General features: G+C 38.3%; 2 pseudogenes; one reads left to right on the plus strand and one right to left on the minus strand.

Annotated features, from left to right (window-relative positions):
* Positions 1 to 26800: 26800 nt before the first annotated feature.
* Positions 26801 to 85487, minus strand: LOC119505238 (annotated as a pseudogene).
* Positions 85488 to 133083: 47596 nt separating this feature from the next.
* Positions 133084 to 136428, plus strand: LOC119505604 (annotated as a pseudogene).
* Positions 136429 to 144179: the final 7751 nt, after the last annotated feature.

The following is a 144179-nucleotide window of genomic DNA, read 5'->3' on the forward strand; positions in this document are numbered from 1 at the left end:
TCATATTGACTGTGGTGCTGAATGGCCATCTATGTGATTATACCAGAAGCCATTCTTTGTACACTTAGGATGGATTTTATGGTGTGTGAATAAAACTGTTTAAAAATAAATAAATAGAAAACTATAAACAGAAAACTACAAAAATTGAAATAATTTAGGGGCAGGGTTAAATGGCATGGGCACTCTAGAAAAACATGCTTGCTCCTTCATCACATGTTCAAAAATGTTGGCCTTAGCATAAGTGGGTGTGATTTTTACACTTAAAGTGAATTAAAGGTGACTTAAGATTAGAGTTGCTTTGTACTTCACATGCCCCTGCAGTTAGGGCTGGCTAGTACTAGTTTTATCCAGTGAAGCTGGGGAGGTTCAAAACAGGTACTTATCTACTGGTTAGGTAAGCTTATCATGAACATTCATTAGGAGACAGCAAGTTCCCAGAAAAGGGAAATGGAAATTTCTGCAACCCAGTAAGGGGGAGGTTCTCTGAAAAGTGGGTTAGCAGGTGGTGGTTTCAGTGGAAATTGTTGTTAGCAAAGGACCAGGTTATCCAGGGAGGGGTTCTTTCAATCCCCTCTTTTTGTTCTACCATTCCTCAATCTTGAAGGATAAGAGGCGATGACTGCTGTGCTGGTTTGAAGCTGTTATGTACCCCAGGAAATGCTGTCTTCTTTTAATCCATTCCTTTTGGTGCAGACCTATTGTGGGTAGGACCTTTTTGTTAAGTTATTTGAATTTGAGATGTGCCCTACCCCATTCAAGCTGTGTCTTAATCCTTTTTACTGGAGTCCTTTGTGAGATGATAAAAGAAAAAGCCCAGAGAGCTCAGAGGAAAACATCTAGAGAAGTTTGGAGAGACCTTAGAGAAAAAGCCCCAGGAGGAGAGGGAGAAAAGCCCCAGAGATACTAAGTGAGGGCCCACAGAAGTTCACAGGTAAAGCCACTGGAACCAGGAGCTTAAAGCAATGAAACCCAGGAGCAAAGGACAAGCAGATGCTGGCTATGTGACTTGCTATCTGACAGAGGAACAATGGATGCCAGTGGCCTTTCCTCAGAGAAGATATTGTCCTGCTGATGCTTTAATTGGGGCATTTTCATGGCCTTAGAACTGTAAATTTGTAAACTAATAAATCTACATTGTAAAGCCAACCCAATTCTGGTGTATTGCATTCTGGCAGCTTTAGCAAAGCAAAACAACTGCTCCAACTACTTCCTCTGTTTAGGGGTGTTGAGAAGGATTTAATGAATGGAACACTTAAGCTGCAAGCATTCTTTGGTTCCAGGACAACTATCTCCATGGTGTCAGGTGTGTCTGGGTACTCTGTGTTTATGGGTTATTTTTCCAATAGCTCTGGTTAATACAGGAATAGCCCATTGGTTTCAGTCTCTGAGAAACAAGTTTGATAATGAGATTTATGATTATAGGCCCAAATATAAGAAGAACAATTATTATTATTATTATTATTATTATTATTATTATTATTATTAGGCTTAAGATGGATAAGAACCAAAATATTTTAGATAAGTAACTTTTGATTGATGCCCATTAAGAGTGTGCAAATGGGTTGTTAATATTATGTAGCCAGGTGGCTTGATTATACAGTTTTGCACATTAAGCTCAGTCTTTGATGCATTCACTCAGGTACAGCAGGAGGTATTTGCTATGGCACATACCTCTTCTGCTAACAGATAGTCTAATGCAATCTGGTTTTCCATAACAATGTTGGCTAATATGTCAGGGGAGATCCAAGTGGCTTCAAGTCCTTCTATGGTAGCCATTAAATCATTCTAAGCAAACCCACCCCATCTGTTCTAGTTTGCTAATGCTGCCAGAAGGCAAAACACCAGAAATGGACTGGATTTTAAAGGGGGTTTATTTGGTTACACAGTTACAGTCTTAAGGCCTTCAAGTGTCCAAGGTGTCACAGCAACAATTGGGTACCTTCAGTGGGGATGGCCATTAGCATCTGGAAATCCCTTGTTAGCTGGGAAGGCAGTGGCTGGCATCTGCTCTAGAGTTCTGGTTTCAAAATGGCTTTCTCCCAGAACATTCCTCTCTAGGCCACAGCTCCTCTTCAAAATGACACTTTTGGTTGCTCTTGGGCATTTGTCCTTTCTTAGCTTCTCTGCAGCAAGAGTTTGCTTTCAATGGCTGTCTTCAAACTATCTCTCATCTGCAGCTACTCTCTCACCTTCCATGCATTCTTCAAAGTGTCACTCTTGGCTGTAGCAAGCTCACCCCTTCTGTCTGAGCTTATATAGTGCTCTAGTAGACTAATCAAGGCCCACGCTGAATGGGTGGAGCCACAACTCCACAGAAACTATCCAATCAGAGTCATCACCCACAGTTGGGTAGGGCGCATCTCCGTGGAAACACTCAAAGAATTACAATCTAATCAACACTGATACATTGGCCCACACAAGATTACATCAAAGATAATGGCATTTTAGGGGACATAATACATTCAAACTGATACAGCTATAATCATACCTAGTGCTTGTTTATTTTTGATATGAATGGTGGGTTGACATACTGATATATCAGGCTTTAGATATCCTAATGTACATTGACTTTTTATCCAAACACTGTTTACACATTGAAGCATCATCACTTGAGGATTAAAGATGCCTTTTTCAAATCCTTTAAAGGGCAGTTGGCTCATAAAACTCCCACAGATAAAAATGTAACAGATTGGTACCCATAGGATTTTCAAAGTAGTTCCTTGTAAAGCTTGAACTTTCTGGAAAACTTAAAGGCTGTCTAGGTTTCTATTTTTGTCATAGCAGAGGTCAGAGGGGGGCCTAATTATAGGGCCTCTGTAAGGAATATAATTTATGGGAAGGGCATAAGCAAGATTTCCTCCAAATATCCCATTTTCTTGGCTTTTTATATGTTAATTCTCAATTTTGGTCATCTTGGGACCTTTGGATAGTATGGTATATGAAAATTTCTCCTCCTATGTCCATGGCTCATCTTTTGAAATCCAAACATATGGCTTTTTTATTTGGGACTCCATCTATAGTTTAATTACATGATATTTCATTGTGCCTATCTGCAAAGTGCCAGAATAGATTTGCATCCTTGGACATATAGGACCAAGGATGGGTCAGAGGAACTTATGTATAAAGTTCCATATTTCCCATCTCCACTTTCAAGTGAACAGTTCTGATAGGGAGTTATTTCAACATGTGGAAAGGAAATATAAGTAAGCAGTGTTCTTTTTATCAGAAGCTCAAAGTTTAGGTTCTGTCAGCCCATAAGAGGAGTTAGCTCTGGGATCTGGTGGAACTTTGCTACTGGCATACCAATACAGGAAGAAAATTTTGTGTATCCAGCACTTTTTAAATTGTCCTCCCCAGGCTAAAGGCTTAAAATGTTTTAACAATGAAATTTTTCTTCATTTTTCTGTGAGGCAAGGAAGATTGTACATTTTATGAATCTTTACAGTTTTTGAATCTAGACTATGTAATAGGGTATTTTTATTAACTACAAAGAAAATGAGTCTAACCTTTAGGTAAAAGACAAGCACACATTAATCCATAAAAATTTTCAAGAGAATCCAACTATTAAGAAATAAAAGAACACATCACCAAGCAGAGCACTTTACTTTAATCATCACTTACTTTCAGATTTTCTAAAAAGTAACTTCAGGTCTGTGATAGTTTTACAGGTATAATCCAGAGGTGATGAGGGGTCTCTGTTGAGATCATGGTCTTGTTTCAGTGCTTGTGAGTCATTTGAAGTTTTTCCTTCCAGAAAAAAGGGTGAAGAATCACTTCTTGGATAGGGACCAGTTTCACTCTTGAGTGAGCCAAGTTGGGATTCCCTGCAATGTGTCAGAAGAGTGAGTAACAAGCAAGATTTGTAAAGCCCATCCCATTGGATCTTTAATTGTCTATCTGGATGCTGCATCTTCCAATTTTTGAGAAGAATCCAGTATCCTGGATTTATAAAATGCAGGGGAGCATATATAGGGAATGGGAGCCAGTCAGAGGCATATTGGGTTGCAGACAGAATAGGTCCTAAGGGTTGCATATATTTCATAGTTTCTAATTCAGCAATGATTTTTTCATTATTTGGATTGCTATTATAAGTAGTTTTAAGGAAGGGTCTTCAATATATTTTGTAGGGTCTCAAATTGAACTTGCTTCTGGAGACTACACTTATCCTAAGCAGGGCAGATGGTAAGACTTTGTCCCAGATTAAGTTGTTTTTTTCTGGGCAAATTTTAGTTATAGTCATTTTTAGAGTGTAGTTCATTTTTCATTTTTCCTGTGAATTGTGGCCTTCAAAATGCATGCAGCTTGCAAGAAATTTCTAAGGCTCTTGAGTGGATTTTGAAATAAAATCCTTTCATCATCACTTTGAATTGAATGCAGTACTCCAAATCTGGGTATAATTTATTTCAGTAATGCCTTTATTACTTCAGATGCTTTCTCTGTTCTGCAGGGAAAAGCTTCAACCCAGCCAAAATGTATATATAAATACAAGTAAATATTTTTAATTTTCTTGGGCTCCTGGCATAACTGGAAAGTCTATTTGTCAGTCTTCCCGAGCCTAGTCCCCTATATTGGGCTCCTGGAATGGAAGGAGGGTGTTCTGTTTTTGGGTTGATTTTGGCACAGATTAAGCATTCTTAGTTTATTTTCTGGATAGTGTTTCTCATGTCAGAGCCTCCAATGTACTTTCATAGCCTATTGATGTGTAGTGTCTTGTCCACAGTGAGTACTTTGGTGTAAATGAGTAACAACTTTTTCATTAGCTTTTCTGGGAGTAATAGAATTCCCATCTCACTTTGCATCTAACCAGAGGTGTATGGCTCAGTGTATCCCAACTCTTTAACTCTTAACAAGTCTACAGTAGAATATTCTGGCACAAATGGAGCTAAGTTAACATCTGCCAGAGAGGTAGGAATAAGGACAGCAATGGTAATGGGCAACTTTTTACTGTATATTCTGCAAAATTGTTCCCAGTAGCTTTGAAATTCTTTTCATTTTGGTACCCAGGGCAATGGATGATTGTGACCTACCATGGTAGCACTACGGCATCTAGCAAAGTTAGGAACGGATCAGCATGTTTGTCCTTTTTCCCTGAAGTTAATAGTCCTTTCTCTTTCCAGATGGCCTCATGTGTATGGACTACTGAAAATGCATATTTGGAGTCAGTGCAAATGTTTATCCTTTTGTCCTTTCCTAAGTGTAATGTGCTTGTGAGTGCTAAGAGTTCTGCCTGTTGTGCAGATGTACCTGGAGGAGGGACTTCAGTTTTGAGTATGGGTGATTACGATGGCATACTCACTTATCTGATGTCCTTGGTCCATGAAGGCACACCCATTGGTGAACAGTTCCAGGTCAGGGCTCTCTGGAGTTTGGTCCGTAAGTTCAGGGCAGCAAAAATAAACTTCTTTAGTTATATGAAGTCATTGCACATTGGTTTCTCCTAACTCGCAGGGAAAAATGTGGCAGGATTTAAAGGAGACATTGCTTTCAGTTTTACATTCGGATTATCTAGCAGAATATTTTAGTATTTACCCATTCTCCCATAAGTAAGTAAATGCCCCTCTTTTTGTTCTAAGATTGGTAGTACACTGTGGAGTGTGTACAGCTGTAGGCTGTCCTAAAGTAAACTTTTCTGCTTCTTGTAACAGGTCACAAATTGCTGCTACTATTTGGAGACAAACTAGCTATCCTTGTGTCATACTGTCCAATTGCTTTGAAAAGTAAGCACCTCATCTCCAGGTACTGCCAAGGTTTTGAGTCAGCATATTTTGTTAGGGTGCATGCACCACTTAACCCTGCCCCTAAACCCATGTCACCTTGCCCTATCTTTAGACACTCCCTTAGACCAGTCCTCTCAAACCAGATAAAAAAGAAACCCAGCCCCTTCAGTTCATGGAGACATTTTTGTGGCTTGCCTTCAGTCTCCTTGCTGGTTGACTATGCAATAAGCTCTTTCCTGTCTTGAAATCCTGGTCTCACAGTATTGACTTTTGTGCATATAGGGCAAAAGAGCCCCATTGGGTAGTAACAGTTTGGTGACCATGAAGGTACCAGGTTCCTAGGACATCCCTGCCCAAGGCTCCACAGCTCTGGGGGACAGAGACTTCCAGCCACTGACCCTGTGTGGCCACCTGGACCAGTTAGCCTAGAGGCTTATTGACCAGAAGCCACTCCTGTCCCTATTGGCATCATCACCCCTTTGGTTCAATCCATTCTGAGAGAAGAAATAGTTTCAGGAACGGTTGTCTTCTGGATGAGTAGCCTTGTGCTCATTTTATTGGGGTTCAAGTTCCCACTCTTGATTATGATTGAGAGGTCATGCCTCTCATGATTTCACCTATTAGAGATTAAGACTGTGGGTTAGAGGCCTAACTTGGTCCACCCAGGCAGTCTGACTTAAGAACCTAAATCTCTAGTTTTGTGATTTGTGTCTCATTGTGGTTCAAATCCCATTTGGTTTGTCTGGTGGTTCAAATCCCACTCTCTGATAATCCTAATTCCCTTTTCCAGAGTGTGTCCACACTATTATCAAGCTGCTAATTGTACTTTCCTAGGCTAAACATCTTGTAGCATGCCAGAGATTATAATTACAAACATGGGAAATGTTAGCAGCACTGATGGCTTCGGCACTTTAAAGTGTGTCTTAGAGTAGAAAAATGGGGAAAAAAACTAAAGGAAAAATAGGGTGGGCATATGATTTGGGTGTTCTTTTTTTACTCTTATTTTTTTATTCTTACTTTCACTTTTTCTGGTACAAGGAAAATGTTACAAAAATAGATCTGGGTGATGAATAAACAACAATATGATGATAATGTGATCAATAGATTGTATACTTCGGATAATTGCATGGTGTGTGAATAAATCTTAATAAAAAATAACTAAAAGAATTCAACATTGCTGTAAGCATTTCAAATTGTTTAAAGAAAAGGATTTGGCAATTGTATTCACTATCTTTCTTCAAGAATTATATATAAAGCTGCATTAAAAAATTTTTAAAATTAAAAAAATAAAATGTGTCTTAGATAATTGGTTTACCTTCAGTTATGGCTCTAATAAAGGGAAAAGGATGATATTTTTCTTCAATAGTGTCTGGCCCCAATATAAATTAGAATCAAGGGAACAATGGACAGAAAATGGGTCCCTAAATTATAACACTATACTACAGTTAGGATTATTCTATAAAAGGGAAGAAAAGTGGGACAAAGTACTTTATGTTCTATCCTTTTTGTCTATATGTCAAAATAAGAATTTACAGAAGAAATGTCATGTTATGCTTCAAAGAAAATTACTTCTCAGGGTCAGAATACAGGGCAAGTTCAGGGTAAGAAATCAGAATAGTGTACACTTAAGTCAGGCAAGTTCTACCTAATTCCTGCCCAGATGGAGACCTCTTACTAATGCATTTAGAATATCCCTCTGCTCCCCCAACCCCATAAGAGGAAGACAATGCCCACTTGCTTCAGAGCAGGTCCTTGTCTAGCTCTCCTTTATCCCCTGGTCAAGAAAGAATGGTCTCACCACCCCATATCCATTAGGGAACTCAATTTGGCCAGGGAACTGTCTTATCCCTAGCAGGGCAATTCCCTTTTAGACAACAAGTTCCAAATGGATTAGATGACCACAGATATCCTAGAGGATTCATTTTCATGCTTAATCCCTTCTCAACCTCTTATTTATATAGTTGGAAAAATAATATGCCTTCATATCAAAATAATGCTTGAAAGGTGGGAAATTTCTTTTCCTCCATTTTTTTACTAGGTTCCCAATATTTTACATTATAAGACATTGATTTTACATTGTTCATGGAGTTCATAGAAGTGGTAACATACAGTATCTCTCCTTTTGTGTCTCACTTATTTCACTCAGCATTATATCTTCATGGTGCATCCATGTTGCCAAATGTTTCAGGGCCTTGTTCCTTCTTACTGCTGCATAATATTCCATCATATGTATATTCGACATGTTGCTTATCCACTCATCTGTTGAAGGACACTTGGATTGTTTCCATCTCTTGGCAATTGTGAACAATGCCACTATGAACATCAGTGTACAAATGTCTGTTTGTTTCACTGCTTTCAAATCTTCTGGGTATATACCAAGAAGTGGACTTGCCAGATTGTAGGGTAATTCAATACCAAGTTTTCTGAGAAACCATCAAACTGTCTTCCACAGTGGCTGTACCATTATACATTCCCACCAGCAATGAATAAGAGTTCCAATTTCTCCACATCCTCTCCAGCATTTATTGTTTCCTTTTTGTTTAATGGTAGCCATTCTTATTGGTGTGAGATAGTATCTCATTGTGGTTTTGATTTGCATTTCCTTAATACCTAGTGAAGATGTACATTTTTTCACGTGTGTTTTTTAGTCATTTGTATTTTCTCTACAGAAAAATACATTTTCATATCTTTTGCCCATTTGATAATTTGGCTGTTTGTACTACTGTTTTTGAGTAGTAGGATTTCTTTATATATGCAGGATATCAGTCTCTTATCAGATATATGATTTCCAAATATTTTCTCCCATTCAGTTGACTGCCTCTTCACCTGTTTGACAGAGTTTTTGAGGCACAGTTTTTGATTTTGAGGAGTTCCCATTTATCAATTTTTTCTTTTATTGCTTGTGCTTTGGATGTAAGGTCTAAGAAGATACCTCCTTTTAAAAGTTTCTTAAGATGTTTCTCTATATTATCTTCTAAGAGTTTTATTGTGCTGTCTCTTGTATTGAAGTCTTTGATCCAGTTTGAGTTAACTTTTGTATAGGGTGTGAGGTAGGGGTCCTCTTTCCTTCTTTTGGCTATGGATATCCAGTTCTCCCAGCCCCATTAGATGAAGAGAATTTCCTGTCCTAGTTCTGTGGATTTGGGGGCCTTATCAAAATCAGTTCACCATAGATCTGGGGGTCTACTTCTGAACTCTCAATTGGTTACCATTGATCAATACATCTATCTTTGTGCCAATACCATGTTGTTTTGACCACAGTGGCTTTATAGTAAGCTTCAAATTCTGGAAGTGTAAGTCCTCCCACTTTTCCTCTATTTTTCAAATCACAATCCTACCGGGGCAAATATTCAGGAACTTTTAAATATTTTGTTCACCCCTGAAGAGTGCATGATGGTACTCAAAAAAACTAGACAGGAAGCCAACAGATTATAAGCTTTAATAAGCCCAGTCCAAGTTCCTAGGGCCTTAGCTATTCCAGCTACAGGACCCCACTGGGACCAAAATGAGCAAGAGAACTGGGCTAAATTAGATCAGCATAAGGGATGCATAATAATTGGATTACAAAAGATACCCCAAAACTCAAAAGTCTGAAAAAGATGTAGGAAGTCCAACAGGGAACAAAAGAAAATACCTCAGTGTTCCTCAAAAGGATTTTTGAGGCTTTTTTGGCAATATACCAACATACACTCAGAACACCCCAACAGCATAAGGCTAATCAATATGACTTTTATCAACCAGAGCACCCAAGACATAAGGAAGAAATTTTAAAAATTAGAAGGAGGACTAGGAATACCTATGTATCAACTAATTGAGATTTCCTTCAAGTTTTTTTTTGTTTTTGTTTTTGCTTTTATTTATAATTCAGTTTTTATTTTATTTTATTTTATTTTGAAATAAATTCAAAGTTACATGAATAGTTGCAAAAACAATACTAGCCCCATACACAGAATTCCATCATACCCTGACCCCCCTCCCCCGATAGCTCAATCCACCAACTTTAATATGCTGTCACATCACTATTTTTTTTCCTCCCTCCCTCCCTATCTATCATCCAACATATATTTCTCTATCTTCTGAATATATGAGAGTTAGCTGCACACATCCTTGAACATACACTATAATTCACGTATGTACTTCCCATGAACAAGAACATTCTTTTATGTAATTCCATTAAGCACAGCTAAGAAGTATAAGAGATTCAACAATGATACAATGCTTACATTCTATATTTCGTTTTCCTTATGTCTCAACTGTGTCCCTTCGAGCCACCTGTCCACCCTCCAATCCAGTCCAAGTTCATCCTTAGCATTCAATTGTCGTCTAGTTAGACTGTCTTTTTTTTTTCTTTTTTCAATTGTGGAAACATATATACAGCCTAAATCTTCCCATTCCACCCCTTTCCTAGCCTTCCATTAGTGGGATTAATCACATTTAGAATGATGTTATGCTCTTTCCCACCATCCATTACTAGAAATTTCCCTTCATCTCAAACAGCAACCCTACACTCCTTTCTTAACTTCCCATTGCCCCTTCCCCCATTTCTCTTAATCCAGACTCTACTTTTCATCTCTATGGTTATATTCTCTGATAATTTCTTTGTGTTTACTGTGGGGGTTAAAAGTAATCTCTTAAATCCCTATCAATCTTGTTTTTCTTTGATACCACCTTCACTTCAATAGGGCACATAAACTATGTTCCTATACTCCTTCATTCCCCCACCTTTATATAGTTATCTAAAATTACATATTTTACATTGAGTTCAAAACCATTGATTTGTCCTTAGAGTTTGTGTATTTTTTATCATGTAGGAAGTAAATCGTGGAGTTATAGTTCAAAAATTATTGACTTCTATTTGTATTCCATTGTGTTTGGAGAATGTTTTTTGAGTATATTCAATTTTTTTTTTTTTTAATTTCTTGAGGCTTGTTTTATGTCCCAGCTTATGGTCCCTTCTGGAGAAAGATCTGTGATCACTAGAGAAAAATGAGTGTCCTGGTGATTTGGGATGTAAGGTACTATATATGTCTGTCAAAATTCTCTATATCTCTTTCTCCTTTCTTTGTCTCTCTGTTGGTAGGGCTTCCTTTAGAATCTGAAGTAGGGCAGGTCTTTTACTGGCAAAGTCTCTCAGCATTTGTTTGTCTGTGAAAAATTTAAGCTCTTCCTCAAATTTGAAGGAGAGTTTTACTGGATAAAGTATTCTTGGCTGGAAATTTTTGTCTCTCAGAATTTTAAATATGTCATGCCACTGCCTTCTCGCCTCCATAGTGGCCACTGAGTAGTCACTACTTAGTCTTATATTGTTTCCTTTGTATGTGGTGAATTGCTTTTCTCTTGTTGCTTTCAGAACTTGCTCCTTCTCTTCAGTATTTGACAGTCTGATCAGAATATGTCTTGGGGTGGGTTTATTTGGATTTATTCTATTTGGAGTTCACTGGGTATTTATGCTTTGTGTGTTTATATTGTGTAGAAGGTTGGGGAAGTTTTCCCCAACAATTTCTTTGAATACTCTTTCTAGACCTTTACCCTTCTCTTCCCCTTCTGGGACACCAATGAGTCTTAAGTTTGGACGTTTTATTTTATCTATCGTATCCCTGAGATCCATTGCAATTTTTTCAATTTTTTTCTCCATTCTTTCTTTTGTTGTTTCATTTTCTGTTCTGCAGATTTCTAGGACATTGAGATGTTGTTCAGCTTCCTCTAGTCTTGTATTGTGAATATCCGGAGTCTTTTTAATTTGGCCAACAGTTTCTTTTATTTCCATAAGATCTTCTTTTTTTTTATTTACTCTTGCAATGTCTTCTTTATGCTCTTTTAGGGTCTTTTTTATGGCGCTTATATCCTGGGCCATGGTCCTCTTGATGTCCTTTAAATCCTTTGCCATGTTTTCATTCTTTGATTGTAGTTCTTTAACTAATTTTGCGAGTATAATGTTTCTTCTGAAATCTTGATTTGTGTGTTTGGAGCTGGGGTCTCCATATCATCTGGTTTTATCATATGCATTAAGATTTTCTGTTGTTTTTGGCCTCTTGGCATTTGTTTTGCTTGATAGGGTTCTTTCAAGTTGCATCAAAAACAAAAAGGATATCGATCTAATTTTTCAGAGACACAGTTTGGTGATGTACACTTTCTCTAACTAACCAGCAGATGGTGTCTGTGAGCCACCTATATCCCCCCAGTCAGTTCTCAACCTTTTTTCCCATGTAGTGTGGGGAAATGATTCTTGTGTGTTCAGTTGGGGAGCTCAGCCTGGGTGCACCGCTGGAGTCGCCCACCCTGAATGTGGGGCGCATGCATAGGTGGCCAGGGAGGAAGGGCAGCTCTCTCTCGGTGTCCCATAAACCACCGGACTTGGCGTAGCGCCCCTGGGTTCTCTGAGCCGATCTCCCCTCCCAGCCGTGATCCCCTCTCAGTCGAGGGGGATGCCATGCTACGTCATCAGTGTGCGCCGCCCCTCTAGGGAAGCCCTGGGCCGCTTGGCTGTGCCAGAGGGCTCTCAGCTCATTTCAGAATGTAGAATGTGTGAAGCTGTCTTTACTGCAATGCCTTGTGGGCTGAGAACAGCTGAGGTTTTCTCCACAGAGAGAGAATGAGAGACAGAATATTTCCCCCGATTCTCCCAAGGTCAGTTGTCACCAAAAGCCTCTGTCTGCTTGTTGAGGATTCGCTGTCTGTATTGAGCAGTTATTATTAAAACCTCACTTGGAGCTGGGCTGAGAAAGTGCACAGCGCAGCTTCCATGAGGGAGGGGCTCCTGGCTCTAGGTTCTTGGCTCTCAGCTTGGGTCTGCAATTTTACTTACAGATTTTATGCTGTCATCTCAGGCATTCCTCCCAATTCATGTCGGTGGATGTTGAGTGTACTGTCACGTTTGTCTCCCTGCTACCATTCCAGGTTATTTACTGGTTTTTTGTTCATTTATGAATTGTTCTGGAGGAGACTAAGTCTTCCACTTCTTTCTATGCCGCCATCTTCCCAGAATGCCTAATTCAGTTTTATTGAGGTATGTTCATATACCATAAAATCATCCATGGTGTACAATTAACTGTTCACAGTGCCATTTTATAGTTGTGCATTCATCACCCCAATCTATTTTTGAACATTTTCCTTACACCAGAAAGAAGCAGAATCAGAATAAAAAATAAAAATAAAAAAGAACACCCAAATCACCCCCCCATCCCACCCTATTTTTCATTTAGGTTTTGTCCCCATTTTTCTACTCATCTATCCATACACTGGAGAAAGGGAGTGCAAACCACAGGGTTTTCACAATCACACCATCACCCCTTGTAAGCCACATTGTTATACAATCATCTTCAAGAGTCAAGGCTATTGGGTTGGAGTTTGGTAGTTTCAGGTATTTACTTCTAGCTATTCCAATACACTAAAGCCTAAAAAGTGTTATTTATATAGTGTGTAAGAATATCCACCAGAGTGACGTCTCAACTCCATTTGGAATCTCTCAGCCACTGAAGCTTTATTTTGTTTCATTTCATATCCCCCTTTTGGTCAAGATGTTCTCAATCACATGATGTCAGGTCCAGATTCAACCCTGGGAGTCATATCCTGTATTGTCAGGGAGATTTACACCCCTGGGAATTAGGTCCCACATAGGAGGAAGGGGGAGTGAGATCACCCACGAAGGTGGCTTAGAGAGAGAGGGCCACATCTGAGCAACAAAGAGGTACTCAGGGGGAGACTCTCAGGTACAATTATAAGCAGGTTTAGCCTCTCCTTGCAGCAACAAGCTTCATAGGGGCCATCCCCAAGACAGAGGGCTCAGCACATCAAGCCACCAGTCCCCAATGTTTGTGAGAACATCAGCAACAATCCAGGTGAGGAAGTTCAACATCTGCATTCTCTCCCAGCTCTTCAGGGGAGCCTGAATATATATTTTTATTCCCCACCCAAATTACTTTAGCATGTGTTGCTATGTCATTCTAATCTAAACAGACCTACCATAGCTCACTTCCTATTCAAAGTTCCATGTAATGTAATTGTAGTGTTTGAACAAACTGACTGTAGAAGTTATATTGTTTAGAAAATGTAGATCCTATGCCAAATAAACATCTCTTCCCTTGGTCTCACATGGGAGTTGAACACAATCAGTTTCAACCTTTACACTTTGGCCCAATTTGCTCTAGTCTTAACCAGATCTGCTTTATTCATATCTGTAATTGAAGTCTGGGCTCTATTTCAGCTTTTTTTTTTAACAGTTGCTGTGTGCTTTAATACTGATATTCATATCTGCTGAGCTCTAGCTCTGAGTTTAAGGTGTAACACAGATACCTAATGTTCCAGAGACCAATCAGGCTATACATTAAGGGATCAACTTCTCAGAGTTTGAAGATAGCCATTACAATTCAGGAATAGATTTGACTGCTGTAAGAGCTTACAATCTAGGGACCATTACAATAATCATTTCCCTGTTAAGCTGTGCTCTTAAGATTTAATTCGGAGTTTACACATTGTAGTTAGTCCATATTGGTGAGACATTGTAGTGTTTGCCTTGGTTTCTGATGTACTTCACTCAACATTCTGTCTACAAGATCCATTCACCTTGTTGCATGTCTCACAGCTTCACTCCTCATAGTTGCTCAATATTCCGTTGTATGCATACACCACAGGTCACCATTCTTTTCCTCAGTCGGTGTACCCTTAGGCCACCTCCACCCATTGCACATCATGAATATTGCCTCCATAAACACCATTGTGCAAATTTCCATTCATGTCTCTGCTCTTGATCTTCCAAATACATACCCCATAATGAGGTTGTAGGACCCTATGGCCCCACATACTTAGCTTCTTGTGGGGCCACCACAGTGACCTCCAGAAGGGCTACACCATTTTGCCTCCTCATCAATAGTAAATAGGTACATCCCTCTCTTCGTGTTCTGTCCAGAACTTTTACCTCTATTTATATTTTTCCTACAGTCATATAGAGATATATTCACATAACATACAACCATCCACAGTGTACAATCAGTTCATGGCATCATCACATAGTTGTACATTTATCAGCACAGTCAGCACTTGAACATATTGGTTATTATGAAAAAGTGTTTTTATTTTGGTGAATAATAAAAAAGATAATAAAAAGAAAAATAAATATGTCATACAATACAATATAATAGTAAAGACAAAAAACAATACCACTACCAAGAATCCCATATCCCTCCCGTATATCCCCCTCTTATACACATTTAAATTTGGTATATCACCTTTGTTACATTTAATGGAAGCATATTGAAATGTTACTGTTGACCATAGACTCCAGTTTCCTTTTTATGTTTTTTTCCCAAATACTGTACATGTTTTCAACACTGTGCATGGTTGACATTCATTTGTTCCCCCACATGTGAGAACACTTTTATATTTGTACATTTAGCAGCAGTCATTGGCCACTCCAGTTTTTGCCAAGTTGTACAGTCCCAGTCATCATCATCTATCTTTACTTCTTGTGTCATACTTTCCCCTATCCCAACTCTTTCAGATTTACTCACAGACATCTTTGTTCCACATACTTACAATATTGTGCTACCATTACACAGTGTTATGCTAACTATTTCTGGATCTATACAATCAATCCTGCTGAATATTTCTGTAGTCCTTCAGCATCAAATGCCTCATCTCTACTCTCTTTCTATCTCCTGGTAGCCTGTGCTATCAGCTTTTAACTCTCAAAATTTGCTCATTAGTGTTATTTCATATTATGAGACCATACAGTATTTGTCCTTTTGTTTCTAGATAACTTCACTCAATATAATGTCCTCAAGGTTCATCCACATTATTATATGTTCCACGTCTTTGTTCTGTCTTACATCTGCATAATATTCCATCATATGTATATATCACAGTTTGCTTATCCACTCATCCATTGATGCACATTTGGGCTGCTTCCATCTCTTGGCAAATGTGAATAATGCAGCAATAAATGTTTATCAGTTTACAAATTTCTGTTTGTGTCTTAGCTTTCAGTTCCTTTAAATATATACCTAGCAATGGAATAGCTGGGTCATAAGGCAAATCTATACTTAGCTTCCTAAGGAACCTCCACACTGTCTTCTAGAGTGTTTGCACCATTCTAGATTCCCACCAGCAATGAAGAAGTGTGCCTCTTTCTCCACATCCTCTCCAGCACTTGTAATTTTCTGTTTTTTGGATAATGGCTATTCTGGTAGGTGTGAGACGGTATCTCATTGTGGATTTGATTTGCATTTACTTAATAGCCAGTGAAGTTGAGCATTTTTTCATGTTTTTGAGCCATTTGTATTTCCCCTTTGGAAATGTGTCTGTCTGTGTCTTTTGCCCTCTTTTTAATTGGGTTGTTTGTCTTTCTGTTGTTGAGTTGTAGGATTGCTTTATATATTTGGGATATTAAACCCTTATCTGATATGTGGTTTTCAAATATTGTCTCCCATTGTGTAGCTTGCCTTTTTACTTTTCTAACAAAGTCCTTTGATGTACAAAAGTGTTTGATTTTGAGGAGATCCCATTTATTTATTTGTTCTTTGGTTGCTTGTAATTTGGGTGAAAGGCCTAGGAAACCACCTCCTATCACAGGATCTTTAAGATAGTGTCCCAGATTTTCTTCTAAGAGTCTTATGTTCTTAGCACTTATGTTTAGTTCATTGATCAAATTAGAGTTAATTTTTGTATAGTGTGTGAGGTAGGAGTCCTCTTTCATTCCTTTGGAAATGGATATCCAGTTCTCCAAACACCATTTATTGAAGGGGCTGCACTGTCTGAGTTGATTTGGCTTGACTGCTTTATCAAAGATCAGTTGTCCATAGATGTGAGAGTCTATTTCTGAACACTCAGTTTGATTCCATTGGTCAGTATATCTGTTCTTATGTCAGTACCATGCTGGTTTGAGCACTGTAGCTTTGTAATATGCTTCAAAGTCAGGTAGTATGAGACCTCCCGCTTCATTCCTCTTTCTCAAGATATTTTTGGCTATTCAGGGCACCTTGCCCTTCCAAATAAATTTGGTTATTGCTTTTTCTATTTCTGTAAAGTAAGTTGTTGGGATTTTAATTGGTATTGCATTGAATCTATAAATCAGTTTAGGTAGAGCTGATATCTTAATTATGTTTAGTTTTCCAATCCATGAACATGGTAAGTTCTTCCATTTTTTTAGGTCCTGTTTGATTTCTTTTAGCAGTTTATTGTAGTTTTCTTTGTATAGGGCTTTTGTGGCCTTCTTTGAGTTTATTCCTAAATGCTTGAGTCTTTTGGTTGCTATTGTAAATGGAATGTTTTTAATTTCTTCCTCTTGTTACGCATTACTTGTGTATAAGAACACTACAGATTTTTGCATGTTGATCTTGTAGGCTACCACTGTGCTGTATTCACTGATTAGCTCTAATAGCTTTGCTATACATTCTTCTGGATTTTCTACATATAGAATCATGTCATCTGCAAAGAGTGAAACTTTTACTTCTTCCTCTCCAATTTGGATGCCTTTTATTTCTTTTTCTTGCCTGATTACTCTAGCTAGAACTTCCAGCACAATGTCAAATAACAATGGTGACAGTGGGCATCCCTGTCTTGTTCCAGATCTTAGAGGGAAAGCTTTCAGTCTCTCCCCATTGAGTATGATGTTAGCTGTGTGTGTTTCATATACTGACTTTACCAAATTGAGAAAGTTCCCTTCTATTACTATCCTTTGAAGTGTTTTCATCAAGAAAGGATGTTGAATTTTGTCATATGCCTTTTCTGCATCAATTGAGTTGATCATGTGGTTCTTCTTCTTTGATTTATTGATGTGGTGTATTACATTAATTGATTTTCTTAAGTTGAACCAGGCTTGCATACCTGGAGTAAACCCCACTTCGTCATGGTGGACAATTATTATGTGCTGCTGGATACTATTTGTGAGTATTTTGTTGAGGATTTTTGCATCTATATTCATTAAAGAGATGCGTCTATAATTTTATGTTTTTGTAGTATCTTTGTCTGATTTTGGTATTAGGTTGATATTGACTTCACAGAATGAATTGGGTAGTTTTCCTCCTCTTCAATTTTTTGAAGAGTTTGAGCAGGATTGGTATTCTTTCTTGAATGCTTGGTAGAATTCACATGTGAAGCCATCTGGTCCTGGGCTTCTCTTTTTGGGAAACTTTTTGATGACTGACTCCATCTCTTTGCTTGTGATTGGTTTGTTGAAGTCCTCTATTTCTTCCTGGGTCAATGTTTGTTGTTAATGCTTTTCTAGGAAGTTGGCCATTTTGTGTAAGTTGTCCAGTTTGTTAGCATATAGTTGCTCATAGTATCTTCTCATTATCTGCTGTGCTTCTGCAGGTTCAGTAGTTATGTTTCCTTTCCTGTTTCTGATTGCATTTATTTGCATCTGCTCTCTCTCTCTCTCTCTCTCTTCTTATTTTTTTTTAGCCTAACTAGGGGTCCATCAATTTTGTTGATTTTCTCAACCACCTTCTGGTTTTGTTGATTCTTCTCAGTTTCATTTGTTTCTGCTCTGATCTTTGTTATTTCTTTTCTTCTGTTTGCTTTGTGGTCTATTTGCTGTTCATTCTCTAGTTCTTCCAGGTGGGCAGTTAATTCCTCAATTTTTGCTCTCTCTTCTAATATAGGCATTTAAGGTAATAAATTTCCCTCTCAGCACCACCTTTGCTGCATTCCATAAGTTTTGATGTGTCGTGTTTTCATTGTCATTGCCTGTGGTATTTACTAATTTCTCTTGTAGTTTCTTCCTTTACCCACTGGTTTTCTAAGAGTGTGTGTTTACTCTCCATATATTTGTGAATTTTTCAATCTTCTGCCTGTTTTTTATTTTTAACTTCATTCCATTATGATCTGAGGGTAGTGTTTTTCATAATATCAATATTTTTAATTTTGTTGAGTCTTGATTGGTGACCCAGCATGCAGTAGTCCTAGAAAATGTTCCATGAGCACTTGAGAGGAATGTGTATCCTGGTGTTGTGGGGTACAGTGTTCTATAAATGTCTGTCTAGTTCATTTATCATACAACTTAACATCTCCATTTCCTTGTTGATCCTCTGGATGCTCTATCCATTGATGAGAGCAGTGTATTGAAGCCTGCAACTACTATTGTGGAGTTATCTACTTCTCCTTTCAGTGTTCTCCATGTCTGCCTCATGAATTTTGGGGCACTCTGGCTTGGGGGATAAATGTTCATGATTGTTATGTTTTCTTGATGAATTGACCCTTTTATTAACACATAGTGTCCTTCTTTGTCTCTTTTAATTGTTTTACTTTTGAAGTCTACTTTGTCTGATATTAATATAGCTACTCCTGCTTTTTTCTGGTTGCTGTTTCCATGAAATCTCTTTTTCCAACCATTCACTTTCAGCCTATTTTTGTCCTTATGTCTAAAGTGAGTTTTTTGCAGACAGCATGTACATGGGTCCCATTTTTTAATCTATTCTGCCAGTCTGTGCCTTTTTATTGGGGAGTTTAATCCATTAACCTTTAGTGTTATTACTGTAAGGGCAGTACTTTCTTCTATCATTTTGTCTTTTGGATTTTATATGTCATGTCTTATTTTTTCCTCTCTCTGTTTTTACCCTTCCTGATAATCTTCAGTTCTGCACTCTTCTCCAAGCCTCTTTCTCCTGTCTTTTACTATCAGCCCATAGCACTCCTTTAGTATTTCCTATAGCACTGGTCTCATATTCATGAACTCTCTCAGTGTCTGTTTGTCTGAAAATATTTTAATCTCTCCCTCATTTTTGAAGGACAGTTTTGATCAGTAGAGAATTCTTGGTTGGCAGTTCTTCTCTTTCAATATGTTAAATATATCATACCACTCTCTTCTCACCTCCATGGTTTCTGTGGAGAAATCTGTGCATCATCTTATCAAGCTTCCCTTGTATGTGATGGGTTGCTTTTCTCTTGCTGCTTTCAGAATTCTCTCTTTGTCTTTGACATTGAACAATCTGATCAGTAAGTGTCTTGGAGTACATCTATTGAGGTCTATTCTCTTTGGGGTGCCCTGTACTTCTTGAATCTCTAATTTTCTGTCTTTCATAAGAGTTGGGAAATTTTCAGTGATTATTTATTCTGCCCCTTTCCCCCTCTCTTCTCCTTCTGGGACACCCATAACATGTATGTTTGTGCATTTCATTTTGTCACTCAGCTCCCTAAGACCCTGCTTATATTTTTCCATTCTTTTCATCATCTGTTCTTTCATGTGCTTGAATTCAGATGTCTGGTCTTCCAACTCATTGATCCTTTCTTCTGCCTGCTCAAATCTACTGTTGTATCCCTCCATTGTCTTTTTCATCTTCTCCATTATGTCATTCATTCTCATAAGTTCTGACATTTGTTTTTTCAAGTTTATGAATTCTTCCTTATGGTCATCCAGTGTCCTTATATCCTTCACCTCTTTTGCTATGTCTTCCCTCAGTTCATTGACTTGATTTTTGAATTGATTTAGATTTGTTTGAACATCTCCAATTAGTTCTTCCTTCAGCTCATTGAATTGATTTAGCAATAATTGCTTCAATGCCTGTATCTCAGTTGAACTACTTGTTTGTTCCTTTGGCTGATGCATATTTTCATGTTTTCTAGTATGACTTGTTATCTTAAGCTGTCTAGCATCTGACTTTCTTGATTAGTTTATTCTGGAGCTTGTTTTCACTCTTTTACCTAGGATTTTCTTGTTGGTTGGCTTTATTCTCTAACCTTTGGTTTTTAGTTCAGCTTATTCTAGAACTTTAATTTAGTTTCTGTTTATTTGATCAGAGTTTTTCACCTCTTGTTTTCCTGCTTCTTGCCCTGCCTCTATGTAGCCTTTTTATGTGGTGATCTCCTCAGATATTGTCCGCCAGTCAGGATTTCCTAGTCCAGAGAGGCCCAGGTCTTGGGAAGGTGGTATGGAGTTTCCTTGAAAATAAGATCCTCCTGTGAGGCCTTTAGACTCTATGTTTCTCCTATGCTGTCTGGAAGGTGGTGCTTGCCAGGCCACAGTTCCCCCACCAGTGTGAGGAGGTGGGGAGCCTTTAGTTCTCCAGGTGACCCTGATCCTGTCAGGTATGTGGCTGACTGAAGCTAGTTAATGAATTCTAACCCCTGAGATCTGAGTTCCCAAAAGTGCGGGAAGTTGTGGTGTTTAGTGAATTTTCTCCACCCCTAGACTTATTGCTTTGTCTCTCAGTGCTATCTTAGCTCTGTTCTTACTTGGGCCCAAATTGCAAGTCTTTGAGGCTTTCTGTAGTGAGCTTCTTAGAGTAATGGTTTTTGAAAAAGAGAAAAAAATTTTAAAAAGAGGATGGGCCCAGTATGGACTATTTACAGTCTTTGCAGATCTAATGGGCTATTGAAATGCTAAAAGACCAGGAGTTGAGGGATATTGAGCAATCAAGAAAGCAGAAAAGCTGGCTTCAGGTAAGGACTCTCCCTCCCTGCACTTGCATATGTGTCTGATTCTCTTTAGGCCCTGCCCTTCTCTGTATTATGTTCACCTGACTCCAAAAAGTCTCTGTTTTTATTTTGTTTTCTATTTTTTTGCAGTTTTGCTAGCCCTATCTCCTCTTCACTGGGCTGACTGCTCCCAGATTTTCCAGTGTCTGCTCTCAGTTTATCTATGATTGCAGCTTTCATTCTCCCTCCTGGTTCCCAGCACAGATGGCCCCTCCTCCCTCAGGATTGTACCTGGCAGGAAGGGGCATGTGCACCCTGGCTGCAAGAACTTAGATTTTGCTGATCTCAGCTATTCCACATGTTTGTGAGTTTTGTGTGCAGTTTGTCCAATCTCAAATTCCTCTGCGATTTGTGGTCCATGCAGTTCCTGGCTTTCTACCAACTTCCCCAGAGGAGTAACTACAACCTAGACCTCACCACTCTGCAACCTTACCCTGCCTTCTCCTTCAAGGTTTTAACAGCCAAGACCATTTGCAAGAGAAGCAGATGAAACACCAGGTTGCCTTGCTGGAAGCAGCCATCACCCAGGGATCTGCTGTAATGAGACAATTCAGATGAGATAAAGAAGAATGATGAAGACCCCAAAGGCCCACAATTAATCCAAGACATAAACATCCCCTATGGCTAAAACAATGTGACTTTTTCAAGGAGGAAGGTCACTGGAGGCAAGAATACTTGAACTTCCCCCAGAAAGGGGAGGCTCAAGCACCGGTTAGTCCACATATCAAATACCACAGCTTGCAGGGTGTTCCAGTTTGCTAATGCTGCCAGAATGCAAAACACCTGAAATGGATTGGCTTTTATAAAAGGGGGTTTATTTGGTTACACAGTTATAGTCTTAAGGCCATAAAGTGTCCAAGGTAAGTCATCAACAATTGGGTACCTTCACTGGAGGATGGCCAATGGTGTCCAGAAAACCTCTGTTAGCTGGGAAGGCACATGGCTGGCATCTGCTCTGGAGTTCTGGTTTCAAAATGGCTTTCTCCCAGGATGTTCTTCTCTAGGCTTCAGCTCCTCAAAAATGTCACTCTTAGCTGCTCTTGGGGTGTTTGTCCTCTCTTAGCTTCTCTGGAGCAAAAGTCTGCTTTCAAAGGCCATCTCCAAAATGTCTCTCTAAGCTGCAGCTCATCTCTAAGCTCTTGTGCGTTCTTCAAAGTGTCCCTCTTCACTATAGCAAGCTCACTCCTTCTGTCTGAGCTTATATAGTGCTTCATTGAACTAATCAAGGCCCACACTGAATGGGTGGGGCCACACCTCCATGGAAATTATCCAATGAAAGATCTCACCCACAGCTGAGTGATCACATCTCCACCGAAACATCCAATCAAAGTCTTCAACCTAATCAACACCAATACGTTTCCTGCCCACACAAGACCGCATCAAAGATAATGGTGTTTTGGGGGACATAAATACACTCAAACTGGCACATGGGGGGTGAAAATGACCAGGAATGATGGGGCTCAGGGTTACCTTCCAACTTCAATAAGCACATCACCATTTCCCACCAGGCATCTATAGTAGTGGGAAAGAAACTTACAGCCTTTCTAATTGACACTGGAGCCATCTCCTCAGTTTTAAATCGGAAACAAGGAACTCTTTCTCCAAAAACTCTCACAGTAACAGGTGTGTCTGAAGCCTCAAATAATAAACTATTCGTGCAGCCCCTCAAATGCCAATTAGGAAATACAAATCTAAAACATAGCTTCCTTTATATGCCCAAGTGTCCTATGCCTCTGTCTAGGTGAGATCTGCTAACCAAATTAAGTGTCTCAGAAAAAGGCTCAAGTTTCACAACCAACTGTAAAATATTTAGGATTTGAATTGTCAAAAGGACAGAGAAACTTACTGCCAGATGAAAGGGAAGCCTTAGCCAGGGTAGCCAAGCTCACAACCCAAAAACAACTTTGGGGATTTTTAGGGATGGCAAGATTTTGCCACATTTGGATACCAAGTTTGTACTGCAAGTGAACCTCTATATGAGGCTTGAAGGGAGGAGATAAAGAATCTCTAAATTGGACTCCACAATGCAAACAAGCATTCTATAAAATAAAAGCAGAGCTGCTGACTGCCCCAGCCCTTGGCCTCCCAGACATTAGGAAGCCTTATGATTTATCTGTGCATAAATGTCAAGGTGTCAGCCTGGGAGTGCATGCTCATACATTGCATGCTCACAAATGGTGACTTAGCATGATTAGTGGGTGTGATTTTTATTTTTATAATGAAGTGAAGATGAATTAAGGTCAAAGCTGCTCCTTACTGTGCATGTTCCTGCCATCAGGGCTGGCTAGGACCAGTTTGGTGAAGGTGAGAAGGTTAAAGACAGGAATTTATCTATGGGTTATGTAAGTAGCTAGTGAATATATAGTAGGAGGTAGGGAGTTCTAAGAAAAGGGTAATGGAGACTTCTGTAATCCTGTAAAAGAGAAGGGGGGCAGTTCTCTGAAAAGTGGGTTAGCAGGTGGCAGTTTCAGTGGAAAATGTTGCTGGCAAGGGACTGGTTTACCCAGAGAGGGACAGTTTCAAAAAGTTATGGGAGGGCAGTACTAAGAGTGAAATTTATAGCTCTAATTGCTTTCAATAAAAAAGAAGAAAGACTTCAAATTGGAGATGTAACCTCAAAACTTGAAGAACTAGAAAAAGAAGAGCAAACTAAACCCAACAGGAGCAGAAGGAAGGACATAAAGATTAGAGTGGAGATAAATGAAACAGAATACCAAAAAATCAATAGACAATAGAGAGTGATCAATAATCCATATTCTGTAACTTTAAGTATAAATATATATGTAAAATTAATATATAAATATGTATACTATTTATATATGAGCCCAAGAGATATAGGCATAAGTAAATGTTAGTAAGAATGTTTAAGTAAGTAAAAATATACTACAGTTAATTTGATCATCACTAGCCCCACTGGACTGTAATCAGCCTTGTTTAATCAACTACATGGGGTAGCAGTATGGCCTGCAGAACAGGGCATTCAGTGTCATGAGAGAGACATTTTGGTCTTTTCCATGATTTAGGAGGCCAGGGTTCTTTAGGAGGCCTAGACAGTTCACTTCTTTTAAAAAGTCAGTTTGCTATTATAAAAAATTTTATCCATTACAAATGGAATTATTTTAACAGAATTGTCTCTAAATGCATACATACCTACCTAACAAGAAATAAAATATCTTTCAAGTGATTGTGTTTAACTCTTATTGGTATTCTCACTGTGCACACCAACAAGAATGGGTGAATCTTCCCATGGGAAAGAATGCTCATACAGTATAAAACCCCCTAAAAACAACAAAACAGGGACAAGTGCATTTTTAGAGGTGTTTAGCATTGTGGTGCTCTGTTGTCATTACTGATGAATCAGTTCCAATGTAATAGCTCTAAAACTCTCAAAATTGGATTGCATAGCTGTCCATTTTACAGAAATGTCTTTTGAGAAAATATATATGAAGAAATAAAATAGTTTTGTGGTCTTTGGGCATTACCATTGTAATCATTAAATTAAGTATTAATACATTAATCATTCTACTTTAACTTCTTTTCCATGTGCTGAAATCCTTATGTATAAAATGTCTGCCCAGAAACATGAATTTAAAGTTTAGGCCTTATTATTAGAAATATTAAATTAAAATGAAATGGAAGATTGTTACTTTACAGGCACCTTAACTGGCTGGCTATTTCTGTTGAGAAGCACAATTAATTTAAAATACAGTTATTGTTGTTATCTTTATGAAAGACAATTTGAGGAATTTATTTTATTATAGAAAATTTTAAAATCCCTTTAGCTCTTTGTTCCTTTCAGGGAGATCCTTCCAAACAGAATACCTATCAGGAATTTTTTTAAACTTTGATTATTATATTACTATTATAATCATACTTCAGAAAGAATCAGAACTCCTTGAAGAAATGGCTGAATCAAGGCAATGAAAGTAAAAGATGAGCTTGGAACTTAATTGTGCCATAAAGTAAGGAAGTGCTCAAGATGGTGAAATAACAAAAAGACAGGGACAGCTTCAAGGGACTCTCAGTGACCAAGTCAGGGATAATATGAACATCAAAAAACTAATGATCACAATAAAATAGGAATGTTTGAGTTCACACTGATAGAAATAAATGACTAAATAAATGAGGGAGAAGGGAAAGCTCTTTCTCACAAAAGAATGCTAACTAATTAATCAATAGAGAAGCATAATTGACTTAGAAAATCATATTTTGCAAACATTATTTTAATAACTTTCAAGGTAAAGATTGTCAAGTATTATTGACACATGCTAATACCAGCGAGTGAAATTTGAGAAGTAACAAGATGTTTACATAGTTTCAAATATATTCCCACAAAATGCTTATTCATTACAAAAAGAAGATAATTCTAAGATGAAGAAGACTGGCAGCCTATACTTTAGCCAATCGATCAAGTTACCATCACCAATAAAAGGACAAAGGGACATGCGACCCCCAATATGATATACAGAGAAGGACATGTATCCCTTTGGTGGTATTCCTGTGAAAGATACATACCTGTGTCTAATCACATAGAAACATCAGAGAAACCCACACTGAGGCACATTCTTCACGAGAGTCAAGTTCTCGAACACCAAAAAAAAGACCGAGAAATCATTCCTGGTTGAAGGATTCTAAAGAGAAGTGACAACTAACTACAATGGCCCATTGTGAACTGAGTCCTGTTGTAAAGGACATAACTGAGACAACTGATAAAACCTGAACGGAGGTGAAACTTGAACAGATGGTAGTCATCTGTGTTAACTTCTGAAAATTTTTCTGACAGTTAATTTTTTTTTTAATGTAGGAAAGTATTCTTGATTGGGGGGGAGTGACAAACACACCAGCATATTTTGGGGGTGAGAAGGTATATTTGGCAACTTGTTTAGGAAAGTCAGAATAAAAAGTTCAGGAAAAAAAAAAGATAAAGAAAGAGAAGGTGAGAATAGAGAAAGCAAAGCCTATAAAATGTTAACTCCTTTACCCTTATATGAGTGAAAGGCAAACAGGTTTTTTGTACAGTTCTTTTCACTGAGGACTTCACTAACTTCTAAGTTTTCAAAATAAAAAGCTAAGAAATTTAACTGATTATTCCTTACAAGAAGTACATCTGAACTAAACGCCTGTCAATAGTTAATCCTTCAATGTAATAAGGAATATTGGCATTATTACGAAACGGGTTTCGTCCCAACCAATGGGAACCACAAATGGCCTATTACTAGGCAGAAGCTTGGACCGCAAAAACCAGGAAGGTTCAGCACTGACCGTCGGGAGTCGGGCTGCTCTGTGTAAGGGCCATCCAAAAGGTATTCGCCAGCATGCCTAATAAACTTGGGGAGGAAATTAGATCACTGAGGCGTCCGGCCGCTCTGGTCAGCTGGTCTATCACCCACCTTCCCTGAGGTTTACAACGCGGTTCTAGCCCGCCCCCGCGAACGTCATTTCACAGACGCACCTCAGCTCCCACGCCCCCACCCGGTTCACCCCAGGACTGGCGTCCCCGCCGGGAGAGCCCATTTTTCCAAAAGTTCGCATTGAGAGAGGGCCCGCAGCTCTGCAGGGTCAGCAGGTCCTACGTACGAGCCCAGCCTCTCCCCGCAACCCTCTTCGCCCTCTGCGCTAGCTGGGACCCCCACCTACTGCATACCCCAACCCACGACCTTAACCCAAGCCGCGGTCTAAGGACCAGCTGTCTTGGACTGCGGTGCGACTGAACAGTCAGACCCAATATCCAGAGGAGGCTCCAGGCTCCGCGATGTAAGCCGCCCGTTACTAGGCAGGATCCTGTCTCTCAGCAACGCAGGGGCGGGATATTGACAGTCTGCGGCAGTCAGAGAGAGATAGACAGCAAGCTGAGCCAATGGCTGCTTACGTCACCGGATGTGGCTGCCCGCCTGTTACTAAGCAGAAACTAAGCCAAATTAAAATTTTTTGTTTGCTCTCCTAAGCCCAGCGGGATTCCAATGTTCCCCGGCCTTATCCACTCACTGTTGATTTGAGCGGTGCATCTGCCTCAAGCCAGCCTCATTCAGGAACTGGTTTATCCTTTGAGTCCTGAACCTGGCACAAATGCCAAGACTTTATCTTTGCAGATGAGGGGGCAAGCAGCAGTTATCAAGGGGCGCTATCTAGACAACTCATAGAAACACTTAAAAATATATTTTTATTTGTTTCTGCCTTAATTTTACTTTTAATATATTTTGGGCAAGGTAGTGCTACATTCCAGTGGATCCAAATTTAAAGTCTGGGCCTGTGGGGCCTGTGATCAGTGTTTTGTAAGATCAGAGATGATGGTCTGAAAGCTAAGTGAATGAGAAGCTGAAGGGTTTGTAATGTATTTCTGTGGGCTGAGATGTGAGATTTATTATGTCAGGTCAGGGGTGGATCTAGTAAGTGCTGAAGTACTTCTGCTTAATGTTTGGGACTGGTTTGTGTGTGATGCAGGGTGTAAAGGTGTCTGTGCTATGAGATACGTTTGCTCAATGACCTTGAGTCTTTAATGTCAGTGATGCGTGTTCTGCTAAGTCACTGGTGCATGGTCTGCTGAGTCAGTGATGTGGGATCTAGGGTAAATTTTGGGGAACTGTAAGGTCACTAATGGAAGACCACCTCCCAACCTGTTCCTCTCTTTCCCACCTGCTTCCCTGAGAAGAAAAACCTATTCATCACTCAAAGATCACAAAAGCCATCTTTTATGTGAAGATTAGTTGATGAAGATATTCAGAGTAATGTAACATTCTGCTAATGTCTTTCAATTTTAAATACTCCAGACGTACTAAATTTTACTTTTTATTGAGATATATAGGCAGAAAAGTGCACAATATGAAAAATCACTTAACCAACCCCATTGTGGTGGTTTAAAGCTGTTATGAACCCCAGAAAAGGCCACCTGTGGGTGCAGACCTGTTGTAGGTGGGAACTTTTGATTAGGTTATTAGAGTTGATATGTGACCCACCCCATTCAAGGTGGGTCTTAATCCTACCTTTATAAGAGGATAAAGGACACACAGAAAAAGCCTAGAGAGCTCAGAGAAGCAAGCCCGAGAAGCTGAGAGACAAGAACATACCCACAGAAGCTGAGAGAGGAAGCCACTGAAGCAGAAGCTGAAAGCAGTGAAACCCAGGAGAAAAGGATAAGCAGATGCTGGCCATGTGCCTTCCCGTGTGACACAGGTGTCCCAGAAGTCAGCAGCCTGTTTTCAGAGACCAGTATCATCCTTTTAATGCCTTGAATTGAACATTTTCATGGCCTGAGAACTGTAAATTTTAAGTTAGTAAATCCCTATTGTAAAAGCCAATGCATTTCTGGTATATTGTATTCTGGCAGCTTTAGTAAACCAAAACACCAATTTAAGCCCATTTAACCAACACACAGATAAAGAAATGTTACCAGAAACCCTCATGCTGTTTTCCAGTCTTTATCCCTCCCAGGAGTAACCACTGCCTGATTCCTCACATTCAAATTAGTTCTACCTGTTCCTGAGCTTCATATAAATGGAATTGTACAGTATAACTCTTGGTAAGAGTTTTCTTCAACTTAACATTAAATCATGAAATTTATCCATAATGTTGCGTTTGGTTGTAGATCATTTATTCATATTGCTGAATAGTATTCTTTTGTGTGTACCTGTCATTATTTTTTCATTCTACTGTTGATGGAGCCTGCATTTGACTATTACATATAGGAAGTGAACCTAGAGAAAATTAAACCTTAACATTAGAGACAAATGAATCCTAAAGTCCAGCAAATGCAAACACATAACTAGAAGGATTGGATTTACTTAGAAAAGATCTAGCATTGGATAAATTACCACCCTCAAAGGTGGATTTGAGAATTGAGGCTAAAAATAGAAGAAGCAGCTAAAGAATCTCCAAACGGAACAGTTAGATATACGGATCTCCTTCCAACCTGCATAGGACAGTGAGAATCTGTCCCTTACTCCACCCCAGCCTTGCACAAGATGGGAAAGACAAGAAAGAGGCTGTGAACTTGTAGTTACAGGCATGGGTGTGATGGTTGTGAGAAGCCCACTGGAAACAGGAGCCCCAGTGAAAGCCTGTAGACTAAGCCTCACCTCTCCTTGCCCCTTCTCAGCTCCAGTTTGCTGGTAGGCAGGTTTACCACACCCAGGTAGGAGTCTGGAAAATGCTTCTGTGGAGATCTGGAGCTACCCAAGGCAAAGGTGCTAGATCCACATGTGTTTTCACCTAGTGAACCCCAGAGGAGCACTGAGGGACACAGGCCCACCCAGGCACACAGAGCTCCACTCAGCTGTTTTCTCCCAAAGAGCAGGCTATGAAAGGATGGCCAGGACCACCAGATACTTGAGGAGAGCCTCTGGCATGAAAGGAGGAGAATAAAACACTCACTAAAGAGAGGGAAGGAAGGAAACATGCACAGACATCTGCAAATCCCCAGGTTTCTGCAGAATAGATCCTAGATTTAACCTCTTAATTCCATTGCCACTGCTGCCCCTCACTCCTCCCTATATCCCCATCCCAGTGCAGCAATCAACATCCTTATCTTAGAGTCCCTGCTTTACACCACATCACAGTCACTGTTCTCTTAAATTACAGTTAAACCCTTTACCCTGGTGACAGCACCTTCTGTCATCTTTGTATACTCACTTTCTATGGTCATCATTCTCTCACTGTATTTAAGCTACACTGGTCTCTGTCAGATCTTCAAACATGCCACTCTCACACACACTTCATGGCCATCACCTTTTCTGTCCCTTCTCCCTGTAGTGTTTGTCCCCATATTTCCTCACTTCTCAGATGTTCTACCTCGGAGGGTATTCCAAGCTCCCATTTCCCATACGCATTGCTCCTGCCCTTCCTGAACATTCTTCTCCAGTACTTTCATATCACCAAATACCTTCTGTTTTCTATTTAATTTTCTTGTTTGTTTTCTGCCCCCCTACCTAAAATATCAGTTCCATGAGAACTGGGACATTCTTTCTAGTTTTCATCGTTGTATCCCCATACCCAAGCTCAGTTTTCTTACTCTATTTCAAGGAGAAATCATTTACTTTCGTATGATTTTTTTTGTCCTTTATCATGTTTGGATCCCACCCACTTTCTTAAAGTGTCACTTCACTGCTTTCCTTCCACCACCATTAATAATCCCCCAGTTAGTGCTCATTGGCTATTGAGGGAATGCCATTTGGGACTAAAACAACTAATTCTGGGTACACCAGCTATTTCTGTGGAAGAAAACCCCCTTGCTGCTTCTTCAGCTTTCTTGTGAGTCTGTTAGCTGGTGAGTGAGAGGCATGAGGGATGAGATGTAGAGGTTTGCTCAAATTGTGCAAGGGGGATTTCTTCATGACCAGAAAATTGTCAGTGCAGAGAGAGAGAAAATTCTCATGGCAGAGAAAGGAAGTCATCTTCAGGCATAATTATTTTATTGCACTTCACTTTGCCACACTTTGCGGATACTGTGTGGCTATTTTTTTATATACCAATGGAAGGTTTAGGGCAATCCTGTATCGAGCATGTCTGTTAGCACCATTCTTCCAACAGCGTGTGTTCATTTCATGTCTCTGGGTCACATTTTGGTAATTCTCACAATAATTCAAACTTTTTCCCTATTATTATATCTGTGATGGTAATCAGTGATCTTTGATGTTATTATTTAAATTGTTTTGGGGTGCCATGAACTGCACTTGTATAAGATGGCAAACTTAATTGATAAATATTGTGTGTGTTCTGTCTGCTCAACCAACAAGCTGTTCCCTGTTTTTCTCCCTCTCTTTTGACCTCCCTATTCCCTGAGACACAATATTGAAATTAGGCACATGAATAGCCCTACAATGGCCTCTGCGTGTTCAAGTAAAAGGAAGAGCTTTTACATCTCTCACTTTAAATCAAAAGCTGGAAATGATTAAGCTTAGTGAGGAAGGCATGTTGAAAGCTGAAACAGGTCAAAAAATTAGGCCTCTTGCACCAAACAATAAGCCAAGTTGTAAATGCAAAGAAAAAGTTCCTGAAGAGAATTAAAAGTGCTACTACAGCAAGTATATAAATGATAAGAAAGCAAAACAGCCTTATTGCTGACATGGAGAAAGTTTTAGTGGCCTGGATAGAAGATCAAAACAGCCATAGCACGCCCATAAACCAAAGTCTAATCCAGAGCTAGGTCCCAACTCTCTTCAATTTGCTAAAGGCTGAGAGAGGTGAGCAAGCTGCAGAAGAAAAGTTTGAAGTTAGCAGGAGTTGGTTCTTGAGGTAAGGAAAAAAGCCATTTCCATAACAAAAGTGCAAGGTGAAGCAATAAGTGGTGTTGTATAGGGTACAGCAAGTTATCATTAAGATTTAACTAAGGTAATTGATGAAGGTGACTAAACTAAACAATAGATTTTCAAAGTAGATAAAACAGCCTTCTATTGGAAGAAGATGCCAACTAGGATTTTCATAACTAGAAAGAAATCAACACTTGGCTTCAAAGCTTCAAAGGGCAGGTTGACACTCTTGTTAGGGACTAATGCAGCCAGTGGCTTTGAGTTGAAGCCAGTGATCACTTACCATTCCAAAAACCATAGGGTCCTTAAGAATTATTCTAAATCTACTCTGCCTGGTTTATTGTATATTTTAAGTCCACTGTTGAGACCTGCTGCTCAGAAAAAATATTCCTTTCAAAATATTACTGCTCACTCACAATTCATTTGGTCACCCAGGAGCTCAGATGGAGATGTATAACGAACAAAATGTTGTTTTCATGTCTGCTAACACAGCCTCCATTCTGTAGCCTAAGGATGAAGAAGTCATTTTGGCTTTCAAATCTTATTATATAAGAAATACATTTTGTAAAAAGGTTATAGCTGCCACAGTTAGTGATTCTTTTGATGAATCTATGCAATATCAATTGAAAATCTTCTGGAAAAGATTCACCATTCTAAATATCATTAAGAACATTTGTGATTGATGGGAGGAGTACAAAATGTCAACAATAAGAGGAGTTTAGAAGAAGTTGATTTCAACCCTCATGGATGACCTTGATGGGTTCAAGACTTCAGTGGAGGAAGTAACTGCAGATGTGGAAATAATAGAACTAGGGGGGTATCCATTATGGTGGATTAGGAGCAACAGAGCAAAATTCTCCTCTTTGTAAAACACTAGATAAAAGAGAGAAAGTGCCCCAGAATAGCAGTTCCAGGGTTCCACTGGATGGGCAGGGACTTATATATCCATAGTGATTGAGCACTTGGAGAAACTGAGAGACTGCATTCAGAGTCATGTAAGTTTTTGTGCCAGAGAGCCACTGGGGAAATGGCAGCTGGGAGTCATGCTGCTGTGGGGAGAAACCAAGAGACTGTGTTCAGAGGTGGGTTAAAGTAAGATCAGGAAAGTGGACAGGGAGTTGGCAGTGGGGACTGCAGTTGATTGCAGTGGGGAGTGCCTTCCATGACCCAGGCACCCACCTCAGAATCTGGGATGAATGATAGCCCTTTGCACACCCACAGCTAAAAGCCCCCAAGCCAGGGATGAGCCACTGCAGCAGGTAGATGATCATGGAAGTGGGTAGTTTCCATGCCCCATGCAGCCATCTTTGCAGCAGGCTGGGAGACACCCCTTCACAATGCCATGTGGACAGCTTCCTTAAGTGAATTCCAGATTCAGCTGGCTTCTGACAGCACAACTCCTCCTCCACAGAAGCCCATGGGGTACATAGCATAGAGGCAGGGGTGCTGCATGGAAGTGCCAGGAGCCCTATACCAAGCCTAGGGACTTGTGGGCCCATGGCAGAGAGGGACTGTCAGGAATCTGAGCTGAAGGGTTAGATACAAGCTGCAGCCCCAGGGTATTCCATCCACAGCCCTGGGAACAGCAGGAAGTACTGGGTCTTAAAGCCCTATTCCCTGCCAAACTGCACAGGACACACCCACCATCCACAGGACTGGTGGTTCCCAATGCATAAATGAAGTTGGGGAGAACTGGATTGAGGGAAAGAGGTGGCTCAGGAGTGCCAACTGCTACTAGGTCAGGGAAAGTGCACTGCACCATGCTGTAGCTCTGTCAAATTATAGATAATTGTTTAAATAAGTCTGCATGTTCTAAAAGAACCCTATCAAGATAAGCAAATGCCAAGAGGTGAAAAACAACAAAAAATTATAAAGCATAAGAAGAAACCAGAAGATATGGATAACCCAAATACCCAAATTAGAAAACGAGGGGAGACCCGGAATTTGGAGGAATTAAAGAAGTAATCACAAACACAAATACCATTGCTCAGGATGTAAAGGGCATCAAGAAGACCCTAGAAGAGCATAAAGAAGAATGTGCAAGAGTAAATTAAACAAAAAAAAATAGAGGATCTTATGGAAACAAAAGAAACTGATCAAATTAAAAAGATTCTTGATACACATAGCACCAGACAAGAGGAAGCAGAGGAACAAATAAATGAACTTGAAGAAAGTAGGTTGGAAAGTGAAAGCACAAAAGAATGAATGGTGAAAAAATAAAAAAAGAATTGAAATGGATCTCAGGTATATGATGGATGGCATGAAGTGCACAAATATAAGAATCATCTGTGTTCCAGAAGGGAAGAGAAGGTTAAAGGACTAGGAAAGACTTTCCAAAGACATTGTTAGGGAAAACTTCCAACCCTTCTAAATGGCATAAATACATAAATCATAGATGCCCAATGAACTCCAAATGGAAGAAATCCAAATTAATCATCTCCAAGACATATTCTGATCATATTGTCAAATCCTGAAGAGAAGGAGCAAGTTCTGAATACAGCAAGAGAGAAGCAATTAACCACTTACAACAGAAATAACATAAGTCTAAGTAGTGACTCCTCAGTAGCCACCATGGAAACAAGAAGGTAGCGGTATGACATATTTAAAATTTTGAAAGAGAAAAATTTCCAACTAAGAATTCTTTATCCAGCAAAGCTCTTCTGCAAATTTGAGGGAGAATTTAAAATCTTCACAGACAAACAAATGCTGAGAGAATTTGCTAACAAAATACTTCCCCTACGAGAATACTAAAGGGAGCCCAATTGTCTGAGAAAAAAAGAAAGGATAGAGAGGTCAGGAGAAGGGCATGGTACTAAAGAGTTTTAGTAAGGGCACATTAAAGGAAATAAAGAGGAAGTGGGAAAAATATATCTGACAAAAACCAAAGGATATGATGGCTGATTCAAGAGCTGCCTTCATAGTAATAACATTGAATGTGAATAGATAAACTCCCCAATTAAAAGATATAGATTGGCAGAATGGAATTAAAAATATTAACCATCAATATATTGCTTACAAGAGACTCATTTTAGACCCAGAGACACAGAGAAATTGAAAGTTAAAGGATGGAAAATAATATTCCATGCAAGCTTCAGCCAAAAGAAAGCAGGAGTAGCAATATTAATCTCAGATAAAATAGACCTTAAATGCAAGGATGTCATAAGAGACAAAGAAGGACACCATACAGTAATAAAAGGGGCAATTCAACAAGAAGAAATAACAATCATAAATGTCTATGCATCCAATCAAGGTGCCCCCAAAGTACATGAGATAAACATTGGCAACACTGAAGGAAGCAATAGTCATTTCTACAATAATTGTGGGAGACTTCAATACATCACTCTTTCCTATAGATTGATCAACCAGAGGACTAATAAGGAAATTGAAAACCTAAACAATGTGATAAATGAATTTGACTTAACAGACATATGTAGAGCATTACATTCTAAATCACCAGAATACACATTCTTCTCTAGTGCCCACAGAACTTTCTCCAGAATAGACCATATGCTGGACCATAAAACAAGCCTCAATAAATTTTAAATGAAATTATTCAAAGCACATTCTCTGATCACAGTGTAAAACAACTAGAAGTCAATAACTGTTCTAGTTTGCTAATGCTGCTGGAATGCAAAACACCAGAAATGGATTGGCTTTTACAAAGGGGGTTTATTTGGTTACAAAGTTACAGTCTTAAGGCCATAAAGTGTCCAAGGTAAGTCATCAACAATTGGGTACCTTCACTGGAGGATAGCCAATGGTGTCCGAAAAACCTCTGTTAGCTGGGAAGGCATGTGGCTGGTGTCTGTTCCAAATTTCTGGTTTCAAAATGGCTTTCTCCCAGGATGTTCCTCTCTAGACTGCAGTTCCTCAAAAATGTCACTCTTACTTGCACTTGGAATTTTTGTCCTCTCTCAGCTTCTCCAGAGCAAGAGTCTGCTTTCAACGGCCGTCTTCAAAATGTCTCTCATCTGCAGCTCCTATGCTTTCTTCAAAGTCTCCCTCTTGGCTGTAGCTCCTCTTCAAAATGTCACTCACAGCTGCACTGAGTTCCCTCTGCCCATCAGCTCATTTATATGGCTCCACTGATTGAATTTAGACCCACCCTGAATGGGTGGGATTACACCTCCATGGAAATTATCCATTCAGAGTCATCACTCACAGCTGGGTGGGGCGCATTCCAAAGAAACACCCAAAGAATTGCAATCTAATCAACACTGATAATGTCTGCCCACACAAGATTACATCAAAGATAATGGTGTTTGGGGGACATAATACATTCAAACCAGCACAATAACCATCAAAGATTTATAACATTCACAAATATCTGGAGGTTAAACAACACACTCTGAAACAATCAGTGGATTAAAGAAGAAAAAGCAAGAGAAATTACTAGATATCTGGAGACCAATGAAAATGAGAGCACAACATATCAAAACTTATGGGATGCAGGGAATGTGGTATTGAGGGGGGAAATTATAGCTCTAAATGCATACATTAAAAAGGAAGAAAGAGCTAAAACCAAAGAACTAATGGAACAACTGAGGAAGCCAGAAAATGAACAGCAAACTAATCCTAGACCAAGCAGAAGAAAGGACATAACAAGGGTTAAAACAGAAATAAATAAGATAGAGAACAAAAAAAGAATAGAATAAATAAAATCAAAAGTTTGTTCTTTGAGAAGATCAACAAGATTGACAGGCCCTTAGCTTGACTGACAAATCCAAAAGAGAGAAGACCCAAATAAACAAAAAAATAAATGAGAGAGGGGATATTACTGAAGATCCCAAAGAAACTTAAAAAATCATGAAAAGATAATATGAACAACTATACACCAAAAACTAGAAAATGTAGAGGAAATGGATAATTTCCTGGAAACACATGAGCAACCTAGACTGTCCTGAGAAGAAACAGAAGACATCAACCAACCAATCATAAGCAAAGAGATCCAATCAGTCATCAAAACTTCCCACAAATGAACGCCCAGGGCCAAATGGCTTCACAGGGGAATTCTACCACACTTTCCAAAAAGAACTGACACCAATCTTACTTAAATTCTTTCAAAAATTTGAAGAAAATGGAACACTACCTACCTCATTTTATGAAACTAACATCACTCTAATACCAAAACCAGAAAAAGTTTCTACAAGAAAGGAAAAATACAGGCCAATCTCCCTCATTAATATGGATGCAAAAATTCTCAAGAAAATACTTTCAAATTGAATTCAAAGACACATTTAAAAAGTCATGCAACATGGCCAAGTGGGGTCCATTCCACGCATGCAAGGATGGTTCAACATAAGAAAATAAAAAATGTTTGTAAATAGTATAGGGGTTCCCCAGAAAGTTCCTAAAGAGTTTAAAGCTAAAAATCAATTAGCTGCAGAATTTAAATCATCCTTATTCTGGTGGGTCACCATCAATAAAAATGTCAATCATCAGCTAAAATTTATCAACTATACCAGGAATGTCATTAAAAAATAGCAGAACAGTTAGATGCCACTAGCCGAATGGCATGGGAAAACAGAATGGCCCTAGACATAACGCTAGCTGAAAAAGGAGGCATCTGTGCTATAGTTGGGGGAAATTGTTGCACATTCATCCCCAATAATACTGCACCTAATGGAACTATCACCAAAGCCCTACAAGGCTTAACAGCCTTATTTCAAAAACTAGAAAAGAATTCTAGCATTAACAACCCACTCATAGAATGGTTGGAAAATTGGTTCGAGAAATGGAAAGGAATTGCAACATCTATTTTAATTTTCCTTGTCATTCCAGCCAAAATGTTTATAACAGATGGGTGCTACATAATCCCGTGTGCTCAAAGGCTAGTTCAAAAACCCATCAAAACCACTAGAATCAAAAATTAAAAAAAAGATCCCTATGATAAAAAATGTGAAAAAGCCCTTAGCAAATTTGAGAATCTAAAATGTGAAAACTAAAAGTGTTTAAAAAGAAAGAGGAGGGAATCTGTAAGAAAGGAATAAGTTTCGTTTTCACATAGAGACAGCATGGAATAAGGGAAATGGAGGGAAAACCAGTTTAAACAAGCCCCAGACAAAGAGAAGAGAGAATCTGCCTGATGTAAAGAGACATGAGGTAGTATCAGAGGCGGGAACTCACAGCAAAAAAAATAAAAATTTGGGGGGGGATTGGCTAATCAGTTCAAAATGTTAATAATGAGCTAGTTGGTTCTCTGGGATTGGCTGTACAAATTAAAATCTCAAAAGATGAATTAGTTAGTGTTCTCGGATAGGCTGTAACCTCTGTAGTACCCAGTCAATGGGGAAACAGGGGAGGGACTTGCGAATTAGGAGTAGGAGATTTAAACATCGCCATTCTCTTCCTCGGGCGCGCCAGCCTTCCTTCCATGTGTTTGGCTGGACGCCCTATCTTGCAAGATAGTAAATAAATTCTTTTCTCCTCCAGAAAAAAAAAAAAAAAAAAAAAAAAAAAAAAAAAAAAAGTCATGCAACATGGCCAAGTGGGGTCCATTCCACGCATGCAAGGATGGTTCAACATAAGAAAATCAATGTAATACAACATATTAACAAATAAAAAGGGAAAAATCAAATGATCGTCTCAAAAGATGCTGAAAAAGCATTTGACAAAATCCAGCATCCTTTTACATACACATTTTTTATTGATTGTTCACATACCATACAACTATAAAAGATCCAAAGTGTATAATCAATTGCCCATGTTACCATCATACAGCTGTGCATCCAACACAATTAATTACTTTTTTCAAGTTTTAGAACACTTTCATTACTCCAGAAAAGAAATAAAAACAAGAAAAGGAAACTCAAATCCTCCCATACCTGTAACACACCCCCTTCCATTATTGATTCATAGGTTTGGTATAGTACATTTGTTACTGTTGATGAAAAAATGTTAAAATACTACTACCTGTAGTATACAGTATGCAATAGGTATATATATTTTTCCTATATGCCTCTCTATTATTAACTTCTAGTTATAGTGTCACACATTTGTTCTTGTTTGTGAGAGATTTCTAATATTGGTGTAGTTAATCATGGACATTGCCCACCACAGGATTCACTGTTTTGTACATTCCCATCTTTTAACTTCCACCTTTCCTTCTGGTGACATACATGACTCTGAGCTTACCCTTTCCACCACCTTCACACACCTTTCAGCACTGTTATTCTCACAACATGCTACCATCACCCCTGTCCATTTCCATATGTTGAAGTTCACCCTAGTTCAACATTCTGCTCATAAAAAGCAACCACTCCCCATTATTTAGCCTCATTCTATATCCTGGTAACTTATATTTCATGTCTATGAGTTTATGCATTATAATTAGTTCATATCAGTGAGACCCCACAATATTTGCCTTTATGTGTCTGTATTATTTCACTCATTATAGTGCCCTCAAGGTTTCTTCATCAACCCATTTCTTTTATCATGGTTTTGTTCACACACCATACATTCTGTCCTAAGTAAACAATCATTGCTTCTCTGTATAGTCATGTATTTATGTATTCAGCACCACTGCTGAATACTATCTATATAAAGACATCTCCATTTCTCCCATAAAGAAAGAGGAAGAATCAAAGAAGGCAGAGAGACAAAAGAAAAAGAAAAGAGAAATGGAGAGAGAAAAAAATAACAAAAAACAAAACTTGACATCTAGACAGCAACAAAAGGAAAGATTGCAACAAAAGGAAAGATACCTAAGGTAGAACAAAGAGTCAGACAACATCACCAATGCCAGGAGTCCCATATCCTTCCCCTATTCCCGCCCCTATATGCATTTAGCTTTGGTATATTGCCTTTGTTATATTAAAGGAAGCATAATACAATGTTTCTGTTAATTATAGTCTCTAGTTTGCATTGATTGTATTTTCCTCCCAAACCCACCTTATTTTTAATACCTTGCAATGTTGACATTCTTTGTTCTACCTCTTGTAAAAACACATTTGTATCTTTTAGTACAGTCATTGAGCACCCTAGGTTTCCCTGAGTTACACAGTCACAGTCTTTATCCTTTGTCTTTTGTTCTGGTGTCCCACATGGTCCCAACCTTCCTCTTTCAACCATACTCACACTCATCTTTGTTCAGTGTATTTACATTGCTGTGCTACTGTCTCCCAAAATTGTGTAACAAACCTCCCACTCCTGTCTTTTCCTTTCTGTCTGCAGTGCTTCCTTTAGTGTTTCCTGTAGAGCAGGTTTCTTGTTCCCAAGCTCTGTCATTTTCTGTTTGTCAGAGAAAATTTTAAGCTCTTCCTCATATTTGAAGGATAGTTTTACTGGATATAGGATTCTTGATTGTTGGTTTTTCTCTTTCAGTATCCTAAATATATCACCCCACTTCCTTCTTGCCTCCATGGTTTCTTTTGACAAATCCACACAGTCTTATTAAGCTTCCTTTGTATGTGATGGACTGCTTTTCTCTTGCTGCTTTCAGGATTCCTTTTTTATCTTTGACATTTGATAATCTGATTATTGAGTGTCTTGGCATAGGCCTATTCAGATCTATTCTGTTTGGGGTACACTGAGCTTCTTGGATCCATAATTTTGTGTCTTTCATAAGAGATGGGAAATTTTCATTGGTTATTTCCTCTATTATTGCTTCTGCCCCCTTTTTCTTCTCTTCTTCTTCTGGGACATAAATGACATGTACATTCTTGCTTTTTGTTCTGTCCTTAAGTTCCTGAAGATGTTGCTCATATTTTTCCATTCTTTTCTCTATCTGTTCTTTTGTGTGTAGGCTTTCAGGTGCCTTGTTCTCCAGTTCCTGAATGTTTTCTCCTACTTTTTAAGATCTGCCATTGTATGTTTCCATTGTGTCTTTCAACTCTTGTGTTGGGTCTTTCATTTCCATAGATTCTGCCAGTTGGTTTTTTTAAAATTTCAATTCTATCTTATGTATGCCCAGTGTTTTCATTATATGGTTCATCTCTTTCACCATATCTTCCCTAAACTTTTTGAATTGACTTATTATTAGTTGTTTAAATTCCTGAATCTCAGTTGAAGTGTAAGTTTGTTCCTTTGGCTGGGCCATAACTTCATTTTTCTTAATGTAGGTTGTAGTTTTCTGCTGTCTAGGCATGGTTTCCTTGGTTACCCCAATCAGTCTTTACCAGACCAGAATGAGCTCAGGTCCCAGAAGGAAGAAATATTCAGTGTCCAGTTTATCTGAGGGTGTGTCTTAGAAAATTAATACACCCTATGATGCCTCAGCTCACTGTGCTTTTCTGCCCAGAAGGTCATGCCTGTCAGCCTATAACTCTAGCCTGGTGTAAGGAGATGTGACCCATGGCTGTTTTCCCCCAGAGTCTGGGGACTGGTTCTGAATGGAAGGTGGGTAGTAGAGCTGTGCTCCACTCCCTTCCTCTTAGGGACGATAACCCCCCTAGGGAGAGGTCATTAGCATTTGAATAGACTCTGCTCTGTGCAATCTCCACCCTTGCCTGGGTCAGAGTGCTAGGAACTGAAAATGACTGAAGCTTTCTCCACTGAGCTGAAACAGGAACAGAAAGCCCCCTTCAGGGCCAGTCTGCAGCCACCCTTCAGCTCTACAAGGTTGGCCATCACCCAAAGCCTCTGTCTGCTTGTAGGGGATTCATAGCTCATAGCAAGCAGTCCATGCTTGTTAATCAAAACCCCAGTTGGAGCTCAGCTGAGGTATATTTGCTTGCTGGGAGAGAGCTTCTCTCTAGCACCATTAGGCTTTGTAGCTTGGGCTTGTGGAAGGGGGCTCCTGACTTGGATCTGAAGTTTTTACTTACAGATTTTATGCTGCAATCTCAGGCACTCCTCCCAATTCCGGTTGGTGTATGATGAGTGGATGGTCATGTTTGTCCCCCTGCAGTTATTCCAGATTATTTACTAGTTGTTCCTCATTGTTTATTAGTTGTTTCAGGGGGACCAACTAGCTTCCACTCCCCTCTATGTGGCCATCTTAGATCCTTCCCAGCATCCTTTTTTCAATAAAAACAATTCAAAAAGTAGAAATTGAAGGAAGCTTCCTCAACATGAAAAAGGGTATATATGTAAAACCCACAGCCCAGCATGGTACTCAATGGTGAGTGACTGAAAGCCTTCCATTAAAGTTCAGGAATGAGACAAGGATGCCAACTTTCACAACTGTTATTCAACATTGTGCTAGAAGTGCTAGCCAGAGAAATCTGTCAAGAGAAAGAAGTAAAAGGCATCCAAATTGGAAGAGAAGAAGTAAAACTTTCATTATTTGCAGATGATATGATCTTATATTTGGAAAACCCTGAGAAATCAATGAGACAGCTACTTGAGCTAATAAATTTAGCAAATTACTGGGATACAAGATTAATGCATGTAAGTTAGTAATGTGTACACTAGAAATGACCTACCTAAAGTCATTCAAGAAAAAGATTCCACTCTCAATAGCAACTGAAAAAATCAAGTACCTAGGAATAAACTTCACCAAGGATGTAAAAGATCTATACATAGAAAATTACATAACTTTACTAAAAGAAATAGAAGGGGACCTAAAAAGATGGAAAAATATTCTGTGTTCTTGGATAGGAAGGCTAAATGTCATTAAGATGTCAATTCTACCCAAACTAATCTTCAGATTCAATGCCATTCCAATCAAAATTCCAACAACCTACTTTGAAGACTTGGAGAAACTTGTTATCAAATTTCTTTGGAAGATAAAGATGCCTACAATTTGCTAAAAAAGCATTCTGAAAAAAGAAAAATGAAGTGTGAGGACTTACACTTTCTGACTTTGAAGCTTATTATAAAGCCACAGTGGTCAAAACAGCATGGTACTGACACAAAGATAGACTTATTGATCAATGGAATTGAATTGAGAATTCAGAGCTACACCCCCAGATCTGTGGTTGACTTATCTTTGATAAGGCCCCCAAAGCCACTGAACTGGGACATAACAGTCTCTTCAGCAAAAGGGGCCAGGAAAGCTGGATATCCATATCCAAAGGAATGAATGAGAACCCCTACCTCACACCCTACATAAAAATTAACTCAAAGTGAATTAAGGACCTCAATGTGAAGACTACTGTAAAACTCCTAGAAGATAATGTAGGCAAACATCTTCAAGACCTTGTATTAGGAGGTCACTTCTTAGACCTTACAGCCAAAGCACAAGCAGCAAAACAAAAAAAATAGATAAATGGGAGCTCCTCAAAAAGATGTCTTTTGTACCTCAAAGCAATTTGTCAAAAAGGTGAAGAGGTAGCCAACTCAATGGGAAAAATATTTGGAAACCATGTATCTGACAAAAGACTGATACCTTGCATATATAAAAAAATCCTATTACTCAATGACAATAGTACAAGCAGCCCAATTATAAAATGGGCAAAAGATATGAAAAGACATTTCTCTGAAGAGGAAATACAAATAGCTAAAAAACACATGAAAACATGTTCTTCTTCACTAGCTATTAGGGAGATGCAAGTTAAGACCACAATGATATGTCATCTCACACCAATTAGAATGGCTGCCATTAAACAAACAGGAAACTACAAATGCTGGAGAGGATGTGGAGAAATTGGTACTATTACTCATTGCTGGTGGGATTGTATAATGGTACAATCACTCTGGAGGACAGTCTGGCAGTTCCTTAGAAAACTAGATATTGAGTTACCCTTCGATCCAGCAATTTCACTTCTTGGTGTATACCCAGAAAATTTGAAAGCAGTGACATAAACAGATATTTGCACACTGATGTTCACAGTGGCATTATCACAATTGTCAAGAAATGGAAACAATCCAAATGTCTTTCAACAGATGAGTGGATAAACAAAATGTGGTATATACACATGATGGAATGCTATGCAGCAGTAAGAAGGAACAAGGTTGTGAAACATACAACATGGATGAATCTCGAAGACATAATGCTGAGTGAAATAAGCCAGACTCAAAAAGAGAGATATTGTATGTGAACTGTGAAAAGTGCAAAATAAATAATTCATATTGTAGAATGCAGGGGGCCTAGAGATAGAGAGCAACTAGTGATAGGGAATGATAATCTAATAACATATAAGCTAATGAGGGTAATTGTAATGTTATGGGAATGCTCAGGAATGATTATGGTTGCTTAATTTTCTTGGGTATGGTAGGAACATGTTAGAAGCAATGTAGTTATTTTAGGTTATTTTTCTTATTCCTTTTCTTGTTATGGTTTGTGAATTTTCTTGGGGTATAGTAGGGACATGTTGGAAGCAACGCAGCTATTTTAGGTTGTTTTTCTTGTTCCTTTGTTTCATTTTGTTGAATTTTATTTTTTGATGAAGTAAAAAAAGCTATTGCATTTAAAAATCAGTTTTAATGTAGTTATTTGAGGTTATTTGTTTTTCTTATTCCTTTGTTTTTTTTTTTTTTTTTTTTTTTTTTTGGTTTAAATTTTGTTTATTGTGTTTCTTATTTTTTTAATAAATAAAGTTTAAAAAAGCATGAGTACTAGAATTAAAAGCCTAAAGATGTGACTGATTTGCTACAATCTAATGCTAAAACCTTAATGGATAAGGATTTGCTTCTTATGGATGAGGAAATAAAGTGGTTTCTTGAGAAAGAACATAGTCCTTGTGAAGGTGCTGTGAACATTGTTGATATGATAACAAAGGATTTAGACTAGTACATAAATTTAGTTGATAAAGCAGTGGCAGATTCTGAGAGGATTGTCTCCAATTTTTAAAGAGGATCTACTGTAGGTAAAATGCTATCAAACTGCATCACATGAAAAACTTGCATGAAAGGAAGAGTCCATCATTTTGGCAAACTTCACTGTTTTCATATTTTAAGAAATTGCCACAGCCACCCCAACCCACCCTGATCAGTTATCATCCATTGACATTGAAGCAAGACCCTTCCCCAGCAAAAAGATTATGACTTGCTGAAGGCTTAGATTATGGTTAACATTTTGTAGCAATAAAGTAAGTTTTAATTAAAGCATGTACATGTTTAGACATAATGCATTGCACATTTGATAGACTACAGTATAGTGTAAACATAACTTTTATATGCACTGGGAAACCACCAAATTCATGTGACTCACTTTATTTTAATTGCTTTATTGCAGTGATCTGGAACTGAACCTGCAATATCTCCAAGGTATGCCTGTATATGTGAATTTAGCAATGTTATTTTTAACCTTTCTTATGTTAGTATATAAATATTAAATGATAAATTTCTTTCTAAGAATACAATTTAACTACAGCCTAAAAGATTATATATATATACATATATTCAAAATGTTTTAACTAATACATACTTAGTTTAAAAAGTAAAACTGCCTTTACTTTGGAGTTGTGACTATTGGGAATTCAACTCTGGCAGAAGAATATTCATGCTGATCTTTAATGTTTCCTATGGCTAAACAATATATGTTTTAAAATTACAATATATTTATAATATATAGATAGAATTATAAAATATAAATAGTTCACTTACAAGATTAATATATAAATAATACTTACAAAACATTGTCTTGGGAAATGTAATTTGATCAAGTTTCAATATGAGTAAATATTTAAATAGTAGCAGATTCCTTCACTCCTGAGAGGTAATGCAAACTTTCTTTGAAAAGAAAATAATCCTTCATTTACTGGTGTTTTCCTAGAAGTTGATACTCTGTTCATCTGAAAGGAGAAATTAACCATGGAGGAGCTCACTTTTGTGACCAGGACAAGAAGTTGGAGGAACTAGAGTTCATGGAGTGGATCACATTGATTCCACTCACCCCAATGACCCTCAGATGGAAGTTGGGGTGGGTGAATGCAGTCTGACTGTGTTCAGGAAGACTGAATGGAGGGGGGGGATAGCACTGCTTTTACACTTAGACCCACTCCTGGGGGTGGGGCCATCAGGGGTTTGGAAAACCACATGTTTGGAAAATTGCCCTGTGCTGAGGTGGTTCTCATGACCCCTTCTAGGGACTTCAGTACATTTAGCATCTCCATTATCACCTCTTCTAGTTTGGAGGATTTGGGTCTCTCTTCCTTTAGTATTTGGACCTGTTGACGTTAATTTCTCCAACACCATCTTTTTCATTATCTTCACCTTTTTGTAGGTGTCTATAAGGCTGGGTATATATATATTTTTTACTCATCAAGGAATGTATAACCCAGTGGAAGAAGATTAAGTATATGGAAGTAATTATACAAAGTCGAATAAAACTGTGCGACAGAAGTACAAAGTATAAGAGATTTAAAAGGAGGGAATCCAGGGTAGCTTTGTAATTAAAACTGCTATTTTCAGAAACAAGGTATTATTTAATGCATCATTAGGTTGATGCTGATTGTGATAGCATCCACACTTATCTTCCCTGGATAATTACTATTCACTTTTTAAAAAAGGATAGATATTTTTACTTATTTCTATTTTCCATTCACATTTCTTTTTCAGATCACACCACATACATTTTATTTCCTAAAATATACAGTTATTTTGCAACTGCTTTATTCTATATGTTTTCAAGTACAGTCTTTAAAGTGTGTTAAATCATAATTACAGTGCATGAGCCTACACATCCATTCTTTTTTTAAATGCAATTTTATTAAGACATATTTACACACCATATAATCCATCCAAAGTATATAATCAATGGCTTCCAGTATCATCATATACAACCAATTTTAGAACATATTCATTACTCAAAAAAAAAAAAAAAAGAAAAAGTAAAAGAAAATAACCAAGACATTCTATACTCCTTATCCAAGCATTGGTATTTTTAGACTCTCTCTAATCAGGCTTCTAAATATGACACCATATCTGCAAAACCCTGTGAGTAGACAAATTTTGTCAAGGAATTGACAAAGTCAAGTCTAAGCAACAATAAGGGAACCCCTAGTAAATTTATGACAGATGGCCATACCACTCTCTCACTGGCAGCTGTGTTGGGCAGCAGCTTGATCATCATCTCTCACAGCTTCCCAAGGATCAGCCCAAAGTCAAGATCCAGAGAGAGTCACAGCCTTTTCATAGCAGCTGGCAGCCTGAGCAGGCCATCAGTTCAAGGGTTGATGCGGGTGGTGGGGAGACTTGTAAAATAAAATGTCCTTGTCTCCATTACTTTCTAATGGTCATTCTTTATCTTTTCTAATTGTTTTTTAATTGATGTAAAATTAAAACACCGAGGAATGTGCCAATCTTAACTGAATGTCAATTTTTAAATCTTTTCACTCCCCCACACCCCACATACCCCACAGTATCCAACAACCCAATCTGGATATGAATCATTTCCATTAATCCAGAAGAGAACTACAATACCTTTCAATCAATATCCATAGCCCTTCCATATGCAACCTCTATTCTGATTTTCATGACCACTCATCAGTTGTGCCACTTCTTGTAATTCATAAAAATTAAATAAATCCTAATGCACTCCTTGGTGCCTGCCTCTTTAACTGAAAATTATGTTTTGAGATTTGCCAATGTTGTGTGAGTCACGGGTTCTCTCTTCTTTTATCATTGATTTCATTGACATTGATTGACAGTGTCAAAAATGTTTATTTTTCTCTTGGTGGACTTTTGGGTTGCTTCAAGTTTGGGGAATTATGAATAAAGATATGAATATCCATGTACAAATCCTTTATATCAACACACATTTTCATTTCCCCTGTGCAAACACCTGGGAGTAGAAAAGATTAATTGCATGGCTAGTGTATTAGGGTTCTCAGGGAAATAGCCAACAGCAGACATCTGTAAATATGAGATTATATAAAAGTGTCTTATTACTGTGGGGATGCAAGAGTCCATATTCCATAGGGCAAGATTCACAAGTCCAAGTTCCATAGGGCAGGCCACAAGCTGGCAACTCTGATGAAGGTCCTCAGTGAACTCCCCAGGAGATGCTGGCTAGCTGGCTGACGAAGAAGTGAATGTTCTCTCTTCTCCCTTAAAAGTTACCACAGGATAATATCTCTACTGAGAAATCTGATAATGAGGATGCTGACTCCTTCTGTCTATGCTGCTCTCATATACCACCTGATGTTTTCTGTTCTGATAGTGAAGAACCAGTTATTCCTTCTGATATAGAAGCGTATTTAACAGAACTTTTACCTGAAAACACTCAAGTACATTTTCCAAATGATAAAAAGTGTAAAGGTATTACCATAATAATTGAGACAGATGATTCATATAGGTCAAGCCCTATGTTGGAAGATTATACTGAAGGAGAAGCTAAACAGTTACAAATGCTGTGAATATTTTCAAGAAAGCAGAAAGCCCTTCTCAACCTTCTTAGATATAGATAACATGTAATCATCTTGTCCTCTGTGAAAATAGGATTGGCTGCAGGTATTACTTTTTTAAGTCACATGTAATGTAGCAAGGTTGAATACAGTCCTAATCAAATGTATGTTTATTAACATGATGTAATGACTAAAATAATCACAGAATAAAATAAGAAAACTATATTAACAAGTTAAAAACAAGTCATAGTAATCCCTTTTCTAATTTTTAGACTTTATATAAAGTTAAAATATGTTACATTGCTCTTACAGAAGTCATAGCTTAATTAGTAAAAATATTATCAGTAGAGTTTTACAGACATTCAAAGCTAAGTCTCAGATAATGTTGATACCCTTCTTTGATCTTGAACCACTTGTGGATCAAGACATTTCACTTCAGGAGTCAATCATGTTCACAATGCATCATTTAATATAAAAATAGTATGACTTAATTAAAGGTACTTAAATCAAAATGCTATAAATTTTCTGTAACTCAGACAAGGGGGAGCTCTCTGATCTCATGTCAAGCTGCATCTGGAGGAGTGGGGGCTCCTAGGCTTGGTAATGTATCAATTAATTTTTACATTATAAACTTGTTCCTTTTACCTCAAGTGCTCTTTTAGTAAAAATGTGTTGAAGTTGAATTCTTGTTTTGAGTGCTCTTTACTTTTAAATTATTACCTACACTCATGTACATACACTCTTTTGTTTTAAAATTCAGTGTTATTGGAATATATTCACATACCATACAATCATCCATGGTATACAATCAACTGTTCACAGTATGATCATATTGTTATGCATTCATCACCACAATCTATTTCTGAACATTTTCCCTACATCAGAAAGAATCAGAATAAGAGTAAAAAAATAAAAGTAAAAAAAGAACACCTAAACCAACCCCCCTATCCCACTCTATTTGTCATTTAGTTTTTATCCCCATTTTTCTACTCATCCATCCATACACTAGATAAAGGGAGTGTGATCTACAAGGTTTTCACAATTACACTGTCACCCCTTGTTATCTACATTATTATATGATCATTTTCAGGAGTCCAGTCTACTGGGTTGGAGTTTGGTAGTTTCGGGTATTTACTTCTAGCTATTCCAATACATTAAAACTTAAGAGGTGTTATCTATATAGTACATAAGAATGTCCACCAGAGTGACCTCTCGACTCCATTTGAAATCTCTCAGCCACTGAAACTATTTCATCTCATTTTGCATCCCGCTTATATTCTCAATCCCATGATGCTGGGTCCAGATTCATCCCCAGGAGTCATATCCTGTGGTGCCAGGGAGATTGACACCTCGGGAGTCAGGTCCCATGTAGGGGGGAGGGCAGTGGGTTCACCTTCCAAGGTGGCTCAGTTAGAGAATGCACCTACACTCTTAATTGAGTGGGATGTTACTTGATGAAGCCCAAAGTCACTGAATCATGACCTGATAAGGCTCAGGCCTTTTTTTAACAGAGATCATAGGTTTGAGGCATAAAGAGATGAACCCTGGACAAAGTCTTCAACTGATTGGATTCTCTCATTGCAGAAGACACTCCCTTAGTTGATCATAGATGTAGTCAGCCACAGATGCAATCAATTGATTGATGATTTTCATTTATTAACCAGCCACAAAATGTCTTTGCAGTAATGGTTAGGCCAATGTTATCTTCACCAGACAGTGGACACCATCACCTGGCCAAGTTGACACATGAACCTAACCACAGCAGGTGTATGCAAAATTCTTTTTAAAAAACAACTATTGAGATATAATTTACATGACATAAAATTTGCTGGCTTTAAATATACAATTTTCTTTGTAAATGTACAAAGTTGTGCAATCATCACCACATTCTAATTTTAGAACATTTCCTTTATCCCCAAATTTTCCTCCTTTAACTTACTCCATCAGATGCATTTGACACAGTCAGTCCCACCTCCTTGAGATGCTTCCATCAGTTACTTTCTGGTTCACTATACTCACCTGTTTGTTATTTTCAGACTTCTCTGCCCTTTCCTTCTCTGTCTCTGCTGGGTTCTCCAAAACCTCTCAGCTTAAGTGTTTCCTCAGGACTTGGTCCTTGTACTACTTTCCTTCTTCAGCACCATGCTCCCTCCTTGAAAAACCATCTCTACTGGAATTATTTATCCACCTCAATCCTGTCCATGCATCCTATACATACACAACTGCTTCCTGACACCTCCATGTGGATGCCTAAGTTGCCAACAGGCAACTCTAGGTTCCTTCCAGGAACCGGCTCACCTTCCATCTCCCATTTTCCACATACAGGTACTTCATCTGATAGGTGTTCAGGTGGCAGCTTTTCTACCTTTCTTGACTTCTCTCATTTCCTCCATGACACATCCATCCCAGTTGCATATCCTATGCTATATCATCAGAATAAGTCCACATCTGTTCACTTCTCTTTCTTCCTTGGTCAGCAGCACCAGTGACAGGATAACTATGATTCCTCCTCCTTCTGCTCACCCCTATATTTTCATGTAAAAAGGACTAGTTTGCTGTGTTTGCAAGGTTCTACATATTGTGCATCAAATAAAATATATTGTTCACAATAATCAAATATTGTATATCTTCGCTTATAATTTCTCTGCTTATTCTACCAATTGGTGAAAGAGTTGTAAAAAGTCTTGAATTCTGGCACATTGCAGATCTGTTACTTTTCAAAATCCACAGTTCTATTAGGTGTGAAAACATTTCAAACTACTATATTTTCCTGGGAATTTAAATCTTTTTATCATTAAGAAATGACACTAAATTTCTGGTATTTTTCCTTAGTGTCTATTTTATTTGATATTTACATAGTGAAATAATTTCTGCTACTTTTAAAATATACTGTTTTCCACTGTTACTTTCAAGTTTGTGGTATGTCTTAGATGAGTTTCCTCAAAACCATATATGTATGTGATATATATGTATGTATACATATATACACACACACACACATACACTTGATAATTTTGATAAAGAGGAATATTCATCTTCACTAGAATTACTGTTAAATTGCATGTGAATCTGCCTTCTTTTCATGTGCTCTCTGTTCTATATATTTTTCCCTCCTGATTGCTTTCTTTGGGATTGGTTAGTTTTTCTTATATTATTTAGATGAGATGTACTATTTTCATATTCTTTTGGAAACTTCCTAGGTAATTGCAACAGTTTTGTTGCCTTATCAAATCTGAAGTTAATTATTCCTAATTGAATTCCCAAATAATGTATTTTAAAACACTTTAGATCCATTTACCCATCATATCATATATAATATTTTATGGTGTATTTTAATACTTTATAGATGTTCTCTCTCACAGATATCATTATTTTATCCATTCAACATTACTTTCAATTTATGACTGAATAATCATCATTGCTCTTCAATCCATCCTGAATCTTGAACCTTATATCTAAGATAATTTTCTTTCTTCTGGGAGAATATCCTTTCACATTTCTTATAAAATTGGTTGCTGCTAGCATCCTTTTTTGGTTTTTATCAGTCTGGAAAAGTGCTTATTTCACCTCAGCTGTAAGGACTTCTTTTTCAGTATAGAATTCTATTTTGGCTGTTATGTTATAATAGCAATGTGAGCATCTCAAGCCATTACCTCCTGTCTTCCATTGTTGGTGCTATTCATCAATTCTTCAGCTATTACTCCTTTAGTGGTTTATATCATTATTTTCTAGCTATTTTTAGAATTTTTAAGTTATATAATTATATGCTTATGTAAGCATTTATTTTGACTTATTTCCTCTTGATTTTGTAGGGCTTCTTGAGTCTATAAATCAATGTCTTGTCAATTTTGGACAATTTTTAGACTTGTTCTCTTCAAATATTGTTTCTGTCTTATTCCATTTCTAGTCTCCTACTAGTGCTTTCTCCTAAATATATGTTGTAGCTTCTCATTATATCTTCTGGCATTCTTTTCCTCTCTTCTATGTTTTACATTATTTTTCTCTTCATGATTCATTTTAGATATTTTTTAGGCTAATCTTCTGGTTCACAATTCTCTGTTTTGGTATATTGAATCTATTTTTCCTATTCATTGTTTTTTTCAGTTTGAAATTGTATTTTTCAGACAGCATTTACAAATTTTTTAATCTGCTGTGTCCCTTTTTTTTTTAATCTTCATTTTATTGAGATATATTCACATACCACGCAGTCATACAAAACAAATCGTACTTTCGATTGTTTACAGTACCATTACATAGTGGTACATTCATCACCCAAATCAATCCCTGACACCTTCATTAGCACACACACAAAAATAACAATAATAATAATTAGAGTGAAAAAGAGCAATTGAAGTAAAAAAGAACACTGGGTACCTTTGTCTGTTTGTTTCCTTCCCCTATTTTTCTACTCATCCATCCATAAACTAGACAAAGTGGAGTGTGGTCCTTATGGCTTTCCCAATCCCATTGTCACCCCTCATAAGCTACATTTTTATACAACTGTCTTTGAGATTCATGGGTTCTGGGTTGTAGTTTGATAGTTTCAGGTATCCACCACCAGCTACCCCAATTCTTTAGAACCTAAAAAGGGTTGTCTAAAGTGTGCATAAGAGTGCCCACCAGAGTGACCTCTCAGCTCCTTTTGGAATCTCTCTGCCACTGAAGCTTATTTCATTTCCTTTCACATCCCCCTTTTGGTCAAGAAGATGTTCTCCGTCCCACGATGCCGGGGCTACATTCCTCCCTGGGAGTCATATTCCACGTTGCCAGGGAGATTCACTCCCCTGGGTGTCTGATCCCACGTAGGGGGGAGGGCAGTGATTTCACCTTTCAAGTTGGCTTAGCCAGAGAGAGAGGGCCACATCTGAGCAACAAAGAGGCATTCGGGAGGTGGCTCTTAGGCACAACCATAGGGAGGCCTAGCCTCTCCCCTGCAGCAACCGTCTTCCCAAGGGTAAAACCTGTGGTAGAGGGCTCAAGCCATCAAACCACCAGTCCCCTATATCTGTGGTCATGTTAGCAACCATGGAGGTGGGGTAGGCGAATACCGCTGCATTCTCCACAGGCTCCTCAAGGGGGCACTACATCTTTTTTTTTTCCTTGTTTTTCTTTTTTTTTTTCTTTAACATTCCCTTCTTTTTTAAATCAACTGTATGAAAAAAAAGTTAAAAAGAAAACAAACATACAATAAAAGAACACTTCAAAGAGACCATAACAAGGGAGTAAGAAAAAGACAACTAACCTAAGATAACTGCTTAACTTCCAACATGTTCCTACTTTACCCCAAGAAAGTTACCTAACATAGCAACATTTCTGTGAACTTGCTCCTACTATATCCATCAGAAATTAACAGACTATAGTCATTCCTGGGCATCCCCAGAACGTTAAATAGCTTATCTGTTCTTCGTGGATTATTGTTCCCCCTTCCTTAATTGCTCTCTATTGCTAGTTCCCCTACATTCTACATTATAAACCATTTGTTTTACATTTTTCAAAGTTCACATTAGTGGTAGCATATAATATTTCTCTTTTTGTGCCTGGCTTATTTCGCTCAGCATTATGTCTTCAAGGTTCATCCATGTTGTCATATGTTTCACGAGATCGTTCCTTCTTACTGCCGCGTAGTATTCCATCGTGTGTATATACCACGTTTTATTTATCCACTCATCTGTTGAAGGACATTTGGGTTGTTTCCATCTCTTGGCAATTGTGAATAATGCTGCTATGAACATTGGCGTGCAGATATCTGTTCGTGTCACTGCTTTCCGATCTTCCGGGTATATACCGAGAAGTGCAATCGCTGGATCGAATGGTAACTCTATATCTAGTTTTCTAAGGAACTGCCAGACTGACTTCCAGAGTGGCTGAACCATTATACAGTCCCACCAACAATGAATAAGAGTTCCAATTTCTCCACATCCCCTCCAGCATTTGTAGTTTCCTGTTTGTTTAATGGCAGCCATTCTAACCGGTGTGAGATGGTATCACATTGTGGTCTTAATTTGCATCTCTCTAATAGCTAGTGAAGCTGAACATTTTTTCATGTGTTTCTTGGCCATTTGTATGTCCTCTTCAGAGAACTGTCTTTTCATATCTTTTGCCCATTTTATAATTGGGCCGTCTGTACTATTGTCATTGAGTTGTAGGATTTCTTTATATATGCACGATATCAGTCTTTTGTCAGATACATGGTTTCCAAAAATTTTTTCCCATTGAGTTGGCTGCCTCTTTACCTTTTTGAGAAATTCCTTTGAGGTGCAGAAACTTCTAAGCTTGAGGAGTTCCCATTTATCTATTTTCTCTTTTGTTGCTTGTGCTTTGGGTGTAAAGTCTAGGAAGTGGCCGCCTAATACAAGGTCTTGAAGATGTTTTCCTACATTATCTTCTAGGAGTTTTATGGTCTTTCTTTTATATTGAGATCTTTGGTCCATTTTGAGTTAATTTTTGTGTAGGGGGTGAGGTAGGGGTCCTCTTTCATTCTTTTGGATATGGATATCCAACTCTCCCAGCCCCATTTGTTGAAAAGACCATTATGACTCAGTTCAGTGACTTTGGGGGCCTTATCAAAGATCAGTCGGCCATAGATCTGAGGGTCTATCTCTGAATTCTCAATTCGATTCCATTGATCTATATGTCTATCTTTGTGCCAGTACCATGCTGTTTTGGCAACTGTGGCTTTATAATAAGCTTCAAAGTCAGGGAGTGTAAGTCCTCCCACTTTGTTTTTCTTTTTTAGAGTGTCTTTAGCAATTCGAGGCATCTTCCCTTTCGAAATAAATTTGATAACTAGGTTTTCCAAGTCTGCAAAGTAGGTTGTTGGAATTTTGATTGGGATTGCATTGAATCTGTAGATGAGTTTGGGTAGAATTGACATCTTAATGGCATTTAGCCTTCCTATCCATGAACATGGAATATTTTTCCATCTTTTAAGGTCCCCTTCTATTTCTTTTAGTAGAGTTATGTAGTTTTCTTTGTATAGGTCTTTTATATCTTTGGTTAAGTTTATTCCTAGGTACTTGATTTTTTTAGTTGCTATTGAAAATGGTATCTTTTTCTTGAGTGTCTCTTCAGTTTGTTCATTTCTAGCATATAGAAACATTACTGACTAATGGACATTAATCTTGTATCCCGCTACTTTGCTAAATTTGTTTATTAGCTCTAGTAGCTGTATCGTCGATTTCTCAGGGTTTTCTAGATATAAGATCATATCATCTGCAAACAATGACAGTTTTACTTCTTCTTTTCCAATTTGGATGCCTTTTATTTCTTTGTCTTGCCGGATTGCCCTGGCTAGCACTTCCAGCACAATGTTGAAAAACAGTGGTGACAGCGGGCATCCTTGTCTTGTTCCTGATCTTAGAGGGAAGGCTTTCAGTCTCTCACCATTGCGTACTATGCTGGCTGTGGGTTTCTCATATATGCTCTTTATCATGTTGAGGAAGTTTCCTTCAATTCCTACCTTTTGAAGTGTTTTTATCAAAAAGGGATGTTGGATTTTGTCAAATGCTTTTTCAGCATCTATTGAGATGATCAATTGATTTTTCCCTTTTGACTTGTTAATGTGTTGTAATACATTGATTGATTTTGTTATGTTGAACCCTCCTTGCATGCCTGGAATGAACCCCACTTGGTCATGGTGTATGATTTTTTTAATGTGTCTTTGGATTCGATTTGCAAGTATTTTGTTGAGGATCTTTGCATCTATATTCATTAGGGAGATTGGCCGGTAGTTTTCCTTTTTTGTAGCATCTTTGCCTGGTTTTGGTATTAGATTGATGTTAGCTTCATAAAATCAGTTAGGTAGTGTTCCATTTTCTTCAATGTTTTGAAAGAGTTTGAGTAAGATTGGTGTCAGTTCTTTCTGGAAAGTTTGGTAGAATTCCCCTGTGAAGCCATCTGGCCCTGGGCATTTATTTGTGGGAAGATTTTTGATGACTGATTGGATCTCTTTGCTTGTGATGGGTTGGTTGAGGTCTTCTATTTCTTCTCTGGTCAGTCTAGGTTGTTCATATGTTTCCAGGAAATTGTCCATTTCCTCTACATTATCCAGTTTGTTGCCATACAGTTGTTCATAGTATCTTCTTATAATTTTTTTAATTTCTTCATGATCTGCAGTTATATCACCTTTTTCATTCATTATTTTGTTTATATGGGTCTTCTCTCTTTTTGATTTTGTCAGTCTAGCTAGGGGCTTGTCAATCTTGTTGATCTTCTCAAAGAACCAACTTTTGGTGATATTTATCCTCTCTATTGTTTTTTTGTTCTCTATGTCATTTATTTCTGCTTTAATCCTTGTTATTTCTTTTCTTGTACTTGCTTTAGGATTGGTTTGCTGTTCATTTTCTAGCTTCTTCAGTTGATCCATTAGTTCTTTGATTTTGGCTCTTTCTTCCTTTTTAATATATGCATTTAGTGCTATAAATTTCCCCCTTAGCACTGCTTTTGCTGCATCCCATAGGTTTTGGTATGTTGTGTTCTCATTTTCATTCGTCTCTATATATTTAGCAATTTCTCTTGCTATTTCTTCTTTAACCCACTGATTGTTTAGGAGTGTGTTGTTTAACCTCCAGGTATTTGTGAATTTTCTAAGTCTCTGATGGTTATTGACTTCTAATTGTATTCCATTGTGGTCAGAGAATGTGCTTTGAATAATTTCAATCTTTTTAAATTTATTGAGGCTTGTTTTATGTCCCAGCATATGATCTATTCTGGAGAAAGTTCCATGAGGCACTAGAAAAGTATGTGTATCCTGGTGATTTGAGATGTAATACTGTATATATGTCTGTTAAATCCAATTCATTTATCAGATTGTTTAGGTTTTCAATTTCCTTATTGGTCTTCTGTCTGGTTGATCTGTCTATAGGAGAGAGTGATGTGTTGAAGTCTCCCACAATTATTGTGGAAACATCAATTGCTTCCTTTAGTTTTGCCAGTGTTTCTCTCATGTATTTTGTGGCACCTTGATTGGGTGCATAGACATTTACGATTGTTATTTCCTCTTGCTGAATTGCCCCTTTTATTAGTATGTAGTGGTCTTCTTTGTCTCTCAAAAAATCCCTGCATTTAAAGTCTATTTTATCTGAGATTAATATTGCTACACCTGCTTTGTTTTGGCTGTAGCTTGCATGAAATATTTTTTTCCATTCTTTCACTTTGAGTTTCTTTGTGTCCCTGTGTCTAAGATGAGTCTCTTGTATGCAACATATTGATGGTTCATTTTTTTTGATCCATTCTGTGAATCTATATCTTTTAATTGGGGAGTTTAATCCATTTACATTCAACGTTATAACCGTGAAGGCATTTCTTGAATCACCCATCTTATCCTTTGGTTTATGTTTGTCATATTTTTCCCCTCTGTCTATTAATATCCTTTATTGTACCCATACCGAATCTCTTTAGTACTGAACCTTTCTCCAAGTCTCTCTGTCCTTTCTTTGTTTCTCTGTCTGTAGGGCTCCCTTTAGTATCTCCAGTAGGGCAGGTCTCTTGTTAGCAAATTCTCTCAGCATTTGTTTGTCTGTGAAAAATTTAAGCTCTCCCTCAAATTTGAAGGAGAGCTTTGCAGGATAAAGTATTCTTGGTTGGAAATTTTTCTCACTCAGAATTTTAAATATATCGTGCCACTGCCTTCTCGCCTCCATGGTGGCTGCTGAGTAGTCACTACTTAGTCTTATGCTGTTTCCTTTGTATGTGGTGAATTGCTTTTCTCTTGCTGCTTTCAGAACTTGCTCCTTGTCTTCTGTGTTTGACAGTGTGATCAGTATATGTCTCGGAGTGGGTTTATTTGGATTTATTCTATTTGGAGTTCTCTGAGCATTTATGATTTGTGCATTTATGTTGTTTAGAAGATTTGGGAAGTTTTCCCCAACAATTTCTTTGAATACTCTTCCTAGACCTTTACCCTTTTCTTCCCCTTCTGGGACACCAATGAGTCTTATATTTGGACGTTTCATATTATCTATCATATCCCTGAGGTCCATTTCAATTTTTTCAATTTTTTCCCCATTCTTTCTTTTATGCTTTCATTTTCCATTCTGTCATCTTCCAGGTCACTGACTCGTTGTTCAACCTCATCTAGTCTTTTACTATGAGTGTCCAGAATCTTTTTAATTTGGTCAACAGTTTCTTTAATTTCCATAAGATCATCCATTTTTTTTATTTAGTCTTGCAATGTCTTCTTTATGATCTAGAGTCTTCTTGATTTCCTTTGTATCCCGTACTAGGGTCTCATTGTTCGTCTAGTTCTTTGAGTAGCTGCTTTAGGTGCTGTGTCTCTTCTGATCTTTTGATTTGGGTGCTTGGGCTTGGGTTATCCATATCGTCTGGTTTTTTCATATGCTTTATAATTTTCTGTTGTTTTTGGCCTCGTGGCATTTGCTGAACTTGATAGGGTTCTTTTAGGATGTGTAGACCAATTGAAGTCCTTATCTCTGATTTATCAGATGTACAGCTTCGTGGAGTACACTTTCTCTCACTAACCAGCAGGTGGCGTCCACGAGCCACCTGTTCTCCACAAGCCAGTTCTCCCCTGTTTAGCCTTTTTGGTGAGTGGGGGAGTGAGTCTTGTGGGGTCCAATTGGTGTACCAAGCTTGCGTATGTAGTTGGTGTTGCCTGCCCTGTATATGGGGCGTGTTTCTCGGCAGTCAGGGATGGGGGGTGGCTCTAACAATCAAATCTCCCTGGTGATCCTAGAGTTTTAAAGCTGCTGCAATAGTCTAATCCTTCAGTTCAGTCCTGCCACAGTTTGTCTCTGCCACTGACCCACAAGTCCTTGTTATTGGTGTATGGCTTCTGAGACTTGCAAGTGGGCCCCGCTTCCAGGCCGTGCACCCCAGGTCCTCTGTTGTGGGATGACTGTGCTATGTCACAGGTGAGTGCCGTCCCCCCAGGGCAGTTCTGGGCTGCTGGGCTGTGTAGGTAGGCTCCTAGTCTGCTGAAATGATGGCTGAATGGGGCTTTGTTAATTCACACTGCTCTACTTTCCCAACTCTGGGACAATCAGCTGAGGTTGCAGGGAAGGCTAATATCCACGCCCAGTTTTGTGGTGTGTGCCTGTTATTTGAAGAACTTCCGTCACACTGGGTTGTCTGGGGCAGCTCTGGGTTACGGGGCTGGCGATGGGCAGGAGTGTTTCCTGTCCACCAGGATGATGGCTGTGAGAGGACACCCCCCTTTTCTTGGGAAGTTGTTGTGTTTAGTGAATTTTCTCAGCCACTGTATTATTGCATTTTGTCTCAGAGCTCTCTTAGTTCTGCTCTTGACTTGACCTGCCCAAATTGCAAGTCTTTGAAGCTTTCTGTATTGGGCTTCTTAGAGTAATTGTTTTAGAAAAAGAAAAAAGGATTAAAAAAAAAAAATGGGCCCTCCTGAGAGATCTAATGGTTTATTGAAATGCTAAGAGTCAAAGCAACCAGGGCCATTAAGGAAAGGTCCACAGGGCAGAGAGATCAGCTTTTCTTCGGGATTTGCATATGCGCCTCAGGGCCCTTCCCCTTTCTATGTTCACCAGAACTCCAAAAATCCTCTGCTTTTATTTTGGAGTTTTTCGTGTTGTTTTTTTTCTTTATGCCTGTCTCCTCTCTGCTGGGCTGGCTGCTCTCAGATTCTCTGGTGTCTGGTCTCAGTCTATCTATGGTTGGAGTTTGGATCAGTAGAATGAGATTCCGATAAGGGCTGTCACTGCAGTTCTCCCTTCTCCTTCCCGGAGCTGACAGCCCCTCCTCCCACGGGACTGAGCCTGGCAGGGAGTGGCACGGGTCGCCTGGCCGCAAAAACTTACAGATTTCGCTGATCTCAGCAGTTCCACGTTTTCATGAGTGTTGTATGAAGTATGCCCAAAGTCAGATTGCTCTGTGGTGTCCAGTCCACGCAGTTCCTGGCTTTCTACCTACTTTCCTGGAGGAGTAACTAAAACATACAGCTCACCAGTCTGCCATCTTGCCTGTGTCCCTTTTTAAACTTTTCAGTTCACTGTTATTTTTACCTTTTATGCCAAGAAGATAATAAAATAGTTTCTTCACATTCTTTATCTAATAAGTCAATGTCTGGAATTCCCAATGGTGTAATTTTGTTGGCTCACATTCATTCTGTGTTATTTCCATTTTTACCTGGTCATTTTTTTTATATGTTGGACCTTATATTTCAAAATTGTAAAAATAATGTGAGAACTGCAGTGATATAAATTTCCTTTAGAGAAGACTTTAGTTTGCTTCTGCTAGGCCCTGTGAACATCAGCAATCAAGGACACTATTTTAATTTTTAAAACTTGTGCTTTTAGATAATATTTTATTTTTGTTTTATACATATTCTCAAGACAGCAGTATATCAGAGTACCAACAAAAGCACTGGATGGGGTATAATATTTTTGCCCTTGTGAATCCGGACTTTGGTGTGAGCTATCAATACAGACTTGATGTTTTCAAACACAATATTCAGGTTTTCTGCTGCATTTATAAATACACAAACACTCACAGGACATAAACAACCCTAATATTGATTCACCTGTTTGAATCTATGTGACCCACATTTCAGACAACCATCCAAACTGTTAATGCCCTATGTATCCCTTCAAGCTACAACATGGAATGCAGAATCTCTGCTTAGAGGCCCATATCAATAAATTCATCCTGATGCAACTTTATATTCCTTCCACCATTATCCCACACCCTTAGTATCCATTCCCACACAAATTTCCCTGATTTCTGACTGTATAAGTTAGAAAACTCATACAGTTCTTTGGGGTATAGCATACTTCCTCATAGGTCATACTTTGTACCTCACCCTTCAGGGCCTATTGAGACTAGTCTAGTTATAGGTCTTGAAGCAAAGACTGGTGGTAGGGGCGAGTCATGAAAACAATTAGAAATATCCCTCAAGCCATTTACCTATAGATATTTTGTTGCAGTTTCATCTCATGAAACAGGATTTATCTCTCCAGACAGAAGTGAGGGCTGCTTCCTCAGGGAAGGTGATTACAGGTTTAGCAGGCACTGAAGGGTTAATCTCTTTAGGTGGAGGTAGGATGGCAGGCTCCTCAGGGCAGACTGGAGTTTGGGAAGCTTTTTCTGCAAAGCAGGCTGGAGGTTGAGTAACTTTCTCCTCAGGACAGACTGGAGGTGAGGAGCTGTCTCCTCAAGAGAGACACTACAGGTATATCTAACAAAGGCTCAGCAGAATCCAGGGTTCCAGTGTACTCACTGCAATTATTATCAAACCATATGAACCCATTCCAAGTTTCAGGATCACATTCTTTTCCAATCAATGTCTTTACTTTAACAGCAGACATCCTGTGAGGTTGAGATTTTAGTTTACATTGTAAATCTGCTACTTGCACAATGAGACTCTGAGTATGGTTTTCAGAAATCCCAAGTCTGCAGCCACAGGAAATAAGATTTTCTTTCAGGGCACACATAGAAACCTTTACATCTGTCATATGGCATTAAGTTTCAAATTTCATCCCTTTCTCTTATAACTTTATCCAGTGTATCTAAGAGCAACCAGCCAACATCATTATACCACTTAACTCTGCAAAACTTTGTTAAGGTGTCAAAAACACTGTCACCCAGAGCCTTGCTTCATATAAGAGTATGATTAGGAAAATCAAATGGTGCTATTTTGCATATTCCCATTGCCAACTTATGCATTGGACTGTCAGTGCCATCTTGATTATTGAAAATGGAGTCATTAGTGCCTTTGAATCTAATCAGAGTAGAAAAGCAATTGTAAAAGCCCGTTTTAAGATTCTGTTTCTCAAGAACCACTCCCAGTACCAAGTTGTATTAGTTAGGGCCCTCTAGGGAAACAGAGTCAACAAGAGATATCTATAAATATAAGATTTTATAAAAGTGTCTCACACAACTATGGGTATGCATGAGTCCAAATTCTGTAGAGCAGGCAGCAAACTAGCAACTCCAATGAAGATGTTCAATAAACTCCTCAGGAAACAACCTGGCAACTTCAATGAACTCCTCAGGAAACACTTCACTGGTTAGCTGAAGAAGTGAAGGTCCTCTATTTATCTCTCTTAAAAGTGTTCAACTGAAAGGATTAAATCCAGCTGATTGAGTTCTCTCATTGTGGAAGACATGCCCCTCCTTGATATAATCAGTCATAGCTGCAGTCAACTGATGATTTAATAAACCAGCCTTCTGGTTTAATAACCAGCTGGATTGCAGTAACAGTTAAGCCAGGGCTTGCTTGACCAGTCACCTGTCCAAGTTGGTGCATGAATATAACGATTGCAGTCTGGACCCATATCTCCATGGAAATAATTCAATCAAACATTTCATCTACCACTGACTGAGTCCATCTCCATATAAACACTCAAAGAATTCCAACCTAATCAACACTAGTACATCTGACCCCACAAGTTTGCATTAAAGAACAAGTTTTTTTTAATTTTTTAAAATTCAGTTTTATTGAGATATATTCACATACCATACAATCATCCATGGTGTACAATTAACTGTTCACAGTAGAATCATATAGTTGTGAATTTATCACCCCAATTTATTTTTGAACATTTTCTTTACACAAGAATCAGAATAAGAATAAAAAGTAAAAATAAAAAAGAACACCCAAATCATCCCCCCGATCCCACCCTTTTTTTCATTTAGTTTTTGTCCCCATTTTTCTACTCATCCATCCATACACTGGATAAAGGGAGTACGATCCACAAGGATTTCACAATCACACTGTAACCCCTTGTAATCTACATTGTTATACAATTGTCTTCAAAAGTCAAGGCTACTGGGTTGGAGTTTGGTAGTTTCAGATATTTACTTCTAGCTATTCCAATACATTAAAACCTAAAATTTGTTTTCTATATAGTGTGTAAGAATGTCCACCAGAGTGATCTCTTGACTCCATTTGAAATCTCTCAGCCACTGAAGCTTTATTTTGTTTCATTTCACATCCCCCTTTTGGTCAAGAAGATGTTCTTAATCCCACAATGCTGGGTCCAGATTCATCCCTGGGAGTCCTATCCTTTGTTGCCAGGGAGATTTACACCCCTGGGAGTCAGGTCTCACATAGGGGGGAGAAAAGTGAGATCACCTGCCAAGGTGGCTTAGAGAGAGGGACACATCTGAGCAACAAAGAGACACTCAGGGGGAGACCCTGAGGCACAATAATAAGCAGGTTTAGCTTTTCCTTTGCAGTAAGAAGCTTCATAGTAGCAAGCCCCAACATAGAGGGCTCAGCATGTCAAGCCAACAGTCCCCAATGTTTGTGAAAATATCAGCAACAATCCAGGTGAGGAAGTCCAACACCTCCACATTCTCCCCCAGTTCCTCAGGGGGGCACCAAATATATATTTTTATTCTCTACCCAATTACTTTGGGATGTGTTGCTATTTCACTCTAACCTATACAGACCTACCATATCTCACTTCCTATTCAAAATTCCATGTAATTGTGGTGTTTGAGCAAACTGACTATAGAAGTTTTATTGCTTAGAAAATATAAATCCTGCAACAAATAAACATTTCTTCCCTTCATTTCACATGGAAGTTGATGTTTTAACCCTCAGTCAGTTTTGACCTTTATGCTTTGGCATGGTTTGCCCTAGTCTTAACAAGATCTGCTCCATTCATATCTCTAATTGAAGTCTAAGCTCTTTTTCAGCTTTTTTTTAAACAGTTGCTGTATGCATTAATACTGACATTCATATCTGTCAAGCTCTAGCTCTGAGTTTCAGGTGTCATACAGACTCCCAGTGTTCCAGAGACCAATCAGGTCATACATCAAGGGATCAACATCTCAGAGTTTGGAGATAGCCATTACAATTCAGGAATAGATTTGACTGCTGTAAGAGCCTACAATCTAGGGATCTTTACAATAATCATCTCCCTGTTAGGCTGTGCTCTAAGATACAATTCTGAGTTTACACACTGTAGTTAGTCCATATTGGTGAGGCATTATAGTGTTTGACTTTGTTTCCGGCATACTTCACTCAACATGCTGTCTACAGGATCCTTTCACCTCCTTGCATGTCTCACAACTTCATTCCTTCTTGTAGTTGCCCAATATTCCATTGCATGCATGCACCACACTTCACTATTCTGTTCGTCAGTGTACCCTTAGGCCACTTCCACCCACTGCAAATCATGAATACTGCCTCCATAAACACCAATGTGAAAATGTCCATTCATGTCTCTGTTTTCAGGTCTTCCAAGTACATACCCCATAATGAGGTTGCAGGACTTTTTGGTCCCCACATACTTAGCTTCTTGTGGAACCACCACAGTGACCTCCAGAAAGGCTACACCATTCTTCCTCCTTATCAACAGTAAATAGGTACATCCCTCTCTCCATATTTGCTCCAGCACTTTTACCCCGTTTATATTTTTCCCTACAATTTTATAGAGATATATTCACATAACATACAATTATCCACAATATACAATCAGTTGTTCATTGTATCATCATATAGTTGAAAATTTATCACCACAGTCAGCACTTGAGCATATTTATTACTATAAAAAAGTATGTTTTTTTGGTGAAAAATAGAAAAGATAAAAGGAAAACTAAAATGTCATAAAATACAATATATTAATAAGGGCAGGAAACAACACCACTACCAAGAATCCCATATCCCTCCCTTATATCCCCCTCTCATACACATTTAAATTTGTGATATTACCTTTGTTACATTTAATGGAAACAGATTACAATGTAACTGTTGACCATAGCCTCCAGTTTGCTTTGATTATGTTTTTCCCAAATACCATCCCTTTTCAAACACTCTGCATGTTTTACATTCATTTGTTATCCCACATGTGAGAACATTTTTATATTTGTACATTTAGTAACAGTCATTGACCACTCCAGTTTTTGACAAGTTATACAGTCCCAGTCTTCATCATCTATCTTTACCTCTGGTGTCATCCATCCCCTAACCCACCTATATCAGCTTTACTCACAGACATCTTTGTTCAGCGTATTTGCAATATTGTGCTACCATCAAACAGTATTATGCTATCTATTTCTGGATCTATACAAACAATCCTGCTGAACATTTCTGTAGTCCTTCAGCATCAAATGCCTTATCTCTACCCTCTTTCTATCTCCTGGTAGCATGTATTATCAGCTTTTAAATCTCAAAGTTTGCTCACCAATGTTAGTTCATATTAGTGAGACCATACAGTATTTGTCCTTTTGTTTCTGGCTAACTTCACTCAACATAATGTCCTCAAGGTTCATCCATGTTATTATATGATCCATGTCTTTGTTTGGTCTTACAGCTGTATGATATTCCATCATGTGTACACACCATAGTTTTTTTATCCACACATCCATTGCTGGACATTTGGGCTGCTTCCATGTCTTGGAAATTGTGAATAGTGCTGCAGTAAACATCAGTTTACAAATGTCCATTTGTGTCTTAGCTTTCAGTTCCTTTGAGTATATACCTAGCAATAGAATAGTTGGGTCAGATGGCAAATCTATACTTAGCTTCCTGAGGAACATCCAAACTGTCTTCCAGAGTGGTTGCACCATTCTACATTCCCACCAGCAATTATTAAGTGTGCCTCTTTCTCCACATCCTCTCCAGCACTTGTAATTTTCTGTTTTTTTGGTAATGGTCACTCTGGTAGGTGTGAGATGATATCTCACTGTGGTTTTGATTTGCATTTCCCTAATAGCCAGTGAAGTTGAGCATTTTTTCATATGTTTTTGAACCATTTGTATTTTCTCTTCAGAAAAGTATCTGTCCATGTCTTTTGCCCATTTTTTAATTGGGTGGTTTGTCTTTCTTTCGTTGAGTTGTAGGATTACTTTATATATTCAGGATGTTAAATGCTTATCTGATACATGGTTCTCATATATTGTCTCCTATTGTATAGGCTGCCTTTTTACTTTTTAACAAAGTCCTTTGATGTACAAAAGTGTTTGATTTTGAGGAGATCCCATTTGTCTATTTGTTCTTTGGTTGCTTGTGCTTTGGGTGTAAGGTCTAGGAAACCACCACCTATCACAAGATCTTTAAGATATTACCCTATGTTTTCTTCTAAGAGTCTTATGATCTTAGCACTTATGTTTTGGTCTTTGATCCACTTGGAGATAATTTTTGTATAAGATGTGAGGCAGGAGTCCTCTTTCATTCCTTTGGAAGAGGATATCTAGTTCTCCAAACACCATTTATTGTAGAGTCTGCTCTGTCCCCATTGCTTTGGCTTGATTGCCTTATCAAAGATCAATTGTCCATAGATGTGAGAGTCTATTTCTGAACACTTAATTCAATTCCATTGGTCAGTATCTCTGTCCTTATGCCAGTACCATGCTCTTTTGAGAAATGTAGCTTTGTAGTATGCTTCAAAGTCAGGTAGTGTGAGATTTCCCGCTTCGTTCCTCTTTCTTAAGATATTTTTGTCTACTCATGGCACCTTCCCCTTCCAAATAAATTTGGTCATCCATTTTTCTATTTCTGCGGAGTAAATTGTTAGAATTTTAATTGGTATTGCATTGAATCTACAAATCAGTTTAGGAAGAGTTGACATCTTAGTTATGTTTAGTCTTCCAATCCATGAACATGGTATGTTCTTCCATTTTTTTTAGGTCCTGTTCAATTTCTTTTAGCAGTTTCTTGTAGTTTTCTTTGTATAGGTCTTTTGTGGCCTTTATTAAGTTTATTCCTAAATACTTGATTCTTTTGGTTGCTATTGTAAATGGAATTTTTTAATTTCTTCCTCTTATTGCACATTACTTGTGTATAAGAACACTACAGATTTTTGCATGTTGACCTTTTAGCCTACACTTCGCTGTATTCATTGATTAGTTCTAATAGATTTGCTCTAGATTTTTCTTTTTTTTTACATATTGAATCATGTTATCTGCAAACAGTGAAAGTTTTACATCTTCCTCTCCAATTTGGATGCATTTTATTTCTTTTTCTTGCCTTACTGCTCTAGCTAGAACTTCCAGCACAATGTTGAATAACAATGTTGACAGTGGGCATCCCTGTCTTGCTCCAGAACTTAGACAGAAGGCTTTTAATCTCTCCCCATTGAGTACAAAATTAGCTGTGGGTTTTTCATATATTGCTCTTATCATATTGAGAAAATTCCCCTCTATTCCTATATTTTGAAGTATTTTCATCAAGAAAGGATGTTGAATTTTGTAAAATGCCTTTTCTGCATCAGTTGAGTTGATCATGTGATTCTTTTGCTTTGATTTATTGATGTGGTGTATTACATTAATTGATTTTCTTGTGTTGTACCAGCCTTTCATACCTTGAATAAACCCCACTTGATCATGGTGTATAATTCTTTTAATGTGCTGCTGGATTCAATTTGCAAGTGTTTTGTTGAGAATTTTTGCATCTATATTATTAAAGAGATTGATCTATGATTTTCTTTTCTTGTGGTATTTTTGTCTGGTTTGGAATTAGGGTGATGTTGGCTTCATAGAATGAGTTGGGTAGCTTTCCCTCCACTTCAATCTTTTTGAGGAGTTTGAGCAGTATTTGTATTAATTCTTTCTTGAATGCTTTGTAGAATTCACATGTGAAGGCATCGGTTCCTGGCCTTTCCTTTTGGAGGAGCTTTTTGATGACTGACTCAATCTCCTTCCTTGTGATTGGTTTGTTGAGGTCATCTATTTCTTCTTGGGTCATTGTTGGTTGTTTATGCCTTTCTAGGAAGTTGTCCATTTCATATAAATTTTCCAGTTTATTATCATATAGATGCTCATAGTATCTTCTCATTATCTCCTTTATTTCTGCAGGGTCAGTAGTTATGTTTCCTTTCCCAGTTCTGATTGCATTTATTTGCATCCACTCTCCTTTTTTTTTTTTTTTTCTGTTAGCCTACCTTGGGGTCCATAAATTTTGTTGATTTTCCCAAAGAACCAGCTTCTGGTTTTGTTGATTCTCTCTATTGTTTTCCTGTTCTCAGTTTCATTTATTTCTGCTCTGCTTTTGGTTATTTCTTTCCTTATGTTTGCTTTGGGGTTTATTTGCTGTTCTTTCTCTAATTCCTCCAGGTGGACAGTTAATTCCTCATTTATTGCTCTCTCTTCTCTTTTAATAGGGCATTTAGGGCAATAAATTTCCCCCTCAGCACTGCCTTTGCTGCATCCCATAAGTTTTGATATGTTGTGTTTTCATTGTAATTTGCCTCAAGGCATTTATTAATTTCTTTTGTAATTTCTTCCTTTACCCACTGGTTTTCTAAGATTGTGTTGTTTAGTCTCCATATATTTGTGAATTTTACAATCTTCTGCCTGTTATTTATTTCCAACTTCATTCCACTATGATCTGAGATAGTGTTTTTTATAATTTCAATGTTTTTAAATTTGTTGAGACTTGCTTTGTGACCCAGCATGTAGTCTATCCTAGAGAATGTTCCATGAGCACTTGAAAAAAGAGTGTATCCTGCTGTTGTGGGGTGCAGTGTTCTATAAATTTCTGTTAAGCCTAGTTCATTTATCATATAATCCAATATCTCTGTTTCCTTATTGATCCTCTGTCTAGATGTTCCATCCATTGATGATAGCAATATATAGAAGCCTCCAACTATTATTGTGGGGTTATCTACTTCTCCTTTCAGTGTTCTGTGTCTGTCTCATGAATTTTAGGGCACTCTGGCTTGGTGCATAAATATTTATGATTGTTATGTTTTCTTTGTAAATTGACCCTTTTATTTATATACAGTGTCCTTCTTTGTTGCTTTTAATTGTTTTACTTTTGAAGTCTACTTTGTCTGATGTTACTATAGCTACTCCTGCTTTTTTCTGGTTGCTGTTTGCATGAAGTATCTTTTACCAACACTTCACTTTCAGCCTATTTTTGTCCTTGTGTCTAAAGTGAATTTCTTGTAGACAGCATATATATGGGTCCTGTTTTTTAATCCATTCTGCCAAACTGTGTCTTTTTGGGGGGAGAGTTTAATCCATTAACATTTAATGTTATTACTCTAGGGGCAGTACTTTCTTCTACATTTTGTGTTTTGGATTTTATATGTCATGTCTTATTTTTTCCTCTCCCTCTTTTTACCCTTCCTGATAATCTTCATTTCTACACTCTTCTCCAAACTTCTTTCTCCTGTCTTTTCCTATCAGCCTGTAGCACTCCCTTTAGTATTTTCTTGTAGTGACAGTCTGTTATTCACAAACTCTCTCAGTGTCTGTTTGTCTGGAAATATTTTAATCTCTTCCTCATTTTGGAAGGACAGTTTTGCCAGATGTAGAATTCTTGGTTGGCAGTTCTTCTTTTTCAGTATCTTAAATTTATCATATCACTGTCTTCTTGCATCCATGGTTTCTGTGGAGAAATCTGTACAGTCTTATTGAGCTTCCCTTGTATGTGATGAATTGCTTTTCTCTTGCTGCTTTCAGAATTCTCTCTTTGTCTTTGATATTGGACAATCTGATCAGTAAGTATCTTGGAGTAAGTCTATTGAGGTCTATTCTGTTTGGGGTGCACTGTACTTCTTGAATCTCTAATTTTCTGTCTTTCATAAGAGTTTGGAAATTTTCAGAGATTATTTCTTCTATTATTTCTTCTGCCCCTTTCCCCCTCTCTTGTCCCTCTGGGACACCCATAGCACATATATTTGTGCATTTCCTATTGTCATTGATCTCCCTAAGAACTTGCTCATATTTTCCCTTTCTTTTCACCATCTGTTCTTTTGTGTGTGTGAATTCAGATGTCTGGTCTTCCAATTCACTGATGCTTTCTTCTGCCTGTTCAAATCTACTGTTGTATCCCTCCATTGTCTTTTTCATCTCCTTCATTATTCCTTTCATTCCCATAAGTTCTGCCATTTGCTTTTTCAAGTTTATGAATTCTTCCTTATGGTCATCCAATGTCCTCCTTATATTCTTCATCTCTTTTGCCATGCCTTCCTTCAGTTTATTGACTTCATTTTTGAATTGATTTAGCTTTGTTTGAACATTTCCAATTAGTTATTCCTTCAGTTCATTGAATTGATCTAGCAATAATTGCTTCATCTGCTGTATCTCAGTTGAACTATTAGTTTGTTCCATATTTTTGTGTTTCCTAGTATGTCTCATTATCTTAAGCTGTCTAGGTATCTGACTTTCTTGATTAGTTTATTCTGGAGTTTGTTTTCACTCTTTTACCTAGGGTTTTTTCATTTGTTGGCTTTGTTCTCAAACCCTTGGTGTTAAGTTCAGACTATTCTAAGCCTTTAACTTAGATTCTGTTTAGTTGGTCAGAGTTTTTCACCTCTTGTTTTTCTGTTTCTTGCCCTGCCTCTATGTAGCCTCCTTGTATGATGGTCTCCTTAGATATGGTCAACCCCAGTCAGGTTTTCCCAGTCCAGAGAGACCCAGGTCTCAGGAGGAGGATATGGACTTTCCTTGAGAATGAGACCCTTCTGTTAGGCCTTTAGAATCTGTGCTTCTCCTCTGCTGTCCAGCAGGTGGAACTTGCCAACTCTCAGTTACCCCACCAGTGTAAGGAGGTGTAGAGTATTTAGCAATCTGGGTAACCCTGGCCCTATCAGGGTTGTGGCTGACTGAAGCTAGTTTCTGAATTTTATCCCCTGGGATCTGAGTCCCAAAAGGAGGGCTACCACTGGAGCTGGGCCACACTCTCCTTTCCTTGGGAAGTTATGGTGTTTAGCAAATTATCTCTGTCATAGTTTTCTCAGGATTTTTCAAATATAGTGTCATGCCTTCTGCAAATAATGATAGTTTTACTTCTTCCCTCCTAATTTGGATGGATTTTATTTCTTTTTCTTTCTAGTTGCTCTAATTAGATCTTCCAACACAATGTTGAATAACAGTGATGACACTGGGCATCCTCATCTGTTTCCTGATCTTAGAGGAAATGTTCAGTCTCTCACCATTGAGTATGATATTAGCTGTGGGTCTACCATGTATGCCCTTTATCATGTTTGAGGAGGTATACTTCTATTCCTCCATTTCAAAGTGTTTTTTAATTAAGCATTTTTATTTTGGGATACTTTCAAACTCACAGGAGAGTAGCAAAAATTATACAAAGCCCATACAGATAACTCCAACCAACTCCCACCAAGAAAAGAAAGACCCACTCACTTTTTAAAATTTAATTTTATTGCGATTGTTCACATACCATACAATTATCCAAAGAATGACAATTAATTTTTTAATTTTTAGAACATTTTTATTACTCCAGAAAAAAATTAAGACAAAAAAGAAAACTCAAATCCTCCCATACACCTAAATACCCCCTTCCACTTTTAACTCATAGTATTTTTGTAGTAGATTTGTTACTGTTGATGGAAGAATGTTAAAATTTTACTAACTGTAGTACATAGTTTGCAATAGGTATATTTTGCCCTATATACCCCTCTATTATAAACTGCTACTTATAGTGTCATACATTTGTTAGAGTTCATGAAAGAGATTTCTAATGTTTGTACAGTTAATCACATTGTCCACCACAAGATTCACTGTTTTATACATGCCCATCTTTTAACCTCCAACTTTGCTTCTGGTGTCATATGTGATTCTAAGCTTCCCCTTTACGCCACATTCACACACTTTTCAGCACTGTTTTTCTCACAATAATGTGCTACCATCACCTCTGTCCATTTCCAAACACTTAAGTTCAACTTGAACTCTCTGCTAATAATAAGCAACCACTCCCCATTCTTTAGCCTCATTCTATATCCTGGTAACATATTTCATGTCTATGAGTTTACATATTATAATTAGTTCATATCAGTGAGGCCATACAATATTTGTCCTTATGTGTCTGACTTATTTCACTCAGTGTGATGCCCCCAAGATTTCTTCATCAACCCATTTTCTTTAAGACAGTTTGTTCACCCACCATACATTCCATCATAAGTAAACAATTGATGGTTCTCTGCATAGTCATGTATTTATGTATCCACCACCATCACCACTATCTATATAAGGACAACTCCATGTCTTCCACAAAGAAGGGGGAAGAGTCAAAGAAGGTAGAGAGACAAAAGAAAAAGAAAAAAAAGAAAAAACATAGCTAAAAAGCAACAAAAGAAAAGATAGAATTAAGCTACAGTAGAATAAAGGAATTAGACAACATCACCAATGCCAAAAGTCCCATACCCCTTCCTTATGTCCCTCCCTTGTAGGCATTTAGCTATGCTGTATTGCCTTTGTTACATTAAAGGCAGTATGATGCCATGTTTCTGTTAGCTATTGTCTCTAGTTTGCATTGATTGTATTTTCCCCCAATACCATCCTATTTTTAACACCTTGCAAGTCTGACATCCACTTGTTCTCCCTCATGTGAAAACAAACTTCCTTTGCATGTGATGGATTGCTTTTCTCTTGCTGCTTTCAGGATTCTCTCTTTGTCTTTGATGTTTGATAATCTGATTATTAAGTGTCTTGGCATAGGTGCATTCAGATCTATTCTGTTTGGGGTATGCTGTGCTTCTTGGATCTGTAATTTTATGTCTTCTATAAGATATGGGAAATTTTCATTGATTATTTCCTCTATTATTGCTTCTGCCCCTTTTCCCTTCTCTTCTGCTTCTGGACACCCATGACATGTACATTCATGTGCTTCATATTGTCATTCAATTCCCTGAGATGTTGCTAATATTTTTCCATTCTTTTCCCTATCTGCTCTTTTGTGTGTAGGATTTCAGATGTCTTGTTCTCCAGGTCCTGAGTGTTTTCTTCTGCCTCTTTAGATCTGCTGTTGTATGCCTCCATTGTGTTTTTCATCTCTTGTTTTGTGTCTTTCTTTTCCATGGATCCTGACAGTTGTTTTTTCACACTTTCGATTTCTACCTTATGCTTGCCCAGTGTTTTCTTTTGTAGACTTCATCTCTTTTGCCATATCTTCCCTGAAATCATTAAATTGGTTTTTTATTTGATGTAGCATATTTCTTTGAAAATCCTTAATAGACTGTTTCATTAAAGTGAAGCAATATCTCAACTGTATCTTAATTGATTTCTAAGATTTTTCCTTTGACTGGGCCATATCTTCATTTTTCCTAGTGTAGATTGTAGTTTTCTGTTGTCTAGACATTTGGCTTCCTTGGTTACCCCAATCAGATTTTCTCAGACCAGAATGAATTCAGATCCCAGAATGGGGTTATATTCAGTGTCAAGTCTCCCTGCAGGTGTGTCTTAGAGATTGACAGACTTTACTGTAAGGTCTCTAGCTGCTGTGGTTTTCCTAACCTGCCCAGCACATGGTGCCTGTCAGCCTGCTGCTCCCAACTGGTGTAAGGAGGTGTGACCCCTGTAGTTTCTGTTTTGTCTGTTTTTCCCCAGGCTCTGGGTCTGGTTCTGAAGGTAATACTGGTAGTAGAGCTGGACCCCACCTCCTTCCTTTTAGGGAAGATATACCCCCTAGGGAGTTATCATCTACATTTGAATAGCTCCTTTGTCTCGCTGACCCTGTTATCTCATCCCCTGTCTTGATCAGAGTGCTGCAAGCTGAAAATGGCTGAGGGTCTCTCCACTGAGCCCCTCAGGTTGAGAGAGAGAGAAAAAGGGACAGAAAGTGCCCTTTCAGGGCCAGTTCATGGTCCCCCAGTTTCACCCATCTATCTAATCATCTGCATCTATTTATTGCTATCTGTCATCTACCTATTTATTTTCTCAACATTTGAGATTAGTTTGTATGCATCATTCTCCTTGAACACTTGACACTTCCATGTACATTCCTAAGAACAAGGATATTCACTTTTGTAACCCCTTTAATTACAGCCCAGGAACATGTGTTGCATTTTTTTAAAATGCAGTTTTATTGAGATATGCTTAAACACCATATAATCCAACCAAAGTATACAATCAGTGGCACATAGTATCATCATATAGTTGTGCATTCATCACCATTATCAATTTTTGAGGATTTTCATTACTCCAAAATAAAAAAAAATATTTTAAAAATATAGATAAATAAATAAATAAATAAGAACACCCAAACCATCCCATATACCTTATTGCCCTATTATTTATGTATTTTTTTCCCATTATTTTATTACTCATCTACCCATACTCTGGTTAAAAGGAGTCACAGTCACCAGGTTTCCCTATCACATTGTCACATGAAAAAAGCTATATGGTTATACTATTATCACCAAGAATGAAATTGACTGGATTACCATTCAACAGATTCAGGTATTTCCTACTACCTGTTCTAATAATACACTAGAAACTAAAAAGGAGTATCTATATAATGCATAGAAATAACCTCCAGACTGACTTATCAACTCTATTTGAGGTCTCTCAGGCACTAAAACTTTATTTTGTTTCATTTCTTTCCCTCCTTTTGATCAAGATGGCATTCTAAATCCCATGATGCCAGGGCCAGGCTCATCTCTAGAAGTCCTGTTCCATATTTCCAGGGAGACTTACATGCCTGAAAGTCACAGGGTGAAGGGTAGTGAGTTTATTTGCAGCATTGGATCAGAGAAAGAGACAACATATGAGCAACACAGGAGGTTCTCTGGTGGTGACTCTGAGGTGTAATTGTTAGTCAACTTTGCTTCTCCTTTGTGGGAATAAGTTTCATAAGGGCAAGCCCCAAGATCAAGGGCTTTACTTATTAAATTGGGAATCACAATGCTTGTGGGAATATCAGGAATTCCTCAGGAGAGGAAATTTAATTTTTCCACATTTTTCTCCAGTCTCTAAAGGTGACTTTGCAAATACTTTTTTTGTTTATTGCCAAAACTACTCTGGGGTGCATTGGGGTTTCATATTAACCTGTAGGGAATGACAATATTTTATTCCCCATTCTACCATGCAACCTTGATGTTTAAATAAGCTGACCATACAGGTTATATTAGAAAGCATGCTACAGAGAATATAAATTTTGTACAAAAGAAACATCTCTTAACAGTCAGAACTCAGGAATAGATGTGACTGCTGTAAGAGTTTACAATCTACAAACATTTACAACAAGCTTCACTGAAGACTCCACACTCCTTCATCATCATTTATGCAATGTCTGTCCATATTTTATCCCCTGGTACCTATGCTCTCAGATTCAATTCTCAGCATTTGTTCATTATAGTAAGTTTATATTAGTGAGGCATTATAACTTTTGTCCTTCATTCCTGGTTTATTTCACTCAACATAATGTCCTGACAGTTCATTCACCTGGCTGCATGATTCACAATCTCATTACTTCTTGCAGCCATTCAGAATTCCTTTGGATGTATACACCACATTTCTCCCTTCCATTCACCCATAGATGTACCCTAAGACCACCTCCATTCAATGCAAATTGTGAATACTATTGCAATAAGCAACAGTAGGTAAATGTCTATTTGTGTCCCTATTTTCAGTTCTTTGAAGCATATACCAAATAAAGGATTGCAAGATCATATGGTAACCCCATCTTAGCCTCCTGTGGAACCACCACACTGCCCTACAGAGGGGCTGTACAATTCTAACTCCTTGCCAACAATGAATAGGTATAAATCTCTCTCCACATTTTCTCCAGTGCTTGTATCATTCTGTATCATTTTTAACCAGTTTTATTCTCACACCATGCAATCCATCCTAAGTGATCAATAGCTCCCTGTATAATCACATAATTATGCTTTCACCACCACAATCTGTATGAGAATCTCATACAGATTGTGGTGGTGAAAGGTCTATGGTGTAAGGTCTATGGTGTAAGGTCTATCTGAAAAAAAGATGAAGAAAAAAGGAAAAGAGAAAAAATAAAAATAAAGTAAAATAAAAAGGAGAAAAAGCAACAATAATCCCGTACCCCTTCCTTATATTCCAGTATATCCCCCTCCATTGACATTAGCTTTCATGTATTGCCTTTGTTATAATCAGTGGAAGAATATTACAATGTTATTAACTATAAACCCTAGTTTTCCTTGATTGTAGTTTTCTCCATATACCATCTCATTTTCAACACCTTGCAATATTGACATTCATTTGTTCACTCTCACATAAAAACTTTCTTATATTTCTATGTTTAATCACTATCAATGTCCACTCTAGGTTTTTCTAAGTTAAACAGTCCCAGATTTATCCTATATCTTTCCTACTTATAACATAGATGCCCCTAGCCTTCCTCTTTCAACCATACTTACACTTAGTTTTGTTTATTATACTCACAATATTGTGATACCATCACATAGTTTTGTGTCATCCATTTTTAGATATCCACAATCAATCATGTTGAACATTCTGTACTCATTCAGCAACAAATGTCCCATCTCTACCCACTTTCTACCTCCTGATAGTCTGTGTTCTTAACTTGAACTTTCAGAGTTTGCTCATTATAGTTAGTTCATATTAGTGAGACCACACTGTATTTGTCCTTTTGTTTCTGGCTAATTTCACTCATCATAATATCCTCAAGGTTACCCACATTGTTGCATGTGACATGACTTTATTTTGTCACATAAATGTGTAATATTCCATCATATGTACATACCACACTTTGTTTATTCACTCTTCTGTTGATGGACATTTGGGCTGTTTCCATCTCTAAGCAATCATAATAGTGCTATTAACATCAGTTAACAATTGTCCATTCCCATCCTAGCCTTCATTTCCTGAATATATACCTAGTAATGGGATTGCTGGATCATACAGCAATTCTATTCTTAGCTTCCTGAGGAACAACTAAACATCCTTCCAGAGCTGTTGCACCATTCTGCATTCCCACGAACAGTGAATAAGTGTTCCTCTTTCTCCACATCCTCTCCAACACTTGTAGTTTTATGTATTTTTTGATAATTGCCATTCTAGTAGGTGTGAGATGACATCTCATTGTGGTTTAGATTAGCATTTCCCTAATAGCTAGTGAAGTTGAGCATCTTTTCATATGGCTTTGGGCCATTTGTATTTCCTCTTCAGAAAAAAGTCTGCATGTTTTGTCCATTTTTAAAATTGGGCTGTTTATGTTTTTGTTGTTGTGTTGTAGAATCTCTTTATATATTCTGGATATTTAACCCTTATCTAATATGTGGGTTTCCAAATATTGCCTGTCATTGCATAGGCTGCCTTTTTATTCTCCTGACAAAGTTCTGTGATGTGCAAAAGTTTTCAATTTTGAGGTGAACCAATTTGTGGGTGTAAGGTCTAGGGAACCACCTTCTAATGCTAGATATTTAAGATATTTTTCCTATATTGTCTTCTAAAAGTTTTATGTTCTTAGTGCTGACATTTAGGTCTTTGAGTTAATTTTTGTATAAGCTTTGAGATAGGGGTCCTTTCATTCTTCAGGATGTGGATATCCAGTTGTCCAGGCATCATTTGTTAAAGAGGCTGCTCTGTCCCAGTTGAGTCAACTTGACCACCTTATCAATGATCAATTGTCCAGAGATGAGAGGGTTTATTTCTGAACACTCAATTTTATTACATTGGTATGTATATCTATCTTTAGCCACTACCATGCTTCTTTGACCACTGTAGCTTTGCAATATGCTTTAAAGTGAGGCAGTATGAGTCCTCCCACTTAATTTTTCTTTCTCAAGATATTTTTAGCTATTTGGAGCATGCTGTCCTTCCAAATACATTTAAGTATTGGTTTTTGTCTTTCTGCAAAGTAAGTTGTGATTTTAATTGGTATTGCATTGAATCTATAAATCAATTTGGGTAAAATTTGACATCATAACTATATTTGGTCTTCCAATCCATGTACATGCTATATCCTTACATTTATTTAGGTCTCTTCCTTGATTTCTTTTAGCAATGTTTTGTAGTTTTCTGGGTATAGGTCTTTTATGTACTTGGTTAAATTTATTGATATATATTTGATCCTTTTAGTTGTTATCATATACGGGATTTTTTCCTTTAATTCCTCCTCAGATTGCTCATTACTAGCCTATAGAAGCACTACTGATTTTTGCAAATTGATCTTATGTGCTGCCACATGGCTGTACTCATTTATTAGTTTCAGTAGCTTCACTGAATATTTTTTGGGATTTTCTATGTTTGTGATCATGTCATCTGCAAATAGTGAAAAATTTCAATTTGGATGCCTTTTATTTCTTTTTCTTGCCTAATTGCTTTAGCTAGAACTTCCAGCACAATGTTGAATAACAATGGTGGCAGTGGGCATTCTCATCTTTTTCCTGATCTTGGAAAGTTTTCAGCCTTTCCCCATTAAGTATGATGTTAGCTTTGGGTTTTTCATATATCCCCTTTATCATGTTGAAAAAGTTTCCTTCTTTTCCTATCCCTTCGAGTGTTTTCATCAGGAAAGGATTCTGAATTTTGTCAAATGCCTTTCTGCATTAATCAGGATTATCATGTTTTTTCCCTTTAATTAACTGATGTGGTGCATTACATTAATTGATTTTCTTCTGTTGAACCACACTTGCATACCTGGAATAAAACCCACATGGCCATGTTGTATAATTCTTTTAATGTGCTGCTGGAATTGATTTGCAAGTATTTTGTTGGGGATTTTTGCATCTATATTCATCAAAGATATTGGCCTGTAATTTTCTTTGTTTGTAGTATCTTTGTTTGGCTTTGGTATTAGGGTGATGTTGGCTTCATACAATGAGTTAGTCATCTTTCCCTTCTCTTCAATGTTTTTGAAGAGTTTGAGCAGGATTGGTACTAATTCTTTCTTTAATGCATGGTAGAATTTACTTGTGAAGTCATCTGGTCCTGGACTTCATCTAAGTAGTCTAATTTGTTAGCATATAGTTGTTCATAGTATGTTCTCATTATTTCCTTTATTTCTATGGGGCCAGTAGTTATGTCCCCTCTCCCACTTCTGATTTTATTGGTTTGATTCCTCTCTGTCTCTTTCTTTGTCAGCCTGGCTAAGGGTCCATTAACTTTATTGATTTTCTCAAAGAATTAACTCCTAGTTTTGTTGATTCTCTCTATTGTTTTCTTGTTCCCATTTTCATTTATTTCTGCTCTTATCTTTGTTATTTCTTTTTTCTTTTTGCTTTGGGGTTAGTTTGCTGTTCTTTCTCAAGTTCCTCCAGGTTACCAATTAAGTCCTCTATTCTTGTTTTTCTTCCTTTTTTATGTAGGCATTTAGAGTGATAAATAAGATTCAGTACTGCCTTTGCTGAATCTCATAAGTTTTGATATGTTGTGTTCCCATTTTCATTTCCTTTGATATATTTACTGATTTCCTTTGTAATTTACTCTTTGGCTCACTGGTTGTTTAATGGTGCATTTAGCCTCCATATTTTTTTGAATTTCCTTGACTTCTGCCTGTTATTAATTTTTAACTTCATTCCATTATGACCTGAGAGAGTTTTGTATAATTTTAATCATTTTAAATTTATTGAGACTTGCTTTGTGACCCAACATGTTTTCTATCCTGGAGAATGATATATGGGACTTGAGAAAAATGCATATCCTGCTGTTGTTGTGTGCAATGTTCTGTAAATGTCTGTTAAATCTAGTTCCTTTATCATTTTATTCAAGATATGTGTATTTTTATTGATCTTCTACATCTTCTTTCCATCAATGAGAGTGGTTTATTCAAGTCTTCCACTAAGATTGTAGAAATGTCTACTTTTCCCTTCAGTTTTGTCAGTGTTTGTCTCGTGCATTTTGGGGCTGTCTGATTTGGTGCATAGATATTTATGATTGTTATGTATTCTTCATGGATTGTCCCTTTTATTCATAAATAGTGTCCTTCTTTGTTTCTTTTGCTTTGCACTCAAATTTGACCTTGTCTGATATTAGTATAGGTACTCTCACTCTCTTCTGGTTGTTTGCATTAAATATCTTTTTCCAACCTTTCACTTTCAGCCTGTTTTTGTCTTAAGTGAGTCTGTTGTAGACAGCATACAGGTGGATCATGTTTTTTAAAACCACTCTGTCCATCTATGTCTTTTGATTGGAGAGTTTAATCCAATAAAATTTAATGTGATTACTCTAAAGGCATTACTTTCTTCAACTATTTTTCCTTTTCGATTTTATATGTTATGTTTTATTTTTTCTTTATACCCTTTATACCCTTTGGTTACCCTTACTGCTAATATTCATTTCTACACTCTTCTCCAACCTGTCTCTTCTGTATTTTCTACCTTTTGTAATGCCATTTGTATTTATTTTAGAGTAGGTCTCCTATTCACAAACTCTCTCAGTGTCTGTTTATCTGTAAATATTTTAAACTCTCCCTCATTTCTGAAGCACAGTTTTGCCAAATATAGAATTCTTGGTTGGCAGTTTTTTCTCTTTCAGTATCTTGAATATATCCTACAATTGTCTTCTCACATATATGGTTTCTGTTGAGAGATCCACACTTAGTCTTACTGAGCTTCCTTTGTCTATGACAAATTGCTTTTCTTTTGCTGCTTTCAGAATTCTCTCTTTGTCTTTGACATTTGACAATCTGATTAGCAATTGTCTTGGAGTAGGTCTATTTGGGATCAATTCTCTTTGTGGTATGCTATGCTTCTTGGACCTGTAATTTTATGTCTTTCGTTAGAGTTGGGAAATTTTCATTGATTATTTCCTCCATTATTCTTTTTGCCCCCTTTCCCTTCTCTTTTCCTTCTGGGACACCCATAACATGTATATTCATATGCTTCATGTTGTCATTCAGTTATCTGAGACCGTGCTCAAAATTTTCCATTTTGTTCTTATCTGTTCTTTTGTGGGCAGTGTTTCAATACTTCTGTCCTCTAATTCACTAATCCTTTCTTCTACCTCTTAAATCCTGGTACTGTATGTCTCCATTGTGTTTTTCATCTCTTATATTATGCCTTTAATTCCAATAAGTACTGTCATTTGTTTTTCAAGCTTTCAAATTCTTCTGTATGTATACTCTGTGCCTTCTTTATCACCTTCATCTCTTTTGCCACATTTTCTTTCAACTTCTTGATTTGATTTAGAAAAGTTGTTTGAATATCTTTAATTAATTGTTCAACTCCTGTATCACAGTTGAAGAGTTAGTTTGTTCCTTTGACTGGTCCATATCTTCATGCTTCCTATTGTAACTTCTGACTTTTTGCTGTCTAGGCCTCTGATTTTCTTGATTAGTTTATTATGAAGGTCATTTTCTCTCTTTTGCCTGGGGTCTTCTTGTTGATTGGCCTTTATCTCTATCTGTTCTTTGTCTCTTTCCCCAGTAAGCTGTCAGATTAGCTCTTCCCTCCAGTCCACTCCCAAAATCCAGGTGCCCACTGCAGCCTCTCTCTGGGGGTGGGCACTGGGCACCAAAGCAAGGTCTCTGTGTGTGGGTAAACAAGTCTGCTGCTCCTATTTGTGCTCCATTTTTCACCAGCCAGGAAGCCCTTAGTTTGTTTTAGAGCACTGCTTTAACCATTGGGTCATCCATATTTCTCAGCTTACACAATGCTGGATTCCCATGCAGGGGGTGCATACCAGCTCCAGTAGGCCTGGGGTAAGGTCTGGAGAGATTCTGAGAAATTCTGCAATTCCCTTGCACTTTGTGGTCTTCCCTACAGGTGGCACTATTTGTTGACTTAATCATCCTCAGAAGGTGTTTATCTTGTAACAGGGCAGTGTCTTTACTGAGGAATCTGAAAATGAAGATGCTGATTCCTTCCCTTTTTTGGGGGACCAGACAGTGGTGGAGCCTTGCTGCTTTTGTATACCACCTGATGTCTTCTGTTCTGATAGTGAGGAGCTGGTTCTTCCATCCAATATTGAGGATTATTTAACAAAATTTTGCCCAAAAATACTCGAGTACTATTCCCAAATTATAGAAAGTGTAAAGGCCTTGCTATAATAACTGAGACAGATGATTCACATCCTTAAATTCCTATGTTAGAAGATTGTGCTGAAGAAGAAGCTAAACAGGACCAAGCAAGAAGGGTGTAAGTGAGAAGCATGATGTAATGGCTAGACTAATTATAGAATGAAAGAAAATCTATACTAATAAGTTAGTTATAATATAATGGTAATTCCTCTTCTATTTTTTAGCTTTTTATATAAGTAAAGGATGTGTTATGTTGCTCTTACAAGAGTCATGGCTCAATTAGTATGAATATCTCCAGTAAAGTATTGCAGACATTGAAGGTTAAGTTCAAATCTCTGATAATGTTGTGAATACCCTTCCTTGTTTCTGTTTGAGCTTAGATTCAACAGCTTGTTAAGCAAAAAAATGGAGTATGTTTCAAATGATTAAGGTTGAAGACTTGGCCAAAAATTCCCCTGATTGAGGATACAACCTAATCAAAGTCTCCCCTAATTGAGGGTGTAACCTCAACCAGAAGCTCTATATATACTCTGTGACTTAGACTGGAAGGAACACTTATGTCACATCCAGCTGTGACTGGAGAGACTAGGGTTCCCAGGCTAGGTAATGTGTCCATTTATTGTTACTTTGTAAACCTGTTCCTTTTACCGTAAGTGCTCCTTTAATAAATATATGTAACAATTCAATTCTTTTCTTGAATGCTCTTTATTTTTAAACTACTGTCTGTCCTATACTCATTTTTGAGTGGAAGGTTGTTTGAAACCTAAACTGACTCAATCATGGTCTGATGAGGCTTAGGCCCTTTCTAACTGTGATCACAGGTTTGAGGTATAAAGACATGTGATGCCTTCTGGATCTGAGGCTGCATCTGATCAAGCAGGGCTGAATTATCTCCTGGAGTTCTAGCTGCATATTCCAGGTATGGTTGAATTACTTCTTGGAGCCCCAGCTACATCAGACCAGCTGGGCATGAATTACCTCTTGGAGCCTAGCCTGAGTCTGGCTTTGTGGGGCTGAATTATCTCCTGGACACCCCATCTGACTGGGTGGGACTGAAGCTGTGGGGTTCTTGTGCCATCACTTTGCCAGGTAAAATCTGATCAATGTGTGGCTGTGTCCACCTGTGACTGAGGATTCCCTCAGCTGCCACAGTTTTCAGTCTCCCCACAGGAAAGATTCAGGCCTCTGGCTACTGTTAACCTCATGTTTGGAGAAAGGGCTTCCAGACCCAGGGCTGGAAACAGTCTCTGCCCACATTTTCTCAGACTCTTTGTCCACTGATCTGGACTTTGAAATGTCCACCTCTCTTCCCTAGGTCTCTAAATGGTAGGGATCTGTCATAATGCTGTGAGAGATTTCATATTCTTTGACTCTGTGGGAGATGAGAGGAATCATGACTGCTGTTTCTGTCCTCCTTCCATGCTGTGCAAGAATGAGTGTGGGGGAGGGGAAAGGACCAGCCAGTCCAGATGGAGTTTTCCTACCTGATATTTTTCTTTTTCTTTAATTCAGTATTTATAGGGTCCTTCTCTAGTCTATACCCTCCTCCAGAGTTTTGAACAAGTCAGGGTTATCCTGCCTTTTTGCTGACTTTCTAGGGAGAATTTTTCAGTAGCTTCTTACATCACCATGTTGATGGTGTCTCTCCCTTTTCAAAGTGTTGTTATCAAGAAAGGATGCTGAATTTTGTTGAATGCCTTTTTGCATTAAGATGATCATGTGGTTTTTCTCTTTCTATTAGTTAATGTATTGTACTACATTAATTGATATTCTTATATTGAACCACCCTTGCATATTTGCAATAAAACTCACTTGGTCATAGTGTGTATTTCTTTTAATGTGCCATTGGATTCAATTTGCAAGTAGTTATTTGAGAATTTTTGCATCTCTATTCATTAAGGAGATCTGTAGATTTCCTTTCTTGTACCTTTATCAGCTTTTGGAATAAGTCTTCTCTTCAGTCTTTTGGAATTTTGAGCAGCAATATTGTTAATTCTTCTTGGAATATTTGGTAAAATTTTCCTTTGAAGCCATTTTTCCTTGGACATTTCTTTGTGTGGAGGCTTTTGATAACATATTCAATCTCTTTCCTTGTGATTGGTTTGTTGAGATCTATTTCTTGAATCAGTGTAGGTTTTTCCTGAGTGTCTAAAAATGTTCCGTTTCATCTAAGTTGTCTAGTTTGTTGGCAAATTGTTGTTCATAGTATCCTTTTATGACCTTTTTTATTTCTTCTTGGTCCTTGGTAATTTCCTCACTCTTATTTCTGATTTTATTTATTTGCAACTTCTCTCTTTTTAATTTTGTAAAACTAGTTAAAGTTTTGTTGATCTTATTGATCTTCTCAAAGAACCAACTTTGGTTTTCTTGGTTCTTTTCTTTTTTTTGTTCTCCATTTCATTTATTTATACTTTAATCTTATTTATTTCCTTCTGCTAGCTTTGGAATTAGTTTGCTGCCCTTTCTCTAGTTTCTTCTGTTATTCATTTATGTCCTTGGTTTTAGCTTCTTCTTCCTTTATAATGTAGGCATTTAGGGCTATAAATTTCCCTCCCACCACCACTGCCTTTTCTGCCACCCATAAGTTTTTTTTTTGGGGGGGGGGGTTAGAGATTTTAATGTCTTTCTTTTGTTAACTGGTAGAACTAAACAAAAAACAAAATCATTAAAGATATAGATCAGAAAAATGCTATCAACCACCCTTGACCTAACTGACTGATATAGAATGATACATCAACAATGGCAGAATAAAACTCTTTTCAAGTGCTTATGGAACATTCACCAAGATAGATCATGTGGTGGGCCATAAAATAATCGTGACAAAATTTAAGAGACTGAAATCCTACAAGGGATATACTCTGACCACAACAAAATTATGTTAGAAATCAATAATAATAAGGTATCAATAAAATATCCAAATAATTTGGAAATGAAACAGCACACTAAGTAACCCAGGGTCAAGAAATATATCAGAAGATATTTTGAGAAAAAATAACATATAAAAATTTGTAGGATGCAGCTAAGCGTCCTCTAAGCATTAGAGGGAAATTTATAACTTTAAATGCCCATATTAGAAAAGATGAAAGGTCTAAAAATCAAAGGCCTAAGGTTCCTTATGAAACAAGAAAAACTAAGTTGAAGAAAGAAAATAATTGGGAACAGAAATCAATAATATTTTTAAAAAATGGGAAATTAAAGTAAAAAATTGATTCTTTGAGACTATCAACAAAATTGATGAATCTCTAACCATACTGATCAAGGAGAAAGTACACAAATTACCAATATCAGAAATGAATGGTAGAGCACTATAGGCATTAAAATAAGTGAATATTATTAATAAAAGATGAAAAAATATCATTAAAAATTAAGTCTTTTTTTAGGTTTACAATCAAAGCAGAAACAAAAATATATAACAGAAGAGGTTTTATTAACTCTAAATGTGAGCCTGACACAGTCGAAATCTCTTGTAATTCAGCAAGAGGAGAGGCCAGTTCCATTTTCATAGCATCTTTGTCCATCGACTTGCAGTTCAACTCCAGGCCTGCAGCCTACAATCCATCCCTGAAGGAGTGGCAAATTAGTGCAGATGAGACCTGGCCAGCTTCCAAAGGAGATTTCAACTGGCCTTCTTCAGATTCCTTGGCACTAAATCATGTGTCTTGCAAAGGATCCATATTGACTGTATCAACCAAATCTGATACAACCCAGTCAGGATCTAGGGTCTTGTGGGTCCCATTTGTGGACAGCCTGGAGGACCATCTCAATAAGTCTTTGTCAGTGTTTTCTGAATAGTTTTTTGTCTTTGCCTGAGATGAATTTTTGACAAGTCAAGGACATTTTAATGGGACTTGACTTCCTTTTGATATTTTTTGTCTTCTCAATTTCAGTGTTATTTGTTGCAAAGTTTGAGAGTTTGGATCCACAGCAGTAGGAAGGGGGTCTGCCTCATTTTCTTTTAGGCTCCCTCAAGTTTTCTTGTGGACTCTTCACAATGTCATTTTCAGGTTTCTTATCCACATGGCCATCTCCAGAATACTCCCTGTCATTTTCTGAAATGTTTTCCTTATCTTCTTTCTCATTCTTGGGAAGGCTTTTCTCGGACACCTTCTCTTTTCCAAGCACATTAACTTTCTTTCTTTATCAGACTGCTTGGGGCACTTTTCCCCAAGCCCCAAGCCTTTGTCCTCTTTGCCTTTTTTCACACTGACTATGGATTTTCTCCGTCTTTTAAACTTCATTTATCAGGAGGCAATGAAAGACTTTTGTGATCTATTTCTTTAGGCCTAGTATTACCCACAATATTCTGATCTCTGGAAAAAGCTTTGACATGAATATGTTTGACAGTCTGAACTACTCCACTATAAAATTTCACAGTGTAAATACATTTGGTCCCAGGGATTAGTAAAAAAAAGAATCAAAATTAATCTTGTCAAGATTACCAGTGAACAGATGTTCAGTTTTCTGGATCAACTTCCCACCCAACATGGAAGGAAAAAGAAAAATCCCTGAGGGCTGGAAGCAGAATTATGCAAGAAGCTAAGTCCTCCTAGCTAGCTACCTCTTCCTCCTTCTCTCCCCCATAAGTTTTTATATGTTGTATTCTTGTTTACATTTGTCTCAAGATATTTACTGATTTATCTTGCAGTTTCTTCTTTGACCCACTGATTAAGAGTGTGTTATTTAACGTCTTTATATTTGTGAATTTCTGGTTCTTCAGTGGTTATTGATTTCCAGCTTCATTCCACTATAAATAGAGAAAGTGCCTCATGTAATTTCAATCTTTTAAAATTTATTAATACCTTTTTTGCCCCAGAATATGTTCAATCCTGGAGAATGATCCATGAGCATGTGAGAAGAATGTATATCCTTCTGTTTTGGGGTGCAAAGATGTATATATGTCTGTTAGGTCTAATCCATTTATCATATTATTTAGGTTCTCTGTGTCCTTATTGATTTTATGTTTAGATGTTTTATCTATTGAAGAGAGTGCTGTCTTGAAGTCTCTCCTATTATTGTTGACATATCTATTACTCCCTTCAGTTTTGCCCATTTGCATCATGTACTTTGGAGCACCTTGATTTAGTGCATGAATATTTATGATTGTTATTACCTCTTGGTGAATTGCCCTTTTGGTTAATATATGGTGTCCTTTTTTGACTCTTGCAGCATTTTTTAAATCTAAAGTCTATTTTGTCTGATATTAGTATATCTTTCCCCACTTACTTTTGGTTATTTCTTGCATGGAATATCTTTTTCCATCCATTCACTTTCAACATATTTATATATTTGGATCTAAAATGTGTCTCTTGTAAACAACATATAGATGGATCATAATTATTACCCATTGTGCCAATCTGTGTCTTTTGATTGGGGAGTTTAATCCATTAACACTCAATGTTATTACTGTAAAGGTCATTCTTATTTTGTCCTTTTTTCCTTTGAATTTTGTCAGATCTACTACTTTTCTTTCTTTTTATCCTTTTAGTTACTCTTACTGAAAATCATAATTTCTATACTCTCTTCCAAGCCTCTGTCTCCTGTCTTTTTTCAGCCAGCAGATCTTGCTTTAATATTTTTTGCAGGGCAGATCTCTTGTTACGTTCTTTCAGCTTTTGTTTATCTGTGAATATTTGAAACTCTCCCTCACTTTTGAAGGACAGATTTGCTGGATAAGGAATTCTCGGCTGGCAATTTTCCTCTTCCCAAATCTTAAATATATACCACTGCCTTCTCTCCTTCATGGCACCTGATGAGGAATCAGCACTTAGTCTTATGTGGTTTCACTTGTATGGGGTGAATCACTTTTCTTTTGCTGCTTTCAGGATTCTTTGGCATTTGACAATCTTATTAGTATGTGTCTTGGAGTGGGTTTATTAAGATGTATTCTACTTGGAGTATGATTGGTTTCTTTGATTTGCATACTTATGTCTTTTATAAGGGTTTGGAAATTTTCTATAATTATCTCTTCAAATATTCTTCCTGGCCCTTTACTCATTTCTCCTCCTTCAGGGACACCTGTGATTCTTATATTTGATATGCTTTGTGTTGTCAATCATTTCCCTGAGATCCACTTCAAGTGTTTCTACTTTGTCACTATTTGTTCTTTTATGCATTCACATTTGGTTGCTTTGTCCTCTAGTTTGCTGAGTATTTCTTCTGCCTCTTCAAATCTACTGGTGTATATCTGTTATATATAAATAGCTTATACCACAGATATTTATTGCCTCAAAATGTTGGATATTAGGAGTGCAAAATAGGAAGGGAGTGCTTTTTGTGATATCTGTAATGTTCTGGAGGTTACTCAATTGCTGACTCCATCAAATAGTGATCTCTTTCTGTCTTCTCCTGTGGTTTCTGTTTCCATGACCCAATGTCCTTGGGTCATAAGGCCTAGTTGTATTGGATTAAGGCCCACTCTGTTTCAGTTTGGCCTCATCTTTTTATTTTTAATTCATACCATACAGTCATGCAAAGCAATCAATTGTTCACAGTACCATTATATAGCTGTGCATCCACACCAAAATTAATTTTTGAACATTTTCATTACCACACACACAAAAGGAATCAGAATAAAAATTAAAGTGAAAAAGAACAATTAAAGTAAAAAAGAACATTGGGTACTTTTTTTCTTTTTGCCCCCATTTTTCTACTCATCCATCTATACACTGGACAAAAGGGAGTGTGATCCACATGGCTTTCCCAATCACATTGTCACCCCTCATAAGCTACATTGCTATACAATTGTCTTCAAGATTCAAAGGTTCTGGGTTGTAGTTTGTTTCAGGTATTTACTGCTAGCTTTTCCAAGTCATTAGAACCTAAAATGGGTTATCTATATTGTGTGTAAGAGTACCCACCAGAGTGAACTCTCAACTCCTTTTGGAATCTCTCAGCCACTGAAACTTATTTCATTTCATTTCATATCCCCCTTTTGGTCAAGAAGATGTTCTCCATCCCAGGATGCTGGGTCTAGATTCCTCCCTGGGAGTCATATTCTGCATTTCCAGGAGGATTTAATCCCTGGGTGTCAGATACCTTGTATGGGGAAGGGCAGTGCTTTCACCAGCCAAGTTGGCTTAGCTAGAGAGAGAGGGCCACATCTGAGCAACATAGAGGCACCCTGAAGGAAACAATTAGGAACAATTTTAGGCAGGCATAGCCTCTCTTTTGCAGTAACAGTCTTCCCAAGGGCAAGTGCCATGATTGAGGGCTCAGCCCATCAAATCATCAGTCCCATGTCAGTGAGCACATCAGCAACCATCAAGGTGGGGAAGCCCAACACCCCTGCATTCTCCCCAACTCCTCAGGGGGATTCTGTATATTTTTTCAATTTTTTAAATTAACCATTAACTATATCAAAAAATTTAAAGAAAACATATAGTAAAAAAATTTTAAACAAACCACAACAAGGGAATAAGGAAAAGACAACTAACCTTAAATAACTACTTTACTTCCAACATGTTCCTACTCTACCCTCAGAATGTAACCTAATATAGCAACATTTCTGTGAACTTGTACCTACCATACCCACCAGAAATTAACAAGCCATAGTCATTACTGGCCATTCCCGGAATGTTAAGTTTACCCACAAAAGCTTATATTTTCTTATTGGGTTATCATTCCCCCTTCACTAATTGCTCTCTATCACTAGTTTCCCTACATTCTACATTATAAACCAGTTATTTTACATTTTTCAGTGTTCAAATTAGTGGTAGCATATATTTCTCTTTCTGTGTCTGGCTTATTTTGCTCAGCATTATGTCTTCAAGGTTCATCCAAGTTGTCATATGTTTCATGACATCGTTCCTTCTTACTGCTGTGTGGTATTCCATTGTGTGTATATACTACATATTATTTATCCACTCATCATTTGAAGGACATTTCGATTGCTTCCATCTCTTGGCAATTGTGAATAATGCTGCTATGAACATTGGCATGCAGATGTCTGCTCATGTCACTGCTTTCAGATCTTCCAGGTATATATCAAGAAGTGCAATTGCTGGATTGAAGGGTAACTCTATATCCAGTTTTCTAAGGAACTGCCAGACTGACTTCCAGAGTGGCTGAACCATTGTACAGTCCCACCAACAATGAATAAGAGTTCCAATTTCTCCACATCCTCTCCAGCATTTGTAGTTTCCTGTTTGTTTAATAGCAGCCATTCTAATTGGTGTGAGATAGTATCTCATTGTGGTCTTAATTTGCATCTCTCTAATAGCTAGGAAAGCCGAACATTTTTTTCATGTGTTTCTTGGCCATTTGAATTTCCCCTTCAAAAAACTGTCTCTTAATATATTTTGCCCATTTTATAATTGGGCTGTTTGTACTATAGTCATTGATTTGTAGGATTTCTATATATATGCAAGATATCAGTCTTTTGTCAGGTAAATGTTCTCCAAAAAATTTTCTCAGTGAGTTCACTGCCTCTTCACCTTTTTTTGAGAAATTCCTTTGAGGTACAGAAACTTCTAAGTTTGAGGAGTCCCCATTTATCTATTTTTCCCTTTGCTGCTTCTGCTTTGGATGTAAGGTCTAAAAAGTGACCTCCTAATACAAGGTCTTGAAGGTGTCTCCCTACATTATCTTCTAGGAGTTTCATGGTACTGTATTTTATATTGAGGTCTTTGATCCACTTTGAGTTAATTTTTGTGTAGGGTGTGAGGTAGGGGTCCTCTTTTATTCTTTTGGATATGGATATCCAACTCTCCCAGCCCCATTTTTTTAAAAGACTGTTATGCCCCAGTTCAGCGGTTGTGGCAGACTTATCAAAGATCAGTTTGCCATAGATCTGGGAGTCTATCTCTGAATTCTCAATTTGAGTCCATTGATCAATATATCTATCTTTGTGCCAGTATCATGCTGTTTTGACTACTGTAGCTTTATAATAAGCTTCAAAGTCAGGGAGTGCAAGTCCTCCCAATTCGTTTTTCTATTTTAGAGTGTTTTTAGCAATTTGAGGCATCTTCCCTTTCCAAATAAATTTGATAACTAGCTTTTGAAAATCTTCAAAGTAGGTTTTTGAAATTTTGATTGGGATTGCATTAAATTGGTAGGTGAGTTTGGGTAGAAGTGACATCTTAATGACATTTAGCCTTCCTATCCATTAACATGGAATATTTTTCCATCTTTTAAGGTCACTTTCTGTTTCTTTTCGTAGAGTTATGTAGTTTTCTCTGATAGGTCTTTTACATCTTTGGTTAAGTTTATTCCTAGGTACTTTTGATTTTTTTAGTTACTATAAAAATGGTATCTTTTTCTTGAGTGTCTCTTCACTTCATTCATTTCTAGTGTATAGAAACATTAGAGACTTATGTGCATTAGTCTTGTATTCTGCTACTTTGCTAAATTTGTTTATTAGCTTTAGTAGCTGTATCATTGATTTCTCAGGGTTTTCCAGATATAAGATCACATCATCTGCAAATGATGACAGTTTACTTCTTCCTTTCCAATTTGGATGTCTCTTATTTCTTTGTCTTGTTGGATCACCCTGGCTAGCACTTCTAGCACAATGTTGAATAACAATGGTGACAGCAGGCATTCTTGTCTTGTTCCTGATCTTACAGGGAAGGCTTTCAGTCTCTCACCATTCAGTACTCTGCTGGCTGTGGGTTTTTCATATATGCTCATTATCATATTGAGGAAGTTTCCTTCAATTCCTACCTTTTGAAATGCTTTCATCAAAAAGGGATATATTTACTGTAGCTTGTTTTGTGTCCCAGCATAAGGTCTATTCTGGAGGAAGTTCCACAAGCATTAGAGAAGAATGTATGTCCTGGTGATTTGGAATGTAATGTTCTATGTATGTATGATTTTGTTGAATGCTTTTTCAGCATCCATTGAGATGATCATTTGATTTTTCCCTTTTGATTTGTTAATCTGTTTTATACATTGATTTTCTTATGTTGAACCATCCTTGCATGCCTGGAATGAACCCCACTTGGTCATGGTGTATGATTTTTTTTAATGTGTGTTTGTATTTGATTTGCAAGTATTTTGTTGAGAATTTTTGCATCTGTATTCATTAGGGAGATTGGCCTGTAGTTTTCTTTTTTTGTAGCATCTTTGCCTGGTTTTGTTATTAGATTGATGTTAGCTTCATAAAATGCATTAGGTAGTGTTCCATTTTCTTCAATGTTTTGAAAGAGTTGAGGTAAGATTGGTGTCAGTTCTTTTTTGGAAAGTTTGGTAGAATTCCCCTGTGAAGCCATCTATCCCTGGGCATTTATATGTGGGAAGTTTTTTGATGACTGATTGGATCTCTCTGCTTGTGACTCATTGGTTGAGGTCTTCTATTTCTTCTCTGGTCAGTCTAGGTTGTTCATATGTTTCCAGGAAATTGTTCATTTCATCTACATTATCCAGTTTGTTGTCATACTGTCATTCATAGTATCCTCTTATAATTTTTTAATTTCTTTGGGATCCTCAGTAATGTCACCTTTCTCATTCATTATTTTGTGTATATGGGTATTCTCTCTTTTGGATTTTGTCAGTTTAGCTTGGGACTTTCCAATCTCGTTGTTCTTCTCAAAGAACCAACTTTGGGTGTTATTTATTCTCTCTATTGTTCTTCTGTTCTCTATGTCATTTATTTCTGCTTTAAGCCTTGTTATTTCTTTTCTTCTACTTGGTTTAGGATTGGTTTGATGTTCATTTTCTAGCTTCTTCAGTTATTCCATTAGTTCTTTGATTTTAGCTCTTTCTACCTTTTTGATATATGCATTTAGTGCTGTAAATTTCCCACTCAGTATCACTTTTGCTGAATCCTATAGGTTTTGATATGTTGTGTTCTCATTTTCATTTATTTCTTTGTATTGATCAATTTCTCTTGCTATTTCTTCTTTAATCCACTGATTATTTAGGAGTGTGTTGTTTAACCTCCAGGTATTTGTGAATTTTCTAAGTCTCTGATGGTTATTGACTTCTAATTTATTCCATTGTGGTCAGAGAATGTGCTTTGAATAATTTCAATTTTTTTTAAAATTTATTGAGGCTTGTTTTATGTCCCAGTATATGGTCTATTCTGGAGAAAGTTCCATGAGCATTAGAGAAGAATATGTTTGATGGTGATTTGGAATGTAATGTTCTATATATGTATGTTAAATCCAATTCATTCATCAGATTGTTTATGTTTTCAATTTCCTTATTGGTCTTCTGTCTGGTTGATCTATCTATAGAAGAGAGTGATGTGTTGAAGTCTCCCACAATAATTGTGAAAAAGCTGATTGCTTCCTTTAGTTTTGCCAGTGTTTGTCTCATGTATTTTGTGACACCTTGATTGGGTGCATAAACATTTATGGTTGCTATTTCTTCTTGTTTAATTTCCCTTTTTAATAGTATGCAGTGGTCTTCTTTGTCTCTCCTAACATCCTTGCATTTAAAGCCTATTTTATCTGAGATTAATATTGCTACTCCTGCTTTCTTTTAGCTGTAGCTTGCATGAAATGTTTTTTTCCATCCTTTCACTTTCAATTTCTTTGTGTCCCTGCATTAAAGATGAGTCTCTTGTATGCAACATATTGGTTGTTCTTATTTGTTGATCCATGCTGCCAATCTGTGTCTTTTAATTGGGAAGTTTAATCCATTTACATTCAAGATTATTACTGTGAAGGCATTTCTTGAATCAGCCATCTTATCCTTTGGTTTATGTTTGTCACATATTTTTTCCCTCTCTCTCTTATTGTCCTTTAGTGAACCAATACTGAATCTCTTTAGTGCTGAACCTCTCTCCATATCTCTCTCTGCTTTCTTTGTTTCTCTGTTGGTAGGGCTCACTTTAGAATCTCAAGTAGGGCAGGTCTTTTATTAGCAAAATCTTTCAGCATTTGTTTATCTGTGAAAAATTTAAGCTCTCCCTCAAATATGAAGGAGAGCTTTGCTGGATAAAGAATTCTTGGCTGGTAATTTTTCTCTCTCAGAATTTTAAATATTTCATGCCACTGCCTTCTCACCTCCATGGTGGCTGCTGAGTAGTCGCTACTTAGTGTTATGCTGTTTTCTTTGTAAGTGGTGAATTGCTTTTCTCTTGCTGCTTTATAACTTGCTGCTTCTCTTCAGTATTTGACAGTCTGATCAGAATATGTCTTGGAGTGGATTTATTTGGATTTATTCTACTTGGTGTTCCCTGGACATTTATGATTTGTGTATTTATGTTGTGCAAAAGGTTTGAGAAGTTTTTCCCAACAATTTCTCTGAATACTCTTTCTAGACTTTTACCCTTCTCTTCCTCTTCTGGAACACCAATAAGTTTTATATTGGACATTTTGTATTATCTATCATATCCCTGAGGTCCATTTTAGATTTTTTTCATTTTTTCCCATTCTTTCTATTGTTCTTTCATTTTCCATTCTGTCATCCTCAAGGTCGCTGATTTGCTGTTCAGCTTCCTCTGGTCTTGTACTATGAGTATTCAGAATCTTTTTAATTTGGTTGACAGTTTTTTTTACTTCCAGAAGATCATCTTTTTTTTAATTTACTCTTGCAATTTCTTCTTTATGATCTTCTAGGGTATTCTTCATGTCCTTTATATCCTGTGCCATGCTCTCATTGTTTATCTTTAGTTCTTTGATTAATTGCTCCAAGTACTGCATCTCCTCTGATCTTTAGGTTTAGGTGTTTGGGTTATACATATCATCTGGTTTTTATCATATGCTTAAAATTTTCTGGTTTTTTTTTTTTGTTCTCTTGTCATTTGCTTAACTTAATAGGGTTCTCTTAGGATATGTAAGCTAATTCAAAGACTTATCTCTAATTTGTCACCTCTACAGCTTGGTGGCATACACTTTTACTAACCAGCATGTGGCAACAACAAGCCACCTATTCCCCTCAAGCCAATTCTCCCCAACTTTGTCTTTGTGGTGTGTGGGGGTCTGATTCTTGTGGGGGTCCAATTGGTGCATCAAGTTTGTGTGTGTAGTTGGTGCTGTCTGCCCTGAATGTGGGGCATGTGTTTGAGCAGTTAGGGATGGAGGGTGGCTTTAATAATCAAACATCCCAGGTGTTCCTGGAGATTTATAGCTGTTGCAAGAGTCGAAGCCTTCAGTTCATTCTCACCACAGTTTGTCTCTGCAACTATCCCACAAGTCCTTTGTATTGGTATATGGTCCCTGGGACTTCCAAGTGGGTCTCTCTTCCAAGCTGTGCCCTTCTAGGGCCTCTGCTCAGGGAAGGCTGCTACATCACAAGTGTGTGCTGTCCCTCAAGGGAAGTTCTGGACTGCAGGGCCATGTAGGGGCATTCCCAGCCTGCAGAAATGATGGCTGTGTGGGACATGTTAATTTCCCCCTTTTTGCACAGCTCTGCCTTCCTAGCTCTGGGACAATTATCTGTGGGTGCATGAGAGGTTATTATCCATACCCGATATTGTGGTGTGTGCACGCATTGCTGGAAACACTTCCCATCACACTGGGTTGTTTGGTGTAGCTCTGGGCTGTGGCACCTGCACTGGGCAGGAGCATTCCCAGCCTGCCAGGAAGATGGTTTAAGGGACATGATTTTTTCCCCTTTTGGCTAACCTCTGCCTTCCTTGCTCTGAGACAGTTAGCAGTGGGTGTGCAAAAGGCTACCATCCACACCAGATATTGAGGCTTACCCACAGGGTTTGGGGACATCATTCCTGCCACTCTTCACTGTGCAGTTCTCACTGCCATATCAGCAGCTGCTTTGGGTTTTTTTAAAAAAACTAGTCTGACTCCAAATACCAACCCATGGTTTCCCCACACAACAGTGTGGCTGCCAGATATTCAGCAGGCTTACTAACTCATTTCAGAATGCAGACTCCCAGTTTCACCAAGTGCATGGTCCCTGTGGATTTAGCAGACCTTGTCCAGCTGGTGAATTGCTGGAACTGGTGTTCTGGGTCACTTTCTGGCTTTTATCTAGTATTTTTCACAGAGGTGTTTTTTTGCCCTGTCTGTCCTAACCACCATCTTCCAGACCACTTTTGTAATATATTTTTAATTTGATTTACAATAACTTTCACTTCCATAAGATCTGCTATTTTTCCATTTATTCTTTCAAATTCTTCTGTTTGTTCTTCTAGAGACTTTTTGATATTCTTTATCTTTTTAATCATCCTGTTGAAATTATTTAGATTTGTTTCAACATCTTTGATTCATTGTTCCAAATTTTGTGTCTTCTCTAATTTTTTAATTTGATCATTTAGCTTAGCTATATATTCTTGTTTCTTCATGTGCCTTGTGATTTTTTGCTAGTTTCTGGGCACCTGATTATCTTGATAAGATTATTTTGAAAGTTTGTTTCCCTGTGTTGTCCAAGATTTTGTTTTTGCTTGGGTTCATGTTGAAGGTTTATTTTGGCACTTGGTTTGTCAGTAATTCCCAGCCAACTAGGGCCAGGTTCTCATGCAACCCCTTTTGGAAGTATCTTAGGGGGTGGGAAGAAAAGCAGCTTGATACAATTCACTTTCCCAGGCTTCTATTTGTTTTGTATTCATTGGTACTTATTCCCCAAAGCCCTGCCTCTCCCTGGCTGTAGCAGAATGCTAAGCAGGATCCAGACTGGGTCAAGGTCCAGTTCAAAGCTGTGGGCACAAGAGGGTTACCCTCTCCAGCCAGCTATTATCTCACACTATTCTGATCTCCCTCTTTTCCTGAGGGGAGGGCCTCCATATCTCCCTGTCAAAAGCCCACTGGCATTGGGGGTTGGAGATGGATCCTGTGCACCACAGCAAAGACTCCACTTGTGGGTACAATGGAGCTTGTGGTTCCTAGATTCCCACATGAAAAGACTCCAGGCTGTTGGCCTGAGAGAGTCAACTTCACTAGTCAGTAACCAGCCCAGAATTGCACTGCATTTTTCTGGCCACCAAGACCCAGGACAGTGCACAGCTGCCAGCCTTGGGGGTGGGGGAGGTGTGACTGGCATTTCAATGTAGCTCCCTCTATCACTCCTTCCTTTATGTTCATGGATGCATCCAAGCTCTGAGTGCCCTGGTTCCCTATGCAGAAAAGATCAAAGCTTCATGACCCAGAGGGCCTTCCTCACTGTCCAACAATCAACACTGCTCTGCATCCCCTCTCCTCCAGAGGAGAGGAGGGTAACCCCATCTCCCCTAGATCCAGGTACCCTAAGCAGCCAGGCTCAGGAGTGGGGGTGGGCATTGTGAATCACAGTGAGTTCTCTGTTTGTGGATATAATGTATCTGCTGGCTCCTGGGCTCCAGCATAGAAGGACTCTAGGCTTTGAGTCTGATAGGATTAACTTCCCCTGCTGGCAGCTGTAGTAGGAATGTGCTGTTTTTTAGTGGCCTGGTCCGGCCAGTGGTGTTGGCCTCAGTGGTTGTGGTTGAGTTCTCTCACCCATATTTCTCAGCCATAGTTTCCCCACTCTTTCACCCAGCTCTTCCTTATATATTGCAGTGGTCCTCCAAGCCCCAGAACCAGTGCTTTGGATACTTTCTGCCCATTCTTTTGTTTTTGGTGGAGGAGTGAGTTCTGCCTGTTCCTAATCTCCAATCTTCTTGAAAGTATATTTTTATCAGACTTCTTGCCTACCACATTCAGATCTCTGGATGTAAAGCCCTTTGCTTAATGGAGAAGGGTCAGTTCCTTAGAGAAAAAAGTATGTTTTGCAATTCTCATAAATTTATTTATGTTTCATTTACTTATCAGAATAGGAGACAGCAAGAGTGATTTATAATAATGAGACATGCAAGATCCAATAAAGTTTAGGTAATGGGCCTACCTCTTGGATATAGTGACTCATGTCCCACATTCTTAGATTTTTCTAAACTTTTGGTCTGTCAACTTATTTCAGACATGATAGGCAATAGGTATTAGCATGCATTATTTAAGAATGTGTTATCCCAGTGCCACTTCTGTGGGAAAGACAAAGAGCTTTGTGATTGAATGATCACTTTCTACTTTTCTGATAATAAACATCACTCTAAATATGACTAGATAAAAGTAATTAAATATCTGCTGACAAAATAAATGGCAAAATCAAAGAACAGAAAAATGAACAAATCAGAAATAAACCATCACACTGTATTTAAGGCCAAAAAGGATGAACCGAAAGAAATACTAGTCATGCTTATGGAAAAATAAAGAAAAGAAGTGGTTTGTTGTGTTTTTTACTGTCACCATGGGAACCATAGTCTGCATACATGGGACATGGCTTCAGAGGGACTGAAAACAGGCAGTGGAGAAGGAGCCACAACAATTTGTGCTTAATCCCCCCATTGGACTTATGAGAACCACCCTGAACACTATGCCCTAGGCTATTAACACTGGCTTGGGAATTTTTCCTGCTTCCAAATAGCAGTGTGAAGCTGAATGGGTCACCTTTCCTGATTCCCAATAAACTTACATGGTTTTGGGACTAATGTGAAGTCACAGATAGACTCCTAACCTCAGGCAAGGATTGGCCATGTGGGCAGGGAGAGATTAAAACACAGGAACCAGAGCCTGATATGGCAAAGGAATCTGGACTCAGAGAGGAGACTCCTCTACTCTTGCTTCATCTACTGGTCCCTCTTACCTGACACCTTGATTGCTAACCCTGCTGTGGAGGCCACCCTGACCAAGCCTCCCATAAAAATAGAAATGCCAAGCTGAGCCATATTGGGGTTGGGAAATGTGCCAGTTTGGATATATTGTATCCCCCCCCCAAAGCAATATTCTCTAATACAGTCTTGTAGGGGCAGATGTATTAGTGTCGATGAAGTTGGAATCTTTTGATTGAGTGTTTCCATGGAGATGTGAAATTCAACTGTGGGCAAAACATTTGATTAAATTATTTCCATGGAAATATAGACCCCACCCGTTCAGGATGTGTCTTTAATCACTGGAGTCCTATAAAAGAGCTCACAAACAGAAGGAGCTCAGAGCAGCTGAGAGGGACTTTTTGGACAGAAGCTAAGAGCTGACACTAATGTTGACACTTAGAGATGTTTGGAGATGTTTGGAAATGCTAGCCCAGAGTTTGCTGTAAAGGAGCTGACACTAATGTTGACACTTAGAGATGTTTGAGATGTTAGCCCAGAGTGTGCTGTAAAGAAGCTAAGAGAGGACCCCAATGCTTAAATGCACAGGAGCTGAAGAAGCTAAGAGGGGCCCAGAGACATTTTGGAGAAAGCCATTTTGAAATGCAACCTGGGAGCAAATGAACAGCAGACACTAGCCCATGCCTTCCCAGCTGACAGAGGTGTTCCAGATGCCATCAGCCATACTTCAGTGAAGAGATCTTATTGATACCTTAGTCTGGACACTTCTATGGCCTCAGAAGTGTAAATTTTTAACTTAATAAGTCTCCCTTTTAAAATCCAATCCATTTCTGGTGTTCTGAATAATGGCAGCACTAGCAAACTGGAACAGGAAGGAAATATAAAAATTCACATACTCATAGAAGTGATAAGAGGAAGCACATCACCAGAATAAGCAACAATGCAAGCTCAGTGACCACAATAAATAACTACAGATAGCACCAGGACCTCAGCTGACAAGGGTAATAGACGGGAGGTTGTAAGAAATTACACCCACCATGCAGCCTAATCTGCACAGAACACAAGAGTAGAAAGAGAAAACCTCAGAAGAGATAGTTGCCAGAGAGTTCTCAAACTAATTTTTAACAGTGTTGAAAATAATGCAGACCTCTTCAATCCCAAATGAAAATTAAGGGGTCATATGGGAAGAGATGTTGAACACTTGAGAAAGCTAGAACATGACATATGTTCACTTCAGGTGGCACAAGCCAGAAAAGAATTATGCTTTGTTTTGGAGCAAAACTTTGAGCCTTAATAAGAACTATCACCATAGGTATGGATCTGCAAAAGCAGGACAGGGAGAAAAATATGCTCAGTACTAACAACATTAATTAGTGCATTCTCTTCACCAATGCAGATGAAGGAACATGTGAGTCAATACTAATGGTTTCTTCATGGGGTAGTCACCATCAAAAAGTCTGCTTCCTGCTGTGATTATAACAATTACCCCAACCAGGCACACTCAGGGAGCAGTGTGTCTTTCACATACTCATATCCATGCCCTTCATGCTCTGTGGCTATCTCTGATCAGTGTAAGAAAGGCCTCCACCTGTCTGGGCAGCTGTGGAGGGGGATAGTGAGCACTAAGGGGAAGGGGTTTCCTTGCAGTCCCTAAGGGAATCTGGAATCCTGGGCAATGTTCCAATATTGGATTTTAGCAAGCTTCTTTCCACATTCATATTGTGATCCCAACAGATTCTACTACCCTGAACCTTCATATTTCTGCATAGGGAGTTCCATAAAACATGAAAGTAGGAAAGGACTCATAATGTTTTTGTTTTCCAATCATTAACCATGAAAAATTTAAAAAAATTTGAAAGCTCAAAAAATTTTACAGTTAACATCCATATCCCACAACACATATTCTGCCATTAATATTTGCCTGTAATTGCTTTATCATATACTTTATTGATCAATCAAAGCAACTCATTTATAATCCATTTCATGGAAAGTTGTAGATAGTAAATTTTCCCTAAATAATTCAGAATGAATATGATTAGAATTTAATATTTTTAATTTATTAGTTTTACTTAGTATTTACATATCTTAAGTGATGTTTTCAGAAGTATATACACCTATGTAATCCAAACCATTATAAAGTTATAAACTACTAACCTTCACTCCACAAAATTCTTTCACTCAATCCCCAACTTTATCCCTACAAAGATAACCAGCCTGTGTTGTTTGAAGCTATGCACATCAGAAAAGATCATGATCTTTTAATCGATTCCTGTGGGTGTAGAACTATTGTGGGTTGGACCTTTTGATTAGGATATTTCAATTGAGATATGACACACCTCATTCAAGATGGGTCTTAATCCTCTTACTGGAGTCTATTATAAGAGAAAATAATTCAGACAAAGAAGGAGAAAGTCACAGAATCAAGAAGCTGAAACAATGAAACTCAGATGAAAAGGAACAGTCCAGCAGATGCTGTCATGTGACTTGCCATGTGGCAGAGAACATAAGGATCACTGGCAGCTGGTCTTCAGAAAGAAAGACACACTTTGGTGATGCCTTGATTTGGATATTCTCATGGACTCTGTAAGTAAATAAATCCCCATTGTTAAAAGCCAACCCATTTCTTGGTATCTGCTTTTGGCAGCCTAGCAAACTAAGGTGGAAACATGGACTGTTCCTACTTTTGGAATATTAGGAATAAATAGTCTTAAACATATTTATAGATCCATTTTGTAGGATTCTAATCACATTTGTAGATAAATACTTACCATTATTTACTGGATTTCTAAGGACAAGAGAAGGAAACTTGCCCATGATTACACAAAAAGTCTCAGCAGACCCAGGAACATCTTTGACATCAGTAATATGTATGCTGCTGTGGTCCTACCCTGGCCAGGGTCTAGAGGGAGCAACGGTTTATGAACTTCCTTATCCCATCTGCACTGGTTCCCCATATGCCTTTTATAACATAGAAGTTAGAGCTCAAGCCCCTGTGGGATGGAGAAATGGGAATAGATATCCTATTACATCTTAAGCCTGGGTGTAGAATCTGAACAGACTTGAGAGAGGAACCAATAAAATTTCTAATTTTCTATGTGAACATTGATATATCCCTCCTTCTTGGACACTCACTTTCCAAATGTATAAATAAAGAGATTACCTCCATTTTTCTGGGTTTCATATGGGCCTGTAAGGGAGGAACTACCCCCAGAAAATTAAGACTGGTTAATATGAAGATAGGATGTCTTTCTTATCAAAATTCCACAGGCTTCTTAAGAGGAATGGAAAATCCAATCATCAAATTTATATGGAAGGGTAAAGATCCTGGAATAGCCATAACTATCTCAAAAAGGAACAAAGTTGGAGGACTCATGCTTCCTGATTTTAAAACTTATTACACAGCTACAGTAATTAAAACAGCATGATATTGGCACAAGGACAGACATATAGATCAATGGAATGAAATTGTGAGTTCAAAAATAAACACATCTATGGTCAGTTGATTTTTGACAAGACTGCCAAGTCCACCAAATAAGGAAAGAATAGTCTCTTCAAAGAATGGTGCTGGTAAAAGTGGATACCAATATGTGAAAGAATGAATATTGGTACCTACCACAAACAATATACAAATCTAAGTATCTAAGTATAATCCCTGGCTGATGGAGTTCCATTCATGGAAAGCTCCCCTGATATGGACTTGAGTAAAGGATGGTTGTAATGCAAATGCTCAAGGAAGACAAGAACTTAAGTTCAAGCTGGAAGGCTAGGATATAGATGGGTTAATAAAGGTGTATGGAGAACAGCATGACTGGGACATCAGGCAAGTTCTGGGGAGAAGTGGAAGTAAAGCTGGAAAGGGAAGGTGATACCAATGACCATTAAAACCAAGTTGAGGAATCAAGAGTTTAATGTGTTTTAGAGTTGGACTGGAGAAGATGGGCCTTGAAGCTGCTTGAGCCTGGGAGTGGCATAAGAAGTGTTTGCCTTACAAAGCGGCTTTAGCAGCAGGCTTGGTATTAAGGATGGACTGAAGGTTGAGATTTGGAGTAAATAAGCCAATGACAGGGTCTCCATAGTGTTCCATGAAGGAAGAGCTCAGGATACACTGATCTCAGAGGTCTAGCACTTAGAGCTCTGGCAAATACTTTTGATATTAAATTAAGTTGAAACATAAAGAGGAGGTCCAGTTCCTAGCAAGATGGCAAAGAGCAGAGGTTATTAGCTCTTTCCCATGAAATCTGTCCCTAAATAAAACCACAGAGAAAAACATGGTATACAAGAACAGTTAGGCTGACATTCATATGAAACCTCTGGGAGGAGAGAAAACTATTTTGGCCAGGAGTGTGCATGTGCTTCTATATGTGTGTGGTGGAGGAGGTGAGTGGCTGCAGCTTGGAGAACAGGGTGCCTTCTGCCCCAATGTAGGGGAGGGTAAAGAGATGTTTTCTATCCAATCTAATTTGTATGGTCAGTTTATTCAAACAATATAATTAAATGGAAACTTGAATAGGAAGTGAGATATTGTCAATTTGTATAGGTTAATGTGATGCCCTCATACATCCCAGGGTAGTTTGAGCAGAGAATAAAAAATGTATTTGCAAAGCTCTTTTGAGGGACTGGCGGGAAATGTGGAAATATTAAACTTTTCCACCTGGGGAATTTCTGATATTTTCCCAAGCACTGGGTATTACTATTTTAATAGGACAAGCCCTTGATCTTGGGGATTGTCCTTATGAAATCTATTCCTGCAAAAGAAAAGCTAAGTCTACTTATTATTATGCCTATAATTTTTCCAGAGTATGTTTTTTGTTGCTTAGCTATGGTCTCTTTCTCTAAGCCTACTATGCAGGTAAACTCAGGTAAGCCCACTGCCCTCCCCCTACATGGTACACAACTTCTAGGACTGTAAATCTTGCTGGCAATGTGGGACATGACTTCCAGGGATGAGCCTGACCCTGGTATCATGGGATTGAGACAGCCTTCTTTGACCAAAAGGGGGAGGAGAAATGGAACAAAGTAAAATTTCAGTGGCTGAAAGATTTCAAATGGAGGTCATTGTGGAGGTTATTCTTATGCATTATATAGAAATCCATTCTTAGTTTTTAGCATATTAGAATAGCTATAGGTAAATACCTGAAACTGTTGAACTGGAATCCAGTAGCCTTGATTCTTGAAGATGATTGTATAACTATATAGCTTTTATGGTGTGACTGTGTAATCATGAAAACCTTGTGACTGATACTCACTTTATCCAGTATACAGACAGAAGAGTAAGAAAAGAAAAAAAGAAATGAATACATAATGGGGGGACAAGAGGTATTGGATGTTTTGGGTGTTCTTTTTCTTTTTCTTTTTATTCCTATTTTTTGGAGCAATGAAAAAGTTCAAAAATTCATTGTGGTGATGAATGCACAATTATATGATGATACAGTGAATCATTGATTGGTATGTGAATATATCTCAATAAAATTGCATAAAAAAGGAAAGAAAAAAGAGAAGTGTTTTCAGTTATGTGCTAAGTTCTCCTCATTGTCTTGTGAAAATTTTTGCCTGCCTCTTGCCTTAACATTAGGAATCCACTAGTGTTGGTGTCAACAGGGGCAAAGACAGAGCACCACAAAAGCTCTGCTGGGTGAGGAATGGGGATGATAGGCAGAGAATGATGTGCCCATCTTCCCTTCTACAAGTCCCCAGGACAAATGGAATCCAGTATCATCCCTATAATTCCTGTTTTGGGGACTTTAGTGTGAAGCCTTGACATGAAGTTTTCCTTTGAGCTTAAGACCCCACATGTAAGTGAATACAGGGTCTTGGCTGCTGTAGGTTCTCCACCCAAAGGCTATTCCCTTCATCCCTCTTTCTAGAACTCACCATTGCCTGACATAGAGAGGATCTGGCCTCCAGCCTCTCACAATTATCTAGACGGAAAGTGATATCCCTGGGGGAGGGAATGAGCTCAGTAACCAAGATATGAGTCATCCAAGCAGCACAACCATCTCAAAGAGAAACAATGACTGGACATCTTATGAAACAGGAAGAAGTCGTCTAAGAATGGGTGGGTCAAAATTATAAAATAATAATATATAATGGTAAATATAACAAAGCAAGCAAGAGGGCATATTAACCATGCAAAATATGAAAAAAAAACTTAAAAGAATCAAGTTGAATATTAGGTAATAAAATACAATATTACTATTCTTAATAGCTGTTGTGATTAATTTTTATAGAGTATTGAGGACAAAATGAGTTCATTTTTTTATCTTCATTTTATTGAGATATATTCACATACCACACAGTCATACAAAACAAATCATACTTTCGATTGTTTACAGTACCATTACATAGTTGTACATTCATCACCTAAATCAATCCCTGACACCTTCATTAGCACACACACAAAAATAACAAGAATAATAATTAGAGTGAAAAAGAGCAATTGAAGTAAAAAAGAACACTGGGTACCTTTGTCTGTTTGTTTCCTTCCCCTATTTTTCTACTCATCCATTCATAAACTAGACAAAGTGGAGTGTGGTCCTTATGGCTTTCCCAATCCCTTTGTCACCCCTCATAAGCTACATTTTTATACAACTGTCTTCGAGATTCATGGGTTCTGGGTTGTAGTTTGATAGTTTCAGGTATCCACCACCAGCTACCCCAATTCTTTAGAACCTAAAAAGGGTTGTCTAAAGTGTGCATAAGAGTGCCCACCAGAGTGATCTCTTGGCTCCTTTTGGAATCTCTCTGCCACTGAAGCTTATTTCATTTCCTTTCACATCCCCCTTTTGGTCAAGAAGATGTTCTCCGTCCCACGATGCTGGGTCTACATTCCTCCCTGGGAGTCATATTCCACGTTGCCAGGGAGATTCACTCCCCTGGGTGTCTGATCCCACGTAGGGGGGAGGGCAGTGATTTCACCTTTCAAGTTGGCTTAGGCAGTGAGAGAGGGCCACATCTGAGCAACAAAGAGGCATTCGGGAGGAGGCTCTTAGGCACAACCATAGGGAGGCCTAGCCTCTCCTTTGCAGCAACCGTCTTCCCAAGGGTAAAACTTATGGTAGAGGGCTCAACCCATCAAACCACCAGTCCCCTATGTCTGTGGTCATGTTAGCAACCATGGAGGTGGGGTAGGCCAATACCACTGCATTCTCCACAGGCTCCTCAAGGGGGCACTACATCTTTTTTTTTCCTTGTTTTTCTTTTCTTTTTTTTTTTTAACTTTCCCTTCTTTTTTAAATCAACTGTATGAAAAAAATAGTTAAAAAGAAAACAAACATACAATAAAAGAACATTTCAAAGAGACCATAACAAGGGAGTAAGAAAAAGACAACTAACCTAAGGTAACTGCTTAACTTCCAACATGTTCCTACTTTACCCCAAGAAAGTTACATAATATAGCAACATTTCTGTGAACTTGTTCCTACTATATCCATCAGAAATTAACAGACCATAGTCATTCCTGGGCATCCCCAGAACATTAAATAGCTTATCTGTTCTTCTTGGATTACTGTTCCCCCTTCCTTAATTGCTCTCTACTGCTAGTTCCCCTACATTCTACATTATAAACCATTTGTTTTACATTTTTCAAAGTCCACATTAGTGGTAGCATATAATATTTCTCTTTTTGTGCCTGGCTTATTTCGCTCAGCATTATGTCTTCAAGGTTCATCCATGTTGTCATATGTTTCACGAGATCGTTCTTTCTTACTGTCGCGTAGTATTCCATCGTGTGTATATACCACATTTTATTTATCCACTCATCTGTTGAAGGACATTTGGGTTGTTTCCATCTCTTGGCAATTGTGAATAATGCTGCTATGAACATTGGCGTGCAGATATCTGTTCATGTCACTGCTTTCCGATCTTCCGGGTATATACCGAGAAGTGCAATCACTGGATCGAATGGTAGCTCTATATCTAGTTTTCTAAGGAACTGCCAGACTGACTTCCAGAGTGGCTGAACCATTATACAATCCCACCAACAATGAATAAGAGTTCCAATTTCTCCACATCCCCTCCAGCATTTGTAGTTTCCTGTTTGTTTAATGGCAGCCATTCTAACCAGTGTTAGATGGTATCTCATTGTGGTCTTAATTTGCATCTCTCTAACAGCTAGTGAAGCTGAACATTTTTTCATGTGTTTCTTGGCCATTTATATTTCCTCTTCAGAGAACTGTCTTTTCATATCTTTTGCCCATTTTATAATTGGGCTGTCTGTACTATTGTCATTGAGTTGTAGGATTTCTTTATATATGCAAGATATCAGTCTTTTGTCAGATACATGGTTTCCAAAAATTTTTTCCCATTGAGTTGGCTGCCTCTTTACCTTTTTGAGAAATTCCTTTGAGGTGCAGAAACTTCTAAGCTTGAGGAGTTCCCATTTATCTATTTTGTCTTTTGTTGCTTGTGCTTTGGGTGTAAAGTCTAGGAAGTGGCCGCCTAATACAAGGTCTTGAAGATGTTTTCGTACATTATCTTCTAGGAGTTTTATGGTACTTTCTTTTATATTGAGATCTTTGGTCCATTTTGAGTTAATTTTTGTGTAGGGGGTGAGGTAGGGGTCTTCTTTCATTTTTTGGATATGGATATCCAACTCTCCCAGCCCCATTTGTTGAAAAGACCATTATGACTCAATTCAGTGACTTTGGGGGCCTTATCAAAGATCAGTCGGCCATACATCTGAGGGTCTATCTCTGAATTCTCAATTCGATTCCATTGATCTATATGTCTATCTTTGTGCCAGTACCATGCTGTTTTGGCAACTGTGGCTTTGTAATAGGCTTCAAAGTCAGGGAGTGTAAGTCCTCCCACTTCGTTTTTCTTTTTTAGAGTGTCTTTAGCAATTCGAGGCATCTTCCCTTTCCAAATAAATTTGATAACTAGCTTTTCCAAGTCTGCAAAGTAGGTTGTTGGAATTTTGATTGGGATTGCATTGAATCTGTAGATGAGTTTGGGTAGAATTGACATCTTAATGACATTTAGCCTTCCTATCCATGAACATGGAATATTTTTCCATCTTTTAAGGTCCCCTTCTATTTCTTTTAGTAGAGTTATGTAGTTTTCTTTGTATAGGTCTTTTACATCTTTGGTTAAGTTGATTCCTAGGTACTTGATTTTTTTAGTTGCTATTGAAAATGGTATCTTTTTCTTGAGTGTCTCTTCAGTTTGTTCATTTCTAGCATATAGAAACATTACTGACTTATGTGCATTAATCTTGTATCCCGCTACTTTGCTAAATTTGTTTATTAGCTCTAGTAGCTGTATTGTCGATTTCTCAGGGTTTTCTAGATATAAGATCATATCATCTGCAAACAATGACAGTTTTACTTCTTCTTTTCCATTTTGGATGCCTTTTATTTCTTTGTCTTGCCGGATTGCTCTGGCTAGCACTTCCAGCACAATGTTGAATAACAGTGGTGACAGCGGGCATCCTTGTCTTGTTCCTGATCTTAGAGGGAAGGCTTTCAGTCTCTCACCATTGAGTACTATGCTGGCTGTGGGTTTTTCATATATGCTCTTTATCATGTTGAGGAAGTTTCCTTCAATTCCTACCTTTTGAAGTGTTTTTATCAAAAAGGGATGTTGGATTTTGTCAAATGCTTTTTCAGCATCTATTGAGATGATCAATTGATTTTTCCCTTTTGACTTGTTAATGTGTTGTAATACATTGATTGATTTTCTTATGTTGAACCATCTGTCCTAGTTTGCTAATGCTTCAGAATGCAAAACACCAAAGATGGATAGGCTTTTATAAAACTGGGGTTTATTCTGCTACACAGTTACAGTCTTAAGGCCACAAAGCATCCAAAGTAACACACCAGCAATTGGGTACCTTCACCGGAGGATGGCCAATGGCATCTGGAAAACCTCTGCTAGCTAGGAAGGCACGTGGCTGGCATCTGCTCCAAAGTTCAGGTTTCAAAATGGCTTTCTCCCAGGACGTTCCTCTCTAGCAAGCTTGCTCCTCTCCAAAACATCACTCACAGCTGCACTCCGTCCAGTCTCTTTGAGTCAACATGTTTCATATGGCTCCACTGATCAAGGCCCACCCTGAATGGGTGGGGTCACACCTCCATGGGAGTATCCCACCAAAGTCACTACCTACAGCTGGGTGGGGCACATTCCAAGCAAATCTAACCAGCACCAAAACCTCTGTCCCACAAGACCACAAAGATAATGGCATTTGGGGGACACAATACATTCAAACCGGCACATTCCACCCCCTGGGCCCCAAAAATGACATTATCTTTCCAAATAGAAAATACATTCATTTCATCATAATATCACAAAAACTTAAACCATGTCAGTAACAAAAGTTAAGTACAAAATCCCATCAAAATCAAATAAAGGCATGGTGGGTCTTAAGGCATAAATCTCCTTTAGCTTTGGATCTGTGGGCTTAGAACAAGTTATATGCTTCCAATATACAAAGGAGGGACATTCATAGGATAAACATTTCCATTGCCATATGGAGAAACAGTAAGGAAAACAGGGTTAACAGGACCAAAACAGTTCCTAAAACCTGCAGGACAAACTCCATTAGATTTCAAAGTCCGAGAGTCATTTACAGAACAACGTTGCATCCTTGGGGCTTGAGAGAGCAGGAGTCTAACCCTTCCTAAGGGCCTCTCTGGCAGCCCTTTCCTCTCCAAATGCTTAGGTGAGTGCTCCAACATTTCCACACATTGGGGAGACCACCTTCTCGGCCCCACCCTCCTCAAACATCGGGGCAGCTCCCGGATTCCCTTCCATCTCTGGGGCACATACTCAACCCCTTCAGAACAGTGTGGTGGCAGCCAGGCTGTCCCCAATTCCCTGGAAATGTGCTCCACCCTCTTTGGGACCTGAGGTGGCAAAACTCTTCCAGAGAATCGAGGTGGAATGCCCACCCTCGACCTCCAGGGCAAACTCACCCTTTCCATGCATGTGGGCTGCTCCGCTCTCCCAGCCCGAGACCTCCTGACTCCAGACCTCAACCTCCATGGCTCTGCCTTTGAAAAGATTTTTCCTTTAATTTTTTCCTTGTCTGTCTCCTCCAGTCCAGACCGGCAATGGCTCTGTCTATAAAGATCTCGCAAAAATGCTGTTGGCTTTGCATGAAGCACGCAGGGGTCAAAGCCATCAGACAATAGGACTTTCAACAAATCCTTTCTGCTTAACTCCTTTTCCCATCTTGGCTTGTACTGAAATGGCGGCTGGGTTTCATGTTTGGTTACATCCTCACGTTGGGCTGTAGTTTCTGGGATTCCACCCCCTGGAAGCTCATAATTTTCCAAGCCATTAGCTTCTGGTTTCTTTGAACCCAAGAGTTCAGTTCTAAGTTTATCTCTTTCTGCTTGCATTTTACTATAAACTGCAAGGAGAAGCCAGGATACATCCTCCACATGTAGTCTGGAGATCTCCTCAGCTAAGTATTCCAGGTTGTTGCTTCCAGATTCTTCCTTCCATCTGACACCAGGACTCAATTTTGCCAAATTCTCTGCCACTTTAAAACAAGGATCACCTTTCTTCCAGTTTGCAACAACACATTCATCATTTCTGCTTAAGTCCTCATCAGAAGTATCTTTAGAGTCCATATTTCCATAAACAGTCTCTTTAAAGCAGTTTTGGCCTTTTCTATCAAGCTCCTCACAATTCTTCCAGAAACTTCCCCTTATCCACTTAAAAAGCCGTTCCAACATGTTTGGTATTTGCAAAGTCAGCAGCAAAAGCACCCCACTTCTCTGGTACCAAAATCTGTTCTAGTTGCTAATGCTTCAGAATGCAAAACACCAAAGATGGATAGGCTTTTATAAAACTGGGGTTTATTCTGCTACACAGTTACAGTCTTAAGGCCACAAAGCATCCAAAGTAACACACCAGCAATCGGGTACCTTCACCAGAGGATGGCCAATGGCATCTGGAAAACCTCTGCTAGCTAGGAAGGCACGTGGCTGGCATCTGCTCCAAAGTTCAGGTTTCAAAATGGCTTTCTCCCAGGACGTTCCTCTCTAGCAAGCTTGCTCCTCTCCAAAACATCACTCACAGCTGCACTCCGTCCAGTCTCTTTGAGTCAACATGTTTTATATGGCTCCACTGATCAAGGCCCACCCTGAATGGGTGGGGTCACACCTCCATGGGAGTATCCCACCAAAGTCACTACCTACAGCTGGGTGGGGCACATTCCAAGCAAATCTAACCAGCACCAAAACCTCTGTCCCACAAGACCACAAAGATAATGGCATTTGGGGGACACAATACATTCAAACCGGCACACCATCCTTGCATGCCTGGAATGAACCCCACTTGGTCATGGTGTATGATTTTTTTAATGTGTCTTTGGATTCGGTTTGCAAGTACTTTGTTGAGAATTTTTGCATCTATATTCATTAGGGAGATTGGCTGGTAGTTTTCCTTTTTTGTAGCATCTTTGCCTGGTTTTGGTATTAGATTGATGTTAGCTTCATAAAATGAGTTAGGTAGTGTTCCATTTTCTTCAATGTTTTGAAAGAGTTTGAGTAAGATGGGTGTCAGTTCTTTCTGGAAAGTTTGGTAGAATTCCCCTGTGAAGCCATCTGGCCCTGGGCATTTATTTGTGGGAAGATTTTTGATGACTGATTGGATCTCTTTGCTTGTGATGGGTTGGTTGAGGTCTTCTATTTCTTCTCTGGTCAGTCTAGGTTGTTCATATGTTTCCAGGAAATTGTCCATTTCCTCTACATTATCCAGTTTGTTGCCATACAGTTGTTCATAGTATCCTCTTATAATTTTTTTAATTTCTTCAGGATCTGCAGTTATGTCACCTTTTTCATTCATTATTTTGTTTATATGGGTCTTCTCTCTTTTTGATTTTGTCAGTCTAGCTAGGGGCTTCTCAATCTTGTTGATCTTCTCAAAGAACCAACTTTTGGTGATATTTATCCTCTCTATTGTTTTTATGTTCTCTATGTCATTTATTTCTGCTTTAATCCTTGTTATTTCTTTTTTTCTACTTGGTTTAGGATTGGTTTGCTGTTAATTTTCTAGCTTCTTCAGTTGATCCATTAGTTCCTTGATTTTGGCTCTTTCTTCCTTTTTAATATATGCATTTAGTGCTATAAATTTTCCCCTTAGCACTGCTTTTGCTGCGTCCCATAGGTTTTGGTATGTTGTGTTCTCATTTTCATTCATCTCTATATATTTAGCAATTTCTCTTGCTATTTCTTCTTTAACCCACTGATTGTTTAGGAGTGTGTTGTTTAACCTCCAGGTATTTGTGAATTTTCTAAGTCTCTGATGGTTCTTGACTTCTAATTGTATTCCATTGTGGTCAGAGAATGTGCTTTGAATAATTTCAATCTTTTTAAATTTATTGAGGCTTGTTTTATGTCCCAGCATATGATCTATTCTGGAGAAAGTTCCGTGAGCACTAGAAAAGTATGTGTATCCTGGTGATTTGGGATGTAATGTCCTGTATATGTTTGTTAAATCTAATTCATTTATCAGATTGTTTAGGTTTTCAATTTCCTTATTGGTCTTCTGTCTGGTTGATCTATCTATAGGAGAGAGTGATGTGTTGAAGTCTCCCACAATTATTGTGGAAACATCAATTGCTTCCTTTAGTTTTGCCAGTGTTTCTCTCATGTATTTTGTGGCACCTTGATTGGATGCATAGACATTTACGATTGTTATTTCTTCTTGTTGAATTGCCCCTGTTATTAGTATGTAGTGGCCTTCTTTGTCTCTCAAAACATCCCTGCATTTAAAGTCTATTTTATCTGAGATTAATATTGCTACACCTGCTTTCTTTTGGCTGTAGCATGCATGAAATATTTTTTTCCATCCTTTCACTTTCAGTTTCTTTGTGTCCCTGTGTCTAAGATAAGTCTCTTGTATGCAACATATTGATGGTTCATTTTTTTTGATCCATTCTGCGAATCTATATCTTTTAATTGGGGAGTTTAATCCATTTACATTCAATGTTATAACCGTGAAGGCATTTCGTGTATCAGCCATCTTATCCTTTGGTTTATGTTTGTCATATTTTTCCCCTCTGTCTATTAATATCCTTTATTGTACCCATACCGAATCTCTTTAGTACTGAACCTTTCTCCAAGTCTCTCTGTCCTTTCTTTGTTTCTCTGTCTGTAGGGCTCCCTTTAGTATCTCCAGTAGGGCAGGTCTCTTGTTAGCAAATTCTCTCAGCATTTGTTTGTCTGTGAAAAATTTAAGCTCTCCCTCAAATGTGAAGGAGAGCTTTGCTGGATAAAGTATTCTTGGCTGGAAATTTTTCTCACTCAGAATTTTAAATATATCGTGCCACTGCCTTCTTGCCTCCATGGTGGCTGCTGAGTAGTCACTACTTAGTCTTATGCTGTTTCCTTTGTATGTGGTGAATTGCTTTTCTCTTGCTGCTTTCAGAACTTGCTCCTTGTCTTCTGTGTTTGACAGTGTGATCAGTATATGTCTCGGAGTGGGTTTATTTGGATTTATTCTATTTGGAGTTCGCTGAGCATTTATGATTTTTGTATTTATGTTGTTTAGAAGATTTGGGAAGTTTTCCCCAACAATTTCTTTGAATACTCTTCCTAGACCTTTACCCTTTTCTTCCCCTTCTGGGACACCAATGAGTCTTATATTCGGACGTTTCATATTATCTATCATATCCCTGAGGTCCGTTTCGATTTTTTCAATTTTTTCCCCATTCTTTCTTTTATGCTTTTATTTTCCATTCTGTCATCTTTGAGGTCACTGATTCGTTGTTCAACTTCCTCTAGTCTTGTACTATGAGTGTCCAGAATCTTTTTAATTTGGTCAACAGTTTCTTTAATTTCCATAAGATCATCCATTTTTTTATTTAGTCTTGCAATGTCTTCTTTATGCTCTTCTAGGGTCTTCTTGATTTCTTTTGTATCCCGCACTATGGTCTCATTGTTCATCTTTAGTTCTTTGAGTAGCTGCTCTAGGTGCTGTGTCTCTTCTGATCTTTTGATTTGGGTGCTTGGGCTTGGGTTATCCACATCGTCTGTTTTTTTCATATGCTTTATAATTTTCTGTTGTTTTTGGCCTCGTGGCATTTGCTGAACTTGATAGGGTTCTTTTAGGATTTGTAGACCAATTGAAGTCCTTATCTCTAATTTATCAGATCTACAGCTTCGTGGAGTACAGTTTCTCTAACTAACCAGCAGGTGGCGTCCACGAGCCACCTGTTCTCCACAAGCCAGTTCTCCCCTGCTTAGCCTTTTTGGTGAGTGGGGGAGTGAGTCTTGTGGGGTCCAATTGGTGTACCAAGCTTGCGTGTGTAGTTGGTGTTGCCTGCCCTGTATATGGGGCGTGTTTCTGGGCAGTCAGGGAGGGGGGTGGCCCTAACAATCAAATCTCCCTGGTGATCCTAGAGTTTTAAAGCTGCTGCAATAGTCTAATCCTTCAGTTCAGTCCTGCCACAGTTTGTCTCTGGCACTGACCCACAAGTCCTTGGTATTGGCGTATGGCTCCTGAGACTTGCAAGTGGGCCCCTCTTCCAGACTGTGCACCCCAAGTCCTCTGTTGAGGGATGACTGTGCTATGTCACAGGTGAGTGCCATCCCCCCAGGGCAGTTCTGGGCTGCTGGGCTTTGTAGGGAGGCTCCCAGTCTCGCTGAAATGATGGCTGAATGGGGCTTTGTTAATTCACACTGCTCCACCTTCCCAACTCTGGGACAATCAGCTGAGGTTGCAGGGAAGGCTAATGTCCACGCCCAGTTTTGTGGAGTGTGCCTGTTATTTGAAGCACTTCCATCACACTGGGTTGTCTGGGGCAGCTCTGGGCTATGGGGCTGGCGATGGGCAGGAGTGTTTCCTGTCCACCAGGATGATGGCTGTGAGCGGACACCCCCCTTTTCTTGGGAATTTGTGGTGTTTAGTGAATTTTCTCAGCCACTGGATTATTGCCTTTTGTCTCAGAGCTCTCTTAGTTCTGCTCTTGACTTGACCTGCCCAAATTGCAAGTCTTTGAAGCTTTCTGTATTGGGCTTCTTAGAGTAATTGTTTTAGAAAAAGAAAAAAGGATTAAAAAAAAATGGGCCCTCCTCAGAGATCTAATGGTTTATTGAAATGCTAAGAGGCAAAGCAACCAGGGCCATTAAGGAAAGGTCCACAGGGCAGAGAGATCAGCTTTTCTTCGGGATTTGCATATGCACCTCTGGGCCTGAGCTCTGCCCTTCCCCTTTCTATGTTCACCAGAACTCGAAAAATTCTCTGCTTTTATTTTGGAGTTTTTCGTGTTGTTTTTTTTCTATGCCTGTCTCCTCTCTGCTGGGCTGGCTGCTCTCAGATTCTCTGGTGTCTGGTCTCAGTCTATCTATGGTTGGAGTTTGGATCAGTAGAATGAGCTTCCAATAAGGGCTGCCACTGCAGTTCTCCCTTCTCCTTCCTGGAGCTGCCAGCCCCTCCTCCCACGGGACTGAGCCTGGCAGGGAGGGTTGCGGGTCCCCTGGCCTCAAAAACTTACAGATTTTGCTGATCTCAGCAGTTCCACGTTTTCATGAGTGTTGTATGAAGTATGCTGTGCTGGTTTGGATGTATTATATCCCCCAGAAAAAGCCATATTCTTTGGTGCAATCTTGTGGGGCAGACAGAATAGTGGGGATTAGGTTGGAGTGTTTGGATTAGGTTGTTTGCATGGAGATGTGCCCCACCCAGCTGTGGGAGGTGACTCTGGTGGGATACTCCCATGGAGGTGTGGCCCCACCCATTCAGGGTGGGTCTTGATCAGGGGAGCCATATAAACATGCTGACTCAAAGAGACTGAATGGAGTGCAGCTGTGAGTGACGTTTTGAAGAAGAGCAAGCTTGCTAGGGAGGAATGTCCTGTGAGAAAGCCATTTTGAAACCAGAACTTTGGAGCAGACGCCAGCCACGTGCCTTCCCAGCTAACAGAGGTTTTCCGGACGCCATTTGCCATCCTCCAGTGAAGGTACCTGATTACTGATGTGTTACCTTGGACACTTTATGGCCTTAAGACTGTAACTGTATAGCCAAATAAACCTCCTTTTTATAAAAGCCAGTCCATCTCTGGTGTTTTGCATTCTGCAGCATTAGCAAACTAGAACAGATTTTGGTACCAGGAGTGGGGTGCTTTTGCTGCTGAGTTTGCAAATACCAAACATGTTGGAACGGCTTTTTAAATGGATAAGGGGGAGTTTCTGGAAGAGTTGTGAGGAGCTTGATAGAAAAGGCCAAAACTGCTTTAAAGAGACTGTTTGTGGAAATATGGACTCTAAAGATACTTCTGACAAGGCCTTGAACAGAGATGATGAATGTGTTGTTGTGAATTGGAAGAAAGGCGATCCTTGTTTTAAAGTGGCAGAGAATTTGGCAAAATTGAGTCCTGGTGTCAGATGGAAGGAAGAATTTGAAAGCTACAACCTGAAATACTTAGCTGAGGAGATCTCCAGACTACCTGTGGAGGATGTAACCTGGCTTCTCCTTGCAGCTTATAGTAAAATGCGAGCAGAGAGAGATAAACTTAGAACTGAACTCTTGGGTGCAAAGAAACCAGAAGCTGATGGCTTGGAAAGTTACAAGCTTCCAGGGGGTGGAATCCCAGAAGCTACAGCCCAACGTGAGGATGTAACCAAACACGGAACTCAGCCGCCATTTCAGTACAAGCCAAGATTGGAGATGGAATTATCCAGAAAGGATTTGTGGAAACTCCTGTTGTCTGATGGCTTTGACCCCTGCATGCTTCATGCGAAGCCAACAGAATTTTTGCAAGATCTTTACAGACAGAGCCGCTGCCAGTTGGGACTGGAGGAGAGAGACAAGGAACAAGCTGAAGGAAAAGTTTCTTCAAAGACAGAGCCATGGAGGTTGAGGTCTGGAGTCAGGAGGTCTCGGGCTGGGAGAGCGGAGCAGCCCACACACATGGAAAGGGTGAGTTTGCCCTGGAGGTCGAGGACAGGCATTCCACCTCGATGCTCTGGAAGAGTTTTGCCACCTCAGGTCCCAAAGAGGGTGGAGCACATTCCCAGGGAATTGGGGAGAGCCTGGCTGCCACCACACTGTTCTGAAGGGGTTGAGCATGTGCCCCGGAGATGGAAGGGAATCTGGGAGCAGCCCCGATGTTTGAGGAGGGTGGGGCCGAGAAGGTGGTCTCCCCAATGTGTGGGTATGTTGGAGCACTCACCTAAGTGTTCGGAGAGGAAAGGGCTGCCACAAAGGCCCTTAGGAAGGGTTAGACTCCCGCTCTCTCAAGCCCCAAGGATGCAACGTTATTCTGTTAATGACTGTCTGACTTTGAAATCTAATGGAGTTTGTCCTGCAGGTTTTAGGAACTGTTTTGGTCCTGTTAACCCTGTTTTCCTTACTCTTTCTCCTTATGGGAATGGAAATGTTTATCCTATGAATGTCCCTCCTTTGTATATTGGAAGCATGTAACTTGTTCTAAGTCCACATATCCAAAGCTAAAGGAAAAGTATGCCTTAGGACTGACCACGCCTATATTTGATTTTGATGGGATCTTGTACTTAACTATTGTTACTGAAATGATTTAAGTTTCTGTGGTATTGTGGGATGAATGTACTTTGTATTTGGAAAGAATATGTTTTTCTGGGGCCCAGGGGGTGGAATGTGCCGGTTTGGATGTATTATGTCCCCCAGAAAAAGCCATATTCTTTGGTGCAATCTTGTGGGGCAGACAGAATAGTGGGGATTAGGTTGGAGTGTTTGGATTAGGTTGTTTGCATGGAGATGTGCCCCACCCAGCTGTGGGAGGTGACTCTGGTGGGATACTCCCATGGAGGTGTGGCCCCACCCATTCAGGGTGGGCCTTGATCAGGGGAGCCATATAAACATGCTGACTCAAAGAGACTGAATGGAGTGCAGCTGTGAGTGACGTTTTGAAGAAGAGCAAGCTTGCTAGGGAGGAATGTCCTGTGAGAAAGCCATTTTGAAACCAGAACTTTGGAGCAGACGCCAGCCACATGCCTCCCAGCTAACAGAGGTTTTCCGGACGCCATTTGCCATCCTCCAGTGAAGGTACCTGATTACTGATGTGTTACCTTGGACACTTTATGGCCTTAAGACTGTAACTGTATAGCCAAATAAACCTCCTTTTTATAAAAGCCAGTCCATCTCTGGTGTTTTGCATTCTGCAGCATTAGCAAACTAGAACATATGCCCAAAGTCAGATTGCTCTGTGGTGTCCAGTCCACGCAGTTCCTGGCTTTCTACCTACTTTCCTGGAGGAGTAACTAAAACATACAGCTCACCAGTCCGCCATCTTGCCCCACCCACCCCCTTTCATAAAAGCCAATCCCTTTCTGGTCTTTTTCATTTTGGCAGCATTAACAAACTAGAATGGTGGTGTATTACATTAATTGATTTTCTTGTGTTGAACCAACATCGCATACCTGGAATAAATCCCACTTGGTTGTGGTGTACAATTCTTTTAATGTGCTACTGGAGTCAATTTGTGAGTATTTTGTCAAGAATTTTTGCATCTATATTCATTAAAGAGATTGGTCTGTAATTTTCATTTTTTTGTAGTATCTTTGTCTGACTTTGGTATTAGTGTGATGTTGGCTTCATAGAATGAGGTGGGTAGCTTTCCCTACTCTTCATTTTTTTTGAAGAGTTTGAGCAGGATTGGTTCTAATTCTTTATTGAATGTTTGGTAGAATTCACATGTGAAGCCATCTGGTCCTGGGATTTTCCTTTTTGAGAGCTTTTTGATGACTGACTCAATCTCTTTACTTGTGATTGGTTTCTTGAGGTCATCTATTTCTTCCTGAGTCAATGTGATTCTTTATGCTTTATTAAGAAGTTGTCCATTTTGTCTAAGTTGTCTAGTTTATCAGCCTATAGTTGCTCATAGTATCTTCCCATTTTCTTCTTTATTTCTGCAAGTTCAGTAGTTATGTCTGTTTCCCATTTCTGATTGCATTTATTTGCATCTGCTCTTTTTTTTTTTTTGTTAGCCTTGCCAGTGTTCCATCAATTTTATTGATTTTCTCAAAAAACCAACTTCTGGTTGTGTTGATTCCATTGTTTTCCTGTATTCAATTTCATTTATTTCTGTTCCTATCTTTCTCATTTCTTTCCTTCTGTTTGCTTTGGGCATTTGCTGTTCTTTCTTGTTCCTCCAGGTCAATAGTTGTATGTTTTAGTTACTCTCTTCTCTTTTAATATAAGCATTTAGGTCAATAAATTTCTCTCTGAGCACCACCTTTGCAGCACTCAGTAAGTTTTGATATGTTGCATTTTCACTGTCATTTGCCTTGAGGTATTTACTATTTTCTCTTGTAATTTCTTCCTTTATCTACTGGATTTATAAGACTAGGTTGTTTATTCTCCATATATTTGTGAGTTTTACAATCTTCTGCCTGTTGTTTATTTCTAATTCATTCTTTTATGATTCTTAGAAATTGTTTTTTATAATATCAAAAATTTTAAATTTGTTGAGACTTCCTTTGTGATCCAACACATCGTCTATCCTGGAGAATGTTCCATGAGCACTTGAGAAAAACATGCATCCTGCTGTTGTTGGATGTAGTTTTCTATAAATATCTGTCATGTCTAGTTCATTTATTGTACAATTCAACATCTCCATTTCATTTTTGATCCTCTGTATAGACAGTCTATCCATTGATGAGAGCACTGTATTGAAGTTTCCAATTATTATTGTTGAGGTATCTACTTTTCCTTTCAGTGTTCTCAGTGTTTGCCTCATGAATTTTGGGGCACTCTGGATTTGTACATAAATATATATGATTGTTATGTTTTGTTGTTGATGTGACCCTTTTATTAATATATAATGGTCCTTCTTTGTCTCTTTTGTTTTATTTTGAAGTCTAATTTGTCTGGTATTAATATAGCTACTCCTCCTTTTGTCTGGTTGTTGTTTGCATGAAATATCTTTTTCCAGTTTCAGTATATTTTTGTTCTTGTTTCAAAAATGAGATTCTTGTAGGCAGCATATAGATGGGTCCTGTTTTTTTTTAAATTCAGTTTTATTGAGAAATATTCACATACCATACAAACATCCATAGTGTACAATCAACTATTCACAGTACCATCTTATAGCTGTATATTCATCATCCCAATCTATTTTTGAACATTTTCCTTACACCAGAAAGAATCAGAATCAGAATTTAGAAAAACACCCAGATAACCCCCTGTCCCACCCTATTTTTCATTTAGGTTTTGTCTCTATTTTTCTACTCATCCATCCATACACTGGATGAAGGGAGTGTGATCTACACGGCTTTCACAATCACACTGTCACCCATTGTAACCTACATTGTTATATAATCATCTTTAAGAGTCAAGGCTACTGGGTTGGAGTTTGGTAGTTTCAGGTATTTACTTCTAGCTATTCCAATATATTAAAACCTAAAGGGTACTATCTATATAGTGTGTAAGAATGTCCACCAGAGTGACCTCTCAACTCCATTTGAAATCTCTCATCCACCAAAGCTCCATTTCATTTCATTTTGCATCCCCCTTTTGGTCAAGAAGATGTTTTCAACCCCATGATGCTGGGTTCAGATTCATCCCCAGGGGTCATATCCTGCATTGCCAGGGAGATTTACACCCCTGGGAGTCAGGTCCCACATAGTGGGGAGGGCAGCAAGCTCACCAGCCAAGGGGGCTTAGAGAGAGAAGGACACATCTGAGCAACAGAGGCAATCAGGGGGAGACTCTTAGCACAATTATAAGAAGGGTTAGCCTCTCCTTGCAGCAACCAGCTTCATAGAGGAAAGCCCCAAGATAGAGGGCTCAGCACATCAAGTCATCAGTCACCAATGTTTGTGAGAACATCAGCAACAATCCAGGTGAGGAAGTCCAACACCTCCACATCCTCCCCCAGCTCTTCATGGGGGCCCCAAATATGTATTTTTATTCTCCACCCAAATTACTTTAGGAAGTGTTGCTATTTCATTCTAATCAATACAGACCTACCATAGCTCACTTCCTATTCAAAGTTCCATGTAATTGTGGTGTCTGAACAAACTGATTGTAGAAGTTATATTGTTTAGAAAGTATAGATACTACACCAAATAAACATCTCTTCCCTTGGTCTCACATGGAAGTTGAAGTTTGAACACAGTCAGTTTCAACTTTAACCTTTGCCTGATTTGCTCTAGTCTTAACCACATCTGCTTTATTCATATCTCTAATTGAAGTCTGGGCTCTGTTTCAGCTTTTTTTTTAACAGTTGTTGTACACATGAATACTGACATTCATATCTGCCAACTCTAGCTCTGAGTTTCAGGTGTAACACAGATACCCAATGTTCTAGAGATCAGTCAGGTTATTCATTAAGGGATCAACATCTCAGAGTTTGGAGATAGCCATTACAATTCAGAAACATATTTGCTGTATGAGCTTACAATCTAGGGACCATTACAATAATCATTTCTCTGTTAGGCTGTGCTCTTAAGATTTAATTCTGAGTTTACATATTGTAGTTAGTCCATATTGGTGAAGAATTATAGTGTTTGCCTTGGTTTCTGATGTACTTCACTCAACATGCTGTCTACAGGATCCATTCTCCTCATTGTGTGTCTTACAGCTTCACTCTTTCTCATAGTTGCTCAATATTCCATTGTATGCATACACCACAGTTCACTATTCTGTTCCTCAGTTAGTTTACACTTAGGCCTCCTCCACCCATTGCAAATCATGAACACTGCCTTCACAAACACCAGTGTGCAAATGTCCACCCATGTTCCTGCTCCTGGATCCTCCAAATACACACCACACAATGAGGTTGCAGGACCCTATGGCCCCACATACTCAGCTTCATGTGGAGCTACCACAGTGACCTCCAGAAAGGCTACACCATTCTGCTTCCTCAACAGTAAATAGGTACATCCCTCTCTCCATGTTTTCTCCAATGCTTTTACCTCTATTTATATTTTTTCCTACAACCTTATGGGGATATATTCACATAACATACTACCATCCACAGTGTGTATGATCAGTTGTTCATGGCGTCATCACATAGTTGTACATTTATCACGACAGTCAGCACTTGAACATATGGATTATTATGAAAAACTGTTTTTGGTTTTTTTTTGGTGAATAATAAAAAAGATAATAAAAAGAAAACTAAAAATGTCATACAATATAATATAATAGTAAGGACAAAAAAAACAATACCACTACCAAGAATCCCGTATCCCTTTCTTATATACCCCTCTCATACACATTTAACTTTGGTATATTGCCTTTGTTACATTTTATGGAAGCATACTGGAATGTTACTGTTGACCATAGACTCTGGTTTGCTTTGAAAATGTTTTTTTCCCAAATATCATCACTTTATTTCAACACTCTGGATTGTTGACATTCATTTTCCCACATGTGCAAATACTTTAAATTTGTACATTTAGTAACAGTCATTGGCCAGTCCAGTTTTTGCCAAGTTATACAGTCCTAGTCTTCATCATCTGTCTTTACCACTCGTGTAATACATTCCCCTATCCCACATCTTTCAGCTTTACTCACAGACATCTTTTTTTCCCTATACTTACAATATTGTGCTACTATCACACAGTATTATGCTATCCATTTCTGGAGCTATACAATCATTCCTCTTGAACATTTCTGTAGTCCTTCAGCATCAAGGTCCTGATCTCTACCTTCTTTCTATCTCCTGGTAGCTTGTGTTATCAGCTTTTAACTCTCAAATTTGCTTATTAGTGTAATTTCATATTAGTGAGACCATACAGTATTTGTCCTTTTGTTTCTGGCTAACTTCACTGAACATAACGTCCCCAAGATTCATCCATGTTATTATATGTTCCATGTTTTTGTTCTTACAGCTGCATAATATTCCATCATGTGTATATACCACAGTTTTTTTACCCACACTTCAGTAGATGGACATTTGGGCTGCTTCCATCTCTTGGCAATCATGAATAATGCCACAATAAACACTGGTTTACAAATGTCCACTTGTGTGTTAGCTTTCAGTTCCTTTGAGTATATACCTAGCAATGGAGCAGATGAGTCATATGGCAAATCTATACTTAGCTTCATGAGGAAACTTGACCCTGTCTTCCAGAGTGGTTGCACCATTCTACATTCCCACCTGCAATGAATAAGTGTGCCTCTTTCTCCACATCCACTCTAGCACTTATAATTTTCTGTTTTTTGGATAATGGCTATTCTGGTAGGTGTGAGATGGTTTTGATTTGCATTTCCCAAATAGCCAGGGAAGTTGAGCATTTTTTTCTTATGTTTTTGAGCCATTTGTATTTCCTTTCTGGAAAAGTGTCTGTCCATGTCTTTTGTCCATTTTTTTAATTGGGTGGTTTGTCTTTCTGTTGTTGAGTTGTGTGATTGCTTTATATATTCAGGTTATTAAAAGCTTATCTGATATGTGGTTTCCAAATATTGTCTCTCATTGTGTTGGCTGCCTTTTTACTATTGTAAAAAAAGTCCTTTGATGTGCAAAAGTGTTTGATTTTGAGGAGATCCCATTTGTCTATTTGTTCTTTGGTTGCTCGTGCTTTGGATGTAAGGTCTAGGAAACCACTTCCTATCACAAAATCTTTAAGATAGTGCCCTATGTTTTCTTCTAAGAGTCTTATGGTCTTAGCACTTATGTTTAGGTTTTGATCCAATTAGAGTTAATTTCTGTATAGGGTGTAAGGTAGGAGTCCTCTTTCATTCTTTTGGAAATGGATATCCAGTTCTCCAAGCACCATTTATTGAAGAGGCTGCTCTGTCACAGTTGATTGGGCTTGGCTGCCTTATCAAAGATCAATTGTCCATAGAAGTGAGAGTCTATATCTGAACACTCAATTTGATTCCATTGGTTACTATCTCTGTCCTTATGCCAGTACCATGCTGTTTTGAGCAGTGTAGCTTTGTAATATGCTTCAAATTCAGGTAGTGTGAGACCTCCCACTTCATTCCTCTTTCTGAAGATATTTTTGGCTCTTCAGAGCACCTTGCCCTTCCAAATAAATTTGGTTATTGGTTTTTCTATTTCTGCAAAGTAAGTCATTGGCATTTTAATTGGTATTTCATTGAATCTATGTTCTAGTTTGCTAATGCTGCCAGAATGCAAAACACCAGAAATGGATTGGCTTTTATAAAAGGGGGTTTATTTGGTCACAAAGTTACAGTCTTAAGGCCATAAAGTGTCCAAGGTAACACATCAATTGGGTACCTTCACTGGAAGATGGCCAATGGTGTCTGGAAAAATCTCTGTTAGCTGGGAAGTCTGGTGGCCAGTGTCTGCTCCAAAGTTCTGGTTTCAAAATGTCTTTCTCCCAGGATGTTCCACTCTAGGCTGCAGTTCCTCAAAAATGTCACCCTTAGTTTCTTTTGGGGTGTTTGTCCTCTCTTAGCTTCTCTGGAGCAAGAGTCTGCTTTCAATAGCCATCTTCTAACTATCTCTCACCTGCAGCTACTCTCTCAGCTTCTGTGCATTCTTCAAAGTGTCTCTCTTGGCTGTGGCAAGCTTGCTCCTTCTGTCTGAGCTTATATACTGCCTCAGTAATCAAGATCCACAATGAATGGGTGGGGCCACACCTCCATGGAAGTTATCAGATCAGAGCTATCACCTACAGTTTGGTGGGTCATACATCCATGGAAACACTCAAAGGATTCTAATCTAATCAACACTGATACATCCACCAACACAAGATTACATCAAAGATAATGGCATTTTGGGGACATAATACATTTAAACCAGCATGAACTATAAATCATTTTAGGTAGAGTTGACATCTTAATTATATTTAGTCTTCCAATCCATGAACACAGTATGTTCTTCCACTTTTTAAGGTCCTGTTCAATTTCTTTGAGCAGTTTCCTGTAATTTTCTCTGTATAGGTCTTTTGTGGCCTTAATGAAGGTTGGTTTCTATTGTAAATGGAAATTTTTAAAAATTTCTTCCTCTTGTTGCACATTACTTTTGTATAAGAACACTAAAGATTCTTGTGTATTGATCTTGAAGCCTGCCACTTTGCTGTATTCATTGATTAGCTCTATTAGTTTTGCTGTAGATTTTTCTGGATTTTCTACATATAGAATCATGTCATCTGCAAACAGTGAAAGTTTTACTTCTTCCTCTCCAATTTGGATGCCTTTTATTTTTCTTGCTTGATTGCTCTAGCTAGAACTTCCAACACAATGTTGAATAACAATGGTGACACTGGGCATCCCTGTCTTGTTCCAGATTTTAGAGGGAAAATTTTCAGTCTCTCACCATTGAGTACAATGTTAGCTGTGGGTTTTTCATATATTACCTTTATCATATTGAGAAAATTCCCTTCTCTTCCTTTCCTTTGAAGTCTTTTAATCAAGAAACGATGTGGAATTTTGTCAAATGCCTTTTCTGCATTTATCGAGTTGATCATGTGGGTCTTTTGCTTTGATTGATTGATGTGGTGTATTACTTTAATTGATTTTCTTATGTTGAACAAGCCTTGCATTACTGGGATAAACCCCACTTGGTCCTGGTGTATAAATCTTTTAATGTGCCTCTGGATTTGATTTGTGAGTATTTTGTTGAGGATTTTTGCATCTACATTCATTAACAAGATTGGTCTATAATTGTCTTTTTTTGTAGCATCTTTGTCTGATTTTGGTATTAGGGTGATGTTGGCTTCATAGAATGAGTTGGGTAGTTTTCACTCCTCTTCAATTTTTTTTGAAGAGTTTGAGCAGGATTGGTATTAATTCTTTCTTGAATGCCTGGTAGAATTCACATGTGAAATGATCTCATCCTGGACTTTTCTTTTGGGGAGCTTTTGATGACTGACTCAATCTCTTTACTTGTGATTGGTTTTCTGAGGTCCTCTATTTCTTCTTTGGTCATTGTTGGTTGTTTATGCTTTTCTAGGAAGTTGTGCATTTCATGAATGTTGCCCAGTTTATTAGCATATAGTTGCTCACAGTATCTTCTCATTATCTCCTTTACTTCTGCAGGACCAGTAGTTATGTTTCCTTTCCCATTTCCGATTGCATTTATTTGCATCCACTCTCTCTCTCTCTGTTTTTTTTTTTTTTGTTTGTTTGTTTTTTTTGTTGTTGTTGTTAGCCTAGCTAGGGGTCCATTGATTTTGTTGATTTTCTCAAAGAATCACCTTCTGGTTTGTTGATACTCTCTATTGCTTTCCTGTTCTCAGTTTCATTTATTTCTGCTCTAATCTTTGTTATTTCTTTCCTTCTATTTGCTTTTGTGTTTATTTCCTGTTATTTCTCTAGTTCTTCCAGGTGCACAGTTAATTCCTCAATTTTTGCTCTCTGTTCTCTTCTGATATAGGCATTTAAGGCAATAAATTTCCTTCCTAGCACTGCCTTTGCTGCATCCCATAAGTTTTGATATGTTGTGTTTTCATTGTCATTTCCCTTGGGCTATTTACTACTTCCTCTTGGAATTTCTTCCTTTACCCACTAGTTTTCTATGAGTGTTGTTTAGTTTCAATATATTTGTGCATTTTTCAATCTTCTGCCTGTTATTTATTTCCAACTTCATTCCATTATGATCTGAGCTAGTGTTTTTTATTATATCAATATTTTTAAATTCATTGAGACTTGTTTTGCGACCCAGCATGTGTTCTATCCTAGAAAATGTTCCATGAGCACTCAGGAAGAATGTGTATCCTGCTGTTGGGGTATGTAGAGTTCTATAAATGTCTGTCAAGTCCAGTTCATTTATCATATAATTCCACATCTCTGTTTCCTTGTTGATCCTCTGTCTAGATGTTCTATCCATTGATGAGAGTGGTGTATTGAAGCCTCCAACTATTACTGTGGATTTGTCTACTTCTCCTTTCAGTGTTCTCAGGGTTTGGCTCATGAATTTTGGGGCACTCAGGCTTGGTGAATAAATATTTATGATTTTTTTGTTTCCTTGATGAATTTACCCTTTTATTAATCTATAGTGTCCTCTTGGTCTCTTTTAATTGTTTTACTTTTGAAGTCTACTTTGTCTTCCAGTTCACTGTTGAGTGCTCCTGGAACATTTTCTACTCCTGCTTTTCTCTGGTTGCTGTTCACATAAAATATCTTATTTCGACCTTTCTTTTCAGCCTATTTTTGTCCTTGTGTCAAAGGTGAGTTTCTTGTAGACAGCATATAGGTGGGTCCTGTTTTTTAATCCATTCTGCCAGTCTGTGTCATTTTATTGGAGAGTTTAATCCATTAACATTTAGTGTTATTACTGTAAGGGCAATACTTTCTTCTATCATTTTGTCTTTTGGATTTTATATGTCATGACTTATTTTTTCCTCTCTCTTTTTACCTTTCCTGATAATCTTCATCTTTACACTCTTCTCCAAACCTTTCTCCTGTCTTTTCCTATCATCCTGTAACACTTTCTTTAGTATTTCTTATAGCACTGGTCTCTTATTCATGAACTCTGTCAGTGTCTGTTTGTCTGGAAATATTTTAATCTATCCTTCATTTTGGAAGGACAGTTTTGCTGGGTATAGAATTCTTGGTTGGCAGTTTTTCTCTTTCAGTATCTTAAATGTATCATGCCACTGTCTTCTTTCCTCCATGGATTCTGAAGATAAATCTGTACATAGTCTTATGGAGCTTCCCTTGCATGTGATGGATTGCTTTTCTCTTGCTGCATTCAGAATTCTCTCTTTGTTTTGACACTGGACAATCTATCAGTAAGTGTCTTGGAGTAGGTCTATTGGGATCTATTCCCTTTGTGGTACACCATACTTCTTGAACCTATAATCTTCTGTCTTTCATAAGAATTGGGAAATTTTCAGCAAACATTTCTTCTATTATTCTTTCTACCTCTTTTCACCTCTCTTCTCCTTCTGGGATACCCATAACATATATATTCTTGTGCTTCATATTGTCACTCTGCTCCCTAAGACTCTGCTCATATTTTCCATTGTTTTCACCATCTTTATTTTGTGTGTATGAATTCAAATGTCTTGTCTTCCAGTTCACTGATTCTTTCTTCTGCATGTTCAAATCTACTGTTGTGTCCCTCCATTGTGTTTTTCATCTCCTCCATTGCGTCCTTCATTCCCATAAGTTCTGCCATTTGTTTTTTCAAGTTTATGAATTCTTCTTTATGGTCATCCAGTGTCTTCTTTACATCCTTCATCTGTTTTGCCACATCTTCGCTTAGTTCATTGAATTGATTTAGCATTATTTTCCTCAACTTCTGTATCTCAGTTGAACTATTAGTGTGTTCCTTTGGCTGATCCATATTTTCCTGTTTCCTGGTATGTCTCATTATCTTAAATTTTCTAGTCATCTGATTTTCTTGATTAGTTTATTCCAGAGCTCATTTTCACTCTTTTACCTAAGGGTTTCTTGTTGGTTGACTTTGTTCTCTAACCTTTGTTGTTCAATTCAACTTATTCTAGCCCTCTAACTTAACTTCTATTTAGTTGATCAGAAATTTTTCCTCTTGTTTTTCTGCTTCTCACCCTGCCTCTTTGTAGCCTTTTTGTGAGAGGATATCCTCAGATACATTCATCCCAAGTCAGTTTTTCCCATTCTAGAGGGCCCCAGGTCTCATGAGGAGTATATGGGGGTTCCCTGAGAATGAGACCCTCCTGTGAGGCCTCTAGACTTGGTGCTTTTCATATCCTGTCCAGCAGGTGGCACTTTCCATCCTACAGTTGCTCCACCAGTGTAAGGAGTTGATGTGCCTTTAATTCTCTGCAGACTCTGAGACTGTCAGGGGTGTGGCTGACTGAAGCTGGAAACTGAATTCTGACCCCTCAGGTCTGAGTTCCCAGAAGGCAGGCTGCCAATTGAGCTGGGCCTTCCTCCACTCTCCTAGTCCTAGGAACTACAGCTATCTCTTAGGGGAACTATTCCCTTCTCCCCTCTACTCTCTGGGGGCAACTCCAGCTTAATTCTTTTGTCAGCCTCAGTTGCCAACTAAAGACTGGGGTGGAGAAATTCTTCAGAATGAATCTGAAATTCAAGAAGTTCTGGGTACAAGACCAGCTTAGACTTTCAACCTGGGCTGTCTGATAGAAAATAACCACATGTTACTTTTAAATTAAAAAAAGAAAAGAACAAAAAGAACAAAAAAAGAAGTCCCTTTTAAAAGCCTTTGCCTAGCCTGGAAGTTTTGTTAATGTCAGAATAGAGCATTTAAATATGTACTTTGGGCTACTGTCTGATAATTACTCTCCAACAGCTTCAATTCTGCCCTTGCCAGGGGCTATTGAAGTGCAAAAAGATAAGGAGTCAGTGAGAAAGGAGAAGGGACAAAATGTCAGGGAAAACAAAAGCTATTTTGGAGCCAGAGAATTGATGTCCCCTTTTATATGCCCCTCTTCTTGGAGCCCAGTCCTACTTTAGCACCTCATTCCAAAAATTTGTTAATTAATTTTGCAGTTGAGGCTGGGTTGAGTCCCCGTTGCCCTCAGCAGATTGTTTTTTTTTTTTACTTTCAGGGAGCCAGCTGCAAGACAGCCTGTGGGGTCTGGGTGGGGAGGGGCATCAGACCCCTGGTTGGAGGAACTACAAAGTTCACTGTGATCTCAGTTTTTCTTCTGATTCCAAACTTGTGTGACTGATCACTGGAGACCCCAAAAAACACTGTTTCATACAATTCCTGGGTAATTACCAGCTGCCCTAGAGGAGAGACTAAATTCCATGCCTCACCACACCATCTTGCCCCACACTCTCCCACTTTGGGGTGTTTTGGGTCATTAGGATTGTTTAAAATGAAGAGGGTGATGACTGTACAATTAAGTGAAGATAATCTGAGACATTGTTTATTTTGGGTAGAATATATGTTATGTGAAATTAGGAACCCGCTTCTTAATAAGTGAAGCCCTTGATCATGATGCTTACTTTTGTGAAACTTACACCTGTAAAGGGGAAGCTAAGCCCACATATAATTATGCCTATGTGTTACCTACAGAGAACTCTTTTGTTGGTCAGATGTGGACTTTCTCTCTCTATGTCCAACTCCACAAATAAATTCATCACCCTCCTTCTGATGTGGGACAGGAATCCCAGGTAATTGAATTTCCCTGGTGACATGGGACACAGATCTCATTAATGAGCCTGACCCTGGCATTGAGGGATTGAGAATGTCTTCTCAACCAAAAAGGGGAAAGAAAGGCAAAAAATGAGGTTTCAGCAGCTAAGAGATTTCGAATAGATTTGAGAGGCTGTCCTGGAGGTTAGTCCTATGCAAGCTTTAGCTAAGTATGCCAAATGACCACAGTATGACAAGTCTAAATCCACTGTAGTTCCCCAAACCCCAAAGAACACCCTGATTCATATCTGCAAACTCAATAAAAGTTTCCCTCACTGAGTTAATTTTTCAGAAATTTATACCCTCCAGGGTGTTCCCATGCCAAAAACCCAGAGGCAATATCCTCTTCAAGAACACCAACCAGAGGCATCCTTTTTCATAATGTCAACACTCCTTTTCAGTATGATCAAGTTAGGGTGGTCACTTCCTAGACATCCCTGAAATCAGGAAAGTGATTAAACTAGAGGAAGGAGTAGGAACAGACAATATAGAATTTGACATAGGATTATGAATACTGAATATTTATATAATTTTATTTGCCAGTGTATTAGACAGCCAGAAGGGAAGGACTGAAATTGTGGAACTGTAACCCACAACAGATCTGCAAGGGCTGTAGAGAGTTCATACTAGGCTCTTCTTTTCCTTTTTCTTTCTTTTTTTTTGTCTTTTTCTAAAACAATTATTCGAAGAAACCCATTACAGAAATCTTCAAAGAATTGCAATTTGGGCCCAAGCAAGATCAGAGCTAAGATAGCTCTGAGAGACAAAGCAATAAATCTAGTGGCTGATAAAATTCTCTAAACAGCATAACTTCCCAAGAAAAGGAGTGTGTGGCCAAGCTCCAGTGGCAGCTCTCCTTCTGGGAACTCAGACCCCAGGGGCTGGAATTCAGAAACCAGCTTCAGTCAGCCACACCCCTGACAGGGTCAGAGTTACCAGGAGAACTAAAGGCTCCACACCTCCTTACACTGGTGCATAACTATGGTCTGGCAAGTGCCACCTGCTGGACAGCATAGGAGAAGCATATACTCTAAAGGCCTCACAGGAGGGTTTCATTTTCAAGGAAACTCCATACCCTCCTTCTGAGACCATGGGCCTTTCTGAACTGGGAAAACCTGACTGGGGTTGACAATATCTGAGGAGGCCATCACAAAAGAAGGCTACCTAAAGGAAGGGCAAGAAACAGAAAAACAAGAGGGGAAAAACTCTTATCAACTAAGCAGAATTAAGTTAAAGGTCTAAAATAGCCTGAAATGAACACCAATGGTTAGAGTACAAAGCCAACCAACATGAAAATCCTAGGTAAAAAGTGAAAACAAGCTGCAGAATAATCTAATCGAGAAATTCAGATGCCTAGGGAGCTTAAGATAATGAGCCACACTAGGAAACATAAAAATATGGACTAGCCAAAGGAACAAACTAATAGTTCAACTGAGACACAGGAATTGAAACAATTATTGCTAAGCCTATTCATAGAACTCAAGGAGGAACTAATTGGAGATGTTCAAACAAAGCTAAGTAAATTCAAAAATCAAGTCACAGAATTGAGAGAAGACATAGCAAAAGAGATGAAGGGTATAAGGATGACACTGGATGCCCATAAGGAAGAATTCATAAACTTGTAAAAGCAAATGGCAGAACTTATGGGAATGAAGGGCATAATGGAGAGGATGAAAAAGACAATGGAGGGATACAACAGTAGATTTGAACAGGCAGAAGAAAGGATCAATGAATTGGGAGACCAGACATCTGAATTCACATACAAACGAAAAGATGGTGAAAGGAATGGAAAAATATGAGCAGTGTATTAGGGAGCTGAGTGACAACATGAAACACACAAATATACATGTTATGTGTGTCCCAGAGGGAGAAGAGAGGGGGAAAAGGATCAGAAAGAAAAATAAAAGAAATAATCCTTGAAAATTTCCCAACTCTTATGAAAGAAAGTTAGAGATTCAAGAAGTACAGTGAACCCCAAACAGAATAGACCCTAATAGGCCTACTCAATGACACTTACTGATCAGATTGTCCAATGTCAAAGACAAAGAGAGAATTCTGAAAGCAACAAGAGAAAAGCAATCCATAACATACAAGGGAAGCTAAATAGGACTATATACAGATTTCTTCAAGAAACCAGAGAGGTGAGAAGACAGTGGTATGGTATATTTAAGATACTGAAAGGGAAGAACTGCCAACCAAGAATTTTATATCTGGCAAAACAGTCCTTCAAAACTGAGGGAGAGATTAAAATATTTCCAGACAAACAGACACTGACACAGTTTGTGAATAAGAGACCAGCACTACAAGAAATACTAAAGGGAGTGCTACAGGCTGATAGGAAAAGACAGGAGAAAGAGGTTTGGAGAAGAATGTAGAGATGAAGATTATCAGGACTCTTAAAAAGAGAGAAGAAAAAAAACATGACATATAAATCCAAAAGACAAAAGGATAGGACAAAGCACTGCCCCTACAGTAATAACACTAAATGTTAATGGATTAAACTCCCAAATAAAAGACACAGACTGGCACAATAGATTAAAAAACAGGACCCATCTATATGTTGTCTACAAGAAACTCACCTTAGACACAAAGACAAAAATAGGCTGAAAGTGAAAGATTGGAAAAAGGTATTTCATGCAAACAGCAACCAGAGAAAAGCAGGAGCAGCTATATTAATATCATACAAAGTAGACTTCAAGAGTAAAACTATTAAAAGAGACAAAGAAGGACACTGCATATTAATAAAAGGGTAAATTCATCAAGAAAATGTAATAATAATAAATATTTATGCACCAAGCCTGAGTGCCCCAAAATTAATAAGCCAAACCCTGAGAACAATGAAAGAAGTAGATAACTCCACAATAATTGTTGGAGGCTTCAATACATCACTCTCATCAATGGATAGAACATCTAGACAGAGGATCAACAATGAAATAGAGATGATGAATTGTATTATAAATGAACTAGACTTGACAGACTTATAGAACACTACACCCCACAAGATCAGGATATATGTTTTTCTCAAGTTCTCATGGAACATTCTCTAGGATAGACAACATGCTGGGTCACAAAGCAAGTCTCAACAAATTTAAAAATATTGATATTATAAAAAACACTGCCTCAGATCATAATGGAATGAATTTGGAAATAAATAACAGGCAGAAGATTGTAAAATTCACAAATACATGGAGACTACACAACATACTCTTATAAAACCAGTGGGTAAAGAAAGAAATTACAAGAGAAATTTGTAAATACCTTGTGGCAAATGGCAATGAAAAGACAACATACCAAAACTTATGGGATGCAGCAAAGGTGGTGTTAGGAGGGAAATTTATTGCCCTAAAGGCCTATATTAAAAGAGAGGAGAGAGCAAAAATTGAGGAATTAACTGTACACCTGGAAGAACTAGAGAAATAACAGCAAATAAACTCCAAAGCAAACAGAAGGAAATAAATAACAAAGATTAAAGAGGAAATAAATGAAACTGAGAAGATGAAAACAATAGAGAGAATCAACAAAACCAGAAGTTGGTTCTGCAAGAAAATCAACCAAATTGGTGGACCCCTAGCTAGGCTAACAAACAAACAAACAAACAAAAACAAAAAAAAAAAAAAAAGAGAGAGAGAGAGAGAGAAAGAGAGAGCTCAGATGCAAATAAATGCAATCAGAAATGGGAAAGGAAACATAACTACTGATCCTGCAGAAATAAAGGAGAAAATGACAAGATACTATGAGCAACTATATGCTAATAAACTGGACACCTTAAGCAAATGGACAACATCCTAGTAAAGCATAAACAACCAACGTTGACCCAATAAGAAATAGATGACCTCAAGAAACCAATCATAAGTAAAGAGACTGAGTCAGTCATCTAAAAGCTCTCCAAATAGAAAAGTCCAGGACCAAGTGGCTTCAGATGTGAATTCTACCAAGCATTCAAGAAATAATTAATGCCGCCCAGACTCCTCACCACCACCTGCCACCATCACCGGGACTGAATGTGGAAACGAGAGAGGGAAGGAAAGAACCGTGGATTATGGAAAGGAGAGGTGGGGATGAGGAGCTCTGCTGTGATGAGCTTCATAAGAGCGAGCCCCAGGATTGAGGGCTCGGCATGCCGAGCTACCAGTCCTCAATGTTTGTGAGAACATCAGCAACAATCCAGATTGCAGAGAGACCAAATTGGAAAGCATAGCAGTAATCTGGGAGAGTGATGCTGATGAGAGTGGGCTGCAAGGCCTTGGCAGTGGAGATGGCCTGGATTCAGGAAGTATTACTGAGATACTTAGTGTGTTAAGAGCTTCTCACCTCTGAGGATATAAAAGTATGATATGGTACACATCCTCGAGGAACTTATAATCTCACAGGGAAAGACAGATATATAAAATAAGACAGCTCCACAGGTGATTTTGATGCACACCCAGTTTAAGAACCACCCGACCTCCATCTCCTCCGGCTGCCCGCCTGCAGGTCTGGGACAGCCCTCTGCCCTGGCCAGAGAGGTGGTTAGAGAAATCCTCGTGCTGCAGTCCCACCTCACGTCTCGGAACCAGATCGAGAGGGGGTGCAATGTCTGAACAAGAACGAATACAGGAATACCTGAGGAAGGAAATAAGGTCACTTCTCATTTCCTCCAAAGATGGTTTGACCCCACAGCAGTTGGAAAAGGAATACCTTTCAATGATTGGCAACCATCTACCACTACGAATCCTTGGGTACCGGTCCACCATGGAGCTGGTGTTGGACATGCCTGATGTTGTTAGTGTCTGCCCATGTGGGGATGGTACTGTTATACTGAAAGCCATTCCAGATGAATCCACCAAAGGAATAGCAAGTTTAGTTGCAAAACAAAGGAGCAGCCATAAGGTTCAAAACTCCATGCAGAAGGGAAAGGGCCGTCTTTGCTGTGGGCCCAACTCTCAGCAGCGAGTACCTTACAGAGGAAAGGTGCCCCCATTCTTCCAGCTTTTGTGAAGAGTGAGTTGAAAGATCTCTTGGCGTTATCTCCTGTTCTCCTCTCTGATTTTGAAAAGGCTTTTGCCAAGTGATTTGGATGATCATTTCAGTATGTGCAATATGGATTCCTCTCTATGTTTGAAGTACTGAGTGCAGCTTCAGATGTCATTTCTGTAGAGCAGACCAGAGCAGGTTCTTTGTTGATGCTAAAGAAGAGCATATCAGAGGAAAAGCAGAGAGGATGGCCAGCAGGTAAAAATTTTGTCCATCCATTCAGAATGAAACAAGGGTCATACTCTACAGTCTCCCCAGTAGCAAAGGCACACTTTTCAGAACTCTCTTCAAACATGGAACCACCTAAGCAAATGTTGAACGTGGAAAAGACTTCCAAATCAAATGTAATGTAGACTCAAGGCTGAATCACTCTGAAAAATTAAACCAGCTAGAGAACACATTCAAATCAGTTATTGCCCAAATTGGACCTGGAGGGACTATCAATCCAGAGATAAAACAGAAGATAAAATTTGTTGTATCAAGGTTTCCGGAAGGTTTGCTTATATCTAAACTGCTTGGAGAGTTTGAGGCAATTTTTAAAGAGCAACTTTCACCAAAAAATTGGGCTTCTTAAATGTGACAGAACTTGTTGGAGCCCTTAGTGACATTCTCCATGTTGAATTCAGGGAAGGAGAACAGGACTTAATAGTGTTTGATGCTGATATGAAGCCTCTCCCACCTGATGGAGCTGTTTCATCAGTCCAGAATTTGTGTATAGTTCAACCAGATAAGAAAATTGAAGCCAAAGCTTGTGTCTCCAGTCCCCCTAGAAATTCACTGTCTACTGCTGCTTTCAAGACTACATGGGATAGTCCTTTGAAAAATTGTAAAGAGCCAGAACAGAAGGTTTTCAAGGAGCCTAATCTGGTGGTAAAGCCTTTACAGCTGCAAGTAGGAATAAACAAATCACAGCTCAACCTGGCAATGGAAAATCATGATATCCTACCAGATGCTGTACAGGACAAGAAATTATGCAGACTTCCACCATTAGATACCAGTACCCTCATGGGGGTCTTTGTGGAGTATATTATCTCTCCGAGTCAATTCTACATCCGGATCTATAGCAGGGATTCGTCAGAGTTACTCGAAGACATGATGATTGAAATGCGACACTGTTATTCAAATCAGCTGGTTTCAGAGCACTGTATCATGCCAGAATATTTTATCCAGCCAGGACATCTCTGTTGTGTAAGGATTTCTGAAGATAAGTGGTGGTATCAAGTCATTATTCATCAAGTCCTTGGGAAACAGGAAGTTGAGGTGTTCTACCCAGACTTTGGAAATATTGGAACTGTTCAGAAGTCCTCCCTCAGGTTCCTCAAGTGCTGCTACACAAAGCTCCCAGCTCAGGCTATCCCTTTTTCTTTGGCTTGGGTGAGACCAGTGGAGGAACACTGGACATCCAGAGCTATTTTGCAGTTCTAGAAGTTGTGTGGTCTGAAGCCATTAGTGGGGGTAGTGGATGAATATGTAGATGGAATCCTTAACATTTTTCTGTGTGATACATCCTCAAATGAGGACATCTATTTCCATCATGTCTTGAGAACAGAGGGTCATGCTATTGTATGCTGAGAAAATGTTCCTTCTAAGGGTTTCAGAGACCTCAACCCATTAGCTCTATACACTAAGTCCAGTGCAGGGCCAGAAGACAGTGTCTGGACAGAACTGGATTATCCTTCGCAGAAGCACTATATTAACAAAGACCGAGAAATAAGTTCACAATTAATAGAGAGTGAATCACATATGCTACAACATATTAATGAATAAAAGACCCTAAGTCACCTTAAATCTGAGTCAAAGAAGCTAGTAAAGGATTCTGTATTCACTTCCTTGAAAACCCAAGAAAAGACCTGTGATGAGGCTCCAACGTGGTCCAACCAAGAACCAGAGGATCTGAAGGAAGAAAATGAGGATGAGATCCCCATTGGAATGCCATGCCTGGAGTCGGTGACCATAGGTGATGACATCTGGGATGAGAATTGGTTACCTCCACGGGCTAAAATAGGAAAAGGTGGAGATTCTGCCTATCTATTTACCTCCAGCTCTGGTGGAAAGAAACAGTATCCATCATGTAAAGAAATGCCACAGAAGAATTGGTGTTTTTCTACACCCAAAGATACATGGGATGATTCATGGCAGCCTTCAGGCTTTGTGAATGGAATGAAAGTAGAAGTTCAAAAACCAGAAGGAGTGTGTGCTCAGGAAAAAATAATGGCACGACCAAGATTCAAAAGCCACAAAACTTGAAGTTTCCTTTGGATTCTTCCACCCTGCCCAAATCATTGGAAGAGTTCTACATCTCTCTGATCCAGTCACAGCAAGCAACAGAAGAGAGCCAGTTTGAGCCTAACAGCATTCAGGCTCAGTCAAAGCAAATACAGCTATCCACAGCAACAGTCAGTTCATCTCCTACAGTGGTGGATTCCCCAGAAAAACACTTTGGTTCAGGCTTGTTTTATGTCCCAGCTTATGGTCCCTCCTGGAGAAAGATCCGTGATCACTAGAGAAAAATGAGTGTCCTGGTGATTTGGGATTGGAAAGCTCTCCAGGAAGCCTTAAGAAGGAAGATTTTTCTAGTAGCCAGGCTATTACAGTGTTCAAAGACAAGCATCAAGGAACCATGGACCAGATCTCATTGATTTTGTCTCGTGAACACCAGATTTCTCAGAAATTCTACATTCTTCGAAGTACAGCCACTGCTGCCTTAGGAGCTGCCACACGGTTAGCCATATCCCAGAGTTTCCTACATTGGTACCCCAGTATGAAAAGGATGGAAGTATGAGGGAAGGGAGGGGTAAAAAGAAACCAGCTGGTTCAGCATGGTGATTTCCTTGGCCAAAATAAGGAGCATTGAGGCAAAATAGTATTTCAGTACTTGATGTTTTTGTCTTCCTGTGTGATATGTTAGCTTTATTATGCTAACAGTCCTGTTTGATTTGTAAGTATACAAGTTTAATGTTACTTTTAATTTAATTGACAGTGTTTCTTATTTTGTATAGTTCTGTTCAACTTTGTTTTTAATGTAGTGGTTTAAAGGAGTTTTGTTTCTGTGGGGTTTTTTTTTGTTGTTTCTATAAGTGTTTTCCTTCTTTATATTGTGGCTGACAAATGAAAATTAAAAAATTAATTTTTCTTGATCCATATTAAGCAAGACAAATACTCTCACATCTCTATCTCCAAAAAAAAAAGGATGCTTGAATTTGAATTTCAGTGCCAATGCTTCTAATTTGAAACCTTCTGTATCACCAATATAATACAGAGTTCCAATCCTCACCATTGTTATTTTTTTGAAATCCTGTGATCAGTAAGAAAATCCACATCCTGAAGCTTTGGTCAAATAAACATATTTACACTTTAAAAAATTAAGCTGTTTTTCAGTATAGGCAATTATTTGAAGACTTACTGACTAAATTATAGAGACTGATTGCTGAAACTTAGCTGAGCCATATCTCTAATCACCCCAGATCCCACAAACCTTAATGTAACAGGAGTTCAGCAATTGTATTATTTAAACATATATATAACTCTGAAGTCAAATTGTGTGAAATATTACATGACATTCTGTTGAGCTCTCAGTATAAATCATCAAGAAAAAACACAAGACTGAAAGGTGAAATTAAAGAATTTGAATGACACTAAAAAAAAGAAATAATTAATGCCAATCCTCCTCAAACTCTTCAAAAAATTGAAGAGGAGGGAAAGCTACCTAACTCATTTTATGAAGCCATCACCCTAATACCAAAGTCAGACAAAAATACTACAAAAAAAGAAAATTATAGACCAATCTTGTTTATGACTATAGATGCAAAAGTTCTCAACAAAATGCAAATAGAATCCAGCAGCATATTAAAAGAATTATACACTAAGACCAAGTGGGATTTATTCCAGATCTGCAAGGCTGGTTCAAAACAAGAAAATCAATTAATATAATACACCACATAAATAAATCAAAGCAAAAGGACCACATGATCATCTCAATTGATGCAGAAAAGATATTTGACAAAATTAAAAATCCTTCCTTGATAGAAACACTTCAAAGCATAGTAATAGAAGGGAACTTTCTCAGTATGATAAAGGCAATATATGAAATACCCACAGCTAACATCGTACTCAATGGGGAGAAACTGAAAGCTTTCCCACTAAGATCAGGAACAAGTCAGGAATGCCCAGTATCAGCATTGCTATTCAACATTGTGCTGGAAGTTCTAGCTAGAGCAATTAGGCAAGAAAAAGAAATAAAAGGCATCCAAATTGGAGAGAAAGAAGTAAAACTTTCAGTGTTTGCAGATGACATGATTCTATATGTAGAAAATCCATAAAAATCTACAGCAAATCTATTAGAGCTAATCAATGAGTACAGCAAAGTGTCAGGCTACAATATCAACATGTAAAAATCTGTAGTGTTCTTATACATAAGTAATGTGCAGGAAGGGGAAGAAATAAAAAAATTCTACTTACAATAGCAACCAAAAGAATCAAGTATTTAGGAATAAACTTAACAAAGGCCACCAAAGACTTATACAAATAAAACTACAAGAAGCTGCTAAAAGAAATTGAATGGGACTAAAAAAATGAAAGAACATACCATGTTCATGGATTGGAAAATTAAATATAATTAAGATGTCAACTAAACTGATTTACAAATTATATATTATATATTATATTTTTATAGATTCAGTGCAATACCAATTAAAATCCCAACAACATACTTTGCAGAGATAGAAAAACCACTAACCAAATTTATTTGGAAGGGCAAGGTGCCCTGAATAGCCAAAAATATCTTGAGAAAGAGGAACAACATGGGAGGTCTCACACTACCTGACTTTGAAGCATATTATGAAGCTACAGTTCTCAATACAGCATGGTACTGGCAAAAGGACAAAGATACCGACCAATAGAATCAAATTGAGTGTTCAGAAATAGACCCTGGCATCTACAGACAATTGATCTTTGATAAGGCAGCCAAGACAAACCAACTGGGACAGAGCACCCTCTTCAATAAATGGTGTCTGGAGAACTGGATCTCCATTTCCAAAAGAATGAAATAGGACTCCTACCTTATACCTTATACAAAAATTAACTCCAAGTGGATCCAAGACCTCAACATAAGTGCTAAGACCATAAGACTCTTAGAAGAAAATATAGGGCTATATCTTAAAGATTTTGTGATAGGAGGTGGTTTCCTAGACCTTACACCCAAAGCACAAGCAACCAAAGAACAAATAGACAAATGGATCTCCTCAAAATAAAATATTTTTGTACATCAAAGGACTTTGTTAAAAAAGTAAAAAAGCAGCCTACACAATGAGAGACAATCTTTGGGATCCACATATCAGATAAGGGTTTAATATCCTGAATATATAAAGCAATCCTACAACTCAACAGCAGAAAGACAAACAACTGAATTAAAAAATGGGAAAAAGACAAGGACAGACACTTCTCTGAAGAGGAAATACAAATGGCTCAAAAACATATGAAAAAATGCTCAACTTGGCTGGCTATTAGGGAAATACAAATCAAAACCACAATAAGATTTCATCTCACACCTACCAGAATGGCCATTATCCAGAAAACAGAAAATTACAATTGCTGGATAAGATATGGAGAAAGAGGCACACTTAATCATTGCTGGTGGAAATGTAGAATGGTGCAACCACTCTGGAAGACAGTGTGAAGTTTCCTCAGGAAGCTAAGTATAGATTTGCCATATGACTCATCTGTTCCATTGCTAGGTATATACTCAAAGGAACTGAAAGCTAAGACACAAGTGGACATTTGTAAACTGATGTTTATTGTGGCATTATTCATGATTGCCAAGAGATGGAAGTAGCCCAAATGTCCATCAACTGACGAGTGGATAATCAAACTGTTATACACACATGATGGAATACTACACAGCAGTAAGACAGAACAAAGACATAGAACATAGAATAACATGGATGAACCTTGGGGACATTATGTTGAGTGAAGTTAGCCAGAAACAAAAGGACAAATTTTGTATGGTCTCACTAATATGAAATAACACTAATAAGCAAATTTTGAGAGTTAAAAGCTGATAACACAGGCTACCAGGAGATAGAAAGAGGGTAGAGATCAGGCATTTGATGCTGAAGGACTACAGAATGTTCAGCAGGATTTGTTATAAAGATTCAGAAAGAGATAGCATAATACTGTGTGATGGTATCAAATATTGTAAGTGCATTTAACAAAGACGTCTGTGAATAAGGCTGAAAGACGTGGGATAAGGAATTGTATGATACAAGGGGTAAAGATAGATGATGAAGACTGGGACTGTATAACTTGGCAAAAACTGGAGTGGCCAATGACTGTTGCTAAATGTACAAATATAAAAATGTTCTCACATGTGGGAGAACAAATGAATATCAACCGTGTAAAGTGTTGAAAAGGAGATGTATTTGGGAAAAAACATAAACAAAGCAAACTGGAGTCTATGGTCAACAGTATTATTGTAATATGCTTCCATTAAATATAACAAAGACATTATATGAAAGTTAATTGCGCATGAGAGGGGGATATACAGGAAGGATATGGGATTCTTGGTAGTGGTGGTGTTCTCTGTCCTTACTAATGTATTGTATGGCACTTTATTTTTCTTTTTATTATTATCTTTTTTATTATTCACCAAAAAAAGAAAAACATTTTCATAGTAAACAATATGTTCAAGTGCTGACTGTGGTGATAAATGTACAACTATATGATGATATGGAGAACAACTGATTGTATGCTGTATAATTGTATGTTATGTGAAAATATCTCTATAAATTTGTAGGAAAATATAAATAGTGGAAAAGTGCTGGAGAAAACTCAGAGAGAGGGATGTAACTATTTACTGTTGATCAGGAAGCAGAATGGTGTAGCCTTTCTGGAGGTCACTGTGGGGGTTTCACAAGAAGCTAAGTATGTGGGGGCCAAAAGGTCCTGCAACCTCATTATGAGGTATGACTTGGAAGATCTGAGAACAGAGACATGAATGGACATTTGGACATTGGTGTTTATGGAGGCAGTATTCATGATTTGCAGTGGGTGGAGGTGGCCTAAGGGTACACCAACCAGGGAACGGAGTGGTGAAATGTGGTGTATGCATACAATGGAATATTGAGCAACTATGAAAAGCAGTGATGTTTTGAGACACATAAGGAGGTGAATGGATCTTCTAGACAGCATTTTGCGTGAAGTATGCCAGAAACAAAGGCAAACACTATAATGCCTCACCAATATGGACTAACTACAATGTGTAAACTCAGAATTGCATCTTAGAGTACAGCCTAACAGGGAAATGATTATTGTAATGGTCCCTAGATTTAAGCTCTTACAGCAGTCAAATCTATTCCTAAATTGTAATGGCTATATCCAAATTCTGAGATGTTGATCCCTTGTTGTATAACCTGATTGGTCTCTGGAACATTGGGTATCTGTGTGACAGCTGAAACTCATAGCTAGAGCACAGCAGATATGAATGTTAGTATTAACACATACAGCAAATATTAAAATAAAAAAGCTGAAATAGAGCCCAGACTTCAATTAGAGATATGAATGGAGCAGATCTGGTTAAGACTAGGGCAAATTAGGCCAAAGGGTAAAGGTTGAAACTGACTGTGTTAAAACATCAACTTCCATGTGCGACCAAGGGAAGAAATGTTTATTTGGTGTAGGATCTATATTTTCTAAACAATATAACTTCTACAGTCAGTTTGTTCAAACTCCACAATTACATGGAACTTTGAATAGGAAGTGAGATATGGTAGGTCTGTATAGGTTAGAATGAAATAGCAACACATCCCAAAGTAATTTGGGCAAAGAATAAAAATATATATTCAGGGACCCCCAAGGAGCTGGGGGAGGATGTAGAGGTGTTGGAATTCCTCACCTGGATTGTTGCTGATGTTCTCACAAATACTGGGGACTGACATCTTGACATGTTAAGCCGTCTGTCTTGGGGCTTGCCCCTATGAAACTTGTTACTGCAAAGAAGATAAACATGCTTATAATTGCACCTAAGTGTCTCTCCCTGAGTGCCTCTTTGTTGCTCAGATGTGGCCCTCTCTCTCCAACTAAGCCACCTTGGCAGGTGATCTCACTGCCCTCCCCCCTGACTCTCAGGGGTGTAAATCTCCCTGGCAATGTAGGATATGACTGCCAGTGATGAATCTGGACCCAGCATCGTGGGATTGAGAACATCTTCTTGACCAAAAGGGGGATGGAAAATGAAACAAAATAAAGCTTCAGTGTCTGAGAGATTTCAAATGGAGTCCAGAGATCACTCTGGTGGACATTCTTATGCACTATATTGATAACACTTTTTTAGGTTTTAATGAATTAGAATAGCTAGAAGTAAATACCTGAAACTACCAAACTCCAACCCAGTAGCCTTGAATCTTGAAGATGATTGTATGACAAGGGGTGACATTGTGATTGTGAAAACCTTGTGGATTGCACTCCCTTTATCAAGTGTATGGATGGATGAGTAGATAAATGGGGACAGAAACTAGAAGAAAAATACAGTTGGTTGGGGGGATGATTTGGGTGTTCTTTTTTATTTTTATTTTTATTCTTATTCTGATTCTTTCTGGTATAAGGAAAATGTTCAAAAATAGATTGGGGTGATGAATGCACAACTCTATTATGGTACTGTGAACAGCTGATTGTACATCATGGATGATTGTATGGTATGTGAATATATCTCAACAAAACTGAATTTAAAAAATTAAAAAAATCTTATGGGATGTAGCAAAGTCTGTGCTGAGAGGAAAATTTATGGCCTAAATGTGTTCATTAAAAGAAAGAAGATTGATTTCTGGGAAGATGTGGAATGTGGAGAGCTAGAACTCACTTCTCCACCAAAAATACCTATAGATCAAGCAGAAATGTCCAAAGAATCTGTTCCAGGGCTTGGGAAACAAGGGAAAGTCCATAGAAACATACATAGAAGAGCTGGATGAAGAAATGGAGAAACTGTGACAGAGAATCTGCAGTGAGTGACTCAATAGTTCTGATTCAGCTGTTGGCTGGCAAAATTGTACCTGTGGGTCCCACAGCTTTGGCCCTTTCCAAAGTTTCCTGGAGAGCCTGCAGCACCACTGACTCCACAAACAGTAACTGCAGAGAGGTAGACACAACTCCTCTTGCCCACACCACACCCTTGAGGCCAGTAATGTCTCATTGGCCCAACTTCTGTCCAGTGGGCTGCTGTTGATGGAGATAATCAAGGAAGCCCTCCCACCCAGGAACAGAGGGGGATGCAGCATAATTCTGATCCAAATTTTGGACAGCTTAACTGTACCTTGGGGTCTACAGCCTTGGTCCTTTTAAAACAGACATCCACAGAACCACAGTGCCATTATTTCCACTTACCTCGGAAGCATAGAGGACAGAGGACTGAAAAATATCTTACCTTTGTAGGGCCATGGGGAATAGGTTGCAGGAAAGAGCCTTTTGCTGGAATAGTGCAGTCTTGGGAAGCTGCTTTCCTGACCCTTTCCACAGGCCCTTTGGAACTGGTCTTCAACCCCTGCATGGGAACTTGGCCCTGTTTTGGCTGGAAAGTACTAATGAAACAGGTGCAAAAGAAGAGCTTTAACACAAACCCAATCTACAAAATCTTAGACAAGAGAGGGAAATTGACTTTCAGAATAATCTTCTCAAGATAATCAGATTTCCATATACAAGTAAAAAATTACAAGACATTCTAAGAAACAAGAAATTATAGCCAAGGCAAGGGATCAAATTACAAAATCAGAGGAGATACAGAATTTGGAACAACTTATCCAGGCTATTCAAACAAATCTAAGCAAATTCAACAAGACCGCTAGAGAGAGAAAGAATATTAAGAAGATATTGGGTGAACATAAAGTAGAATTTCAAAGCATACAAGGAAAAATAACAGATTTTATAGGAAAGAAAGACAAAACAGAGGAAATTAAAAATACAATAGAGACACACAGCAGCAGATATGAAGAGAGAGAAGAAAGATTAGCAACCTAGAAGACAGAGCAACAAAATTTGAGTAAAGAACAGATGAGAAAAGAAAGGAAAAATTTGAGCAGGGTCTTAGGGAAATGATTGACAACACTAATTGCACAAACATAAGCCCAAAGATACAGAAAGAGTTCAAAAAAAAAAAAAAAAAAGCAAGAGAAAAGCAATACATAACTTACAAGGGAATTGTAATAAGGCTAAGTGCCGATTTCTCATCAGAAACCATGGAGGTGAGAAGGCAGTGATTTGATATACTTAAGTCACTGAAATAGAAAAACTGCCAGCCAAGAATTTTTAATCTGGCATAACTGCCATCCAAAATTGAGAATGAGTTTTAAATATTTACAGATAAATAGAAACTAAGAGAGTTCGTTAACCAAAGTCCTGCTCTACAAGAAATATGAAAGTGAGTTCTGCAGGCTGAAAAGAAAAGACAAGAGAGAGAGGCATGAAGGAGCATGTAGAAATGAAAATTGCTAGTAAGGGTAACTAAAAGTATAAAGAGAGACAAAAATAAGAGATGATTATAAAACCAAAGATAAAATGGTTGCAGAAAGTACTGCCTTTAGAGTAATAACATTGAACATTAATGGACTAAACTTTCCAATTGAAAGACACAGATTAGCAGAATGGATAAAAAATATGATCCCTCTATATGC

The sequence above is a fragment of the Choloepus didactylus genome, chromosome 10 (genome assembly GCF_015220235.1).
Source record: "Choloepus didactylus isolate mChoDid1 chromosome 10, mChoDid1.pri, whole genome shotgun sequence".
Lineage (NCBI taxonomy): Eukaryota > Metazoa > Chordata > Mammalia > Pilosa > Megalonychidae > Choloepus > Choloepus didactylus.